We start from the raw sequence: 113,699 nt of genomic DNA on the forward strand, positions 1-113,699 counted from the left end.
ACCCCATGATGGAGCATGTTAATAAAGTTTATAGTTGAAAAAAAAAAAGCACGCTTGAGACTGTTTTCTTTTTGGTTGTGTCTTTTATTTATTAACCAAGTTGTTATTATCCAACATTTGTAAAGAGCAGACGGTGTGGTACAGCTTTGATATTTTTTCACAAAACGAGAAAAGTTAAACCGCAGGCTCTGCGACATAAATAGTAAACACAATGCTGGCCGTAGGCCGTAGACAAGGTGTGTTGCAGCTATCTGCCGTGATATGACGTGATATGGCTTGTGTCCCGGATGTGTGTTCACAATCGTGTAGGCGGGGAGTGTGAAAGATTACATAAGTAAAGGCAACTGTACCGAGGCCCAAACTCCGCAGAAAACATTTCCCAGTAAACGATGCATGATACTTTCCAGCTGAAGGTTATTAATTTTTTGCATCAGTTTGACTTTTTAGTAGTAATCCACCAACATTGTCGCTTGGAGTTGATTTCCAAAATAGATTCGTAGCAATCGTAAATGATCAGGGTGGTGGTATGAGGTAACGGTACCCTGAATCTCATTTCCAGCCTTAAATTTCCGTTGGAAACAGGGGATGAGGCGTCAATGTCTTCGGTGGTGTTGAAGTTAAGGACAAACAGGGAGTAGTCCTGCTCAAATTCTACCCTGTTGATGCTTAGAGGTAAATCTTTCAAGTGTCTCCCTGTGGCGGTAAACATGTTGTAAAACTCTCTGACGGACACACCTTGTTTAAATTGAGATTGAAAAGCTTTGCCCGGAATTTGTCTCCCATCACGACACAGTGCCAGGTATTCCACGTCGTTGTGGATAAAATTGAATGGAGACAAGTCTCTTCTACCTGCGAAAGCGTTGTGGTGCACCATAGCCAAAACAACATATTTGGGCATGGTCCCTAGAAATAGATTCTCTTGGTTACATATTCGAGAATTCTCCGGCATGGAATAAGTTTTCACGTTCACGCAGGCCAAAGGATAGAGAGCGTTTCCCTTTGCTAAGGCCGCAGCGTGTCCTAAATGCACCACGGGGGCCACGGTGGCTTTTTTCACAAACAGAGAGGCTCATAGCGCTTTTAAACGGTAAGTGGCATCACCGGCGCACATGAGGCTGAAGACGTTGCTGGCTCTGGTTAGCTTGACTCGCGTTCAGAAGAAACCTCTCGCTGAAAAATATGTCAGCGTGGAGAGGTCCCAGCAGGTGGACCTCTTTGGACTCAGAGGTGAAAGCGGCTCTTTCGCACAGGCCTTTGTTGGGCCCATTGGTGACAACCACAGAGTCCATAGCACTGGCCGTGTCTTTGTAGAATAACCCAGCACTGAACTGACTTTTTAAGACGTCTTCCGAATAACATTCTCCCAGAATAACATTGCATTGACTGAAAATTGTATTCAAGGGGTAATTGATCAGGCTCACGCCTCATTGGCTGAGTCTGTACCGTCCGCGTTGGTGATTTTCACCCTCAGGGTGCAGCAAGGTGTCGTTCAGATCCAGATATTTGTCACCCGGTATGAAAAACTCTATGGGGCCACCGTCTGTGATCGCTGAGAAAGGCAAGACCTCCGTATAGAGTTTTGGTTATCGATAGACAGCTGGGTCATGGGCGCTGAAAATAAATCCAGCTCCGCCGGATAATTTACCCACATCGCGGGTAAACACTTCGGAGGCAATGTTTTTGGCCGCCGTTTTGATGTGAGGTTTAGCGACTGCAAAGCCCTTTCTCACCAAAGGGCACCACAAGGCGTTCCCTGTACATTGACGATTCTCAAGAGAGGAGCGCAAGCGTCACCCACCACCTGATGTTGTACCACGTCTGTGTAACAGTAGAGGTGGTTAAAGACTAGTTTAATGTCCGAATCAATACGTCTAAGAAACGTGTTGAATTCGTCCGCAAACTGCTCATCACTTCTGTAATAACCTTCTGTCAATCTTTGACGACGACCCCCCATCTCTTTCTTGGACACACCCGCAGCCGCCGTTACCTGTGCATCACCTTTTCTCTTTTGGAGACGAATAGCCTTCACCTCTTCTCCCGCCTCCTCATCTTCTATAGGTTTCTTTTTCCAATCAAAGTACCGCGCACCTTTTGGTACGTTAAACCAGGTGTGCGGGAATGAAATTTATGTCAAGGCCACCTGCCATAGGCCCTCTAAATCAATGTTTTGAGGTAAATCCACCTGGAAAACGGAGGCTGTATTATTTTTAAAGACATTGCGGCTGGCGTTTGATTGACGGGTGATGTAAAAACCCTCGCTATCTGTTCCGTTCATGATTTTTGTACAAACGCTACAAGGAAGAAATTAAATGTGTACAGGGGTGGCTCGCGGGATTTGTTTTATACATTTTTCTGATTGTCGGCTCTGATCCAACTGTTAAATTTTTCGGGCCAATTTTTTCATCGCACCTTGCTTGCTTTTCACCCCCCACCACCCTCCTGGCTAAAATTTTCTCCACTCTATAGAGCTTATCGGGAGCCGTCTTTACTTTTTGCAACTCAGCTTCGTAAAAAGTGCCCTTGATAGGCTCGCCATCGCAGTCTTTGAGTTTATACACCGGCGGTAGACGCGGTATGCATTCAGACACTGTAAATAGCTCATCTTGTAAAGCTCTGTTTGTATTTTTTATCAAACTTTCCTCTCAGTTGGGATATTCTCACCGTGTCCCCCTGTTTCAAATTCATCTGGAACCTGGCTTTGTATCTGAGAGGAAAACAACCGTACAGGTTTTGAAAAACTTGAGAGGTATTTTCCTCAGTCCCCTGCCGAGGGGTCATTTTTATACTTTTATGGTAGCTGTTTTTATAACTTTTCACCAAATCCTGTAAAACATCCAAGTATCTGCACGTGTTTTTAGCAGTAAAATACCTCCACATTCTAGTTTTCAGCGTACAGTTAAATCTCTCCACTACTGAAGCTTTCAGATCGCTGTTCTTCGTTCTTCATCAGCCTCTGGAAATTCTTGTTGAAAAATTCTTTACCAGAGTCCGTTTTTAACTTTTCAGGGGTCCAGCTCTCTTTAAAAACAGATTCAAAAGCCTTGGCAGTCTCCAAGGCGCTTTTATTCTTTAAAACTCTCATGAAGGCCTTTTTGGAAAATGCATCTATGACCGTCAAGAGATAACAATAACCATTGTTGTGCTCGGCCAAGGCCTGCATATCGCAGAGATCGGCCTGAAATTGAAGCATCGGTTGTCGCACACTCTATTCCTAGGAAATTTTACTCTGACTGGCTTATGCAGAGTATAAGCATCCTGCTCCGATAGAAATTCTTTTTCCACATTTACTTTTTTACCCGTTTCATCTTGCAAGGCCCTGCGGAGTCTGTCCACTCCTCCAAAGCTGCCCGAGTGAACCAGGTTATAATATGTTTTTTTCATGACATTTTTCTCAGACATATTAACATCCGCACCTCTCCAGAGTTTATGAAAAATCAGCAAGACTCTACTTTTTTTAATATAACTTTTTTTTCATAAAGAATCAGAAATACGTAAAAAATATATGATGCACCAAAATTTATAATGGTTCAAAATACATTGAAAATATATGATGGTTCAACACATTATAATATTTAAACATCGAGGCTGTACAGGGCAGTCTTCATCACTGAGGCTCCAATTATGGCTCTAATAACACAATGCAGCTTCAGCAATTCACTCGAGACGTGTGTAGCCACATTGTTTTGTACACGTCGATTAATGACATCTACAATCAAAGCATATATCATAAATAAATCCACATTGTCATAATTCATCTCTCTGATCATTTCATCAAATGCTTCGGGTAATGACCGTTCGTCCGTGAATTGCGAGGCAACCATGATGAGTAAACTCCACAAGGGTCCTGCATGACTTCGAACCGAGTCCAACCTCTTTCTCATTTCATTGACATGATTATCATTTGTTGTGTTTTCAATCACCCCTTCTAAAATAAAGACTAACCGGCCAGTAGTCCAGTGTTCCTCCAAATGCGCCATTGAGTTTCAACAATAATATATTCCATATTTTCATCTCCATATTCAGCTCCATAGAGTGAAGGCTTCTTCGATGCTTTTCAACTCGGTGGCGTTTCCTTTTTCGACCAGTTTATCATACAGGTTGGCGATTTTCTCCTTCAGGCGTCTTTTGAATTTCAGATCGTCTGCCAGTCCAGCTTCTGCCAGACCTTGGATCCTCTCACCCGACGTGGATTTAGCGATTTTCCAAGGCCGCGGCGATGGCGAGAATAAATTTATCCATCCAAAGTCTCTCAATCCAGTTCTTCAATGGAATGTGCAAACATCTCTGAAACATTCCGCACTCTTTGTTGAAATACTCCAACACAAACTCGTCTTCACACCCTTCACTCACCCAACGGGCGGCTCTATAGTACCATCGACCCGACGGGGTGCTCTTGGTCTCCCACACAATGCTGGCTGCAATTTTTTTTTATGAACTTCTGATGATCCCTCTTCTTCTTCTTCTTCCTCTTTTTTCACACCATTCATTCTGAAATTTGTTACACCCACCAACATCAGTGCCGACCAGTCTGTTGAGGAGAGTGTTGCTCTCGGTCCCATCGGGCTGTAAACCTTATCTTTTTCCAACTGGTAAAAACACATCTCTTGAGAGGTATAGTTGAACACGTACCCCTAGGCACTGCTGTCCGACAGTTTCCACTCTCTGTGGAGAGCCTCAGGTGCTGGAGTCTGAGGGTTAAATTGTTACAGAAGTCTCGCCAATCACCACACACAGGGTGGCAGACTCAAACAAACCAAAAAAATAACCTCAACACTTTAAGTTTTTTTCCTTTCACCACAGCAGCACACATCCTACCTCTTTGCCGGTCAGCCTCTATATGAATTTGGCGCCATTCTGCTAATACCCGCCCTCGAATGATCTGACTGTTTGTGACCTCATCACTAGGGGCATGGACACACTAGGGGAGTTGTTTGGAGTGGGGAAACGCCTTATTGCTAGGGCCGGATCAGTGGGTGAAACCTACCTCTTCTCCAGTCAACCCTGATTTGTAAAGACCCTTCATAGAGAGAAACACTCTCATGTGAAAATCGTTGTCTCGTCAATATCCTCTCCTTTCATTACAAGAGAGGTTTGAACAACGGACGAAACCTACCTCATTTCCACTCAGCCCTGATTTACAAAGACCCTAGTGAGTAGCCCTTCATAGGGAGAAAACACAACTTTCAGATTATTTACTCTTTTGAACTCTTTTTCTATCTTGTTGTGTGAATATCATTGCATTGTCAATATCCTCCCTCTTAGTAGAGAGAGAAACACTCTATGTCATGTGAATATCATTGTCTTGTCAATATCCTCTCCTTTCACTACAACAGCACACGTACTAGGTCTTTGCCTGTCAGCCTGTAAATGAATTTGGTGCCATTCTGCTAATACTCGCCCTCAAATGATCTGATTGGTTGTTACCTCATCACTAGGGGCGTGGGCCCACTAGGGGAGTGGTTAGGGCGGGGAAACACTCTCATTGGTCAAGATGGGCAGGGTCAAAAGGTCAATTTAGACCAAAGGACCTGTCAAGTTTGACGAGAAGGTGTTCATATTACTCTCTGACGTAGACTCTCGGCCTTCACTTTGCAGTCATGATTTTTGCTGAGGGCAAAAAGTTCTGTTAATCCTTTTTTTTTTTTACATTTTTGCAATTTATATATTTGTTTTTGGACCGTTGTTACAGAGTCCTATTCCGTTTCACTGAATTACAATAACTCATTACTAGGCCTCAGTGGCTTCTGTCACAATAAATTTAACATAATTGTGGAGAACCAGTTTAGGTCAATTTTGCATGAAGGTGTAATGAAAGCACAAATTCTACAAAAGTTACACGAGTATGTGAGACTGTGGTAATTCTAACAGAGAACGCATAGTAATAACAGTTTGCAAAAATGAAAATAAACCCAAATACACAAAGCAAGCATCCTTTCTCCCTCAGTCTCGTTCCAAGTGTCCATCTCAGTACAAATAACCAAAATGCACCACAGGTTTTCACAGCTATCAGTTCAGTTGCATTCAATTCAATGAAACTGAAATGCTGAGCGAGTTCTTCAACAGCAGAACTCAAATGAAAAATCAACTAAACTCTCACTGCAACAGTCACAAGAAAAATAAGGCAAAATAATAAGGCACTCAGCTTCCACCGACTCACTCCCGTTAGTGTTCACGGCTCTGACAGTCATCTCCACTGGCGACTTTTTAATTGTCGTGTCCTGACAGCCCACAGGAAAAGAGGAGTTGGAGCCCTCCTTCACTCTGTGAAGTTTCTGACATGCACTTCAGGGCCGAATTCGGAATTAATCAGGTTAATCAGCAAAATTCCAGAGTTGGCGGCACAGATGGAGGAGGAACTTCTCCAGACACCATAAAGGGCCGGACTATTGAGAGCAGGCAAACTGGCTGACCCAGTTAACGGGCCCTGTTATACACATGACAGATGTATATTCAAAACATCTTGATGTGAACCAAATCCAATGCTCCACCTTTCTAAACCACACTATCTGAGAACTGCCCCTGTTGTAATTAGCAATATTGTTGTTATTGTTGTTTTTTTTTTTTACAATTTTACGAAACATAATGACCGTAGGCCAGCAAAGTGAATATAATGGCAATACAAATGAACACATTTATAGTTAAATGTTAAAAGGTTTTCCGCTTATCCATTAAATTTCCTGCCCAGAAAAGGACTTTGGTCGTGGTCATAACGAGATGCCATAGTGATGGTGGTGCATTTTAAAAGATAACACTTTCATTACTCTTAAATAAATGAATTTAGGAAGGCAGAATTAAAATTATCCAGCTATGAACAATTTGAGGCAGCTGCATATTAACAATCTGTAACTAAAGTGAAAACCAGTTAGTTATGGCTCATTAAAAGGCTAGAAAACCAGCTTCAAACTTTAGTTCAAGGAGGGTTCACAAGTTCAGTAGATATATGAGTGTCTAAATACTAAATATAGTCCCTGGAGCAGGGATGGCCAAGATATTAGGAGACAGTTATTGATCGGCCTGAGTGATGATGATTTGGTAGGATTTTGATGCAGATCTGGCTGAACAGATTCATAATTTTTTCCCCTCTCTAAAACGGCATGAAGTTGCATTTAATTCCAATCATGCTCTACAATAACTACATATAATCATGTACTTTACATTTATGAATTCAAATAATTTCTCATGAATCCCTCACTGCTTATTCCTCAAAGCCATTTTTTTTTGTTGGTTATTATAGGAAATGGAACTCCTGCCAATGGTGTGTTCATATGAAAAGGGCATTTGCTTGTGTTTAATACCGTGGGCACTGCTCTGACCAGCCATGCTGGAAAGATGAGAGAGGGGCAATAAAATACAAGGACATTGGGCCCCTTCCCCACTCACCCATTATCCTGCTCTCCCCTGCACTCTCACAATGAGGAGGGAAATGATGCATTAACCACGGTAGAGCTGTTCATTCTATAAAACAAAGCCATGAAGGAGATGAGAGACTGCCAGATTAAAAAAAGAAAAAAAGAAAAAAGAAAGGAGGCAGATATGACAACTTGTTATTAACAGTTCTCAGCCAATGTGCCTGCAGTTTTACAACAATGAGCTCCACAACTATGCACAAATAAGCCGCCCACAAATCTTAGCACATGGCAGATTTAGACTTAAAATCAGCAGTTAAACAGGTGATCAAAAATTCACCATGAGCACACCACATCTTTAAATTACCGTTTATGAAGACTCTGAGACACAAGGTTGTGCAGGGTCTGCAACTCAATTGTGTAAACAAGGCACCTGGGAAATATAAGAGTATCACGTTAAAAATCTTGGCTTCCGCAGTTAACCCCGCAGTTTGTGCTCCTTCTATGACATCTTGGGAAACAGCAAGTGTACTACATGTATCTTTCATACACAGCATACGCAACAAACACACAGCACAAGTACCCACAACTTAAGGGAAGCACAGCTGAAATCAAAGAGACTTAAGTGAAAATTGAATTGCTAAAACTCATTTGTCAGCAGAGGAAATACAGAGGAGGTGAAAGTAGAAAAGAAAAGCAACGGCAGGCTGAGAGACACTGAAATTCTTCATCTCCTCCTCATCTCATTTTAATTACATTCTGCTTCCTTTTATTTTCACCCCTTAGAAGATAACAGTCACTTCTCCTACTTCTGCAATAGTCTGAAATTCGTACCATTGTAAAAATGTCTGGTCTAGAGCAAAACTGTGATGTTGATATGTTATCTGAACAAATTTTTCTTCTCATGTAAAACACAACTCAATTTATTTTAGCTGTTTGGCTTTTTTTTTTTGCGCAAGAATAAAATAAAGCAGATCGAAGTCCAATCCTTTCCTTACTGGGTTAATTTTCTTTTGAGCTCTATAATGTATTTTTCCAATCTTGTGTCAGTCTGCATCAATGTGAAAAGTTCAGATGACAGGATGCAAACAGCAATGTTTCACTGATTCACCAGCAGCAGACACACAGAGCTGTGTACTAAACCGTCAGTTTTCAGCCTATGGCGCTACCCATAACTGTTAATGTCTAAGGAGAGCCACAATTACCAACTCACAGTTGTTTGTCTCTAGCAATCAACCAAGTTGCAGGTAGTGTGGTCATAATCTCCTCTTCCTGAGTTAGTGTTGAGGAATAGTCAGCAGTGTTTTTCCAGAACATTATGTCACAGTGAAGTAGACCTTCAACTAAAATGCCATAAGATCAGTTGAAATATATTTTTAATTATTACTTATAATTTGTGACTGTCGGCCAAAAACATATTCTGTGATGTCACAGCCGCATCTGACCTTGAACCACTAAATTCTAATCCGTTCATCTTTGAATACAAGTGAATTGAATGAGCCAAATTCTGAGGAATTTGCTCGAAGTTTAGGGCAAGATGGACAGAATGACAGATAGTTTAAAAACATACCAAGTCAGTCGATAAACATATTAGATTGTTGAGTGACCAGACATATTTGCATCAGCTTCTCAAAGCAGCAAGGTAAGACCCTCGATTCTGTAACAACAGTGCACCAACCAATGTTGTCTGTATCCAAGGAATATGTTTTACTAACGCTGAATATAAAACCCTAAAATAAAAAAAGCCAAATAAAAGCAATTATAAGAATTTATTTTCTCCCAAAATTTGGATCAAGTTGTCTGTGAAAAAGTTATCACTTTTTTGTCAGATACATATTGAACAAAATGACACATAACTAAAATTATTTTAACCTTTAAATCCAACCAACAAAAAGGGTAAGTATTATCATAACTTATAGGAACAGGACACTCAAAGATATGAAAAATAAGGAGCAGATTGTAAAAACTGAATTTCCTATTAACACCACAAAAGGTGCAGACTGGACATTTCTGCAGAACAATTCTTCATTTCTTCTCAGGCCAGTGCCAGATTGTCTTTTGTCTCCTTCTGTCAGAAGCACAATTCCAATTGGGCAAATAAAAAAGATAGTAAATATAACTAATTGCCCCCAGGACAAACCAATACAGATCTTTGTCATTTTGTTTTCTGCACCGTTTTGCCCCAGGGCCTCCACAAAGTTGTCATTCGGCTGTGAGCAGTTTTATTAAAATTTCGCTCAAACACACCAGGGCGCCTGACAAACCTTGTCATGGCTGAACACCCGTCCGGAACCACGGCACATTTAAAGTCTGTTTCTTTCATCTGTGCATGCTCCGCTTCAGGAAAGGCAACATTTGAAGATGGATAAAAAAAGACTTGGTCATCATTTCCTTTGCCAAAAATGACCAAACTGAATTCAAACTCATTAAAATGGGAATGCTTGATTGTAGAAAGTAATAGACTGTTGCATTTCACTGAACTCAGAGGGTTGGCCAGATTGTCGACAGGTAGATCAAAGCTCAGGTGTTTGTTGTGCAGACAGCGATAGTGTCAAGGTCAATTGATTTTAGCAGCCAGCCCCTGGCATAATCAAAGCCCATTCCAGAGGCAGCACCGTCACTGCTCCACTGCACTCCAATCATATTTGCACTTCATCACATCCCAAAGAGCTTGTCATCTCAGTGTTTTGTGACACTTATACCTGATATACACACCTCTAACTTGTTAAATGGAAGTTGACCTTCTTCTCCTCAGGTAAACTGCAGAATTCAACGACCCTGTGAGCGAGATGTTGTTTCACTATAGCACCACTGAGTGCTTGTTAATGCAGTGCATTATTCCACTAACCTGCTAAAGACAGCATGGAGCCAAATTCGAACTCAGGGATGGGGGGGGGTGGTTTGTAAGGGGGTTTGTGGGTAAATAATCCAGAGGTTATCATCTGGGAGTATTGATTTTCACACCAATTGAAACCTTGATCAAGGCAAAATTATAAGCGAATGAAGAGGTGGGGACTGGGATTGTTGTGGGGTGAGATGAGCTTGTAAATAAGCAGAGTCTTGTTTAAAGTGGGAATTCTTTTCGTTGTGATGTAAAAAACACGGATGTTGGTACTGGGTGACCGACAAAAATCCTAAGACATTAAATCAAACACACAACCAGCTCTAAAATTCCTTATTAGCATGACCGTCGTAAGAGGGGTTGAAACAAACAAGTGCGCAGACACAGTGCACGAGGGAATGAGGCTTTGATGTGCTACACTGTGCACACAGTTAAGTAGGTCTAAACTATATGATTAAATATTAAAGAGTGCTTTCTGGATGTTCAATGATATTAAAATGTTCAATTATGAATGCTTACCATGCAATGCCTCTTTACAAGGCACACTGAAGGCTTCACATATCATATTCTTATGCCCCGTTCATTACTCTGTTTGTCTGACTGCAAACATGAAAACAGGCCATCTGGGGAAAAGGGAAGAATTACCTATGTAGCGGAGGCTGCATCAACAAGATTTGTTAAGAGTTAGCTGGAGCTGTCTGGAGTGTTCAGCAACACTGAGCTTCAACCAATGGAAACTCCTCAGAGACAAAGCAGTATTTCCTCCTGTCTATCCAGCTGCCCCAGACTGGTATTACTTTGGTTCTGGTCGTCTCAGTTCAGCTCCTTCACTTGCCTTTTGTAATCAATTTTTACACATTTCTGTTGCCTAGTCTCCAAATTCTCAATGTGGGAGAAACTTTGGAAACTTTTGAAATTTTCAGGCTTCCCCTCGATTAAATCTTACAGAAAGGGCTGTTTCAATTATGTGGGGGCAAACAGTGATGCAGTGTTGGCTGTGGACGGGCAGCTTTTTCTTCCTCGAGTGTCACCACAGCTCCGCAACTTGGGAGTGAAATGGAGCATGTCACATACAGGCTTGACAGTGGAAAAGTAGAGTAGTAGAGACGTGCTGGCAAAAAAAGACATCTCCGGTAAACGTGCGAATCGCCATGCCGGCCAACTTGTCCCTTTCTATCAACCCGCATCTGGCTGGCGGGGCAAGTGATTGATGACAGCTGTCAGTCTGCTATCCGCTCCACCTTGTCACCCTCGCTGAGTGCCACTCCTGCCACTGTAAGAGTCCATCTTCTTTGGCTTGCAAGTTTGACAGAGTAGAGCTACATTGAATCTATGTCTCATTTACTCAGTCAAGACCCTGTCTTTCCCCTCAAAACCCTAGAAAAAAATAAAAATAAATAAATAAAAAACACAGAAAACAAAGCACAGGGGTGATGTGAATACTGTATAGCCTGATTGAAGTGTGCGGACGTGTGGCCATTAACGCAGCCGCTACAACAGAGGGCAAAGCAAGCAAGTGGCTGTGTGAGTTGTTGTTCGGCTGTAGGAGCTGAAGGACAAACACAGACTAAAGGAGTCAGAGAGGCAGCGTCAAGTGAGAGCCCAAGCTGCTGATCATTGCATGACAAACTTTGTTTGGCTGGAAGCAAACCTGTCAGGATGATGACTGAAAGGCTTTGAATGTCATTAATTAATTAGTCTGAGTAAGATCACAGGCCTCAACATCTACATCAAAGAAAGTAGCTTTACTTTCATTTTGCTGCAGCAGCGCTCAGAGCGAGATGCAGCGCCGTGGAAGCGTTAATGCTTCTTGCCAGTGGAGTTAAAACAGATGCCCACCAGAGCACATGAGTTTTCACACACAAAAGGGAATTTCAGAAAGACACAGAAATCAGCCATCATATCAACTACATATCAAGACCCAAAGTTGTGGTGCACACTGCAGTGGATCTTTAAAATCAGGCACCAGAGGCTAGGGAAATCATTGCTGACCTGCTGGATGGTAAACATTAAAAGAGAAAAACATCTGTTTGGGTGTTGAACAAGGGCAGAGCTTCTTCATTTATATGACTCAGGAGGTTTTTGCTTATCCTGCATTTTACACACATTTTTTTAAAATCCCTAATTTTCTCAGCGTTTGCATTCCCAGTAGGAAATGACATATGCTCTTCCTAATAACAATCTTTATCACACACCTTTAAAACTTTGCTGGTATGAATCACCATGCTCAGCTCACCATCTGTTTTTGTACCCAAGTCAGCCTCATCATGCACACAGCACCTTTTGGCTGCCAGCTGCCCACTGGCTGAGCGCCACACACATAGGCTATTAAAATCTCTACATCTATCGACGCGACAACTTACTTCGTGCTGCAGCATACAGAACTACACACCTGAACCCAACAAACACGGCAGTCCTTTCCACAGGAGGTCATCCAAAAAAACAACGCAACAATGTCGGTGGAGTGTCACTCAGAAGTGTTGAAGCTCATAACTTTAATGTGTCAATGAACTTGATGATTCATGAAACTGATGATTGATGATTATCCATAAAATATCTCCATATCCTCCCAAAAGACGGTTACAGGGCCAGACTGTATCATGATTAATCTACCAGTCTATCAATAACTCATGACCTTCCGACTACAGACAACTTCTATTATAGAGACATTTATATGTTCACATGACATGGAGCAAACCCAACATGATATAAATTTGAGGAGCCTGTCTTGATGAACAGATCAAATAAAAAAAGAGAAAGCCCCACTCTGTTTATTCATTCATGAACTACTGCAGGGTTCAAACGTGGCATACAGGAATAAATGCAAAGGTTCGTCATTTTTCATTTGCATCTTTAAATCCATATACTCTCACATGTTGTCAAATTTCATTAGCATTTTTTCCTCTCTTTACTTAATTCATTAAATTATTAACATGTTTCAGGAATTATTTTTGATGGGGGCCAAAAAATCAGCAGCACAAATGATAAAGAAACCATCCCATTGACAGTATTGCTTTATATTCCCATTGATTTATACTTCGTATTACAGGAAATCAGTTTTATGTTCAAAAAGTGGTAAATCTTAAAAATACGAATTTCTTAAAGGAAAGTTGGACCTATGTCTGCTACTAGAAATAAACCTTAATTCTGTCTTCTTGTGTAAGTCTATTGTGTATTAACTCGCCTATTGTAGCTTTAAATAAATATGTATATCTATATCTCTATATCTCCTTTTAATTACAATAGGCACTTGCCATGTTTAGTGTATTGTGAACCAAAGATTTGCAGGGAAAGTAACGGGTGAAGCCCACTGGAGAAACAGTTAGAGGCCTTCAAAATCTAGATGTTTGATTATGTAAAACCATCATATCTCAAGTTTGTCAATTCAAATGCTTTTCCATTAACAGATAGGGACAATAATTATTCCTGTGGTGCAAAACAGCCATTTAGAATTAATTTAGAGTATATCTCTTTTTCAGGAAGTCAAGACTTACTCATATAGCTATTTATATCCAGGCCTCCAGCTATAATGTTCTATATATCTGAGGGTAAAATGTTGCCGATTCTCATTGGATGTAGTGGCAGATATGACCGGATATATGTGCACACTCCCTCTGGTGACTTGTCGCTGGGGATTAAAAACATAAATATGGCTGCGGAATCCAATGACCGTGCAGTGAAGGGAAATATCAAACACTTCACAAACACAAAAACTCAGGAAGCAGAGCTAGAGCTGTAACCTTGACAATGACAATAAGGGCCATTAAAATTGAAATAATGACAGCTTCGCCCAGCAGGATTACCACGTCTGATCTGTCTGTGCAACGGTGTTGGACCCATCTTTCGCTGGAAACATAAACCTTATTATGGTCCGATCGTAACGCTACTGCACCCTGAGATTGATTACCTCATAAAAATTATTTACAGAATATGATATTCAGTATCAACAAAAGGTTGACCATGCTAACATAAGGCGATGAGGAAAATCTGAACGTTGCGTTAAAAGCAATGCTGCTTGTTAGTAAAAAGGAATGTCAAACCAGGTAGTAGGTGTATTCTTTGCATAATGGGCGGTGCTGCCAGGTGAATTGCTGTAGCCTTTAATTTACCATCCTTACCAAAATGTTTTGGAGGCCTGTGTGTCACTGAATAGCGATTTGAACCCATTCTTCCCAGTAAGCCTGATATGATATCCTGTATAAAATAGGATTGCAGTTTGAATACTGGCAACACCACTGATTGTCATATGCATTAACGGCGCTCCATCAATCCTAATGTGTTTGTTTGCTCTTCAGCTGGGCTTGGAGTGTGAATGTGTGATGCATCTGTGTGTCTGCAAAGAGCTGTCTGCTAATAAAGCAATGACTGCACATCTGAGTGCTGAGACCGATAAATTTCCTGCCTCAGCTTCTGTGGTTCTCCAATCGCTGATCACTGTATATTAACCACGCAACAGAATACTCGGTCTATAAATATTGGTCTGTTCAGGACAAGACTGAAAATGCTTGACCTGGAGCTCTGATCAGCTCAAGAGAAATGAGAAGATGCATATCTGAAATAGAACATCTGGCCCCAGCTTCTTGCAGAACAAGGTCCATGACAACAAGTCATTGGCTGCCTTCAGTGCCAGAGCATAGCGCCCTCCCTCACAGATCATAGATGACTGACCATAAACCCATCCTTCTTTAAATCTTTTTATTCACACCCTGTCTTTCTATTAGATCTCCAAAGGGAGGAGGAGCAGGATGTGTTTGAGGATGTGTTACATAAAGCAATTTAAGTGCCAGATGAACAAACAGAAACCAAAGGCCCCATGCATTTAATTAGGTGCATCACCCTTAATGGCAGCAAATATTAAAATCTGATATTGGTTTGAGTTTGGATTAAAGCCTTTAGTGCAGCTTGACTTCCAAGTATGACTACTGCAAAGGAGGAAACACTGCTTTTGTTAAATTAATCCCTGTTGTTGTCTGCTTGAAATGGTATAATCAGTTTGTCTAAGCATGAACAAACAACATCTTCAAAAAGCATTGTATCACAATGCATCAGTTTCCAGATCAGCACTTCTCAACTGACTTCCTTTGTATAATTAATGGTTAACAAGTCCAAGCAGTTAATTTGGTAGTGCTTCAGACCATCTTTGTTGTGGCACTTTGCTCTTGATGTGTGTGTTTGCTTTTACTTCAAGCCACTGGTAAGGAAACGTCCACACAGGGAGCCATAAAGGGAATTCATACAGTATAGTGATATGTCATTCTAACCACAGAGGGTGAAATACTGTACCAATATGCAAAATATGCCTCTCTTAAGTCTGTAGTTCCCATCAGTAACTACAGAAGCTTATATGTCTTGCTCAATGTGTGAACAGGCAGTTGTTTTCCAATAAAATAATTCTAAAAAGTGAAGCTATGCTAGATATGTTTTCAGCTCATTCAGCTAAAAAAAAAAAAAAAAAAAACAAAAAGAAGAAGATTAAAGCAGCTTTAAATAATGGAGGGTTTGCTGGAAACAAATACTGCACCATAATTGTTTTACTTTATGATTAAATGGGGCTAAAATGTAGTATTTTACAATTCAAAAAGTGTTTTATTGTGGAGCTAATCTTCTAAAAATGTGTTTCTGTGGAGTGGATATAAAGCAGAGGGTGTCATATTACAGCTTAGAAAGTAGGGCAAGCTTTGTTCTTATTTGTGGCTGTAAGAAGCTGCAGAAAATGTTCACTAATACAGACTGTTTTCTCAGAGCACAGGAGTAACACACAAAGTTAAAATTCTGTATTATACCCCCTTTTATGTTGTCAACTTGAGAGAAAATACTCCATCAACCTCAGGGTGTTATAATATTTCCACACAGACCGTGCTGTATTGAATAACAGTCTGATTTCAGTGCCTATCAGTGTCCTAACTGGCTGTGTGTCTACTGTGCTTTCTTAATCGCTCGCTAACATTTGACCATCCCTCTACCTCTCTGTCCCCGAGGCGTCAGCCACAACTCTCCTGTTCTCCCCTTTCTCACCGTACCTTTCTTCCTGCAAGTCCTGTGTTTTACTGTGTTCTCTTTGAAACATCACTCTGACACCAAATCGGTCTCTTTTCCAATTACATTTATATGCAGTTTCATCTCCTGCTTTCCTGCAGTGAGACTCGCTAATTCTGACACATTTCCACTGTTAGTGTTCACTTCTATGTGTGACGAAAAGGTGCGGTGAAACCTCACCGTGTAATTTTCTGGGTACATGGATACGTCACAAAGAGTAAATTGTTTTCACCGACCATAAATGACTTACATGACCTCAGAATGAGAATTACTGTCATCATTTCAAAGTAAATATAAAAAGTGCTTAACTCCCAGTATGTTCGAGAATGTGTGCAGCAGAAGTGTCTCACATGCTGCTCTGGAGGAGAACATCTGACGTAAAATAGACAGTAAACACCACAGCGTGTACTGAGGCAGCATTGCTCACAGTGTGGAACAAGGGAATAAAGCTCAATCAAGTGTAAAAAAAAAAAAAACTTCAAAAGTCCCAAATGTCAAACTGCCCTTCATTGTCAGTGGAGCAGCTGCAGGCTTTACAAAAGTAACTACATCAAGCTAAGACTAAATAACTCGAGGTGTGTGTAAATGCTGACATGCATTTCTCAGCTATTAATCAGCAACATTGTAACATTTCTGTAGCTACAAGCTTCACCCATCGTTATGTTTTTTACTCAGTTGTATGGGTTTGCAACACAATGCGTCATGGTGGCTCTGACAACAAGGCTCATCTGTGCTCTTTAGGTGCTTGCTATCAATTACAGTCCTGAAATTGTACAATAATACCACAAAATAATTTTATATGCCAGTTTTTATAATTGGTGTCTACTTACTCATGCACTCTAAATGTCATTGAAGTTTAATATTCAGTTGTGTAACACAGGTATACTTTTGTGATGTTGTGAAGAACATGGAAGTTTTAGCTGTCGTGTACTTGCAGTTCAGTTTCCTCCAGTGTTAACATTCAGCCCGGCCCTACACAAACTAACACGCAGAAGAAAAGAATATTGGTTTAAAAGTTTATTTTCAAATCTAGTTGATAACTCAAAACTGTGTCCCAGATAAGATGACAAGAATGCATTATGTCCACATGCTTCCACAAGGCTTCCAGGTCTTCCTGTGGGTATCAGGTGGTTGACAGGAAGTGGAGCATAACATAATGTGCAAGCTGGTGTAGAAAAAAAAAACAAAACACTGAAGCACAATAAACAAAAAAACAAAACAAAACACAGAAACAGTGGCACAGCAAACTTTAGGCTGAGTTTACTGAGGTGGATCAGTCAGTTGGAAGTTGTTTTTGTTACAGTGCATACTGAACTGGAATGAATGACAGCAAATTGAGAAAAACATGCTCTGCCACATTCAGATGAATATATACAGAAAACACCAGGGAAATATGAAATATGGGCAGCCTCTCACAGTCACCATCATGGTGTATAATATTGAATAATAAGCTGATGGTATTCTAATATGGCATATGCTGTCACACAGTTTCACATCCATCCATCCATTTTCCATCGCTTTTTTCATTTCCAGGTAACGGGGGGCTGCTGGAGCCCCAGCTCACACTGGGTGAAGGCAGGGTACACCCTGGACAGGTCACCAGTCCATCACAAGGCCAACAACAGAGACCAACAACCACTCACACTCACACTTAGACCTATGGACAATTTTGAGTTACCAGTTAACCCAAACAAGTTACAACACCATGGATTTAGATTACCACTGATTTAACGGGTGCTTTAACTTCCACATCTCTCCACATCACCTCTTTCAGTCATCGGTATTGCCCTTCTTCTCCTTCTTCCAGACATTGCTGTCGATGGGGATTACTACATATTTGGGTATCAGTAATCTGTCTGGTGGGTCAGCTCTCACGAGTACACTGTTGTACACATGCATATCACAACCTAATGGCTGGATATACAAGTAGAGGTTGTATGGCTCCTCATGACACCAAGAACAATGCAAGTTTTTCCTCTGCTGCAGGCCGCAGTGCCTAAAACTCCCATTCTACTAAGAGTAGTACAAGGGTCAATGTGTTCATTTCATCTATCACTGCAGTTGTAGCTTGTAGAGCAAATAATAGCCTCCAAGGGCTGCTAGTGAGGCTTTTATCCTGAAGTAGAGTCATTTAATTTATTGCTAATATGCTGCACATTGAACAGAGATTTTAAAACATTTAAAACATTTTTTAAAACATTTTTTTCAGCTGCAAAATAATCTAAAAACGAATTCATCATGACCGTGTTAGTCGGTGTAGAGTGCATCAACACAGGATGATGGCACAAGTAAGTACTTTGGGTAAACATTGTTCAAAAATATTTGTGTCAAAAAAGGGACACAAACCTGACTGAACAGGCCTCCATAATTTAAATTCTGATGCAGTGAAAGAAGCAGCGTAAGTGGGAATCGTCATCTGACTCAAACAATAAATGCAAAGATTGAGCAAACGAGTTTATCCGGCTCAAGTGTGCATATGATGGTGAGGTCTCCTGAAGTGCTGTCAGCAACATCTATAACATTAGATTTTGTGAAACAACATCTTTCATTGAAACCATCATGGAAAAGAAATTGTATTGCCCATGATTACATTCACATTATGGTCAATTGAGTCACAAACTCCATATACGAGGATACATGTGACGATGAAAACACATTGTGTGGCTGATGAGACAACTTCTGACGCGATGCACATGCTATATATGAACGACAATCAACCATGGTGTCAGTTATACATCTGAGAATCTGCTACAATAGGGGTTTTTTGTTTGTTTTGTTTTTTTGTTCTTTTGTGGTAGTTGTTGATTCTATTCACATTTGCTCTCTATTGCATTTTGCTCTCCTGACTGGCTGCTGCATTATTAAATGAAAAAGAAACACTGAAGGCTAAAGCTGGTATATCTGGATGTGAAAACGAAACGGATTATTCCAATGTCCACTGTAAACATCCAGCAAGGTTTGTGGACTGATTCAGCATTGACCTTCTGCACCTGCCATATTTGTGTGTGCAAGCATGGTGCAATGGATTATTATTGACACTATGGATCAGACCAAGCCCAGCCAATCCTCTGGGTGAGGACAGGGAATGCCCTGGACAGGTCACCAGTTCATCACAGGGCCAACACACAGAGACAGACAGAGACAAACAACCACTCACACTCGCACTCAGACGGACAATTTAGAGTCACCAGTTAACCCAAACATGATGTGTTTGGATGGTATGAGGAAGCCGTAAGCATACGCAGGCATGCAGGGCCCCCAAGACCAGTAATCGAACCCATATTCTTCTTGCTGTGAGTCAAGAGTGCTGGCCACTGTGCTGTCATCCAACAAGTGAGAGAAATAATGGCTAAAGGGTTGTGGTAAAAAAAAAAATGCTCTTCACAGCATCTGTGACTGATATTTCTACATTAAGTGCATCAAATGGCAATATTATAATATTTAAAAGGGAATTTATCTTTACTTAAGAGAGCATTATGTCTAGATTCTGCAGCTCACCTCAGCTTGACAGGACACAGTAATGAGTTTCAGCAACTTTCACTGGCTTTGTTCTCTCTTACCGCTTTTGCAATGTTATTTTCTGCCATAACAGGCTGCTGATTTTAATGACAAAGACCCCCTTTCAAATGCTCTCAAACCCCACAGCACACCATGCAAATGGCAGCTATACACAAGTAGCAACTAGCTGGTGAACAGAGTGGAGTCTTTAGCAGCTAAAGCGGCTGAAGACTGGCTGCAAGCATGACTCTTAAAAAAAATGGGACCTGCTGCTGTGAGTAAATGACAAATGATCATCATACAGGGTTACAGGGTCACCTTAAAAGATGCTTCTCTCTGGTAGACAAAACTGTTACTACCTGGTGTCAATCACACCGGAGCCACGCCCTAATGGCCTAATTCATCTACACAAGACCATCATTTAAAAAATGAGAAGAAGACTAAAAACTAGAGACTCAGACTATCAACTCAGTCAGGAAAAGTTTACTGGGTTAGGAAATCATGTGAGAATTAGATACATTTTCCCATAGATTCAATGCTATCTGACCTCCTTTTCCAACCGGTGGAGCCGTCCCCTGATTGTTATGATATAGGTTTAAGGTGCTTCACTTTTCTTCATTTTACAGTCCCAGAGCCTTCATCCACTTTTACAGACAGACTGTGGTTATCACATATAATGTGATCCTGACAATTTGTATTGGTAAGTCTATGGGTTGTTTTGTTTGTTTGTTTTTTTTACTCCCAGTGGTAATTTTATGTCATCACATACATTAAAACATCAATTTGCTCACAAGCGCCCTTCTAAAGCAATTTGTAAGTAAAGGCAAATTCACTCTACATCATGGATGGAGGCATGATGAGACATTTAATATGTCTCAAAATCTCTGTTTTGAGCAGAGCCTGAATATAGAGGTGCAACATGTTATTGTTCTTCACAGTTGTTTAATGATTAGAATCAGGCTTTGAGTCAGATGGACCATCCCCTTGACAGCTCCTGTTATTCATTCCTTCCCTCAGTCTCTTTGAGCTGTGAAAGGAAAATGCAATCTGTTTCAGTGATTACCAACTGAGTCACAACAAACCACCTACAATCAAGTACTGGAGATGACTTGCTTCCATTTTACTGGGGGCCTTTTCTCCAAAATGTCTTGCGACCTCTTCAGAAAAGGAGCACTTATGAGTCAGCACAAGTCTGTTTTTAAACTGAACTATTACAGAACATGAAGATAGCATAGTTATACTGAAATTACCTCCCAGCTCCATAATTTTTCCATGAGCTGCAATAATTAGATGCCTTAAATGCTTTGGAAACAACCTGCCAAGTCAGTGAAATAGAAAACTTGCAGCTTCACCAAATAAGGCACCCTGATATGAATTTGTACCTAAAATCAAATCTCCGGATTTTTACTTTTATTACTTTCAATTTCTTTGATAAGAAGTTCCAACTATGTCAAGCAATTAGATTTTCCTAAACCAATAAAACTTGTAATGGCCAGGTTTAATCGATTCCACCCTTAGGAAAACAGTAGATATTAGGATTATTCCTCATTGTCACAGGAGAAGTCACTTGCCCTCCTTTGGAAACAGATATTTAATTCTACTGAGTGCATGCGAGTCTCGAAAATTTGTCATTTACATATTAATTTGCATGTCCCAGTAGATCTGTTTCAGTGTGATTTAGCTAGGCATCACTGCCTCTGGTGTCTCTAGCACACTGTTAAATGTGAATACCAAGGCCTGTTGGAAAAGGAGCTTGGCAAAAAACTTCATTGTTGGCACAGTTCAGGAGACATTTTTGGCTGTTTTTCCTTGTTTCCGTTTCCTTTTCGATTTGCCCATTTATTCATAGCACATACCCCTTTCAGAACATTTTACCTTCAACCACGAGGTCAGAGGTCAAACTCAGACACAAAACAGCACCTGTAAAGTTGGCAGGGATTAAAGATACTTCCTGTCACTCAGAAGGCTTCAATATGCGGTGTTAAATGTCTTTTCAATCCATGGGTGGGTTGTTATGATGTTGAATGTAATTCTTACAGTCAAAGTTAAAAGGAGCTGGTAAAAAAAGACTCTTAGTTGTGATAGTGGTACAGACAGCAATCATGATGAGGGACAGGGGAGTTGGATTCATACAGGGTAAATCCAGATAAGGAATTCAGAGCTCCTCAGCTAACACTGTGACACTGTGAGACAGATGGCAAAGTAAGACCTGCTCCCAACAAACAAGAAAATCTACTCACTTACTAAACTTGTGAAGAGCAATCAGAGCGTTACCATGGAATGCAAAAGGCAATCTGAAGAATAACATGAGGAACCAGGATCTAAACTTGCAAATGATGACTGACACACAGACACCAGAGAGCCAACAGGAGGGAGAGGCAACTAGCACTGTCACTACAGTGGGAAGTGAAGGAGAAGAATTGAACACACATTTACCCATTCTCACACACATTCACTCATTTATACAATGTTTTTCTCATATGAGCACAAGCACACTCAAACACCAACAATACATCAGAGGAAGTTTGGGGTTTAGCATCCACTGGCATTTCAATTAATATAATACTCACTTAATATTGCAAAAACCTACCCCAGCCCCCACCCTCACCACCCCAGGTGGTTATAAATAAATGAATGCAATGGTCTTCCTTCCATTAAAAGCACTTTATTGGGTGCACATGGTGAAAAAATCAAATTAGAGCAGAGATGTTATGATGCCAAATAAATCTCATGATACGATAGTGTCATCAAATTGAACCCACAATACAGTATTTATCATGATGTACAGTAACTCACCAGTGCAGTATGTGCATCATGTATATTATTTTGCCTTTTAAACACAATAGTGCCTCGACTTTCCCCCTTTAATTAAATTAAATAAAAGTAGCCAGCTCTGAATTGTCCTCGGTAATGAATTATTCATAAATGTACAAACACGGAAAACAAAAACAATGCAGCAGTGGGTGTCAAACCATTTATGAAAAAAAAAAAAGAAAATACACTATTGTCGCAGCTGGATCTTTTAAAACAGAGTTACAGTGAATAAACTCTACACACACAAAGTGCACATTTTCTTTGTGGTACTGAATCTCACATATCAAGTGATAAAGCACCAAGAAAAGAAAATAATTAGACCCTGCAAGAAAATAAAAGAAGCCCAAGTTTCACTTTACTTTGTCAACAAAGACAATTCAAATAATATCAACAGATCTCTCTGTAACTTAAACTTGTTCCAGCTTTTCTGGGTGATGATGTGCTATATGGCCTATCATATTAGTTATACTTAATGTCACTTAGTTTTGTCTGGCACCGCTTGTTCATTGTTTTGTGTCTGTAACTCGATGGAACGTCCATAACTTCACATTCTTCATCTGCTTTTATCTGCCGTTTCTCTCCCTCGCGGTTTTCCTCTCTCAGCCTGGTTGGCGAGCAAACAAAGAACAATGGGAGCTTTAACTTCTCCTGCTGCTTTTTTAAACGCAGTGATAACTGATAACTGATAAATAATTGATCCATCCTCAATTTCCCACAACAGTATGTCAGGATTTTTACTATTGTTATATCGTAAAAATTGGGGATGTGGTTTCATCACTATAATGCTCTTTCCCTGAGTAAACTATCCAGCTGCTGGTATGTGAGCAGCACAACAATGACACACAAATGCTCTTTGTGAGGTTTTACAGTTCAACACGCACAGACTGTGATATTGCAAAGAGACCATCAGCTCATCATTTATCGGATATTTTTCTTGATAAAGATTTTGTTTGGGAAAAGTGTTTTGTTTTGCTATTGTTGTTTGTTTTTTTTTTCCTTTGGGCTCGAACTCTGACAGTAACCGTTGTGTCCAAATGCTCCTCGATGGTCTACTTGACACTGACAGATTAATTTTCCTTTTAGAAATGAGATACATATTTTTATGAAAGTTCACAAAATGTCACAGTTGTTAAAAGACCCGTTTAGAAGTGACAAGGCTTTGTATGTGTATTTGGAAATGCCATTAGGTCTCATCTCATAAAGGGCATGGATCTTGTGCTGTATGTAGACTGTATTCTATTACTTCTGTCCAACCTTTTCATAATAGTAAAAAATAATTTCTGAAAAATTTTAATGATTTGGCAGAATGCCTGTCTGTTTGATTATCATGCAAATAACAAGTGCAAACAGTGAGCCCTGGAGATTAAAACAATTACTATTACAGTGAGAGGCAGCTACAAATGAAATTGGCAAGACTGCAGATTGGCAGATTGGTGACAGAGAAGAGTTTAGGAAAGCAGGGGGAAAGCCATCTCCATCAGGTTAAGTGCCCAAGTTCTGACAGTCTGATTGCGAATAAGGCCTGCGAGCTCCTGTGGGCTGTTGCGATGAGACATCTCTCGGCAGACCGAGCATGACACCCCCACAGTGATGCCTGGTGATCACAAGGTCTGCAGATGTTGAGCTTCGGGCAACAGCTCCCCCTTAGGAGCTCGGTCAGCTCTGAAATTTGTCACAAAGAACGTAAGGGGAAGTAAGGCCAATTACTGTTACATCTATTGAATTCTGAAGGGAAATTTGAACTATCTCTACTTTCTACTTTCTTTCCTGAGACAGAGCCAACAGAGCCTGTGAAGATCTAAACGCATACATCTTTATACTGACCTCAGTGGATTAGGCAGATGTTAGGCTGAGACTTTAACTGTTAGGTCATTGCTCATTGTGGATTTATTTTTCTTTAACTGTCATATTTTGGATTGGACTTTATTTAATGATATTAAATCAAATTTCTTCACACACACAAGCAGGATTTAAAGTTCTGATACATTAACATGAAAGGTTTCTGTGCTTGCAACTTGTTGTGCTTTACTGCTTTGAATCTGGAGGTGAAAAGGTTTCTTTTAATCAGCTCTCTTATCTTGTCATATATATAGCATGACCTATTAGTGTTAACTGTTAGAGTATCTGTGCCAAAGGCAGAATTGTTTTATCATTAAATTACAAGAAACACATTATGTGTAAGATGATTTGATTATATATTTCCTATATTTCCTAAATATCTAGGGGTCTTGTTTATGAGTGAGGGCAAAATGGAGCATGAGATGTGGTGCAGGCATTGTCCCAGAGCCAGAGCCAGAGAGCAGTGCTTTCAATTTACCAGTTGATCTACGTTACAACCCTCACAGGGGTCATGAGCTTTGGGTAGTGAATGCAAGAATGAGATTGTGCTAGCAAGCTACAAAAATAGGCTTCCTCAGCAAGGTGGCCAGGCTCCCGTTTATAGAAAGTATCATATGGAAGACGCTTTAAGTGGAGGTGCTGCTTGAAAGGAGCCAGCTGAGATGGTTCAGGCAGCTTAATCAGGAGGCCTCCTGGGCACCCTCTCATGGAAGTTTTCTGGGCACATCCAACTGATGAGATACCTGGGGCTAGAGTCAGAACAGACTACATATTTCATCTGGCCTGGGATTTGCCTCAAGGTCCCTCAGGAGGAGTTTGAAAGCATTGTTGGGGAGAGGGATGTCTGGACTACCTTACGATACCTGCTGCCACCCTGAGTCGTATTCCAGCATCAGAAAAGGGATGGTTGGGCTGATTGATTATTTCACATTTGATACCCAATAACATTACAATTGTTTTCATCCTTAATGAACAAAGAAAGTCCCAAGTGGATTTTATATCCTACCAGCTGTAAATATCAAACCATTTTGCTTCCTACTATTAGAGCAATTCTTGTTATGCTCAGTCGACCAGCACGATCTGCCCTCCTCTGTGTCTCTCTGTCCTCCTCACTCCTGTCTCCAACATGTTTTTTGCTTTTTGATTGAAGATTCTCTTCAAAATGTCATGACAGGAGCTCGGTCTTTATTCACTCCCATCGTAATACAAAACTGATACAGCTGCTATAGATTCCTATTTCATGAGCACACAACCTTTAAGAGATGCACCCCCATTTTTAGCCTTCAAATCAATCATATTGTACATGCAGAGCTGACGTATTAGCCCTGAACAGAAGAACAGGAGTAGTGTCGGTAAATAGTGTGTGTGTGTGTGTGTGTGTGTACAGATATTAAAGCTCTTCAAGTATGTAAAATAAAAAAATAAATAAATAATTAAAAAAAGTAGCAGTTACACTAAAGACCGTGAAGACTTCTCATTATAATTATACTGTCATTACAATAACTGATTATTGCTGTCAATACACAGACTGTATAAACAACACAGACCTGCGCTAAAATTATTAGTATTATTACAGTATGTACTGTACTTGACCCTTTCCTGGTATGCCTGTTTTTGAAGGCCTACATTTGTATCATTGATTGTCTATTCTTGCATTCTATATAATTTACTGTACTGCTGAGGTCAAATCTTTTATATTTTCATTCTTAGTTTTTATTTCCCAATGAATACCATAGCTGGTGTTTTTTAATGATTTATTTAAGACTTGCTTGTTACATATGATGTTGTGTCTCAATAAAAGGATCAATAAAATATCAATCTCTCTCCTTATGTCTATCTCGCTATCTTTCTATCTATCTGTCTGTCTATTTTTTACTTTATTGTGGTAGAGTTCACTTTTGGAGCAAGTTTTACCTTTTTAACTGCTTCATCATTTGTCACAATTTAGAATCACAACCTTCAAATTAACTTAAGCTGTCAAACATAGATAACCAAATGCACAACATTTCCTACAGTTGGAGAGGTAGAAAGAATAAAATCAAAATTTGTACTTAGTCATGCTACTTGAGTAAATAGGGACTCTCAGAAATGGGGAAAGAAAAGAAATCTTCCTTGTTTCTGCCCACATACTTAAAATGATTAAGTACTTTCTTCACACCCCCGTGGACAATGCAATATCGCTCATCTAATTGTTTATTTTCCCACAGTGTGCCGTGATGAGTCAGTCAGTCCCCACTGCTGACTAGAGCACTTTTCAGTCAACAGTGATTGGTCAATGTTGGCCCACTGACGGCGTAGCACTGAACAGACTACTGACTTTCATTGTGTGCTGGAATATGGCTGTTTAGCTGCTGTGAATATGCTTTTGGTGTCTATGTATGTGATGTAAGCAGGCTCTGATGTGTTCACACACACATCGGTGCAAATATGTGAATCTTAGCAATAACCTGTATCTTCTGCATTTACTTCCTTAAAGTGTATCACACTGTATTGTATCACACTGCTCTCAGTACAGTCACACCAGACCAAGTCCAAGTTATGCGATGAACATACAACATGACTGTCAGTTTCTGCCAACATTATTGTTAACTTACAATTGTTCAATGTGAGAAACCGCAGTGTTGCTGAATGGTGAAGGCAGAGAATAAAAGGAAAAATTATAAGGGGCAAAATGTGCCAATGTGCAGCATCTACACTTGAAGCACTGCAGACCTTTACTGCAGTATTTTCTTTTGGCATTGTGTGCGGCCTTATTATTGCAACAGAAGCCAGGAATCCTTAATCCACAGGGGTCTGAGTGGGAAGGAAAAGCTTCTTGAACAATCCCCGTTCTGGGAGCCTGTGGTGAAATCCAGCGATCAGTCAACCCTGAGTCCGTGAGTCTCCTGAGGGCTTGGGACTCAGGCCAGTGTTTTTACAATGACCACGGTGCAACGAGAAGAGAGAGCAAGGAAGAGACGAAAAGAGGCAGAGAGAGACAGAGACAGCTAACGTCTGCTGGGGGAGAAAACAAACAAACAATAAAACACCATAATTCACAAACACGTTAAAAACTGGCTGAACATTGGTGTATTCACAGAGCTGAATTACAAGGCTGGCAGAACACTGGAGAGGGTGTTGATTTAGCACGACACATACATACACACACATATCTAGATCTCTGCAGAGTGTGTCTGTGTCTGCACAAAAGTTTTTGCACAGAAGTGTTTTTGTGAACAAAACTGCCTTTCAAACTTCACTGCCGATATCATTCAAAACATCACGGTCTGGCAGAGCCCCAAAGGAGGCCATCTTGTTCATTCTGAAACAGTGATTTAGAGCCGTTCAGGCTGCGCTCTGTAAAATCTTCCTACTTGCACTTAAGAGAATCTTTTGTATTACTCCGGGATGTTGTGTTGTGCGTGATGTTGAAATGTGGATGGACTGTGTTGCTCATCAAATCATGAAATCATGAAGGTATCTTTCGAAAACTGGGCAAGCTTTTGTTGATATAATTGCTGCCATTGAAAATGCGGTTTGCTGTTGAATGGCATGGGAATTATGAACTACATTGAGTTTTTCTAAGAAAGAAATGTATTTTAAGGACAGAACAAGAAAGAAAAAAAAAACATTTAATAAGAGTACTCAATGTACAGTTGCATGCTTAACAGTATCTCTGCACATTCAAGGCAAAATGGTTTTCTCTGATTCATTCAGTTGCCATTTAGTGACAACAACCTTTGACCACAAGTAACTAATGAAATTCGATTCACATGCATGGTTTAATTTTTCAAGCGTACTGCACTGCCTCGTTCCCAGGGACTATGAAACTGGCCTTGCATTTCTGACCATTTCATCCTAACTCACCGCAAATGAGGGCTTCCTCACCGCAGCTTTGTTTACATGGATTATTCATTCTTTCAGTGATTTCTTGTAACTGAGCAACACAAAAAACTCCTATTCTGTGAAGCGGAAGACCTAACTGTGAGAATTTTCACACGGAAGAGCTTCTTCTTTTGAGTCTTACATCATTAGGCTCTTTTATAGTCAAAACCGATGCCCCCTTGCTACAATATATTCATTACAATAATTGCAATTACACATTCAATGTGTGCTGGCAGAAACAGCCTGATGGGTGGTCATTCAAGCTCATTTGATCCTCCACCAGAGGGCAGTGCTAAGTGCTATCTTGACCTCAGAGCTCTGGAGTCGGTGGTGCAGAAGCTGCATTTCATCCCACCTACTGCCATATCTCAGAGCTGTGTTTATTTCTGCTCAGCACTCTTGTTTTGCATGATCATAAGCAAATGAGAACAGAGAAACAGAATGTAATCACTGCAGATGTTAGGGCTGCCTAATACATTCTTGAAATGTGCTCCCCCCCTGTATTCTCGTAAGATTTTAGAAGTATTTAGTTGGCCTCTTACAGCTCTTTGACTTTCAGACAATGTGGGATGAAACTTTTCTTTCGAAAAAAACTTAATTCCTTTTTCTCAAGGCATAGATGGGAGGTGCTTTGGATTTGTGGCAGGACTTATTAAAAAAAAAAAAAAAGAGAGAGAGAGAATGTGACTCTGTGGAGCGAAAGGTATGCTTTGTTTAACCCTCCTGTCCTGTTCGGGTCAAATCTGACCGATTTACAACTTTTAACACTCATAAATATTGTGTTTTACATCTGATTGCCTCAAGGTCTTATGATATCCTCCACACTATGCACTTGAACATATGAAAGTGATGATCACCTCTTTCATTGAATTTTGAGTGTTTTAATCAACTTTGTTACATCTGTGGTGTTCCCGGTCAAAAGTGACCGCCATAGGAAATGAATGGGTATCCAGACTATATTCATCCATCAGACAGAAAACATCCCCATACACACCACCCCAACTCACTCATTCACTCACACACACATTTCAGAATGAACAATGTCTTTTGCGGGTACACATCTCTTTCCCGCGCTTATGTGCCGATCCCCCACGTGAACCACACCTTCCAGACTAATCACTCTATCATCTTCACACAGACCCCATATATATAGCATGATGTTTGCCTTGCACTCCTTTTACTCTGAGCACAATGAGTAGGCCACTGACCAAGCGATTCTCTGTCGAAGAGGTTCTGGTCCACCTTTTTGGACATGATGAAGAGGGCATGGAAATTGAACCAGAGATAGAGGAGGATGTCTCGGAAGTGGAAGACAACCTAGATTTTGATCCAGACTTTGAGGAGACTGACCAGTCAACAGATGGAGAGGGAGAGGCACCTGAAGAACAGGCACCTAAGGAGACATTCCAGTCCAAGAGTGGACACTTGCTCTGGTCTTCATCCCCCCAGGACAGAGGAAGTAGAGCAAGAGTGGAAAACATCATAAAGATGCCGCCAGGGCCAACACGGTATGCGACATCTCGTGTGGATGACATCAAGTCCAGCTTCCAACTCTTTTTACCAGAGTCCATTGAGGGAATTATACTGGAGATGACAAATCTGGAGGGGAAGCATGTGTTTGGGGACACCTGGAGAGAAATCGACCTGGTAGACCTCCAAGCCTACATAGGTCTGTTGATTTTAGCTCGAGTATATCGCTCAAAGAATGAGGCTACAAAGAGTCTGTGGGATGCAGAGTCTGGGAGGCCTATATTCCGGGCAACTATGTCCTTACAACAGTTTCATGTCCTTTCAAGAATTATTCGATTTGATAACAAAGATACACAACCCATCCGCACTGGCTGCCATCAGGAACATTTGGGTGGAGCGCCTACCACTTATGTACAATCCAGGCCCTGACGTGACAGTTGATGAGCGCCTGGTTCCTCGCTGTTCCTTCAAGGTGTACATTCCAAGCAAACCAGGGAAATATGGAATAAAGATCTTGGCAGCATTGGTGACTCCTCTTATTCAAAGGCGCCAGCACATTCCCTGCACACCAGCCTCTGCCAGTCTGGTTAGGAGTGCGCTAGCACCAGCCCCAGCCCCAGCCACTGCCCTGGCTGCTCTCCCCCAACAAGGACATTGGCAGAAAAGGAAGTGCTGTGAACTCTGTGCCCCTAGAGACATCAAAACAAGCCTGAGATGCTGCAAATATAATGCCTTATATTTGCAAGGCCCACTCTGACCTGAGTGTCACATGCCACTCATGTGCATGAATTCACACACACACAACTTCATGTTGAGTTTGGTCTTTGGTTTTCCATTTAGTTTTTACATTACATGTTCATTTTGTAATACATTTTCAGTGCCTATTTGTATTTTCACTGCAGTTATTTTATGTCTAATTCTATAAATTCATGTTAAACACTACTTTGAGACATTGTTCACAGCTAAAGAATGTTGAAAAGAATGTTGGTGGTGAAAAATGTGCTAATTTGTGCTAATTTAAGAGCAGTTAAAACAGACCGGTCAATTTTGACCGGGAACACTAAAGTAAGGGCCGGGAGGTGAACACGACCGGAGGGTTAATTACTGTCAGTGTACACAGCAGCAGACAGATCCTTTGCCAGGATCCCACTCAATATCAAGGTGAGATGGTATTTTCTTCCACACAAACAATGAATTTGTCATTACAAATCATTTTTACAGTCCAGGGAATGGAAGAAATTAACTTGGCCACAAGAATATTTAACTGCCGAGTTATAGTCAAAGACTGTCTTTAAAAGTGGACATCGATTCAAAAAGCCAATACTGAAGAGCCTTAAAACCGCATTATGTCTAATGAGCATCAGGGGGTGACTGCACTGGTCAGATTGCTTTGAAGTCTGTGGCTGATTTAGCTCAGTTAAGGTTTTCCTATTGAATTAATAGTCAGATCCAGTCCTCACGCCTCTCAGCTCCACCTTCTCCAAGCATGGTATCTTCTGCTATCAAAAACAACATAGCTACGGCCCATTTACAAACTGGAGGCTTCAGAACCACAACATATTTCCTCTTATTCACGATTTGTTTACTTCCACAGCTGTAGTGCATGCAGACAAAATTTGGTATTTTTTTGCGTCTAATACCACCCTTGACAATGTCGTTTTTGTGCTTCTCCTCCTCACGAGGGATGTTCACACTGCTTACTGCTTATTAGTTGCTTATTAGTAAGTCAAGTTTCTGTATCTAACTTATACTTTACAAACACTCATCAACTCTAGCTTCATTCACAGCTCAAATTTATAAATTAGTTTCAAAGGTCTGTTTTTTCAATCACTCTGTGATATCAAAAAGTTACAGAAGTCCTGACAGGCTGTTTTAAAGCTCAGTTCTTAACTACAAACAGTATGTATTTCTCTATGAACCGAGCATTTTGCCACATAGTACCAATCTCATTTCATAGAGTGAGAGGACTTAAATATCTATTTTAGTTCATTTCCAGGGATATGCTACACTACTTATTTATTGACTTAATCTGAGAAAAACTGGACCTTAACACTTTCACTTACTTTCAGTAATACAGTCTTAATGGACTCCTGTGCCTTAACCATTCTGTGACTGTTTGACTTTGTCCCACAAAAGAAAACTGGCAACTTCATTCACTCTGTCTCCTTCATCCTGCATATTTTTTAGCTTTAAAGCAATGTGATGTTCAAAGCACAGCAGGGGGACTCAGAGCATCACAGTCACAATGTTTCTCCCTTGTTTTCCTCCCATTTTGCAAGTTCATATGTGATCAGCTGAGCGGCTTGACATTCTTCTCTTTATCAAGTGAAACGGCGCGTGAAATTCTGAATTTAGTTTGTGTGCATGTCGACTTTGGCGCACAATTGATTGTTAGAAATATTTCTGTCCCACTCTGTCACACTGATAATGTGGTAGATTTGATGGAGGGAGCATCCAGCTTTAGATGATCAGCTGTGATGCTACGCCTCACACAATATCACAGACGTGTCAGGAAAGGGGAGTGGAAAAGTTTTCAGCAACAAAGCGGGGACATTCATTAGAATTTCACCTTGAAATTCAAACAAAGTTAAGAGATTGAAACAATCTCCCGGTTAGTGAACAGATGGCTGGTAACTGAGGATGATCGATGAAGGAGGCAAAACAAAATGGTACCTGTGTTCAGAGTCCTGAGCCTGTTAGTGTTCCTCCAATTTGATGTACATTTATGTTGAATTAATTTATGTTTTCTTTTCTTTTCCAGAAGCATAATTTTGTAACAGTATGATATTCTGCTGTGATTTAATTCAGGCAAGTCACCTGGTGCATTAGCCTATCAGCACAGAGGGAGGGGGGGATTGGCCGTTCACTTCCGCCTCTGCTCTCTGTACGTTGCTCCATGGTGGTTAAGGTGACGAGCTCCACTGTTTGACCATCAGTAAATAAAACACTCAGGTATGGACCTAATATTTTGTATAGCTACAATAATAGCCTGCCAGCTCAGGTATTGAGCATTGTACCTGTCCGTGTTCTTAGTGCATCCTGTCCATGCCACCCTGTGGCACGGACCTGGCAGTGTCTCCTCGTCTTTCTCCTTTCCAGGAGGAAGCCCGCAGAACTCTGGACGGTAAGGTAAGTACAGGAAAACTGTTGCTCCCCCGGTTGCTTCGCCGGCTTCTGCGACTCGCTGCTTTGTCGGACTGTCGCCTTGCTCATGGGCTATAGCCGCGGCGCAGGCTGCCCTCGGCTTCGCTTGCCGCTTTCCACTTCGCTCATCCCTGACTGTTTCCTGACGGCTCCAGCTGCAGCTTGTTAGCCGGGACTGTGTGCGTTTGTGTGGCTTGAGAGCTTGAGTGCGTGGTAATACACTTAACCGGCTGTGCGTGAATGAGCGTGAGAGGTTGTGTGGGATTATCTTGTATCATTTAGTTTGTTTTCCTTGAGTTTATTTGGATTCGTCATTTATTCCTTATTTTTTGTTAATTGAATATTTTTGTCCGTTTGCTTTAGTATATCTGACCAGAGACGCTGTCTCTTTGCTTACTTTTTTTTATTATTATTATTTTTTTTATATAAAAAAAAAAAAAAGTAAAGATTTTTGGTTCCTAATTTGAGTTTCAGCCCTACACTGTTAGAGTTTTGCGTTAGAGTTTTTTTTTTTTTTTTGGGGGGGGCATGATTTTGTATATATTGGGGTCACTAATTGTGTTCTCCCCTCTTTCTTAGTTGCTGAGCCAACGCTGGTGGTTCCCTTCATGTGTAGTGTGCCCTTGGAGTTTGGTTTTCTTTGCACTGTATATTTTGTCACGTATAAGTTGGACTCCCTTCCCTAGTTTTCCCCCTCATTACTGGTAAGCTTCAACACTAGGGCAGTGTGTTAACACATTAGTCTGAAGTTGTTGTTTTTTTTTTTTTTAACACATTGTGACCATTAAAACAAATGATTAAAATAAACTTGAATATGCTTTAATGCACTGAACCACGTCTCCTGCCCCTCTTTGTATTACAGTGTGCTTTTCTATTTACACTTTCCTAGGTTAAATTTCGTGTGTGTCCGTCCCCCCTGCATTGCCACCATTTCATACCCAAGGATTCCACTTCATCTGCAGATAAAGTGCGCCACAGCATTGCATTAGGGATGGTGATTCAAAGTCGCATAGCTGTCAGGGAAAGGACAAAGAAACTGGATTTGGTGACGGTTTAACCACAGAACCATTTGCTTTTTAAAACTACCTGCTACTAGAGCTTAAGAACCTGAAATGAAGTTCACAGCAAATGCCAAATCTCATTTTAGGCCAATGCTTATTATTGAAGCATATTGCTTTAATAAGGCCATGGGATGATTTGATTGGCAAGTTTAATCCTCTCCATTCCTTGAGCAAACATATCTAAATGAGTGATTATTTGGTGGGGTGCTGAAGGTGACACTGATACTGTCATAGCAATTAGCACCATTGACACACATGGGCGACAGCACGTTACCTCAGCACAAGGTACAAATGAGTCAGCCTATTTTGTTGTGTGAGCTGAGAACGGCGATTTGAGTTGACACTGCCGATGGCTTCTCGGGAAAAGGGGTGTAATAGACTAAGAGAGGGGAGAATTTATTTATTTATTTATTTTTTAAAACATCAGAAAATGTTGGCTGTTCATTGGTCAATTGTCTGTCAGTGAGGACACAATCATAGTGATTGCAGGACATGCAGCCAGGATTCATTTATTGATTAAAATCCCTTTGATGTGCAGAGCTTCCCTTCAGCCTGTCTCCCGTAAACATTGGGCTGCAAACTCAAAATCCAAAGTTCAATCAACACATCTCCGGTAGCGCTGGGCATGTTAATCACACTCCAGTACCACCACCACTCTGCAGATGTACGTTCCCAAAGATTAAAATAGAATTATTTGAATTAATCTGCCACTTTTCAACCATATAAGCCTCTTCTGTGCAGGACATATTTAGTTATTTGGCAGTGATCCTGTGTACACAATTATATATGGGACATTGGAAACCTAATTTTATCTCAAAACTGTACGCGGTGAATTCCATTTCTTGGCTCCAGAGCTTGGTCCTGAAACAGAAACACTTGAAATTCATAGAACATCTGCAATGGATCAGGTCACAAGATAGATAGACTATTGACAATTTAAAACTAGAAATTACTAATTGAGATTCTGCATTGTGAATTATTGTCATAATCTGTTATTATGCAGCACACTTTGGAAAAGGGCAGATCATTTTTGACTTTATTTTTTTCTAGGCCATAAAACATCTACATCACACTTCACCTGTAGTCCAAGGTCATACCTTGGAATGTTTTCTCTATCATCATCAAAACATTCACTTCTCATGCTGGGCACATTGTTGTGTTGTTGTGATAAATATTCTATAAACTGATTGATTCTATTTGGAAAGTAACAAACTGCTATGGATAAAAATATCCTGACATACAAGTTTCTTTTTTCACTGTTTATTCTCTAAAGACCTCTTTCCCCCCCACCAATTATTGTAGATTTATAACAGATATCCTTTTCCCCTGTTTAGAATCAAGTTCACTGCAGGCTGTGCAGCTCACTGCTTTTCATCAAAGTGCGTATCTGTTCTGTTAACTGACAGGGGTTGCAACCTGCAAACTCTTCAAAAAAGAAAACAACTTTCAACTCATAAACCACCATCCATTTGGTCAGATGGCAGGATTTCAAGCTCACAGTGGCCATAGGAGCACTGATGGTAAGAAGGTGGTTTCAGTTTATTCTCAATTTGGTTGTCAGAAACCAAATTGTGGGATCGTGGGTGAATATATTTTTTGTTTTTTGCTTGTTTCTTTATTTTTCATTAGTTGCCATGCAATGTACCTTTTAATTGATCTCCAAAAACAATTTTGGACAAAAGAGAGGAAAAGTGAACTTTTGTGTGAAACAACTGAGCTAATAAAAATGAACAGGAGAAAAAGAGTAGCAACTGTGCTGGGCACATATTAGCTGAAAAAGCATAAAAGAGCAATATCTCCTAGCAAAAATCACAAAACTCCTCCAATGGAACACTTGTTTCCCCACAGCAGAGTTTTTGCTCCTGTCAATGTAGCTAACGCTCTTTGTGCAGATGCCACTTGATTATTTCACTGTAGTTGAAATGCACCAAACCATAGTGATCAAAATACAACGTTGTGATTATCTGGCATTTGGTTCAAGTTCCTATACTGATGGTGGGAGAAAAAAAAGGTCTGGAGTAAGATTGACATACTTTCTGTGGTTTAATCAAGTCTGGGGCTTGGAGAACATAGTGGTGGTCTGGCCAGACAGCTGCAGCAACACATGATGGTGATATTTGAGACTTTTCAGTTACTGTAGATCTTCTTCATTCGACTCTAGATAGCCCAAGCGGTGATATTTTGGCAGAAATGTCCCCTGTTACTGCTCTGTGTGAAGATTACATCAACTAGGGGAGAAATTAGGTTTGATAAGAGTCACTGAACCGACTCCAGCCTCCAGAGAGTCACAGAGAAACAACAGCAAGTAATAGGAGGAGGTGGCAGAATCACAAATGGCATATTGTTGCAGAAGTGCATGAGTATTTTTATTTATCTGATCTAGGTTGAGGCTATCTCTAATTACAGCTTTCACATGCCAGTAGGATTTATCCTGAAAGGTTAATTGAACACTGAAATTATGCTTCCTGTCCTCCATGGCTGTGTAATGATTCCTTCCCAGCATGACAGTGAAAGTGATGGGGGGCAAAAAATCCACAGTCTGTATTAAAAATGTATGTTGTAATTTACACGAACAGTCAAAAGTTTGGACATACTTCCCTATCCCTATATGAATGCAAAAGTGTGTCCAAACTTTTGACTGGTAGTGTATCTTGAGCTAATGTGAGGATTCACCTTTCTGAGTTTGTCATGTGAGAATCCTAACTTGTTTCCGTGCTGAGATGCAAGTGATGGATGGTGAGAGGAGAGGGAGCAAATTTCAGACTTAAAATATAAATTTTAGAAGAAACCCTCTCTGATTTCTGCTGAAGCCTTGTGTTAACTTCACCTAGAGGGAATTATTACAGTGATCTATGGTTCTTCCAGGACTGTTTTAAGACAGACGAAAAATAATGAAACTCATTTCCAGCTGGAATGTTTGTTTGTTTTTTTTTTAGAACAAGGAAAAAAGCTCAGATAAAGTTAATGCGCAGTACTTGACCCAAACCAGCCAGCAGAACAGACACAGCTAGTGAAAAGCTGATGAACTCAGTGGCGCGTTTCACAGCTAAACAGCTTGTCATTTAAATCAGTAGTTGGTAGACTCTAAAACTGAGTCAAATCATCTGGACAGATCTTAAACAAATCTGGTTCATTTGTCGCTGCTGAATGTGTTAGGAGGCTATTCTCCGCTAATGGGTTCAAAACAATTTATTTTTCAAATATTATGCTTTCAGGTTGTTCTGCTGCCTTCAAGTGGCAGAAAAGGTTCATTAATGTTCCTTTAAAGTCATGTATGGAGGTTCTTAGCACCACTGTTCCTTTAACAAAGCGGGTTTGTGGATGCTTTATGAGGTGGACGTTGCATTCAATATGTTTCTAGGCCCTCAAGGACACACATAAGGAATGATATTTGCAAGAGCTGAATGTAAACAAACTGTTTCTGATAAAGACTCCACAGGACACCTTTAATCAAAGCACATTGATGCATTATTAAGCCCAAAAAGATCTTTTGTGTTGCATCACTTTGCTTTGATAAAGTTGAGTATACACACACACACGCACATTGACTTTCATCATCTGGCAGACTTACGCTACAGGGGCTACTAGTGCTGCGGATTGCATAAGGCTCTCTGTGCTCTCACATATTGCAGGAGCCCACTCATATCAGTGGGTGACATCCCTCAAAGGCAAATTATGCATCCCCAAGGAGGCGAGAGCATGTCATCGGTGCAAACGATTGGCTGAGGCTCAGAGGGTGCATTTTAATTGTAGCTCGTGTTGCACTGAAATAATCGGGGAGGCTGTGGTGTAGGAAAGGTTCCCAGCAATAAACCATGTCCTATACAGCTGCCATGTGTTATTTCTTATGTTTTCCTGGGGCTAGGATCATTCACTACTTTTTACAGAGTCAAGTGATGAGAGGTTTACTTCATCTTCATCACCTTGACTGCTGTGGTCCCAACAAATCAATGCCACTTGAATTAATTACCACTGGAGATACTTTTGATCTAAAGGCAAGAAATTTTAGACTCTCCTTTCAACAACAAAATCTAAAGAGCAAACATGGTAGGTATGAATTCCAATCATGAGGAAGAGGACAAACCATCACAAAATTATATCTGCTCTTCTCTGAAATGGAAAATGGAGAACAAAACAAAATAAAATACTATTTCTCCACCATTTATGCAAAATGCCTCTCTGATTCTCATATTTTGGAATGGGTTATTATACCTCAAGTTAATTTCCAAAGAATTGTTTGTGCTGTTGAAAAGCAAACTTCAAATTGAACTGCAAAAGATGCAGTCAAGAGTGAATTATTGCTGTAAAGTTATTCCACACCTGAGAAGAAGAGTTTTAAAAATTCTAATTGTATTCCCTTTTTGGCTGTCAGACAAAAACAAGGAATAATTTGCCAACCAGCTGACTGTGAGGCAGGTGAAATTGAACGTTCAGTCTTTGAGAGTAAACTTGAGGTTTAATCCTAGCACCCAACCAGAAAATACTAATCCTTGTGAGGTGTGTGTACATGTTTTACAAGGTGAAAAAAGAGAAAAATTAAAGCGAAAGCCAAGTGGAGCACAATTGGCAACAGCACTTGACACACAATTAAGATCTCTCCAAGTGTTTGGATAACTTGAGCCATAAAACTTTCCCATTGTCCTTGCATTATCAGTGGAGGAGAGATAGTGGATGCAAAACTCCAACACAAGTCGCCTCCACTTCATGCTAAAGTGTCAGTTTAATTAGCTTCAGGAGCAGCTTTGTCGAACCAAAACATAAAGAATGAGACATTGATCAAGGGAAAGGCCAGGAAGATAAAGCACAGAGAGAGTTGAGCAACCTACTTTGTTTTTTAATTAAAAGTAAAAGGTTTATCGTTGCAGAAGGCAGCTGCTGGTCTCCAAAGACCACTCCAATTACTGAATGAGACAAAAGTGAGTGGGGAGAAGTACAGGAGTGGCCAGATAGGGGAGGGAGGGAAGGAGAGGGAGTTTTTAAGGGTCATACAGGCAAAGCATGCATGTGAACTGATGTATGTATGATGATGATATGTAAATGCATGTGTGTGTTTGTGTATATGTCAGGGGCACGTGTTTGGTAACAGCTCTGGAACATGTAAGTGTGTGAATGCAACAGAGGGAAAAAGGATATGATGCCTAAATCTTAGAAGATGTGTGTATGTATGTTTGTGTGTGTGTGTGTGTGTGATATTTTGAACATGTGTGTTCAGCAAGAGGTCTTGAATTTGTGACTGTGCAGCAGAGACAGGCAGGCTATGATGATTCAGTCTTAGAAGTGGTGTATGTAAGAGTGTTCAGTAAGTGGTGTGTGTGTGTGTGTGTGTGTGTGTGTGTGTGTGTGTGTGTGTGTGTGTGTGTATGGGTGTGCGTTGGGGTGGGTTGAAGGAGGGCGTCCTTCTCATGGTCCCTCCCCAGCCCAGCCCCTTCACATAAAGAAGTATCTTGTAGCAGGTCCCAAAACTGGAAACTCATTCAGTCTATTCTGAATGGCGCGTGTTTAACGTGAGAGTGGAGGACTAAATTTTGAGCACCAAAATATGGCAGCCCTGCAGTCGGTAATTGTCGGAGCATTCCTGACCATGCTGCTCTGCCTCCCCAGCCCCGGCCATGGAGGTAAGTGTCACTGCAAATCACTCTGTTGGTGTCCTCTTCCTTCCCTTCTGCCTCCTTCTGTCAGAGATGCACAGCAGAGAATCAGATGGAATGGAATGACAAGCTGAGGAGTGTTTCAAACTTGAGCTAAGTAAGCTTTAACTTTAGCCTGCAACTATACACCAGCTCTTCTTTTTTTTTTCTTTTCTGACAGCCTTCATACTATTCAGTGAAAGTTCCATTTCTTTGGATCAAACCCAATGCAACAGGGACAAGATTTGCCAAAAGTCTGACCCAGGGCCAGGGTCTGAGACAATATCTGTTGGTTTTTCATCTCATGCTGTTTTTTATTTTTATTATTTTTTTGTTTTGTTTTGGATATATTTTTGTTGTTATTTTGCCTTTCAGTCTGTGGCTGACTGAGTGTGTGAGAGCTTTTTACCTTGAGAATTTTGCCATTTGAAATGAGTGTTGCCAAAAGCCAGGCAGTATTAGTGAAGTTGAGGTTGAAGCCCTCTGTGGTTAGAATGTGAGCTGAGGTCCCTCTGCCGGCAGCAATGAATGACTCTTTCAGAGGGGAGTGCACAGTGTTAGGCAAGGCTGCTCCATATCCTCCCAGAGAGGAGAGATGAAAGCAAGAGAGGGGAAGGGAAAGGGGGGAGAGTGTGGCTGCTAGTAAGGGAGTGAGAGAACCTGTGTGTGTGTGTGTGTGTGTGTGTGTGTGTGTGTGCATATTGGGGAGGGGGATGCTGGAGGGCTGAAATATACAATGGCACCATAGAGCTCAAATAAAGTAAGCTGCAGATGCACCTTTATATCATTCAGAAGCTCTTCTTCTTATTCCCCTCCCCAAAAAGTGAGGACAGTTTGTGTGGGATGCATGGGCTTTGGGTGAGGAAAAGCCAGTGTGTTGATGGAAGTTGATGGAACAGTGTCCTGGAAACAGCTTAACTAACTCACCTCAGCACAAAATTGTGTTGGCGGGATTGGCCTCGGACTTTGAGGAGCTGCTGGGCCCATTGTCTTCTGCCTGCTGTCAGCCCTTCAAACTCACATGGCAAATTCCACTCCAGCTAAGTCCGGCACACCTCTTCACGAGCGCCTCACTGGCAAGATAAAGTGAAGAAGTGGCTCTTGATCTGGAATGGAGGACTGTTACTTTGTTTCAGTGGCCCCAAATCAAAGCTCAGCTGGAAAGCTAGATTCACTCGAGCATGAAAGGAGTCATCTGGCCCTCTGTTCATTCATTTCCAGATAAACCCCATCGACTGCCATGATGGCAACACCTTCACTGAAGAATTAGCAACCAGTGGCTGCTGTCTGAGTGTGGTCACATGGCATTTGATAGCAACTTACAGAAACCTTTTGCATAAAAGCGTGCGGTACATTTATTTAGACATAGATACAGTAATTAGCATTTTAGTTAACGTTGACAGGTTAAATGGTGCCATAGAGGTGATTCTAAGCATATCTAAAACCAAATGTTCCTCTAATCAAAATGATTTCAGAATAAAATAGGGGAAACTGTACTAGGGTACAATTTCTCCTCATCTAATTATCTGCTGGCACAATCTTTGCTGCATCAGTGTGAACAGTACTCACCCACTGACCCTGGAGAGCTAAAAGCTAATGTTGACCAGATGTTTCAAGGCACTGATTAGATTTAACACCCCCCCAGCCCTACAAAATGCCTGCCACAAGCTGTCGGGGAATTCTCTCACCAACTACATAGAGGGCTTGCAGAAGGTTTCAGACCTGACCTGTGTTTACATATCCAAATCTCCCAGGCCATGAGTCACGTGACGTTCAGATACCTTGGCTGTGCTTCAAGTCGCTGGCACCCTTTCCTTTAAGAAGCAAAGTGCAGTCTCAGAGGTGGCGTGCCTGCATCCACTTAGACTTTATATCTTTGGCCTCAGCAGCTTCAGTAGCAGAAATTAATTAACATGAGGCACAAACACAGAACAGTGAACCGTCCTCAAAATAACGCTTTCCATGAGTTTCTCTTCAGTGGTGCAACTTACCACTTTCCCAGAGTCTTACACCATCATGTCATCATGTCATTATGTCAGGCATTTCTGCTGCACATAGAAATATACATATATTTCAACTTTCTTGCTTTCACTAGTTATTGAGGACATAATCATTCAGGTGTAATCCTGAATGTCAGTGAATTTCATAAAATTCAAAAGCGACACAGATTTGTTTTTATTTGCCCTTAAAAGTAGACAAACAGCAGGATTTTGTGAACTGCATCGAGGTTATGCACATTTTATCATGGCTCCATCTGAAATTGGACATGATATTTTCCTGTTCAGAGTCTTATTGCAGCTCTATATTTCTTCAGTGGTTGTTCTGGCTGCCCTTGAACCACCACTTCAGCAAGATTTGGAAAAGAAAAACAAGGACTGGCAGGGAGCTTATTTCCAAACCCAGTTATGGAAATAAGTTTTAGCAAGTTGTTTGGTTGGCCTGGTAATGGATTTTGTTGATCTTTGTCTCACAAGGTTTGCTGTTGTCATCTCAGCCATCTAAAAGTTTTGTGCGCCTGCGGAAGTGCCACGCCCATCTGTGAAAAATGATTTCCTTCTTCTTTAAAAATAGATAAACAAACAGATAGATAGATAGACAGATAGATAAAATTAGTATGTAAGCTACAATAAGAGCATTTAATGAATAACCATGTATCTAACTGTGGATTCTTGTCTCAGATAACATTATAATGAGACAACAATGTGCACTATAAACAATGTCTAATGGTTTATGCACATTTGTGAGTGCTTTAGAAATGCTTTGCTCCTGTATATGTTTGCATTTTTAATTGCAAAGCTTAACAAGGGGATTTGCATCCCAATACTTCACAGTCATATGAGCCTGCTATCTCCCCTAGGGTATATCGTCACCATGGCAACATGGGAGAAAAATAAATATAGAATTTGCTTGGGCTTTGTGAAGTGTCTGAGTACAAGGCCTCCACGTGTTCCTTGAGTGCTGGCAGAGAGAACAGTGTGACTACAAGTGTCTGCACAGAAGATTAATATGTCCAATATGTCCATTAGGAAATTGATGAGATTAGTTTTGGACTGCTTGTGCTCTGGTCGCACAGACACACTTTGTGACCCTCCCCTCACCTCCTGGTTCAAACACAACAAAATGTTAGAACAGGGCAGAAATGTGGCATTTGGAGTAAACCCAAACAAGAACATCTGAGTGTTTGTAAATGTAGAGCAAAATGTGTCAGCTGCTTCGCTGTTGAAATCCATCCACGTGTGACTGAAGGATCGAATGTCCAAAAACATAAGCAGTCATTCCAACTTTTTCAGACTCATCCTCAAAGGGAGTTTTATATACTATAATAATTTTCTATCACACTGGTGTAGACTTCCAATACAAGCTGTAATCTGTAACAAAATATTGTAAATTCACGCTCTGATTGAAATACTGAAATTCATATTGAGACCCAGTTTTAGCTCTCGCAGAAAATATGCAAAAAAAATAATAATAATTTGCCATCAACTTAAGACAGTATGTAATTAAAAAGGAATTAAGTACCACAGAAAAAGTTAATATCTTGAAAAACTAAAGAGCTGAACATGAGCAATTCTTTACTGCTTTTCAAGCATCTTGCTCATTGAGCTTTTCCCTTTGACTGCATAAAAATCCAATTCACATAATGTCACCAAGCTTGGGAGACAACCAACATTGATAATGTTTATATGTTTGATATAACCTTCCTCACTGCTACCTGCCTGATGTTTTATCCTGCCACCCAAACAGAAATTTTCATTGAGTCATGGCTTATTACATTTGTTGTTTTTTTCTTTTGTTTGTTTGTCTGTTTTTTTCGAATTCTGGCCAGAGGAAAACATCATTGCAAGAATACAAAGTTAGCTTTATGGGAAACCTTTCTTGCCCTGCTCCTTTGCACTCTATAACGAAGACGCTCCTAATTTTATATTTATTTTGGTGGTTGTAACAGGTAAAATAAATAAAAGATGAAAACTTTTAAAAGTTTAGAAGATCTGTTATTTTTTGCAGCTCCCGACGATTTTTTTTTTGGTAGAAGAGGGGGCAAAATGGCTCTTTTGATAATAAAGGTTGCAGACCCCTGTTTTAGAGGTTTGATTCCTGTGACACTCCTGTGAAGGTGTCCTTCAGCAAGACGCCAAGCTCATGTTAACTGCTGACTCTCAGGGATTATAAACAGATAAGTATGTCAGCTCAAAGCCATGAATTTGACAGATAATGACAATAATGAGAATAATAATAATAATAACAATGAAGACAAAACAGGAACTGACTCTGTACGTCTGATCTCTTCTGGAAATCTATTTCAAATTTTAGGGGCTATGACTGCAAAGTCACCTCGAGCTTAATTAGGCCAGCTGTGCATCTTGGAAGATTCCGCAAATAAAAAATATACATACATGTAAAGAGAATTTGAGAGATGGGATGAGTAGGGGCCCACTAATTCATTTCTGCCCTGGGGCCGCCAGATCCATTAATTAGGCCCTGCACTTGGGTTTCTTTAAGGCCAGTCTGACTCGTCTGTGTTTTTCCCCAGCTGACTTCTTGTTAAACCTTCCAGATCTCAGCAATTAACTTGGTGATTGGAACGCTGTAATTACAGACAGGAATAATGTCTAAAAATAAGAACAAAAACAAGACCCACATTGTAAAGAACTGGAGTTATCCTTCAAAGAGGGAGGAAAGTGTTCTGAAGCTATCAGACAGAGTTCTGTGAGATGCGCTACCCATTTAGAATAGGAGACAAACTCTCTCCTCCTCTTCAGTGTATCACTTGCATTGTTGTTAGACTTAAAGCAGAGGATTCAGTGACTTCAAAGCACAAGCACATACCATTGCTCAGTTAATTTTTATTGTGATGCAAGAATGCTGAAAAAACACATTCCCTTGCCTTGAAGACTCTAAACTCCCCTGGCAGATGATCTTTCCCACATTGCTCTCTTTGAGGTTGCTGGCTGTCAAAGGCAAGCTCCTTGGATTATTTTTTAGGGCCATGATGTGCTTAGAGCAGGCAGACGGCCCACACACAGTCCTCATTTAGCTCTGGGTGTGATTTTCTGTACATAAACACAGGCCCACATTCTGTCCCAACATTGAAGGTCAAAGGCCATCTCATGGTTTTTGCCCAGTGTTGTTTCACGTCTTTGTTTTCACGTCAGTCAAATAGGCTGAATTAGACGGGGGTTTTGCAGCAGTTTAGTGACAGATGGTGTACACCCAGATTTCAGGTCTGTGAGTGGCAATTTGGGATTTCAAATTGTTGTTAAACTGTGATTGCCTTCATGCCATGCAATTTAAGGCAATTCTAAAGACATAGTCTTACCTACAGCAGCAGCAGCAGCGTGGGTTAGCGCTGCATGAATAAAGGCGGAAAATAGTCAACATTAACTCTGGAAGATTGCACTGAAAAAACAGTAAATGCCTTGCTGAAGGGCATCATTCTCTTTACAATTCTTAATACATATAAATCAAAGAGTTTTAAAGCTACCGGACTGGAGGCAAATGGGACTTTTCATCTGTGCGTGTGTTTTATGTTTATTTTGGTAAACATGAAAGTAAAGTTGAACAGCTTTATTTTTCATTCACTGCATTTTACAAAGGGTGGAAATGTTGCGGATCAAGAAAGTTCATCAACTACACTCAGCATTTGCAACAAAAACACAATCAGGTTTCTGCAGACAAGCTTTCCTGTCAAATTCTGACTAAAGCAAACTAAAATCAGAGTCTAACACAAAACACACCTGAGGCTGATGTGATGCCATTTTTTTAAAGGTGGTTGGCCGTATCTGTCATCATAAATAATGAAGAAATCACTTTTATTCATCTATGCAGCAGGACCAAAGACTTGGACTGATGGACAGTGGTAGTTACATACCCAACATGCCCATAAATTAAATTACACAGCAGCCAAAGACCCAGTAAAAGTTCTGGTAAATTTGTGTCCTTCAGCAAAAGCTTAAAATCTAGACCACAAGATTAGATTTGATTCTTTGAAACAATGGGATATGGATAACAATAAGACCAAAATATTTCGATTTTTCAGTATCATCAAATGCAAACAGAGTCAAATAAAAGAAAATAACACAATGTGACAAATGCCACCTGTGTCAATGCACTGAAGTGATAATGTCATGCATGTTTGGATACCTGTTGGACCACAATGGGGCCCAACTGAAGTGGAATATTTAAAATCAAAGTGTGGTTATGACCCTGAGAAAGATAGAGCTTACACTCCCTCCCCCACTGCATCAGCTGGGCTCTGTGTGTTTATTTTTGATAAGAGCTGTTGGGGAGTTTAGTGCCCAAAAATGAAAACTCCAGAGAAAATTGTCATCACTGCCACACTGCCAAGTTTTCAATAAGCAGGAATTATGCATGACCAGATGCCTCGATAAGAGTGGCCTCTGTGGGTTTTTTTTTGTTGTTTGTTTTGTTTCTTCTTCTTCTTCTTCATTTTCATTTTTTTAAGAGTATTCAGAGAATGGAATAATGTTTTATCCTGTTTTGGGCTAATAAATAGGAACTAGTTCTATTCTGCTGTTCTTGTTTCTCTTATCCACTGGAAACATATTGAAAAGCTTTTGAAGAAATAAAAATGAAATATATCACCCAAAATCTTTAATGTTCATTTACACAGCTACCAACTGGTAATATCATGTAGGTTAATGTCTGCATTCAAATCATGGACAGTGCTTGCTTTGTTTAAGACCCTACATCTTGTGTAACTCACATGCCCGATCAGTGGCATTGTACTGATATGGCTAGTGGGATAACAAAAGGCTGCTGGAAATCAACTTTAGTCATGGGAAATGTTTCCAGTGTCAGGCTGACTCATTTGAGATTCGTTATAGGGGAAAAGCCTGAGATTTCCACTCTGACATCTGGAGATGGCTTGGTCAGTTTGTAGTGAGCCACAGCTGGGGGATTCAATCAAACTGTCCCTCCGCTGCTCTTAACCTAATATAGACAAAACAACTGCAACAAAAGAATGCAAGGCTGCCACAGCTAGCCAATATTTGGAGAATGCTAGATGTGAAGCATTTGTTGAAACAACGATGGAGAGGCTGGTTTCTTATCAGATCTTCATGGTCCATCAACAAGCTCTGGATCTTCTTAGCAAGCAAGCCACACACAACAGAAATAAGCATCCTCAATCATGTGGCATGTGCAGCATTTCATATGTGTTAAATGTTCTACCTAGCACCACCCTTAAAGAATTTTGTCCACTATATTTGCACATCCAGCAGGGACAGTAGCTCGCACATGAATATGACTCACTCTTCTAAATATAGAGAAGTCCACTGTGAGCATGGGGACTCCCTCTGGCCTAGGGGGAGTGTGACTCATAAGCACAAGGCTGCAGCAGTTGATCATGAGATATCAGGCATCAAATTAATGGTTTGTTTTTTGTTTTTTTTGAGTTTGTGTGTTTCTAATTAGTTCTCCGCTCCTATATGTCATTAGCCTTTGCTGTGAATTGAGCTTTTTTTGAGTTTGTGTGTTTCTAATTAGTTCTCCGCTCCTATATGTCATTAGCCTTTGCTGTGAATTGAGCTTTACTGAAGGTGTTGTGATATGTGTATCTTCTGAGAGGGATAACATTGTTCTGCCTTGTTGTTACAGACAAAGTTTTGAAACATTTTGCAAACACCTGACACCAGATGAGTAACATCTGGTGGGTAACACCAACTTCATTTTCTATATTTTCCATGAGGATGATTTTTAGTTATATAAAATAAATATGAACACACAGCCCCCTCTTTTTTAAACTCTATCCTTCCCACTGCAAGGCAGTAGGAGGCTGCAGTTAAGAAAGCCTCTTTTCACAGCATGCCAACATAAAGGCAGATCAGCGCCAGCTCCCATTCTGTTGAAAATCTTCATCAGCACCGCCAAGGGACCATGAAGTGATCTGAGTCATTTGACGCCAGACGGCCTCATTACAGGCCGGGTTCAGCCAGAATCAAGGGGGCTGGGGAAAGCACCAGGCTTGGGATGACAGTCTGGAATAGCCTCCAGATAAATATACCGAGACAGGACACCCAACAAAAGGGGTTGTTGCCTCATACGGGGTTGATGAAAGATGGAAAAGAGACAGGGGTGGGGGTGGGGGACTTCACATCTCTGTTCACAATTGTGTTTATGCCTCTGTGTGTGTGTTGAGGGCGTTTGTTCTGTATGTGCTGCGGTTCACACAGAATCCCAGTGTTGAGAGTCCAGAGTAAATGTCGTCATCCCACTGGTTATGAAGGCTAAAAATAACCTGAGGAAATTATGTGTCCCGAGAAGTTAGACTGACTGTACGGCTGCCTCCAGTCTTATGAAGCATAGGACAGCTGCACAGGCCAGCTCGAGCACATGTCACTGGTTTGCCAAGTCAGACAACCAGGCTTCTTGTGTAATTTTCGTGTTGAATCTTTCACACAGATGTGGCAAAACAGATGCTGGGAAGCTCAAAATAGTTCCATGAGATAGCTGCAAGGTGAGGTAAAACATGTCTATCACAACTGTACATTAATATGAACATATGTTAATATATTGATATATTTAAGGAGGGGTACACGCTTACATAGTATACATCAATAATATACAGTAAGCATGCATATGTGTTTTCATTTTATATGTAAATATATTTGACACACAGAAAGTCAATATATGTACAAATATTATACTTTCATATTGGTTACATGAAAAAACTCATGCTGCTCTCACTCTAGCTACAACTAGCAGCTCATCATGGAAATAACCAGCCCAGAGGTAACTAAATGTCTCTCTACCATCATCTCTAAAGGTCACTAAATCATTTTGTATTGTTTGGTTTAATCGCTATGAAGAAGTTGGGGGTAGAAATTCAATGTTTTGTCTCTATACTAAGCGAACCAGATGATAGCTGTAACTTTATATTGACTGGGGCCTATGCACAAGAGAATGGAGTCAACAATATTTTCATCGAACTATCTTGTTTCGTAGAAATTTTTGAAACCTCAGAACTTTAATTTATAATAATAATAATAATAATAATAAAAGAATAAATAATAATATGTAGGGACATTGTGGCACATTTCCCTCATCAGAAAGACAACACTTTACAGAACACTGAGTTGGTCTCAACATGATGATCTGATGATGAATGAATGTGAACATAGTCAGTGATTGCACACCTAATGAAGCACACTGACTGGTACAGCTTTCTTTTAACGCATTTTGTGATCTCAGATAGGAAGTCAGGATGGTTAGCGGAGGGCACCCACCACCGTTCCTCCTGCCATTTCCCAATCCTAGCTCAAAGTGGGTCTTTCCCTGATGCCACCTGGTCACATCATTGTAAACTTTGAGGTTTTTATTAGTTGCAAAAAAGAAAGCATATTTGCTGCCTTGACTGACATTACATGAGTACTAGTGAGAAAGGGCTGGAGAATAATCAGCTGTGCTGACATCATGTAGTCAATTGTCAATTGCAATCAAACATTCATCATCTGCCTTATTCGTTTTCGGGACACAGGGAGTGTTGGAGCCAATCCCAGCTCTCATTGGGCAAGGGCAGGGTCACCAGTCCATCACAGGGTCAACACACAGACACAGAGACCAACAACCAATCATCAGTTAACCCAAACATGATGTCTTTGGACTTTGGGAGGAAACTAGAACACTAGGAGGAAATCCACTCATCCCCAGGTCAGGAACCAAACCGGCAACTTTCTAATTGTGGGGCAACAGCACTAACCACTATGCCGCCGTGCTGTCATAATCATCAAAACGTCATAATAATCCCGCTCTCTTATTGGTAAGGGCCTCCACAAACTCTGCCTTGCTGAAGAACCAAGAAGAACCAACCATGCCTGATTAAACAAACACAGAAACAGAAGACATTATCTGGTGCCTTATCTTGTGAAGGAGAATACAGTTTGTTGGAAATAAGTAAAAAAAAAATCTTGGATAAACTGACAACAACAGCTGAGTACACTGAAGTCAACAAATGATGAGCCAAATCAGAAGAAATGCATACGACAGGAGAGATGAGCTTGCACCAAGAACAACCAGTATTTTTGTGGCCATCTGTCCAAATTGACACACCATTCTGTGCCAGACTTGGCCATGGGAACATGACTGTAGAGAAAGTAGATGCAGAGAATGGGGAGGCTGATTGTGTGACCTTGAAGAATCCCATCATTTTAGAGCGAAAAAATTTGTTCTCAATCTTCTCCTGAGGATGAATCTCCACTGTAAGAGTGACCAGAGAGTAGCCACTCAGGGCATTTTAAATATCAGTGAGTTCAGTTTACGCTTAGTGAGCTCATTGCCAGGCTGTCCCAATCACTAGCTCTTTCAAAGGGGAAAAGACATTAGATTTAATCACCATAGAGATGTTGCCACAGCAAGACAACTCTACTTCCCCTTTTTAACCAAACTACTGATCCACAGACAACAATGTGGTCTGATCCCGGCTCCGTAACCTCCACTTGTTGTACAGCTAATTTGTTGTGTCAGAGACCACTTTGCTGAGAGGGCTGCTTGAGAGAGCTGCTGCACTCTCTAACGCACATAAATTTTTTTTAACAACAAAAACATCAGCAAGCACCCTGGCATTTCTTTTCCCTCCCTCAACTGAACGAATAAACTCATCTGCTCTTTCCACATCAGCAGGGGAACACATGTTAAAGCCATGACCCTTTATTGAGTCGACTAATTACCCAGAGTTCGGTCTCAAATGGGAGATGTAGCAGGTAAAGGAAAGGGGGACACTTTTAATCAGGTTACGGTCAAGGGGGGATTGAGGCATTGTGGGCACAAAAGCAATTTTAAGCATGATGGTTCTTATATTTTACACTCAAAAGTTTCTGCTCCACCTCAGACAGTGAGCTTAAGTTTAACAAAGAAATATCAGATCACTGGAAAGTTTCCATCTAATGGTTTTAGAGCCTCTATAAACTTTCTCAAATAATTGGGGGAAATAAAGTTTGACACAGTCACTTTTAGTTTGAGAATTAAGACAAGGACATGACAATGAAATATAGAGCTAGACAGTTTCCATCTGTAATTTGTCAGAGTAGGCTGTTTCAGTGAAAGTCTCAACACTCACTTGTTCAGTAGCTGTTGCTGTACAAAATTCATTGGGTCATTGGTAGTTACTTGTGATCACAAATATTTTCCTGGCAAGTGAGGGCAGAATAAACCGAGTTGACGGCGTTGCCAAATCTCGTATTTTATCCCCAGACTTGATTGGATGTCAAAGGCAGAGGAGGCTGTGATGTTGTGTGTGTGTGTAGTATTTCTGATTTCCTCGTGCCTTTAGGTGACAAGTAAAATGCAAAGAATGCAATTACTTTGGTCATTTTGCTTGTGGAAATGAAGCTTGATCCCAAAAACTGAAATGACATGTAACCAAAAGACCCACAGGCCCACAGATGAGTGAGCTCATTAAACACACGCTAACATATTGTAACCGTCCCTTCTCCTCTAACAGGAATTCTTCACTTTATTATAATTAATAATAAAAAAAAGTCTCCATACTGTTGCTGTTTTCAATGTAGCATCTCCAGTGATGCCACTTTTGAGAGATGAAATCTGCTCCACATATGTAAATATGGTGATCTCTGGAAAGATTAAATATTGTTCTGCAGCCAGGAAATTATTAGCTACTACCTGACATCTGTCTTTGTGTGTGCAGGTGAGCTAGCAGTGCTGAGCCTCATTGCTGGGCAGAGTGGATACTATTTGGGAGCTGATACAGGGGAATCAGCTGCATAAACATGTCAGCGAGGTCAGGATTTTGGTCCGACCAAGTTGTTCTTGTGGAAACATAAGCTGCCCTCTCTGATATGGAAATCAAGTGGCAAGGAAAAACTTCCTGTAAGAGGCAGAAACCTCGAGCAGAACCAGGCTCAGGGGTGGCGGCCATCTGCCTCGACCGATTGGGTTGAGAGTGGGAGAAAGAGAGAGAGAAAGCGAGAGAGTGAGCTCCCTGGGGGAGCCAGGAATGCAATCAAAATGAGACAAAACAGTCAACCTCCCAATGTAGCTTATGAAACGTATTTTAAAGAACAGCTGAAACTTAAATTATCTGTTTCGCTTCAGAGACCTCAATTGAACTCAGGGAAAAGATGCAAACTCCATACAGTAATGGCCCAGGTCTGGTAGCTCTGAGGCAAAAGTGTAAAAGCTGTATTTATGAAAAAATGAATCCTTCAGAATAAGGTTGACCAAACCAATGCTTTCCAGGGCAAGAGCAACTGCTCTGTAGCATTTCCAGACAAGCGTTCTTTTTGAATTTCTGAAATCCCTGACCTTTTCTCAGCAGTTCTAGTGTGTGACTGTAGTTCACTGAACAACCTCTAATAAAACCTTCTGTAATATATGACTCCAAAATGATTCAATCACATGTTTTCATGATTTCATAATTTACATCCATTCTTACAAGGGTACTACCACATTTAGTGTCATATTTTCAACCCCATCACTGGTGAGTCTTCAATGATATTTGATGTCCTGCTGCACCTCCTTACTACTATTTACAATGGTATCATTGCAGACAAGTTTTTACAACTGGGCTTAAGATTTTCACTCATATTGCTTTTATTCCCAAAGTCACTTTAAGTCATCGCTGTAAGATCTACATGCTCCATTTCGGCCTGTGACATACTGATCCAACACTTTGCAATGATCTGATTTGTCTCACTGTAAGGCATGCGGCTTCAGGAGCACTTGAAGCTGGGGCTATCAGATGTATTAATCACTCACAAATGATAATGTTTTTACCTTGACCAGAAGAGTCCTCCTAAGGCCTTTTTGAATGCAAGTCAGGAACTATTGATGATGGTGTATGTCTGAACTCACTGCTGACCTGTGAATCACATCGCTACAGAGTGAGGTCATTTGGAATCAAACTTAGCAGCCCCAAAGAGGTCTTTATGAGTGAGAGAGAAAATAAAGGGTTTGTTGGCGGAATGGAATATGTGTGCTGGAACATCCTGGAGTCGTGGATTTATGAATGGTGCTTTAACTATGAGCAGGTGGCCAGTGTTACACATGCAGTACACCTTCTTCCTGTGAATCCTGAGGCACAAAAATATATAGTTTAAGAAAAAGAAAGCCTTGTGGCGTTGTTTTCTTGGCATGCAGCTAAATGATGTAGGACCACTAGACCTTGGGAGAGCCAGAGTATGATATGAGCACACGGTTTAATAAATCACTCTCCAGACAAGAAACACACTCTGTGTCAAGAGGACGATGTTGTGGTGGAGCGAGGCTGAACATTTCACTGCCAACTACAACAGGACAAGCCGCTCGGTCCCAGCCCCACCCTGTCACGCCCTCCCATGTCATCTTCCCTCTACCCCTCCACACTCACAAAGAACAGATTTTTCAAACCATGTTTCAAAAAATGTGAATGCAAAGTATTCTCTTTTCATGTGGCATTCATGGTGAAAGTAAAAGCAGATTAAAAGAAACAACTTGGATGACTCAATGTCTGGATTGAATTTTTTTTCAGTGAGGCAGAGAAAGAGACACATTTTACAGTAACAAAGTTTCTCCTAATGTGTCACCTCAGTCAGTCACTCTGTGGTTCCATTCAGTGAGATTACACACAGGAAGAAAATCTCTGCCTATAATCTTAGACTGTTTTCTTACACGTGACACAGACTCATGAAACACTGAGCATACAGTTTCAGTGTTGCACATCCTTATCCAGCAATAACACATATGTGTGGCTTTTCCAGATAAATCACATCGATCACATTGTCGACAAAAAAACAAAAAACAAAAACTGATATGTGGATGATATCTATGAAAGTAGCCCATTTGACTCCCCAACCTCCTCTGGTAAAAAAAACACCCAACAAATGGACTATTGTGCCTCAGCGGTGTAACTCCACATGGCTAAGCATGTTTATGACAATGCATTATTGACACATTCCATACTTTGCAGTGCAGAGCTCTGGATGTGTTTATTTCCATGGGCGTTATTCTTGCTGAATTTAGCGCATCTGCAGAACATCTGAATGCTGGACGTTGTTGGATGCATTTGGCAGGATCAGTCATTATTGAGAATCAGTATGGTTCAGAACAGCACTCATTAGCAGTCAGAAATATATGTGCTGCTTCATTTGGTTTGTGAAATATAATTCCTCAACCTCATTTAAATCTAATAAACAACTGTAAATATATTCATAACTAAAGGCCAGACCTCATTTACATCAGATCCACAGAACCAGTGTTGTGAATTTTGAAAGGCTTGAGCATATGCTGTGCTACATACATGTCTGACAACCTCATACAATAACTATCATTTGGACACTAGAGAGGTATCAAACTGGCACAGTTAATGGCTTGATTTACACACATAAAGTGTATCATCAGGAATGTTTCTTCGCAGTAGGTTTTTTTCAGTATTTCTAGTTGGATGGAGGCGTTATTATATGTTTCAGAGAGCTCCCAGGGAGTAGTGTGCTGTTCAGGCAGGTGACAGCATTATAAGAAAAGCCTGATTAAATGAGAAGAAAAAACATATTGAATCCATATGCCTCCATACAGGTGCATAGAACAATCCAGTGAAGCATTGAACATCTCACTATGCTCCCCGACAGGTCTGGTTGGTTCTGATTTTGTATCAAAATGGCTGCAAAAGGAAACGTTTGAAGTGAGTTTTAAGGGGGAAGGAGTTGACCGCTCTTCTTCTCATTTGACACAAAGATGCTCAACTGGCTGGTGTCTTCCATAGGAATTGGGGCTCAACCCACATCTGCATTTCAAACCATGGAGAATAAATAGGGTCACATTGGAAAGACAGTGAAGTCTGTTTGTTAATGGGCTATGTGAGGGGAACAACTCTCTCAGGTAATTGAAAATGACTATTCAGGACATGATGCCTGTCGAAAATTACATAGAGACAGATACTATAGTAGTATTTCAGGACATAAACCCATCATTGATGCACATTTGAGAGTTTGATGGTGCACTGGTCTACTGAGAAGTGCAGAAAAAAAGTTATATGGTCAGATGAGTCATCTTTCACTATTTTCTTGACAAGTGGGTGAGTGCACATGTGACACGTAAAAAATGGGACAGGTCTGAACTCTTGAGTCCTACAGTGAGAGGGTCCTGTGGCTCTGCTTTACTGACATGGTTTGGATCCATTTGTCACCTTTAAGGGAGCCCTCGTATGAAAATGACAATCACATGCTACAGTTCATCATCCAAGTCACCAGACCTGAACCCAGTCATCGATGGCAATAAGTCCATCGTGTTTTTGAGCTTTATAGATGCATTCAGTTCTGTTTGATTTGACTTGAGGGCGATTTTAGGACTATGTAGTGTAGCCACTTTTTGAATTCATCGCAATGAGAACTCAAGCTGTTCACACTTGACTAAGACACAACCCATTTATATGTAACCTCATTGTCTGTTACTGCAGCCCCACGCTGCCTCACATAACTCGGATGTAAATGGCTAACATGTCTCAAATGTGTGTTGTCACAAGGAAACGGCCAGAAGCATCAATGTCCACTTACCAGTGTTTAAGATAGATAGGCGTGCTTTAGACAGACTCCAGTTTCTCATTGAACATGACTGTTGCATTCGGTTCTGCCACAACAGATCACTGAAGCAGTGAAAAATACAACACATTATTAAGGTCTTATGAAGCTGCTGTCACATAAAGAGTGACGCTGTTGGAAACAAGACCAACGCCCTGACGCCATGCCAAGGCCTTCTGGTGAAACAGCAGATCAGAAGCCTCAAGAAGAAGCTCTCTTCCTCAAAATGCATCTTTTGCTGCTCACCAGAAAATCCGCTCCTCCCACTGGGTACATGGTGTACTTTCTCTTTTGAGTCTTTCTTTCCATTTGTCCTTTCCATTACAGCATTTCGTCAACTGTGAGTTGGACCATTTTTTTTTCAGGACACAAAGACTCCTTTTACAGTAGCCATCTGAAAAATAACTTTTTGTGCCATTTGTTTGGTTTGCTTTTTTTGTGTGGGGGGAGGCGGTTTCCTCCACAGCTCTGGTTGGACTGCCCCTCCCTTTCTGAAGCAGAGCAGGCCCACGGCTTATAAAAGTTTTAAAAAAGACCCTTCTTCTCTTCAATCCAAAACCACCTCAAAGCTTGGCAGAGCTAAAAGACAAATGCAGTAAAACACAGAAAACACATACCATGTCATCAGCTGCACAAAGCAGCTCGAGTTGTGTGTTTATGGATTAAAACCATGTGCCTGTGCTGTTGTGTTACATTACTGCAAGCCTCACACTTTGTGTTTGCTCCCATTAGAAGCCGTGCAGCTACTTTCTCTCAATTCGCACTCAATTGATAAATACTATGGTGATTTGGGGAATTGTTGTACATTTATGGGGCTTTATGTTCATAACATAGTTTTTTTTGTGTGACAGGACCATGAAGGCTGAAATTGTCTCCATATGGCAGGTGTGTTTTGTTTTTTGTTTTTTGTTGCAGTGCTTAGCAACATGCGGTGTCAGATTCATGTCATTTGGCACATCACACCAGGGAGCCACCAGCGTTAACTAGTTTACGTGTCTTGCTCAAGGGCACCTCATTGGACCTTTATTGTGGGAGGAAACAGCATTTCTCAACCTCCAGCTTGTTTGGGGATTCAAATTGGCATGCCCTGCTCATAAACCTTCCTCTGTAGCCTTCATACCATCAGTACATGCATATACTTATCAGGAGGTCCTTTATCTACATTAGAGGCTGTGTGTCCTTTTTTTCTGTTGGCTGGATTGAATTGAGTGTGTCTGTGGCTCATGAAAGCCAATTTCTCTGAGTAATGACAATGATTATCTATATGATGAAAGCGCCGGTATCATAAGAGTTCAGTTTATCTGAGTGTACACGACTCAGAGACACATCATGCATTGTAGCAACAACATCTGCTAATGTTAAGAAAAGCAACTGTGATGTTACAAGACGTTACAAGTTTTTAAAGTGACTGCATGCAGTATACATAAATAGGGATTCATCAGCCCGTCTCCAGCAACGCACCCCACATATGATTCAAAGAAAGGAAACTCAAAAAAGGAAAGGAGACTTGTTATCTGCTAATTATGCTGACTTCTTCGCATTGGTCAATTACTTGGAATGCAAACTGTACAAGTGGGGTATTGTATTTTAAGTACTTTTATTTAAAGCAGAACAGAAAGCAGCAGTGATTCACTCACGGTAACCTCTGAAAATGTAAGCTGTCATAAATAACTATTATTTTGAAGCAGAGCAGTGGTTTTCTGCACCTCAGGGCAATGAGCTGGCTTGTCCAACCTTTTCATTTCGTCCCCGTATGTTGACTGGAATAGCAGAGCATAAAAGCAGCCTGTCTGAAATTTGTGCTTTTTTGTTTTTTGTTGTTGTTTGTTTCATTTTTATTATTATTTTTATTATTATTATTATTATTATTATTATTATTATTATTTCTCTGAAAAATAACCATCTCATGATAAGGTCTCCAAAAAAAGAAAAAGACAAAATCAATTGAACATGTGCATCAAAGCCACAAAGAGATAAATAGACACTTTCTGCCTGTTCTGACAATTTTTCTTGTTTATTATGTCTGTTTGAAGTTTGGTTGCAAACCATTTGGTGGCTTACAATTTGTTTCAAAGGGACTGAGTCAGTGGAGTGAAAGTGATAGAAATGAAGTCATCCACACAAATGATGGGAGAAATTTACTCAAGAGTCTTTATGAATGTCTGACCCCAATAAGAGTATAATCACATTGGGAGCTGTGAAATCACGTGTTCACCCATTACCGAACAGACCATACTCCTCAGTCGCTCTGATTAGTCGAAGAAGCTCCCAAAAGGGCTGTTAAAATGCAGCACTTGAGAATGTGTTGAATCCAGAGAAATTTTAATTATACTTGGATAGCTTTCAAGTGGGTTTGCTAGGGTTATTTGGGTGGAAAATTAATAGTTTTGTAAGTAGTTTCCATTTCATTGGCAAACTCAGACAGAAGTAAAGAAGTAGCTGACATCATCACAGGTGAAGTCAACTTAAGGCTCCTCAAATCCAGTCATTTTGCAAAACAAAACAACAAAATGTTGTGTGTTTCAGATCTGCTGATGAGCAGCTGACAGGCTAATTGATGAATATGTCACTGTATGAGTGTCTGTGTTTTTCAGGGCTTTGCTTAACAGACGAGTCTCCATTTATCCAAATTTAATGATAACATTTTTAAAAACAGCCCATTTCTCCATCCGTTAGAGGTTAGAAAAGAAAGATATATTATATGCACATTAATTTTTATCAAAATGTTTATAATTTCTTTGTGTCATACTGGAGGCATAAGCTCTGTGAGCTGTAATTTTACAGGAAGCGCCGCCTGACAGATCTTCCAGATCTGTGAAATACTCAAAAAGCTAATCCTCTGATTTTTGAAAATCATATCTGCAGCCATGGAGTTTGATCACCCCGTGAGGCTCAAGAGGTACTCTATGTGGGTTCAGAGCATGCAGCACATATTGATATTCTGTATGTTTTATTACCCTATCAGTCTATACAAGTGAACATGTGTGGATGATTTAGTTTTGGTTCTATAGCCCCCCCTCCATCATAAACCAGTGTTTTACAGGTTAAAATATATATTTTAGAATGGAAAATTTTTTACCTTCAGCTGCTTGTCGTCCTCCCCTGTGAGTCAGATGGAATATAATCCATTACTTTCAAAAAGTTTTGTACAGAACTATTGTTTGAACCAATGTTTCAAACACAAGTGAGCAATGGAAATTTCTACAGGAGGTCAAAAGAAAAATAAGAGTAATTGAGAAAGCCTGTATGAAACCTTGTAAAGCCCAAAATTTTAAATTTTAAAAACATTAAAGAGTTGTTATCATATCATCATATACCATTTTCCTTTCCTTGGGATGTTTTTCTCCATTCTATTATGCTTATTGACAAATTGTGACAGAAGAGTTACACTGTGTCTACGCAGAGAAGGGATTATTTTTTCAGATGTAAAAAAAAAAAAAAAAAGGTGTACATCAATAGACAATGATTAAAGTGAATAATTGAAATCCTCCGCTAAACTGGATAGGATTTAACTATTAAAATATTAATTGAACTAAAGTAATTAGAGTGGAACTACACCTGAAAAGCGAATAGAAGCCAGATCGTATTGAAGTCAGACTTGTTCACTAGTAGTAAAATGTGTTTTATTTATACAGATGATAAACTATCTCATGAAATGGATAAACCAGGAAAGGAGATGGTTCATCCCATAGAGATCTGGACATTAATCTCAAGAACCATCACATTTTCAATGCAAAACACAGTACACAGAGCACCATCACTATGACTCGGACACACAGACACACCCCCAAGCCACATCCCCTTATTCCAGGAACCAAACATTTTTGTTGTGGGGCACTAGCACTAACGTTGCGCTGCCCATCCGTAAAACATTTGATGGAAAATCTAGAAGAAAAAAGGTGAAGGACAGAACAATGGCTCCATTATCTGTTATGGCACCATCATGACATACTTTAATTCATCTACAGGCTTAGAAAACCAGAGGAATAGACTCTTTAATGAAAACCCACTTGCATATTTTAAACAAGGTATACACCATATGCTTTATAGTCAGCTGGATGCTAATTCACTGTGATGTGACTTCATGTGTATGTGGAAAGCTAAATAGGAAATCAGGAAATGTCACAGCTTGTCATATTTGTATCTGTATGATTCCAAACTGTGAGTGTCCACGTAAAAACAACTCACTCAATTTTTTTTAGTGTTTTTTCATTTTGTATTTAATGTGATGTAACTGACATAGGTTGACAAATGACAGATTGACACTGTCCGGATACTGTTGCATACTTAAATATGTATTGCGGTATTATAAACCAAACATTTTGAATAGACATTTAATTAGTGAAACCCTTCACACAATCAATAATCTTTTATCAGATGTCTGAATCATCTTCTAAACCCTCAGGCATCTGGATTTATTTTTTAGCTCCACCATGTCAGAGTTTACAATGGCTGACTCTATCAGGTTCTGTATCTAGTTTGAGGGCTTGTTGTGCACGAGCTTTGATTTCAGTCATGGGCTTTGTTGTAGTCTTAGGTCCAGATAGTGACTGTCTCTGTGGAGCATGTGCTGTGTTTCAACATTGCACTCATCCAACACCTGGATTTATCTAGGTCTGACAGCCTTGTCAATATTCACCGTCCAAAGTGGGCAAAAAGCTATCTAGTGTCTTGATTAGATGAACAAATGTGCTCATAAATCTAAATACAGCCAAGGAGCTGTCAGCATTGTATGTAAAACTATGTCTAGTGATTTGGCTATTATGCACAAAAGCTGCGCGGGCCATCTGTGCGTATATGGCAGGTCTCAAACCATCAGATTAGTCACCCGTGTGGCACTTTCATCAGTGCACGTAATTGTGCCGTGACAAGATTAAAGATTTGTCTACCTGATGATGGATGAAAGGTTCATAAGATGCACCAGATTTGGATAAACGTCCTGAGATGGCGTACACAGGTTTTAAGAACACATGCTCTGAACCAAGTAAAACTTTATGGATTATAGTTTAGTTTTTTTTTTCTAAGTCAAGAAAGTGGACGTATGTTCCATACAGCAAATGTTTCTTTCCTGTTTTTGTTCCTTTTTTGGAAACTGAATGCCCACCAACTATTGCTCTAGACAGTAAGCTCTGAACCTTGGGATTTGCAGAATGATAAAACAGACTGCTAAGTAAAAAACTGAAAAAGTGACTTTCTTTTTTTCCTTTACTGCAGGAAGTGGAGGTGTCGTATATGTCATAGGTACTTGCAGATTTTCAGCACTGATGAGACTAGCGTAATAATCCAATTGATTGTAGCCTGACATTTAAAAAATGAAGGAGAGGCAGTCAGATACAGTAAACAAGCAAGGAGTGGCAGGAAAATGCAGATGCAGTCACAGGTCCACAGCGACTTGTGGGGGATTAATAATAAAATATAAAGAACGAGAAACACATACGTACATTTTTCATTTGATGCAGATCAACAGGGATAAGATGTAGAAGTGCAGAGGCACAAAGCGAAGCAATTCAGCTCAAGTTTCAGTTGTTCATATGTATTTATGTCATCAACCATGCATGCTGCTTTCATCTCTTGCAGCTGCATCCTTCTTGATCTTGAATTGCAATGAGTTATACCTGCTGTAACAACGTTCAATGTGCAGTGTATATGAAGGCCAAACGTAGCAACAGATCGGATTAGTAGGATACAGTTGTCACATGTCATAGTGTAATGATAACTTTTAATTGAATATCGTCACACCATGTTTCCATCATCTTGTTCTAGTAAAACTGCTGTACGCTGATTATATGTAGGCCTGCATTCATGTAAATAAACTGTATAATTGGATTTTTTTTTTTTTTCCATCCAGAGTGATGGAATTTCATTGGTAATGGGGCTGACAAACAAAATTCAGGCACTATGACATTCCTGTTGTAGGATAAAATGATGATTGCATGAATGATGATTATTCTGTAACTATTTTAAACACGGATGAGTCATTTTTGTTTAAATCATATATAGTAAACTAAATTATAACCATTGACAGGTTTGACAATCTGCTGTTTTTATTCACCATATGTCACAGAAAGGTGAATTTCTTAAGTGTAGGTTGTGGGGCAGTAATCATTTAAAACAAATAGGCTGAATATGTCCCATTTATATGGGATGGAATTGATTGCTTATTTTTAAATGATAGCATTGACAAGAATTAATATTTACCCACTATCCACACATGAACATTTTGAAAGTTTCTACAGAGCTTTTTAGTCCCCCCCAAAAAAAAAATCTAAGCAGTTCCAAGCTGACAGATTTGATGTTTTTACCAAAATCCTCCTTGGGAGTCGTCCCCAACGTCTTTTTACTTTTTTGCTACGCAGGCTTGTACCTTTGACTTCTTGTCAGAGCTCCAGGCATTGCTCATTTGCTGTACTGATTACTGAAACAGGAGAATTTCTTGTCTGTCCAATGTTCTGAAGGGTTCCAACTTTTAGCTACTTATCATTGTCTACGCAGAATGTGAGCAGGACTTCTGGAGGCATGAATTTAGAAAAATGCAAGATATTCTTGAATCATTCCAAATGAACATCATAACCAACAGAGCTGTTGCAGCTCTGGCTTTAGAGATCACGGATACATGCTTCATTGTTTCTGAGCAAATAATGAAGGCTGCTCTCAGCTATCACAATCACAGACTGTTAGTCCCTTTATCCAGACTTCTGGCAAATCAGACAAATCTCTGACTGTGGTACAGTACAGCAGTTACATAACACTTCCATAGGTCAGTTCGAAAAGAACCTAATCTCCATCAATGTCACCCTGATGTGCCATCATCTTCGAAGTGGGTGATGCAGTTAGGGAGAGAGTTTGATTTCCCCAGTCATCTGTGATACGTATGTTTGTTTGTTTGTTGTTGTTGCTGTTGTTTTTTTTGTTTTTTTTTTTAAACATAATGAGCAGCATTTAGTTGAATCAGCCAGCCACCTTTGGGGGTTAAACAAAGGAAGATTATGAGAAACTTCTTTCAGACAGAATGAGGAAATAACACTGTAATCAGTCAGAGCCAATGAGGTGCATTACTCGTAATTACATCTGTTGGATACACAAAGAAGTTGTTGGAAAAACAGCCCATTCTAACTCCCTGTTCTTGTTATCATCTAAATGCAAATGGGGTGTAATAAGGACCATCTCTGTTCTGTCCCAATTTGCAGGAACACTCACTCTCTCATCTTCTTCCGCTTTATCCGTTTCCGGGTCGTGGGGCTGCTGGAGCTGCTGCTGGAGCCAATCCCAGCAAACATTGGGCGAGGGGCGGGGTACACCCTGGACAGGTCGCCAGTCCATCACAGGGCATTCACATTCATTCACGCCTACCTCAATTTAGCGTTGCCAGTTAACCTATACATGCATGTCTTTGGACAGTGGGAGGAAACCCACACAGATCATGCAAACTCTGCACAGAAAGGACCCAGGAACCAAACCTGTGACCTTCTTATTGTGGGGCAACAGCGCTAACCACTTTGCCGCTGTGCTGCCCTCTTGCAGGAACAGAAGAATGAAATAAAGATGTCTGCTGCTGGCTTTTTAATTTTTTCAGAAGTTTTAAGGAGTTTTTTTTATTATTAATATTATAATTTTCTCATGCTTTTTGTCTTTGAGGCATCCCTGAGGTTTAGCAAACCTATGATGCACATGAACCCGTGGTATTGTGGCTTCAAATCTGACTCATGACCCTTGTCACAAGATCAGCTCCTTTGTAGGACTTTCACTCAGAAAGAGACTGTCTTTCAAGACAGCACTGTGTTTTTATTCAAGCTCTCTGGACAACATATGCTCATGATGATGAGTAACCTCATGTGGCCGAATGGGCTGTCATAAAAACAGGTGAATATTTTAGGAAATAAAGATGCACTATCAATAATAAACATTAGAAATGTTAACCAAGCCAAAAAAGAAGTTTTTTTTTGCCATGAAATATGGTTTCTTGCTGGGCTGGTACTGTAGCAGTTATTTACAAGACTAGAGGTCATAATTTGCCTGAGCAGATAGACTTCAGGGCAGACTGAAGGCTGCCTTACAAGAAATTGGCAAGATATGTCAAGGCTAGCACATTACCATGCTATAACTTTAGTAGAAGAAAATACCTGATGTAGACAGGAGCAAACACTGGCAATGTTTTCCATCTGTCTAGACTGCTCTTGGAGAACAGAGGAATGAAGCCCAATGCTGAACTTGCAATGTTTCCCCTAGATTGGTAATTAAACAGAAATTCAAATTGCCATGTAGTAGCAAGAGCAAGAAAAACAAATAAACCTTTTTACGAAATAGTTTTAGATGCCTAAAGTTAACTAAATGTGATCATCTCCTCATCCTCTGACAACTTCTCTTGTTTACGTGAGAACACAATGCACTCTCTATGTAACGCCCCATATGAGCTTCTTCTTACCGAGTGTCCTAACATTCTTGTCTCAAATAACACCTTTGGATCTTAGGGAGGATACAGTGGCAGCCAAAGCAAAACTTTCCCATCCTGTTTTATTCTGCACTGCAGAGGCCAAGGCTGAACGATCTACCGCAGATGATGCAACCCAGGAGTACATAAAGTGCTTCCATGTGATGATATCGCTGGCTTCTATTCTGAAGGTATTCAGACCTTCAGTAAAAGTGTGAACAGCTGATCTAAATGCAGAGCTTGGTTGTCTTTGAAGGAGTCCAAAAGCCAATATCTATTGAATTTGTTATCAACCACTGTAAAGCCTTTGTTTTGGAAAGGCTGTGACAGATGGGTGGAAGAACAAGGAGTTTAATTTCTTCGCAGCGAGGCAAAGGTTGGTTCAGTAATAATAGGTTATGCCGTTGGAGCCATACAGTTGCTGCATGCCGCTGTTGGGTGTGAGTTATGTACCGTAAACAGTGGCTTGCATTAGAGGATGCATGTCGCCACAACATCCTCTCAGGCCCACTGCGGTGTGCAGAGTGGCTGCTGTCAGTGAGTGACTTGGAAGAGATGCAGCCATATGTCATACATAGGTAGGGTCTGTTGAAAATTGCTCTTTCTTCTTTTCTGGGGTGAGAAAAAGACAACAACAAAATTAAATCTGGGAGACAGAAATGAAAGAAAGTAACTTACAGTACCTCTCAGTGCACTGTTAGCTTCAAGGTGTGTGTATGCAGTTGTGTGGTTTAGGGTGTTCCTGGAAAAAGGCATTTGCCCCTCAATAAATCTTCACTGTCTAAAGAAAGGTAAAATAAACAAAGGAGAAATTTCTACATCTGACTAGAATGCCCTAAGTGGCACTTTGTGCCTTTTCAAGTAATCTTGAGTTTTCTCACTAGTTTTGAGTTGTATATATGTAATAATTCATGGCAATTCCATTAAAAACATTAAATTCAACTGAATAAAGTTACAAATGAATGATTTGGTATTACTTCTATCAACATTTGTGTGGGCCGGAAAGCAGTATAATACAAGAGAGAGGAGTCGGTTTCAAATTCAAACCCCCAGAGACTTTTCTTCATGTCTAAAACTACGAACATTTTCCACTGAAACCACTGCGATCCATCTTTAACTGAGTGCCTCAATCATGAAACCAAACTATATAAATTGTGGAAAAATAAAATGGATTCATACGTTGGAGATGGAACACTGGAATGCTTTATAAGTTGTTATGCAGAGTTCCTGGGCTTTCCATTCTTTACTCTGTTTATTTTGAGCTGGAAGCAGCGGGTAAAGAGGGAGAGAAGATAGACTGACAAGAAAGAGAGGGAGGGAGTGTGCTGCAAACGCCTCCTGAACAAGAGCTGGGCTGGAGATAGGGTGGGGCATTGCTGGCTGGCTGGCCTCCTCAACGGAAGCCTGCGTGGATGGCAGGAGTCGGTGGGCTGACTCAAACAGCGGGTCCAGGAGGAATGTACGGGTGGTGTGTGTCAGTGTGTGTGTTCATGGCTACTAATAAGTGCATGGGTGTTTGCATTTGCACCGTGTACATCTGCCTGTGGGTGTGCGCTCAGGAATGGTCCACAGTAATGCAGCGTGATGGAAGAGTTTGAGAGCAAGCGTCTGGATAAAGCATTATCTGGGCCTACATTAGGTGGAGTTTAGTGAGAGAGAGGTATCTTTGGGGGGCAGTCAAAAGTGGGCGGGGGGGGGGCAGTCTGAGCTGTAAAAAGTCAGTCTGGTAGTGTGTACCTTCAGCTGGTTCTCATTATGAGACTAATGTGACCCTCTGATCACAAACATAAAATGACTTTGCAGACTGGAGTCAAAGCCGGAAATGGGTTCTGGGAGGGCCCCTTTCACTGCAGCTTCTGTATCACAGTTTCCCTTCTTTGAGCCAGGCAAGATTGCCCTAACCCTCATTTATAGGCCTCCTTCTTGGACTCTGTCATAGAAAAGAGTGCAGCTACGAAGCTTAAGACTTGAGACATCCAGGCTCGTCTGGGCATTAGATCAAAGTGAGGTTTAAAAAAGGAACAAGTTATCTTTTGTAATTTATTTTTTTTTTTTTGTTTGTTTGTTTGTTTGGGTTTTTTTTTTTTTTTTTTGTTTTGTTTTGTTTATTTGTCCATAATTCAAGCCTGTATTGGACATACAAGTGCTGTGGTGAAATGTGGCAGTATCAAAATCTTGGTTATATTCACACTTCTTAACAGGAGTTTTGTTGTTAAATTGACTTTTTCATATTGTGTTCCTTCTTGAAAACACTTCACAAATTGCCTCCAATTTACCCTTTCACACTATAGTGGTAGAGGAGCAAATCCAAAGCCTGGCCATTGGGAGCAACTCTGGGTTTAGTCTTTCACTCATGGACACTTTGACATGTGGCTACAAGACACCAAAGAAAAGCCTCTGTCCATTTCTCAAAGTAAAGTATGAAAACAAGTATACGGTTTATAGTCTGACAAAAAAAATCAAGCATCAAAGGAGCACTAGCATGGAAATATTTATAACTGTAACAGCACCCAGGCTGCTGCAAATTCTTTTGCATTTTTAATGAATGGGACCCGAGTGAGAGATAAAGGCAAAAGTAGAGCTAAAACAAAAACAGAAAGAGTCAGTTAATTTATTAGATCTACCTGGGAAATATTTGAAGCCCCTCCAGCAATCCTCCAACTCTAACCAATTCTCTATCAAGTGTTCCCCTGCACCGGACCCCAGCTGAGGGAGTTTTCTCAGGGTCCAGGTCCTAAATATCTCCCCTTGTGTTGGCATTTAAGTGGAATGATTTATGACAGTGCACATATACTCAACAAAGTGTGTTCCAGCCCACTGCAAAGCCAATGTCATGCTGATAATTAGTGGTGGAGTGACTGATGCCTGCGCTAATTTATAACTGCAGTCAGAGGCAAAGCTGAAAGCAACTCTTGATATGTCAGAAATGGCTGTCAATAGCCAGTGAATCAACCTAAAAGAATCAGGACGAGAGCAAGCATGTGAGTCAAGTGTGTCATGGAGGAAATTACGATGCCAAATCACAGCACTGTTAAGTGCTCTCTGCTCCTTCATATCTCAAATTGTGACTGTTTTAATAATGTTTCAGACAGTCTCAATGGTGAGCAACAGTGTGCCAGTCGTATTTATAATAGAAACCTTAAAACCCAGGGCATAAATCTCAAGAGTACAGCATGCCGGCATGAAATAAAGTAGCAAAAATTGCACAGGAGTGTTTGAGACACAGCACAGGGACAGCAGCTGCATTGAGAATGCGTGACTCATTAAGTTAAAGTTGGGAAGCCTCAAATTGAAAGCTAAAGGAGTACTCCACTGAAAATTGATCTCCTGACTCCGATCAAATATTCATGGTTTCCGTAATACTGTTAAAGAAATAGCTTGCCAAGTGTTACATGAGGAAATCAATAGCACTATCTTGTCTACGCAATCAGTCTGGAGCATGAGCCAGGAGGCGTTTAGATTAGCCTACTCCTCTGTTCATCTAAAAAAAAAAAAAAAAAAGTTAAAACACATAAATCTAATATAATACACCTGGTTGATGTTTTATCCTGGTTGCAGTTCATATGCTAAAATAAGCTAAGTCCATATTTTACTGCACAGAATGGAGAGTCGGCCTTTTTATCTACTTCTCATTAAAAAAAAATATATATATATATTGTTTTTGCACCATTTTCAATATTGAATTAAAAAAATTTAGTTCTGCATGGATTGTTAAATTTGAGAAGCTAATTTCTTGTTAACCATTTTTTCCCAACCATGATCCATGGTTGGGGAAAAACATTATTTTTTTTTAAATCTCCACAGAAATCTGCTGCAGTATAATCCAGCTCTACAGCACAGTTCAGCATGGTTCCTATTCAGTGGGTGTCTAATATTTATTGTTTTTCCAATAACTTGCAAAAGGTATTTCTCTTAATAGAGACAAAGCAATACTCCAGGCCATGAAACATGATGAATAGCTACTGCTGTGTTGTGTCATGTTGAACCTATTGTTGCTACCAGTGTTGGGCAAGTTCCAAGTGTTGTAGAGCCCCATTTTAAACTCAACTATACAGTATGTGGTGTTTGATATCCAATGGACTGATATCCAATGGCACAAAGTTCACCTGGCAATTCCAGATATTGTACTCAGCGTACTGCAGACATTTTGGGGAAATTATACAAAGATACATGGCAGAACAGAAAATGAACACATCATGGAAAAAGTTCTCTCACTAAGCTGCATCATGGAAAAAGCAGGGGATGATAATTATCTCTCTTCGTTAAAGTTTTTCAAAGGCATAATTTGGCATCACACTTAAAAATGGTGGCCTAAACAAAGCCAACATTAAAATAATTTGGTTCCATTACCAGCATAAATCAGAGGATGTAACAACAGGATGCAAAACTCTGTTGCCTACTGATTTTTTGTTGACACTGTACTTAACTGAGCTAATTTGCAGCTGCTCTTACTTTGGACCATCTATGCTGTGGAACAAAACTGAAGTAGCCCAGGCAGTCATGCATTGCAAGCTGTCTTCTAAAGTTTGTTCTCCTGTTTAGTTGAGTTAGTTATATATACACTGTTGTATCATGTAAGCCTAGACTGACTTTTAACTTTGACTATTTGGATGTGTCAGGCCTAAAAGAGTTGAGGTAGACATCCCTCTGTATTCTGCAAGATTAGAAATGTATCATTGCAAAAAACAGTAACAGCGACTCCCCTTTCCTCTTCTCATTTGTCTTCCTTGATGTGCCATTCTCCCCACTTTTCATATGGGGATATTTCACATCGATATTTGAGACCAGTATGTCAAAATGTTCTTGAGCTCAGTCTATGAGCTCTAGCTGAGGGGGAAAAAAGCCATAATTAAATGTGTAAACAGTGACTGGTTAAACAACAGTTTTCTGGAGGTACATAAGCTAGTGTGAGGATGAATAGAGGTTGAAGTATTATGAGGAGAAAGGGGGGGGGGGGTCCCCAGCCCTCTGATGTCACGGGGGGAATATTTTAAACAGGACCCGCCCACTGGGACGTAGGCGATTGATGGTTTCCGTAGCTGGTCAGGCCTGACAGAGCCACTCTTTGTATGAGCCAGTCATAAACCACAGCAGACCCCAGAGTCACTACAATGCTTCTGTTCAGGGGTGTGTTTGTCTTACCATTTCGTTAGGTGAGATCATCATTCCAAAGTCATTATGACCTGTGAATCTTTTACTTGTGTGCGATGAGCCAACAAACTGTGAATTTGCCACACACCTTATTAGGCCGAAGGTTTGAGTTTGAGGAGAGACATTTGCTTTGGAGCTGAGGCCTGACTTGAAAATTTGTATTTGTACTTGTGAAGTACCGCAATATTTCTTTCTTTCATTTGCTGTTCGCCCTTGAAAATCAATACAGCAAAAGTTAACAAGAAGCTGAACTACAGCCAACATTTGATGGAAATATTTTCATTGGCAACAGTGCAATAGATGTTGACAATACTCAAGACAAGTTCATGGAGAGTTTCTGAGGTATAAAAAGGACCGATCCTTCTTCTTCCACTGATTTGATTGGATGTTGTATGGTCCTGAAGCTATACCCATATAACTTGATCCTTCCTGATTTCCTGCCCTATCTTGTCTCAATCCAGTCTGTCACTTATTTTACAAATATAATTTGTCCTGCAACAGAGAAAAGTCCCCTTCATTTTGTCTATGTCCTTCCAAAGAGAGAGAGAGAGAGAGAGAAAAGAGTGGCACTCTTCTATTCATTTTATGTTGAAACACAGCCTTTCAGTACAAACCTAGAAAACACTGAGTTGTTCACATGCTGCTTTCCCTCCCTTTTCTCACAGTTCTATTTTCCAAAGGTGAAATTACATTACGCTGCCATTCTCCTTTCACAGGGAAAGGTCATAATTTTTTGTCACTGCCGCTACCCCTTGTCTCTGGTCTAAATGCGAGTTTTAGAGAGAAAAAACCTGAAAAGTTTTAATTACTGGCAGAGGGGAGGCCACCCGCTGTGGCTCCAAAAGCCTGTTTTGTTTTTTTGTTTTTTTTAATGTATTGTACCAGTTCATACTGGCTAGCATTGGAGTGGCTCGAAGGGACATAGCGATGCATGGCAATTTGAAAGAGGAGGGGTCTAAATGGTGCTGCTTGCTTTCATACTGACATAGCCTGCTCTGAGAAATGGCTCCATAAAGCCTGTAAAAGTGTGTCCCTGGTGACTTCTGAAGAGTTGGTGGGGAGGGAAGGGGCCCTTTATAAAGTATCGCTGTCAAAGTATGTGGAGTTGTTGCTCAGCTCTCTGCTGTTTAACAGTGTTGGAAACGCAGTATTTTCTTCCTCACACTGCTCTATACAAAGTCTGGTCTGTAAACATGTTCCAGCAACAAGATCGCTTCTTTTTAACAGCAGTTAAAGTCTTCCATTGGTAGTGTGGGAAGACAATTTGTTGAAAATAACTTTTTGGTCATCCATAATCAGAATTAATTTGCATTTATCTGAATTAATACATAGTTTACCCCACCCCACCCCAAAAGAAAAGTGAGACGGGCAATGGCTAAGGGTTAATGATTTCCTAGTGATTATGATCGAATGTCTATTTGGCAGACTGGTGCTGGCTGCGTTGAATGCTTTCGCAGCTCTGTTACCCAGAAATGCTGCATATCAGTACAATTCATTTGCTAATTATGTAATTACTGCCCAGATAATGCCCAGTGGCAGGGTTTTCCCAAGCTCAGAAGTCATTAAGGGATTGGATGACGCAAAGCAAAGGCTTCCCAGAGTCTTGATTGAGGTTAGGTTTAGACTTTCAAAGCGCAGTGTTGCATTTGACTTTTTACAAAGTTATCCAAGACTCATGGTTAAAAAATAACTCAAAAAAGCTTACTCACAGTCCAGTTGCTTCATTCTGGCTTGCGTCCTTGGACATTGTCAGGGAAACTGAGGAAATATGATGGTAAAAACAATCAGTGGAAACATTTTGTCAACTATCCTGTTGACCAACAATGATATCCTAATAATTACAAGCATTTTATTTCTTTTGATGTCCTTTTTTGCAATTATTAGTTGAAGCCAAACACAGTGGATTTGCAGTAAATGTGTTCACAAAATGAATATGAGTAGCAGCTACACCAGATAACCTTTATTAGCAATTCATCTGGGAAATATGTTCATCATTGCTGAGTACTTAGGTTGTGAGGAAAATGCTTTTTTCACAGTCCTTTTTTCTGTGCAACAATGTAAAGTACCAACTTTGAGATTTTGCAAGTAGCACATTTGACTCCTAGGCCTGATAAATGACAAGTTCATTAAAAATCGATTGATGAGTGATGATCAATTTTCTGCCAATCAGTCAACAAAAACTGAATGAGTTGTAGCAGACTGCTTGCTTTCAATTATACTTTGTATTATAACAATATTGTGATAGTGTACAGGTGTTATCTGCAGACCTAGCTGAGAAAATACAACATTTGTGACATGCACTAGTGCTGTCAACCGTTGTAAGGGATGGAATTGCTCAGAGTGGAAATGACCACTTTGGCATATGGTAAACGCTGTTACACCCTTACAAGCTCTCCATTTCTATCTATGGGAAACAACACCCTGTCCTTCATATAATTATATTCACAGGCCATTGTGCCCTTTTGTAGTAGAAACTGCAAAGGGAATGAAACGACCGGCATAACCACTATTTACTGTGTAGTTAAACTAACCTTCATTTAACCATGGGTTATGGAAGTAGGTGGTGTGTTTGGATTCGGCACAGCGTTACCATGGCAAAGTTGCAGAAGAGAAACACACACTGGGCTGCTTCTGTAAAAACATTTTAAACAACAAAGTGATGCTATTTAAGAGACGTGGACTGTCAAGTAATTTCTCTGGTGACCAATACAGCTCAGGGAGAGAAATATCAACATGGTGAAGGCTCTGAGCTTGTCTGCCACGCACATCTTCACGGTCACTTAAAAAAAACAACTGAAGTGACTCACTGGCACAGACAAGTCACAAGACACAAAGTGAGCTGAATGTCTCCAGTCTTCCTGTACTTGTGGTCGAGCGTGTCTCTTTTTCCTATAGTTTTTTCTAGATTGGGACTAAAAGAGGAGGTGGAGGAGGAAAGGAAAAGGAGGACAACGGGGTAATTCATTCTGTCATCCATGAAAGAGAGGAAGACTCTGTTTCCTTCGAGCATTATAAATACAGGTGCAGTCAGTCATCAAATTATAGCCATCTGCATTGGCCTCTGACCAGGGCTCTGCTTAACACACAATAAAGCAGGTTGGGGTGGCTTTAGAGGGTTGGAGACTGTCATCATAGATGGTTAAACTGACAGCAGCTTCCTAGCTCCAGCTAAAGCCCATAAGGTGCAGAGAAGATTCTTTACACATAATGATACCTTGTCAGCAAAATCAGCTCAGCACCTCAGATTGTACCATTACCCAGTCCCAAATCCTTGGGAGATGGGAAATATAGCTGATTTCTGTGTTTCAGGAGAAAACAGGAGGTGCAGTCCTCTTGTCAAAAGCCCCTTCATAATTACATATATATATATATGCATCCCTCTTATGAGAGTATGAATGCAGGAACCATTTAAGCAAGGGTGCAGAGAAAACACAAGTGTCAATGAGCAGGGAATTTGTAGAGATAGTGCATTGAAAATGTGCTTTTGCTAAGATGAAGCCTATTCTACACAGAGCTTTACACAGCTTAGCCGGGGAGTTAATGAATTCCAGGTCCAGGTACACTGCAGAGTGCAGCTATTGTGTGCATCATTAGAAAATGTGCTCCTTGTCCTGAAGGCAAAGGCAGGAGGCTGAATTTGAACCAGAAAATCCTCAGGCAGAATTGTCTTGGCGTCACTGTCTCCTTCAGCTTTTTATCCCCATGCTCAGTGAACAATCCAACAAAAGCTCGGGTTTTAGAGCTATGGAGCTCATTGCGATTTTCTTTGTTAATGCAATTGCCTGTAAGAAAAGATTCTGTTCCCCCATTTTTCAGTTTCACCCTGAAGGCCCCTGAGCAATTAGCACTAGTCTTTCATTTGGTATACCTTAGCCTGAGCAGAAACTCTCTGAAGTGTAGCATAAAAGCCTCTAGCAGAGTCAAATGCACAATGACAATGGCCCCCAAAAGGTGACTTTTTGGAAATGAAAGCCGCGTAACTGTGATAATTATCTTCGATTGAGTAATATAAATAATATTTTCATCTTCATTGTCATTTTCAATTAACAAGATAGCATCGCTTATAACTTTGCTGGTTTCCTCCAGTCTCACACAATACGGATCACTAAGTTCAAGTTGTCATAATGTCAAAAACTGTTTCCTGTGATTTGTATTTTTCGACGCCAATTACATGGCTTTTGTGCAGCAGCAGCAGCAGCAGCAGCACCAGCCCAGTGCTGTGCAGCTGTGTCTTCTCCAAAGTTTGTATGTGTTTTTTACTGTGCTGAGACCATTCATCACTGACTTTGTTCTTGACAGCAGTCACAAAACCAAAAGCAAATGATACTTAGGTGAATCAAAAAAACATGGGTGGACTTCGCTTTCATGCTTGCTGACATTAAAATGATTGTCTTTGTGCACGTTTTCAGTGTTTGTTGCAGATCTGGGATGAGGGGGTTGATTTACAGGATGAGAAAGCAGAGGGCCTGTCAGTGTTCAACTTGGCTGCCATGCAGTAATACCGATGCAACACAGACACAGACTGACCTTTAAAGGCACACGTATTAGCTCTCACATCAACACTTTTGAACAGGCTCTTGAGAAAATACTTTTTCCATTTATAGCTACAAATATGAATGTTTAGTACTGATTTATTTCATCTAAGGTGTTCATCAGTCAGTCATATCAAAAAAGAATGGGAATTTTGCCTCCTGGCATCAGTCCCACTCTTCAGCTCAGCTACTGGAGGCGGCTGTTGATTTTGAGGGAATATTTTGGCCTTCATGATCACAAAGGAATGTTCAGACTTTGACACACCAATGTTTTTCTCTTCTTCATTATTCCAAATAATAATTCTTCGCTGTTTTCTAATGAGTTTCTGTGCCATGAACTGTGACCCTAGAGTCTATGAATGGATGGCTAATGGAAAGCCCCTTTTCTATATCTCTTGGATAAGGCCATGGAAAGCCCATGCTGAGGAAAGAGGGTGTTTGAGTGGGTTTGAATGTAATCTCAGAGCATATGTACTGAGAAATAATTGACTTCCTCCATGGTTTACATTTTATCAAGGGCTCTGGACAGCACAGTCAGAGGCTGAATTTGCATATCATTGGAAATAAGACAGTTCAAGCCTGGGAAATCCTGCACCCAAAGACTCTATATACCCAGAAAACCTCTGCGGGGGTAATGACTGATGTCTCAGAGCATGAATCCCTTTGAGGCCATAGAAGCTCCTCTTAACCAGGAAGCAGCTGGAGGACACCTGATAATTCAGAAATAAGTTCTGAGCAAGTTGCACTGTTACAGAAATCTAAAAAATACTCATCTAATTGGTTTCACCAAATGTCTTTGTTACACTTCACAGAGTTGCCTGCATTGCCAGAAATTGAAATTGTAGCATCATATGCAGGATGCAGGTGTCTTTTTGTGTTACCCCACATCAGTGAGCTACAGTATGTCACGCAGCCACAGTGTAGAATATGTTTCCTTTTCTGGTGCAGTTTTTGGCTGTTTCTAATCTATCAATTATTTTTGACTCTTGACAGAATCCTATTTTGGAGACAGCTACTGCAGTTTACAAGCTTTCCAAGATGTTTCCACCTTCCATCTGTCACTACAGCTCAAGGCAAGTCGGCGAAGTGGACTGCTGCTCCTGGCCGCAGGAATGGAGGACTACCTGTTCCTTGAGCTCCAAAATGGGAAAGTACAGGTGAGAAGCTAACAAACTGTAGTGGATACATTCAATGTATGTTTACAGACCATTTGATAAGGCATTTATTTGATGTGGTCAAATACAGTATCTAGTGGTGGTGTCAGAAGACAGAGGAAGACTAAGAACAAATAACCAGGCTCCAAAACACTTGAATTTGTGAAAGAGGAAGATGATTTGACTGTTTTCTGCCAAAAACTAGCATCATTCACATATTATGTGTTTGCCTAAATACAGATGAAGCTCCTCAAATTATCTTCTTATACACTTGTGTGTTTAAGCGCATGCAAAATCAATGCCAAAGTGAAGGCTCTCTGTTGTTATGCTGTCACTGTGTAGCATTATGTTCTGTGTTGTTTGGCTAACAGATCGTTTCAGTTAGGGAAAATGTTTCATAGTTGACAATGGCACTAGTGTTTAATCTGGTTTTTGTGTGTGTTTTTTCTGTTTTTTTTAGTTGTTTTTTTTTTTTTTTTTTTAAGCTACCCATTCATTCTTTCATTCATTCTTCTTCATTAAGTTCGTTAAGTTCATTAAGTTCATTAAGGTGCCACTCGATAAGCAGCTCAAATGAATTAGATTTTCATTGTTTTCTCTTGTCTCGCTGGAATAAGAACCGTGGAACTAAAAATCTCTTCATGCAAAGATTTAGCATGTGTGCTGTTGTAGGTTTTTCACCCAAACGGCAATATCGCTGCTTATGTAGGGACATGATGTGTATGCATAATGAAAGGAAATATTACCTTTTTTAGTCTCTTCATTCAGCTCCACTTCGTGATCTAAGATGTTCTGAGCTTAAATTGCTTTATCCCCCATCCATGTATAATAATCATGTTTAACTTTATTTAAAACTCAAATGTCTAATGCTCTAAGTGAAACGTATCATTTTTTAATATATTGCTTTGTCAGCACTGAGAATATACCTGTAGAATATTCAGAGGTTTTAAATACTTTTCTGAGATTATGATCGTTGATGTTATAGTCAAAAGAAACTTTGACTCAAGTGTTTTATGAGTCAATGAATTATCATCCCAGTATTGAGGTTGGTATATACAATATTAAATGACAGTAAAACTTTTGGTGTATTCATCAAAGAAAGGATTTCCTTTAAACATTGATGTGACTCTAATACATGTCCTCCTTACACATAATCACTCTAACAATCAAATAAAGCAAAACCTGAATTGCATTGTATTAAAGAATTATTCTGATTTAAACTGTCCCTGTTTTCCTGCAGGCACGGATGAATATGGGGGCTGGTGAGGTGACACTGTCCTCCTCACAGGGAGTACATCTGAACAACCTCTTGGATCACAAAATATCACTGACATTACAAGATGGCCAGCTTACCATGCTCATTGATGAGCTGTTTCCGACATATGTTCCTGTGAACGTTAATGGGGAACAACTCAATATTGACCTGGGCATTTGGCTCGGTGGAACCGGAGAGCTGGACGCTCCTTACCTGAGCAATGCCATTCCCCCTTTTCGCGGGTGCATGTCTGAGGTTAAATTTGAGTCTCATCAGTTTGATATTCTCAGCACAGCATTTAAACAATGTCATGATACTAAAGAATCCTGCAGCAGCGAGTTTGAGGCTGGTAACGGCGAGACAACTAGTTTTAGCACTCCTGACTCCTTTGTGTCTTTCCCCACCTGGAGCAGAGCTAGCAGTGCCCCGAGAGACTTGCACTTCCTGATGAAAACCACCATTGAGGATGCGTTACTTGTTTTCCATCCTGGCCGTGACTCAGATTTCATTGCTCTTGCTGTTTCTGAAGGCTATCTCAAAGGTGTGGTGGACCTTGGTGATGGCATGGAGGTACTGGAAAATACCCAGGAGAAGCTGGATGATGATCAGTGGCATAGAGTTGAGGTTCAAGTCAATCAGGAATTTTTTATCATTACTGTAGATAGCAAATCGTCTTTCCTTCATCTTAACTCGTCAGAAAAACTGGACCTAATAGGTAACCTGTATCTTGGAGGCATCCAGGCAAAAATGAAGGATCTCTTTCGTGAAAGTGGTTCCTTAAGTCGTGCAGAGGAGAACATTATATCTGAATCTTTTATTGGATGTTTAGGAGATATCAAGGTAAATCAGAAGCTGCGAAGCCTCCAGGATGCTTTGGTGACCAAAGATGTTCACGTTAAATGTGAAGGAGAGGACTATGACGACTCAAGTTATTATGATGCAGATACAACCCCCACTTCTCCTCCTGTCCATATCCAATTTGTTGATACAAACTTGAATGAACAACAGCATTGCTACCCAACAGATGAAACACCAGAGTTCTTCAAGAACGTAACCAAACTTCTTGATGTCACCCCACTGCTTGTGCCAGAAGGTGGAGAAAGTTTGATTGAGATCAACAACTTAAACCCTACATTTGACCTCAGTGCTATTGGGATGCGTCAGTCGGCTATTATCTTCTCTCTCCAGAATGATCCCTGGTATGGTGTGGTTGATATGAACATTAATACAAAGCGCATGCAAAAGTTCACTCTTCTGGATATTGCCAATAAGAAAATAAAGTATATGCATGATGGAAATGAAAGGTATGCGGATCAGATTCAGCTACAGGTGGAGGTTCACAGCAACGATAACCTCCCTGAGTGTCTCAGACCTCCACATGAGTACATCTTGCCAGTTGAAATAATTCCTGTCAATGATATACCACAAATTAGCGGAGGAGAAATCACCATCACAGAAAATGGCAGGACTCGTCTCAGCCCCAGTCTTATAAGAATCATGGATTCTGACACCCGCTGTGATGAATTAGTAGTAACTGTAACCTCAGAGCCTTCCATGGACATTGGTTACTTGGAAAATGGTCAACAGCCTGGAAGAAGCATCTCAGAGTTCACCTGCAGGGAGCTGAAAGATGGAAATATCTATTTTGTACATAGGGGAGGCAATGCTGCTGGGATTACCCTGGAAGTGTCTGATGGGCAGTCAGTAAGCCATTCAGCCACTTTAAAGTTGTCTGTGACACAGCCACATGTCACTATTGTCACCAACACTGGCCTTCTCTTGTCGCAAGGAAGCAACTCATCCATAGGTATTCAAAATCTAGCTGCCATCAGTCATCCTCGCAATGGAGATATCATGTATAATGTTACCCAGCCCCTGATATTTGGAGAACTACAGATTATGACAAGCAATGGAAAGTACAAGCAGGTTACAACTTTCCACCAATCTGATCTGGACCAAAACCACCTAAGATACATCAGCACAGATGCACGTGACCAAGAAGATATCATGGTGGACCGTATTAAGTTTGACGCCCATCTGGGGCAGTTCTCCCTGTGGAACAACACCTTCCTAGTAAAGATCATGCCTGCACAAGTTAAAATTTCTAATCTCGTTCCACTGGAGTTGGAGGGTGGTAGTGAGCAAATGATTGGACTAACAAGGCTTCAAGCTGAAGTGCGAGGGAAAACTCTTGATCCACAAACTATAAAATATATCCTTGTCAAACCTCCAATACTGGGTAGTCTCCACTTGTTAGACAAGGCTTTAGCTGAGGGTGATATGTTCACCCAGAAGGACATTATCAGCAATGCTGTCAGCTATAGAGTTTGGGAGCGCAGAGCTTTGGATGATGTAGACCAGTTTCAGTTCAGAGTCCTTGCTGAAGATCAGTACTCTCCCATGTACACCTTTCCAATTAATGTGCTTACCAGTGCAGGAGCTCCTGTTTTGACCAATGTGAGGCTGGTTACCTTGCAGGGCAGTGAGAAGATGCTGAACAAAGACTATCTTTGGATGCAGTCACGAAGTTCTACTAATTTCCTTTACCGGGTCACGCAAGAACCTAGGCATGGCCGTCTCATCAGGGATTCTCCTCCCGGGCAGCCCAGATTTGAAGGGGCAGTTAGAGTTTTCAGTAATGAAGACCTCCATCTTGACAGGCTTATCTATAAGCATGATGGCTCCAAGACCAACAGTGATGAGTTCCATTTCACAGCAGTTGATGAAGAAACAGAAGGTTCAGACGCTCAAAAAGAAGTGAGTGGTGTATTCAGAATAACAATCCAGTCCAAGAACGAGCATGCTCCTGTGAGGGTTGTGGATAAAGTCTTCAATGTGGTACGTCACGGTCAGCGTCTGCTGACGACTGATGTCATCCAGTTCAAGGATGACGACTCCGGCTTCAATGACACACAAATTGTCTACGCCCGCGAGGGAATCCTCTCTGGCAATATCGTCTCAACATCCAGTCCATCGATGCCTATTTTTCGTTTCACACAAGCCAATATCATTGACAAGAAGATTCTTTTCATTCACCATGGAGCAGATAGGGAACGCTTCTCACTACAGGTGTCCGATGGGTTCCATAAGACCACGGCACTTCTTCAGATCCAAGCAGGCGAGCCCTTCCTGCGAGTGGTGAACAGCCCAACCATTGTCATCGACCACGGAAGCACCAACACCCTAAACACCAGCCTGTTGAGTGCAGACACCAACATGGACATCAGGGATGACAGTGAGATCAAGTTCCAGATCCTATCCCCACCCAACGACGGCAGGATTATTGTGAGTGGGATTGAGGCTTCAGCATTTACCCAAGAGGACCTGAAAAAAGGTGTTGTGTCATATGAGCATAATTATGAGAGCCTGAGATCCAAGGACTCGTTCAGCTTCATTGTCCAAGCACAAGGACATTCTGAAGAGGGCACATTCAGGATAAAAATATTCAAGCAAGGCTACCTCACTGAGCTTGAGGTGATAACCAATGAAGTCATTATTTCCTACGAGGGAGAGCACACTGTCATCAGCCAGGATCATCTTAAGGTACAGGCCATGAAGTCACTTCAGCCTTTAATTTGAGTTAATTAATTAATAATTTTTATTCAACAAGATGATAATTTAAAATTCATGCATATACTTGTATACATATATTTGAAAGTAACAGTGTGACAGACCATATCTATTGTAACATGTCTATTTCAAGTTTCTTCTTTCTTTGTGGAAAAGATTTTTCACATGACTCATTCAACCATACGGGCCTTTTTTGCAACCCTGTCTCTAATCTAAATTATAGCCACATGAAAGAAAGGCTAAATACAACGCTGGGTTGCTGCTTCTCATCTAGTTTACGTACTAAATTACAGTCTATTAAGTGCGGAAAACAGGGCTTTAAGTATCCCCCCAAGAAGCTTCCTCAAGCCTTCCTTCAGAAATTTGAGTCTTTACGTACTTGAAAGCAATTAATAAGGTTAAATTATTGGACCATTCATGACACTTTTCCTGTATATATAGCTTGATTTTTTTAAGTAAAGAGGAATATTACAAAAAGTAAAATCATTTTTTGCTTTCTAAGCTTCGTTTTCACAGTAATACACTCCTAAACCCGCAGTATTGACTGGAGCAGAATGTAAACACATAGGATACATGCTGCAGAAAAATGTATTGAACAAAGCTTCAAGTGAATGGTCTTTGCGAGATGTACTGTATTGACTCTGTTTCTGTGAGCTTTGCCAATATATGTTTTTATTTTGGACTATAAAGTCATACGAAAGTCATGTCAATGGCATTAGGTTGTCACTATATCTGTATTTTCTCCCAACTACATATAAGCCTATATTGTACAGCACAGTAGGACCGTTAAATTTACATTATGTACTATGTGCTGTTGTAACAGTGCATTGATATCCGGATGTGACTAAATGGAACAATGGTATGGTAATGGTAATAATAAATGGAAAATTTAAAGTAAATATATATACTGAGCACCATTTCAGTCAAACAATCAACTTTGGCACACTGCTGCCAAATTCAAATTAGATCAGTTGATTTTTCATGAGGGAAGTGGCACAACCATCTACTATTTTTATCCACTGAAAGTTCTATATTTGCAATCTTGTACAGGATTAGGGGACAAAACCGCCACCCTAACCAGAAGTAAGCAATTAAAGCATTTTGGTCATGGGGCGGGGGCATGCCTTTTCAGTTTTTTGGACTTCAGATTTTTTTTGTGAGATTCAATGATTTGCTCTCCCTTTATTGATTCTACTGATTCTTCAACTAAATTAATTATTTGAAAACCCAGGAAGAATTTTGTCTCTCCCTAAAAAGTAAACAGGGCTGTTTTAGCATGACAATTGTTGATATTTTCAGTTCCACATAACTAGCAAAAAATATATTAGTTACTATACACATATATTTCCAATTAGGACATGCTACATTATTGTGAAAGGGATCATTTTCAAGTGAACTTGAATGTGTCATTCAACAAAATATAATTGTATGTTTAGATGGTAAATTGTACTTTTTGCTTTATACAATCTTTTTTAGGTGGACCAAGCTGATATTCTACCCACAGAAATAGTATTCACTATGAAAGAGCTTCCTCGGTTTGGTCATGTGGTCAAGATGACAAACAGTTCAGACGGAACAGCTTCGCCTGTCCTCAACTATATTCACACCTTCACTCAAGATGACATTGATCAGGGCCATATTCTCTACGTGGCTGCATCCATGCAGGTCTGTTGTCATTGAATTTACTCAGTTTTAATAAATCAAATGTGGCAGCTTGTATTTTATGCTGAGAGTCAAATCAGACCCAAAAGGCCTCTGATGTGTCTCAGAAACAAGGTTTGTTTCAAATATATCAATACTACTTTAAACATTAATCTCTTTCAGGGCAGTGACGCCTTCACAGTGGATGTCAGTAATGGTTTTACCACAGTGGAGGACTTGCAGATTTCTGTGAACATAGTCCCGCAACTTATCCCCGTCCAGACCTTCAACTTTACTGTGAAGGAAGGCCTCAGCAGAGCAATTAACACAGAGATTGTAAACATCTCTCATCCCTTCTACAGCTCAATAAATATCGAATTTATGGTGGCTGAGTCACCACAGCACGGGGATCTCCGCTACCTCCATGGAGACGAACTTAATTACTTTACCTGGGAAGAGGTATGTAGTCTTATTGTGTGAGAGATATAGAAATTTACTTCCACGTTTCAGCAGATAATGTCACCAACTCCACCATCACAGCCTCCCTACTCAAATAATACTCCTGTTTTCCCTCATGTATTATCCCTTCCTTTGCTAAATGCCAAAAACATTTGAATCAACTATCATGTAATGTTTTATTGCTCAATATCATGGTGCAATGCTACTGTAAATTGGAATGCTTAGCTGCTGGCTAATGGATAACTACACAGGCACTTTGCTGGTGGGTAATGAACCAGCACTTATCTTCCACTTGTGCATTTTGGCTTGTATTAATGATTGTATAACACAATCACCTGTTTTGAGTCCTAAATTACTGATTAAAGATTGTTCTCTTAGGCAGCAAAATGCACCAATTCACTAATTTTAACAACCCAACCGTGTAGAGTGGTGTAATATTGATGTGTGGCATTGGCACTTAGAGCAACACAGGTCATGTGAGACAATGCTGATATTAAAATATTCATTAAAGTCACTCTAAGGATTTAATATTCCCCTTTGGTTTTCCCTGTAGTTTTTGATGTTCCACTCTAAATTCTGACTTTTTCTTTTTCCCAGCCTGCTATTAGCAGATCGAGGGTTTTGCAATTAAAACTTTTCAAGAACCAAATAGTTTATTGTACCACATGTATTGCTGAATCTACCAAAGGTGCCGTAAATATGTTTTCATAGCTAAAGTTAGCATTTGCAGCACTTAACTTCATTAATACAGAAAAACTTTGACAGTTAAGCATCAAACTGTGGTAATTGAAAGCAATTCCAATGTTAGCTCTTCATTTGTTTCACTTCTACAGCCATCACTCTTACATTGTCCTGAAGTTAGCATGCTAACCTGTCAGCCCCAGCCTAATACCACTTTGCTATAGTGACTCATCTGGCATCCAGTCCTTAATTCAGCATGAGAGAATGAAGAAGTTGCCCTGACCGGAAAGTAGATTTTAGTCTCTTGTGGCATAAGCACAACATTGGGGGACAACTGGCCATGATGTGACTAAACCTAGTACCTAAATTTTATTTGGGTCAAAATCAACATGATTTTTGTGGAAAAGAGGCAACATATTGCAGAGTATGTATATATGTATGTATATTTTACCCCATTTTAATAACTCTAGGGGTTGTAATAACTTCCTCTCACAACAGGACGAGTGGTTGTTACCACAGCAAGGCATCACTAGGGAACTTTCCCCAGTTACTACTCAGTGCTGTTTTGGATTTGTTGTGTTGTACCCAATAGAAAGGGAGAGGGAGAATCTGTGAGCTACTGCAATACTGTTATCTGGTCTCTCTCCTTGTGGTTCAGAAGCCCAGATTTAGGAAAATATAAAAAATGCATGAGTAGTTACTGGTGGAAAAACCTCATGCATCTGAATGGACCGCATAGTTTTGTGGAGCACACGTCTGGACACATCTTGCAGCTCCTACATCCAGTCCTAGTCTAGCTATACTCTCCTCTACTTTGCTGAACCATTGTGGAAAAACTGACAATGCCTCTGGACTGCCTTAAGCCAAAATAAACTGGCCTACTATATTCTTATAATAATGCACGAGTGCACACAAACCTCTCGCACCTCTGCCAAACTCGCTCATACTGTATCTCAAAAATCCCTGTGTGCAACTCAAATAGACCTAGTGCATAGCAGAGAGTGCATTCGCAGCAAGGAGGCAAAAATAAAACACAACATCTGCTAGAATGGAAATAAGATAAAAGCCTTTTTTAGCATGTGTATTTTCATTGTTTGCTTTCATTGTTATACCCGAACCCCACCTCACTGAGGGAAAAAAATTTCCAAACTTTCACCAAAGCTTAATTATTCTGAACCAATTGCACCTTTCTTTATTGCACCCCCATTACATGAAACTGTCTTTTAAGGTCCAATGGAGAAGTTCCCACTATAGTGGACTTATTGGTGTGTGCAGTAATTGTGATAAAGTCATCCTTTGGGCTAGTTCACACACAGTTATATAAGCAAAAAGTAACAGTAAAAAGAAAAATTATAGTCTCGTGCAGAAGAGCTACATGAACACCAACCACAAGAATGCTAAGTAACTATGTGCTTTGTGGCCCAGATGTGTCGCATATGTGTAGAATCTGTGTCAGACAATGTATAATATTCTGCTACCATCAGTGCTGACTCGGATTTATTTGGCTTTGAACAATGGAGCCGTGTACATGTTCAGGTACATGGGTGCCATCCAACTGTGAAGAAACACAGTGAATCTGAAACTGTTGTTTCAGTTGAAACATAAAAAACTTAACTTTATTCAGGTTAAGCCCTAAAGTCTGTAGAAACCTATTGAAGTTCACACAGGTGCCTTTATTTTTCAAAGTAAAAAATGTTTTCAGAGCAAAGTAAGCAATTTTCTACAATTCATAATTTAAAACTTTTCAAAATAAAGCGGGCACACGGAAGCTGAGATCTTACATTAATCAAAATGAAAGTTTAAATAAATATGCATGCTAGTGTGAAATATCCACACGCACATCAGTGTTTCTGTGAGAAGATCTGAAGGCCTCGTGTCCAACAACCACCCACTGTTTATTGTCCCGGCAAGAAGACTGATTGTCTGCCTGACCTTCCCCGATCACTAATGATGATGGGGGTTGTTATAGAGGGTTACCAGTCATATGGGATCCATTTGGCACTTCCTGCTCTCTGAGGCAGGTCCTCTCATCCTGTAGCTTACTGGCTTTTGTCTACACAAACTGTCCTTCTTCCAGAGAAACCCTCTGAATACCTTCAATTTGTCAAAAAAGTATCACAGGAAGACGCTTAGATTGACAGATTATGTGATCCAGACAAAACTACTAGGATGAAGAACAAGAAGGTAGAGTGCTACATCCTGACATTCCTGTTTAAGCAGAAAGTCAGCAGGGTTGGCTCATCCTGGCCTCAGGTGCTGTTTTCCATCTAACAAACCTGACACTGGGTGACTGATTCCTTTCTACATCTGGTTTCCCTCAAGGTTTTGTTCCATATGTGAGTTCCTCTTTCTTCTTGTCTTTAAGACCCGATTATATCCTTTGTCTTAAAACTTTGAAAGGATGAATCATTTGCTTGGAAACAAAACAGAAGAGACAGGAATGATAGTAGGCATGTGTAGCTTTGTTCCATTTCCACTGGAAGCTGTGTTTCCCAAAACAAATCACACAGAATACAGTTTTGGTCACAAGCTGTATAAGTAATGAATACAATTTGTATAACATATACCTCACCCCGGATAAGCGGATGAAGATGGATGGATTGATAATAGATATGTATGTATATATGTTTGTGTGTGTCTGTCAGTGTGTGTGTGTGTTAAGGCTTACCACTGCAATAAGCCAATGATAGGAAATTTTACTGGAGTAAAATTGAGGGCAGTTGTTGAGCAGTAGTTGATTAGATGATCTGACCTATCCAAGGTGACCCTGCCTTGCCCAGTGTGAGCTGGGATTGGCTCCTGCACCTCCCGCGACCCAGAAACTGATAAGTTTTAGAAGATTAAATAATTAGTTGATTACTTAATGATTTAATGTTTGCTGTCGACATTTTTAATCTGTTCAAGTGGGCCATGAGTAAAAAAAAAAAAAAAAAAAAAGTTTGGAACTACTGACTATAGCTTTCAGGTTGCATCCCATGATGCAACCTGAAAAATCCAGTCCCTGCCTACATGCTTCCGGTGTTTGTGACACAGGCTTAGTCTCTAGAAGGAATCGCTTTCAACTGTCACTGTAATTGGTCATTCCACCTTTTTTGCTCTTTTGGCCTTTCCCTATTTTATGATCCTCCCTGCCAGTCAGGTCTAATTTGCAACTGAAGTGACAATTGCTTCCTTTTTGCCTTCTTCAGGTGAAAGCTGGACACATCTACTACATGCATGACAGCACAGAAAGTAGGGAGGACAGTTTCACACTCTCTGCCACAGCTTATGAGATTGAGCGCCGGAGCCCTCCCATCACCATCTCAGTGACTGTCATTCCAGTCAACGACGAGCCACCAAGACTGGCACGTAACACAGGCCTGGAGGTAATGTTTTGTACTTTGAAATAGCACTGGCTGTTGCTGTAGGATAATCTTTTATGCCTATAAAATTTACACTTTGAGTAATTTTTCCAGCTGATGAGTATTCAAGCTGACCAGAGTTATCATTCTGTGTGAAGGAGGAAGAACAAACTTTTCTTTGCAGTCTGTCAAAACAATTGTATGAATATTTTATTGTAAAAATATGAAGCTGTGGAGAAAATCTTCTCCTACAGGTACATGTTACATTCAGTAAATAGGTTTTCTGTTCATTATTATTGTGAACATATTTGCACTGTGTGCTGCTGGAAAAGAGAACAAGTGCGTGTGTGATTGAGGGGACCAGGCATTTCCGACTGCTACTGACTTTGCATCATTGATCTGATGACAAGATGCATTAAAATATGAGACAGGGCGGCAGATTAATGGCTTTGTGACAGATAATGACTCATATGAGTCTGAGATGTTGAAAGGTCACTTTACATAAGACCTATATTTTAAGTGCTTTATGCCTTTGATTTAATTTGATTTTCAGAACAAAATAAATATGTGAATTTTTTGTGATGTGACAGTAAATCCCATGGGATGTGGCAATTGAAGAAAAAAAACTGTGACCTTCTGGATTAGGGGTTCAAAAGTAAAATGGTGCCACCATGATATCAGTCTGATCTTACTGAGGATCCTAGTTTTAAGAATTTAAACTCTGAACTCTGAATAAACTTTAAAATCCACTGATCTTTCTTGCATCGATACCGGATGGTTTCATCTGCACTTACAGCATGCTGTCATGAATCCTGTGTGAACTAAGAATTTATTGGACTCCTCTTACAATAAACTCAGAGAATTTTTACTCAGACACAGAGGGGAACTACCCTCACAGCAGATGACACATGCTGCGTCAGTACAGCAGTGGCGCCCGCAGCAAATTTGTTTTATAAAGAGCCATGAAATTCAAGTGAATTAGCATATTCTCAGCTTGACTGCTCCCAAATGTGGAGTGTGAATCGTGTAAGTCACATAAACTACAAGAAGATAGGGACTCACAAGTGTATGTGTTCCTTGCAGTGACAAGACCAATCCCAAGTAAACAGGATCTGTATGGATTTTAATGGAGTTCTAAATGCTGATATGTCAGTGAGCACTGACATTTCAAACAAACAATTTCAGCATCTAACACATTTAAATTTATATTTTTAACATACAATTAGAATGATAGATTTGTCAATCTTACCATATGATTTATCCATACTGGGACACTATTAAGAGACTGTAATCAATAGGTGTGAATTACTACCATCATTTAAACACATTCCCTCTATTGCATTTGTACAGCAACTGGATTGTCATTTATTGTGTTTAGATGAGTAGATGAGACAGCTTCTCCTTTGAGACAATCTCCTTTTAATCTTGTTCCTGACAATAAAGGTCCGCAAAAAAAAATCCTTTGGTCACCATAGCAATTTAGCCTCCTCCAACTGAGCATGATGAAAAATTGTGCATGCAACCCATGGAAGACACAAAATGTTTACCTGAGGAAAGAAGTCAATGACAAAATCAAACGGGTCAAAGGTCAAATGTGAATTATGTGTTACATAAGTGTGTTACATGAACATGAAAATTCTAATACGTGGAAGCATGTTGGTTCACAACACTGCACAACAACTAAAGGGGAAAGCTGAAGTCTACATGCAGGGATACACAAACTTCATCACCAACCTTTCACATATTGACACTGGTAGACTAGTATTTCAGGCAGCTATATGCGCAGATTTACTGCAGTTATGGCTGTAATAAGCTACTAGTTTTTACTCCACAAATTAGTAATACTATTTATAAAGTAGTAAATCTAAAAACCCAATAACTTACAATAATAGCCACTGGTGCATGAAGAACACTGGCTAATCAATTGTATCTTTTTTTGAAAGGGCCTACAGGAAGCTCACAGTGTGTTGCTGTTAAACTGGTGTGCATATTTCATAAAGGAAAAGTTTTGCAGGATCAGTGACGTAGGTTGTATGTGAGAGAAAGCAGACAGTTGGAAAAAGCCAGTAGTAATCAGCTCACAGAACTGGAAACCAACTGTGTCATTCAGCCCTCCCTGCTCTGCCTGCGGCTCCGCGTCTCCGTGGCAACCCGTATTTTTGGAAAAACCAAGATGGTCGATGAGACCGTGGCTTTTCTGCCAGTGAGAGGGTGGCATCCAGTCCCTATGCCTCCTCTGCAGAGGCTGCAGAATGTAACTTAATCATATGTGGATGTCTAACTCACACAGAGCCTGGGCTGGCCTGGCGGCACTTGGATTGATTTAAAGCAGGCAGTGTGTGTATATGTGTGTGTGTCTATAGTGACCTCTGCAGCACATGATCAGACATCATGACTAAAATGGCAGTGATTGGGCTCTGTTCAAGCTCACCATTGATTCCATTTGGCTCAATCTGTACAATACAGCTGGACTTCATCCGGGTTTACGTTCTTTCTCTGTCTGCCTCAACTTTGTTTCTAAATAATTTTCCCAAAGGGTCAGTCTGAGCCTTGCAATTTCTCTATCTATCTATTTCATCTTTCAATCTCCCTTCTCTCCTTAGATTCTGTCACAGTCTGAATGGCTACATCCTGTTTCCTTTGACTGTCAACATAGTCCTCCTCGTTACTTGTGCATATCACCAGTGAGTGATTGATGGAGTATAGTAATTTTTCTTATCCCTCATCAAAACGCAAAGTGGGTGACACTATGTGGAGTAAATCTTTCATCACTGCAGATGAGGAGCTGAAATCAAAATGGTTCACCATCGCTCTCTTGGCTTACTATCATGTTGTTTTGCTGTAATCTGTCTAGCTTTACCTCACGTCCCCTCACTCCCCAGCACAGAGGCAGGAACATACCAGTGTAAGCTGTACTCGGACCTTTGGACAGAAAGGGTTACAGCCTCAAAAGTCTAGTGCCCCTCAGAGTCTCAAACATTTGAGAGAGGGTGGCATCCTGTTGAGTCATCAGCGAACTCAGTCATTTGCCTATGGCAGCTTTTTCATTTCTGCCTCCAAATGAAATATCAGCCATTGTGTCCGATCAAATTGAATTTTCAGCCCCTCCTCTTAGGTGCTAAACATATTGATTGTTATAAAAACCATCAAGGCCATTTTTAGATTACCTGCTCCAAACTGTCTGGGGGTTTTGCTGGAATGGAAAGTGGGGTTATGTGGCCATCTAGTGTTCGTGATGGTTAACTGCACTATAAAAACTACCTACCGCTGCTGCAGGTATGACCTCATTTTAATTATTGATGCAGTTTTCATTATTCAAGCAACGCCCTTAAGAGAGCAACTTTTGTTTCTTCCTGTCCTCCTGTGATAATGGTTATATATGAATTATAATGGTAAAATTGAGATAATCCGCCCTTCTTGTGTTCATTATCATCCTCATTATTAACAATCCTATGTGAGTTCACATTTTCTACCAAACATTTACTGCATCAATGGAAAATATGGTACCAAGGTGTGAAAACAAAAGCAGCCAATGGACCAATATGTTTATCCCAAAAATCACCAATGTCCGTTTCATGCATATATTTCTGAGAGAGGTTATCACAAATTCTTGTCAGATGATTGTGTGCTTCCTATTAGGGCAGACCTTTGCACTATTACTGAATTCCTTCTATTGGGTGCCTTCTCACTACCTGCTCCTCTGTTTAATCCTGACCTGAGTTTGTGCTCTCTAATATAGTTTTTGAGACCTGTGGTTTAACATCCCACCTTTCCACAGTGACATGCAGGTTCAGGTCAGGATCACATGATCAGGTCACTGTTGGAAGCCTCATCTGTGACCAACTCTCAAACACACCGGTCACTGATATTCTGGGTGCTCACACAGGCTTATAACCTTTAACTGGCAGCCAATAAAAAAGAAAAAAGTGAAATTACTCCTGAAACCATTGTTGCATTGTGGGTCTTCAGAGATCTACTACTGACTAATTTTGGCTTTTAGATATCCTTCTAAAATTACAATCTCTGAATAAAACCATGCTTGAGATGAGTACAAGCTTTTATCCTTACACTGTAATCCATTCTACATTGTGCAAAACTTTCTCAAAATTAACACCATGTTTCCTGTTGTTTCCTGTCTGGAGTTTTTTCCTCATTTATTGAAAACAAATCTTTAATGACTCCAGCTCCATTAGTAGAAAGAGAAAGGGTGCTTGTTGGGTACTGGTTTTTACCTGTAACAGTTCTTATTAATGCTTGTTTTCAAGGTGGGTGGCGCTGTTGTTGAGTCATCTCTGCACATTAAAGCACGTCCTGAGCTACCAGAAGCACCGGAGGCCTCTCGTGTCTTGGAAGGATAAAACAGAGAGGAGGGAATGCATCAAGCAGCTGTTTCTTCCCTTGGTGCTCTGCTTTAGGGCAAATAGATTCCCTTCCCATCCTCCCTAACAGATTCAAAATGTTTGGGCTCAGTCTTTGCTTCCTCACCAGGGGTGTGCCCCTAGACAAAATATCAGGCTCCGTTTTCTGCAGACCTGAAATGGAAACTGCCCCGTGGAGGCAGAGGTTCTTTTAAGGCCTGATATCACAGGCAGATCTCCGCAGGCTTCAACAGCACAGTGGATTTTTTCTGTCGGTATATATGGTGGTGGAGTTCTGCTTGAATTGCATTTTGGGTACTTTTGAGATCATAGCTGGTGTATCAGTTTACCATAGATCTAAGCAATAGGCCTCGCTCCATTCTTCAAGCTTCTGGTCAAGGTTATAGTCCTAAATCTGGCAACCTGTTTACTTCCAAAGATCAGAGCCTCTATTTCTTCTTCCCTGGCACCCAAGGCTGTGCAGATGGACATCTAGGTATGACTCAAACATCATACGTCAGACACATTTTGACCTGTAAATCAGCAAACCAGTGCAATCAAGTCTTTGGGTTAGGGTTAGGGTTGACAATCTCATCCATCTTATATTACCATAGTCATGCTAAAGGTTTTCTGCTCTGACTGGTACGTATGGAACGTGTGGATGAATGGATGGATGGATGTTGTTGCTTTCTTAGCATTGATTTGAAGGTTACAGACAAAAATTCTTCAGTGAAAACAGCTTGTTGTGTTTTTGAAGACTGCTGAAATAGCTTTAGCTGCAAAACTTGAGCGGGACAGTCCTGTTGATTTCACTTCAACTAAAACGCATTTTTAATTTGTAAACAGTTTTAAAAGTTCTAATTGAGAGGAAGCAAAAAAAAAATTAGCCATAATGAATTGCAGCACTGAACTGCTGACGCTGTGCATCGTGCTGGTGGAGCTTTGACGCGGTGTCAAACTGAATGGGGTGTTAGCAACTGATTGACTGTAAGGTAACTAAATTATACACTCTACAACACATTTGTTACATTAACCGCACTAGATGTGTCTGAGTTATTAGGATTCACACCAAGCAGTGAGTGAGACAGCATTTTTGTCGGTTTTATCAGAAATTCTAAGAGAGTTGTTGGAGGAGTCAGGCTGGAGGAGAGAAAAACAGGGATAAATGGAATATACAGTACAGGCCAAAAGTTTGGACACATCTTCTCATTCAAATGAATAGGAATGTGCGTCCAAACCTTTGGCCTGTACTGTATGTTTTTCAGATACACTAATGATGTCCTAGGATGTCCGTCAGCTGGTCAGTGCCAGAATTTGTATTTCCTCACTTTCACACCAGCACCACCGCAATGTTTGCATTTATGATTTTGACATTTCAGCAAATATTTGCTATGTTAAAATAGATATGGTACACATTACGCCTTCATGCAGACACGGAAGGAGCATTTTCACTGCAGAGATGTTGGTATTGGACACTAATCGGACAGTAATACCAACACTTGGAATGCTGGTATTAGTGTTTAGCTCAAAGCACTACTGTGCAACAGACTCACAAAGCCGTTAGAAGTGCTGAATGTTTCAGTTTACATCTGGCTCATGCTGCATGGCACTACACTGTTTTCATCTAAACTGTGTTTCAACTAAAAAGCCTAGATCTACACTTAGATTACATACAGTATTAAGTCAAATACAAAATTAAGTGTCAGGCTATTATAGTACATGAAATAGTAAAATCCACCCCAAAGCATTGAAAGGCACTTTCCAAAACAGATGCGGTTAATGTAGCATGCATCTGAGGCCCACTTGTATTATTTGGCAGCGCATTTTCAAATTCCCATGGAAAAATGGGCCCATGTAGACAGTGTGACAGCACACAAAACTTGTTAAAAGTGTAATAGCAATGAAGTAAAATAGCATTTTCTACAATTATGATATGCAGACCAACTACTAAGGTTTTTAAATTAACAGATTAGATCCTGCACCAGAACTAACTGCCATGCTTTGAAATCTCTAATTCTCTTTTCTTAAATGCAAATATCACTGCATATCAAAGTTAATACCCATTCTCCAAAGGCCTTTGAAAGCCATTATTCTTTCACATCTAGAATGTGATTTTAAAATCTTTTAGATTAATATAAGGATAGATAGATTTACTTTATTGATCCATAAGTGGAGAACTCCTTACATTATATTTGACAGGTGCTTGTATGTGCCATGTAGCATCAGTTAATTTCTAAATAGGCCTTGCTCTCGGTGACTGACACCTCAGCCTGAACCTTTCGTCCTCCTGCCCAAGGCTTTGTGCTCTTCATCCTGAATCATGAGAGAGTCAGATAGGTATCAGGGGCTCGGTGGTTGTCAGGTTTGATCCGTCCCTCTTAATGTACCTTCAGCTCATTCACCCAACTGATTCTAGCTATCTCTTTCTGTGGGGATCTGGCCCATTTCTTTCAATTAATGCAACTTTCAGCCAGCCGGCCATTAGTAGTCCATTAAAGCCCCTTTACCCAGGTAGAGTCATTCAGCCTGCAGTGCTGTGTTCCTGATAACAGGAGCGTCTAGACTGTCATGGAGAAAGAATTAACCTTTTTTAAATTGTTACTTTGGAGGTGGCTCTTTGTAGGATGGGTTAAGTCTCTAAACTAAGCTCCTTTGCTTGTTGAAGAATTTAGTTCTTTTTGGATAGATTGATTTTCCTTTGCCTATCTATCTGCCTCCAGACTACCTCCAGACTCCTGACCTGAGAAAGTAATGTAAACATAACTCTGACTGGGTGATCTGATGTCTCTCTTCATCTCTGTGCCCTCTCCCTGCCCCCCCCCCCCCCTACCCCCCACCCGCCCTGTCTTTGATATTTCACAGGTCCTGACTGGAGAGGAAGCTGATATCACCTCCAGCATGCTCAGCACTGAGGATGCCGATACCCCCACAGAAGAGCTGGTCTATCATGTAGAAGTGCCGACCAACGGGATGGTGGCGTTGAAAGAGGCGCCCAAAGAGGCCATCCTGAATTTCACACAGGCTCAAATAAACAATGGAGAGGTCATCTTTATCCATGAGGGTGAGAGCAACACAAGCCCCCGTTAACACACAATGCAGATTTTTACCGCAGTGTATATTTTTTTGTGAAATTTATTGACTTCTATCAGAAACTGAGTGAATTACAACAACACAGCTGTAAATTATCAGCTGACTGTTACCTTTTATCATCCCACCACCTTAACCTCTTAGACCCCAACCCTGTGATATTGTATTCAAATAAAAGTTTATCTCTAATCAAAAAGGCAAAAGTAATATAAGTAATAAGAATATGTAAGTATAAGTAATATAAATTATACAATTTTTGTATTATGTATGTTCATCTTGGTGTTGTTTTTGCATGTTGTATTGTGGAAATAGTATTTAAATTCAAATGAATTGAATTAACTAGATGAATGAACAGTAACAATCTCATGCATTGCTCCAGGTGAGGAGTCTGGTGGTTTCAGTTTCACCGTGACAGATGGAGAGCACACGTCTCCTCTCTACCAATTTGTCATCACAGCCAGCCCTCTCACCAATACCATGGTAACGCAGGAGGAGCTCATGGTGTTTCCAGGTAAGATGCCAAAATCCTCCCGATTTTATACCAGACGGACAACAGTGATGGAGGGATAACTATGGTGATGAGGGTTCAGCCATTGTCATTACCGCAGAATAATAACAGTCCTTTTTCAGCCATTGTATTTTTTTCAGTTTCATGTTTGCATCCAACATATAAAACATAGTCAGCCACAGACAGTTCATCTAAACCTCATTTAAGTCGCTGTTTTGCAACAAAGTGATTATAGTAAAGAATCTGAATTATTTTTCCATCCATTAACAGTCCCCACATCTTCAAATGATGCTGAACTTCAAAGACCTTTTTACCTCTAGCTAAGAAATGCTGTTTCCAGGACAGCAACTTTCCATTTAGTGTGTGGATGATAAAAAATACATCATAGTTTACCTCCTTTATTTTCAACTTTATTTTTTATTATTTTTAGCCCAGAAATGCAAAAAAAAACCAACATGAATATTGATATAATATGGTTTCAACCCTTCATGTTTATAATAATAGTCTGTTGTTTCATTGTGCTTTAATCTTATTGTAACCTTGGGTATATAGTATCCTAATAGTAATATTATTACTATTATTTATTTTAGTATATTTAGTATGTTTACTACTGTATTTAGTAAATGGTATAAGTTCCTTATCACTTAGAGAACGTATATAAGATATACGTTTATAAGATGTGTTTATAAGATGTGTTTTGTAGGTGTAACACATAAGTCACTTACACTTACAAACCACTCTTTTGTTTCGCAGCTGCTATTGTTTATAGGTGGATGTAATTGAATGTGAATTATGTCTCTTGAGGAAGTAAATGTGATGTAGCAGTCCAGAGATACCAGAGACTTCTGAGAAAATTAGGTTACATCAACAACCTCAGTGGCTTGTAATAATAACTAAGCAAATATAATCAATCAAAGTCATTATTTTTGTTTACTGGAAACAAGCTACTGTGTAGCAGGGCAACAGATATGTACAAAAGTCTTTAAAAACACTAATTATTGTCATTAACACAGTACCAGTTCAAACGTTATGTCAGTGTTTTTAAGACTGACTTCAGACGCTTCAAACCATTTTCAAGTTTAAAATGAATGATCAGCTCATCTTTAATGATTGACAAAAAAAAACAAAAAAAAACATCACAACTCCTTCTGATGAAAGTTTTGAGAAGTGAGAATGATCACGAGCATCAGCAGCAGAATAACCTCAGCTCTTTATAGTCTTTTTCTAGCTGGCACAGGAGATGACTTGTGGTCCCACTTTTTTTTTAAAGCTTGTATAAAATCTTGCAATGAAACTCACTTCACTTCAGTTCAGGGCACTGTTCTGCAGGCTAATGCTGCATGAGTTACTGTAACTGCATAAGTCTGAGGCATTTTTAAACTCTACTCAATTTCCAAAGTTCAGCTATGGTGCCAAGAGACCATTTTCACCAGAATCATCTCAGCACTCACAGGAGCGTGTCTTCACAGGAACCCGGCAGCCCATAACAAGTGCCAATCTGGGGGCTGTAACCAAAGAGGATGGAAATGAGATAAGCTACTCACTTATCCGCCCACCTCGTTTGGGAAGACTCATCCTAGCCAATGACAGGAACCAGTACAACGAAATTACCCACTTCTCACAAACACAGGTAATTACTTATTTTGTGTATGTGTGTGTGTGTGTCCGAGGTATATTTCTCCTAGGACACATTACACTAATTTCCTCTCCTCCTGTCTTACAATAAATGATCTCTGTTAACTTTTAATCATTAAAATAGGCAGCAAAAGGTAAACATTAAAATAGTGAAAGAACATATATTCTCTATATTCTGATTTATTCCTTGATAAGAAGTGATGAAGCCACTGAAAGTTCAACCATTACTCAAGCTCCTTTTTTTTTTAATAGTGCCTCTCCTGTTCCAGTTTTAATATTCCTATTAATAGCAGGTTTTGCAGTCATGGCAGCTGAAGGCATCCCAGGCTTATGCCACATATATCAGACAGACATATAAGAAGACATACAGTACAGGCCAAAAGTTTGGACACATGTTTTCTTTCAAATGAATAGGAAAGTGTGTCCAAACTTTTGGCCTGCACTGTAATACCACTTGAATGCTTAGAAAATGCAGCCAATCCTGCGTTCATCACAAGGCAGAGCCACAGAAGCAACCACTCCTCCATAAGTGGAAATTAAGTTCAATAGGGAGTTTCAGGTTGCAACTTTTCACACATATGAATACTTTTGCACCAGACTGCCAATATTTAATATGTGTTCCTCTTCGTTAACTTTTATTTACACCAGGGGAGTCTGTGCAATAAACTTGTTAGTCAAGCTCAGTTAGTGCTTGACTAAACCTAGTGTGACAGACTGTGAAAAATGTCCTCATCAGAAAAACAAGACTAGAAAAAAAAAATCCATTGTTTGTTTCTTTCATATGCTTCACTTATCTGTGCTTAACCAAATAGCTTCAGTTTATTCATTTAAAACGAAGCTTAATCCTAAAGGTAACATACCAGAAAATCATCATATTGGCCTTACAGACAGCCCTTGTATTTGTGATAACTTAATAAACTTAATAACTTAAAACTAACTAATTGAACTTCAAATCATTAATTATAATTATGACAGGTCATTTTTGTAAAATGGTCAATTCAGAACAAAATAGCCACTTTAATACGCAGAAATGTATTGACTGTCCAAATTGTAAGTCTGACCTTCAGCTATCCAACCCAGACCCAGATATATGACTTAATTTTATGACACAGCATAGACCATCGACTCCAGACTGATCTGTTTGATCACCCGACTATTGGCATCAGACTGATCAAATCCATTTCTATTGCTTTTTAACATATGAAGCACAAATGTGTTCTTCCATTTAATCAGCAGGGAGAGTTGTGGAATGTGACTTTTGTCATTCTGACATTGTTTAGCTTCATGACTAGCATAAGAATTAAGGTCTTGGCTTATACTGTATCTTTGAAATTTAGAGTTTTTATAGTTTTATAGTTTATAGTTTATAGTTAATTATATTTCAGAATCAGGTGACTGCAGACTGCCCTTGCTTTTATTGATGTCAAATCCTTGATAATCTCCGTCAGAGGTCCTGTTTGTAAAAGTCTCAGCAACGAAGAAGAGTTTGAAGAAGGGTTTATTTACAATGGATTTGATTTCAGTTGTTGTAAATGTAACCTTAGTAAACTTAGTGTAATAAAATGTTTTTAAAAATTTTTTAATGTTTTTAAAGGCTGACACCTATGTGTTTGAGCAGAAGTCCTCAACCGGGTGTGGCTTTTTCTCTCCAAAGAGTTCACTTGTCCTTGCTTATGCTCTTGCAAGTAAAAGTCTGTAAATAATGAAATGCCTTATTTTCCTTTTTACTCAAGTTATATATCCAAGGCCCAGTGTGTTTTGTGTCCTCTGTGGTGGCCGTGTGCTCTCAGTCTCATCTTATGCCATTCCAGACTATCTGTTCATTTCTATTCCTGACATCTGACCATGCTTGAAGGAGCATGAAAACAAATTCTTTCTGTGCAAACTGCACCATTTAGACTGTGACAGAAAAATCTAACAGTATGCTGAGCTGAAAACCGGATTCGATGGGTGTATGCATGCATATATGGTTGTATATATTCGTCTGTGTGTGAAAGACGAACAGAGCAAGAGAGAAGAGTTGAGTTTAGGACAGAGTGACCTCAGAGAGAGAGAGAGAGGGAGAATACACAGGGCGTCCCATTCCAGTTGTCCACAGCCCATATCCCAGTTCAGCTGAGCCAAACCGCTGCTGCAGCCATTAGAGCTGCTTTTTCAGTGTCAGGCCAGCAAACGTCAGAGAAACAGGCTGCAATCAAATATGTTTTCACAAACTTCTATCACAATCCTCATCTAAAAAAATTAAATAAGGTTTAAAAAAAAATTGCAGCACACAGAGTGTCACTATGCCAACAAATAGTGAGATTTTCATAAAATGCTGACACATTTATTTGTGTTTTCTCAAAAATATGTTTCCTATTAGCTGTTTTAACATCAAAATTCAACACCAAAATATACTCAGGTTAAACATTTTCCTGTGGCTCAAACATGCTACAGGGGAGGTAATTTGTGATGTTAGTGTCAGATTTGATCAGAAACTGCTCATTATCTTCTAATTTTGTTTCCTTTGTTGCACAGCTGGAGTCAGGAGCAGTCTTCTATGAGCACCAGATACCAGAGGAGCCTTTTTGGTTGGCAAGGGATTCCATAGAGTTCTCTCTATCATCACAGACAGCTCCAGATGTGCGTCACATGCTGCCCATCACCATCTCATATTATGCTGCTCACAGCAACATCTCCTCACAGCTGTGGAAGAACAAAGGTAAAGACCATGCAACAGAGGAAGAAACTGCATGTTTCTAAAAAAAAAAAAAAAACACTCAATAATTATCTGATATTTATTCAGTTTTTATCAATACAATGTTTGTTGGCTAAGCATATATTCTCTTTTTTGCTACATCATTGCAGAATCTGAGGGTAAACAGAGTAAAAGCAGAAAAATGACAAGATATTCCTGAAAGTGTTTATAGATTGCAAAGAGATACTACACCAAAATCAATCTGTAGATGATGAAACTCTCCAGAAGGCTTAAAGGGTTGTTGCAGAGTGTTATGTGTTATAGAGTACTTCATGGTCAAAATCATATTGATGTCCCTTTCTGATTAATTTGCCACTATGCTGGGAAATTGACTCAGTTGTTCCTCAATATTCTTCATTTAAATTTTTCTTGCAGCGAAACTTTCTTGTTATGTATTGTGATTTTTCAGTGCCTGAACAGTCCATAGTCATAAAGAGATTTATCGCCCCTTCTTCTGTCTCTGCCAAAACAACAACCCTCATCTGTCTCTCCTAACATGGCAACAGCCTGAGTGAACTGTGCTGCATTATTAAACAGCCACAGATGGCAGCCAGAGCTGGTTAGAAAGTATCTCTGAACTCACTTTGGTCTCACTGAAGATATTCTGTTTGTTTTTATTGTTTCTGCTCAGGACTAGAAATCGTGCAGGGCCAGGGGAAAATCATTGACAACTCAATTCTTGATGGCTCCAACCTCCTTGCTATCTTACGTGAGGCTAACAAAGATGATGTGGACGTGGTTTTTGAGATTAAACATTTCCCTCAACATGGTCGTATTACCCTGGATGGTCAGGACCTGCCACGTGACACCCCAACCTTCATGCAAGAAGATGTAAATCAAGGAAAAGTGGAGTATCTCCATGATGACTCAGGGGCACCTTTTGACAGCTTCTCTTTCAGAGCCTGTCTGAGGTCTGAGGATCATGGTTTGCCCTCGCCTGCCGAGTCCGTGGTCCTGGACGAGATCTTTCACATCTCAATCAAACGCCGTGGCTCTATCCCACCTGAATTAGTTACTACAGACATGCTGTTGGAGGTTCTTCAAGGCTCTGTGACCGTCTTGACCCAGAAGCATCTCAACACTCAGGACGAGGACAGTCCTCCAGATGAGGTGCATTTCAAGGTGACTAAAGCCCCTAGTAATGGTCGACTTATTGACTCTCTCACAATGGGCCCCATCTCTGAGTTCACACAGGAGATGGTCAATCGTGGGCAAGTGTGCTTCTACAGTGATGACAGCCTTGCAGATGGCTTTTTGGAGTTCATTGTGTCAGATGGAGAAGACCAAACAGAACCACACACACTGCACATCAGCGTCCTAGCTCACACCTTGTCTCTTGACAAAGCTGCTGAGATTAAGGTGAGACAAGGTGATGATGAGACCTTGGTAACTGAGGAGATGTTGAGGGCCACTACCGGAGGCCCTATCGAGGAGGACATCCTTTACAAGATCACAAGTGTTCCTAAGTACGCAGCTGTCATGGTGGACCGGCAGCCTACATCAGCCTTCACTCAAAAACAGATCAAAGAAGGCCGAGTCAGCATCCGCTTTGTTAAGTCTACCTCACCTCGAGATAGCGTCGCGTTTCTGGCAAGGAGTCGGGCTGCTAATGTCTCTTCAGTCCTCAACATCACAGTTCAGCCCCTGGCTGACATCGCTCAGGATCCTCTCTTACCCCGAGGCGCTCTTGTAAAACTAGATAGGAAGCTTATGGATGCAACACCATTGGCCAACAAGACCAGAACGTCCCCTACGTTCTCTGTCATCCAACAGCCACGTGGGGCTCGTTTTGTGAGGTTTGGAGGTCCTGGTGCAGGTCAGCAAGCTGCCACATTCAGCCAAAGGGACTTGGATGAGGGTCTTGTTGCGATGGAAATCCTCGATCATTCTTCTGGATCACAAGGCAATACCACTCAGGATGAGGCCCGCTTCCTGCTTAAAGCCCATGGGGTCCCTCCAGCCGAATGTGTGCTTTCCTTCCAGATAGGCCCTTACAATGCTTCTGGGGCCTACCCTGCCACTCTGTTGAGGGTTCCCTCAGGAGCCACTCCAGCCAGCCCCCACTGGAGGGTCAACTGGCCAGCTGCTCCTACCACAGCATCTCCTGGTTCTGGTTCCAACGGGAGACCACACGTTTCTAGACGCAGCAGCTTCTGGTCTATTCTCATCCCCATCCTAGTAATCCTCTTCCTCTTGCTGCTGGCAGCTATCTTGGCCTACTACCTAATCCGTAAAAACAAGACAGGCAAGCACGACGTTCAGACAGCTGGAACCAAACCCAAAAATGGAGAGCTGGCTGGCACAGAAACTTTTCGCAAAACTGACCCAGCCAATAACATCCCAATGGCCAACATGGACTCCAAAGATGCAGATCCTGAGTTGTTGCAGCACTGTCGGACGACTAACCCGGCCTTGAAAAAGAACCAGTACTGGGTCTGAGGCATTTTGAGATAAAGTAGGACACAGAGAGAGGTGGATCCTCTAATGTTTGGAAGCCTCCTCAAGTTATTTCTGTCATTATTAAAGACCTCTTGCCACAGCAGTTTAAATGAAAATAATTTTTTGACTCCATTGATTATTTACTTATCTAAACACAACTGTGGACAAATTCTCAGGCAATGAAACACTGAATACTTATTGGCAAAGAAAGAGGCAGTTTCTTATCTTCGGCGGTTCATGCCATTCAATATTTATTTTAGTTTTATCATTCCTCTTGTCAAAGGGCACAGGTAAAGACATAAACATGACATATGTTTGCAAGAAGTATTTTGGATATGCTCTCTGTCATTGTATTCCATATGATCGCATAGGCCAACTATTGTTCATTTGAGTGGATAGGTGGATAGGTAATTTAAAGTCTTAATAATAGTTTGAGTTTAGTTATTGACTATTAGAGAAGTACATAGAAAGTGAGGTACATAGATTACTGAGAAGATGAAAAACTGCCTCTTAGTGTTTGCTCTCTATTTTTTAATGTTTTACAAGGTACCATTGCATTTTTATTATTTTTTTTCCCTCAGGGCTAAATTCAGTTGATATTTTGGGAAATATTCATTGATTTTCATTTTCTTGCCTCAAGTTAGATGAGAAGAGCACACTATTATGTGTTTTCAAATTTTGAAGAGATAGGCCTGAATAATATCAGTCTAAACCTGAACAAGAAAGCACACAAGCATTTTTCCCAAAATGTCAAATTACTGCTTTAATGGCAACATACAGTATCATTTAAAAAATTAGATTTTTTACATTCAAAGCAGGTGGTTTAATATATATAAAAAAAAAGTTCTGAAACTTAGTTACAAACTACTGCACACGTTTGATTGAATTAGCTCGGAGTCATATCGTCATCTGTCGTAGATTGTTTCTTCTTTGTGCTTCCAAAGTGCTCGTAAATATTCACTGGACTGGCACAGCACTGACGACAAAACTGCACAGTACAGCCTTTATATACCACAGGCAGTGGGCTATTTTCGTATTATTGGGCTTTCACACATCCATATTGGCTGACAGGCACAGATGAGGCCATTACAAAAACTGCAATGTTTCCAATCCGAGTCTGCAATTAAGAATACATAAATACTGGTTGATGCTTGTGTGGGGATAATAAGTGCAAAGTTATGCTATTTAGGTAAACATGGTTTCAAATGAAGACATTGATAGAGGTTGAGTCTTCAAAGCTATTTTTGATTCTAAGCATTCCATACCTAAGCTTGATATATTTTTTTTTTCCTTTTTAGACTTGTTTTGTATTGAGCATTACTGTAAATGAGATATCATCGTCATTTTTGTCTCTCTGACCTGTCGGTTAAGTTATCTGACTGTTGAATATTGAATGATATCCTTAAGGTGAACTACATAGTATACAGTCAGAAATTCAGAGCGCATTTCTGATCCACTAAAGAAGAGAAACACTCAAGCAGTTAGTTTTTCTGGGAGTGCCTTACTATTTACTGTATATTCTTTTAACCTTCTGCAAATCAATGGCAAACTATCCTTTTTTAGTAATTTACTGAATATCCAAATATTTCTTTGCAGTATTCAATCTCTGTTGATTTTCTGTTTTTGTAGCATTTTGACAGCAGGAAATGTGTTCAGTTCAGGAAGTTCTGTGTTCCCAGTGACATCATCCTCTCCCAGATAAGTGAAATAAAATTTTGGGTCTCTTTTTCAAGATGTCAGCACATCAGCATGTTACCAGCTTTAAACTTTTTTGTTTGTTTTTTGCTTACTGAAGGTTAAGTAAATAGCCACCCCTCATTTTTCATTATTTATTATTTTCTGTCACCCCCACACCTAAATTTTTGCTCATGGTACTTGTTCTATCAGAGATTAAAACTGCTGCAAACTGCAGGTGCCTTTGACAAATAATGAAAATGCAAAGAAATGTTCCAATTCATACAACAGAACATAAATGTCTTCTTAAAGCTGCAGTATGCATCTGTGCTTGTTCTCAGCACTAACGGAAATAAATTCATCATGCAACAAAACCTGTGTTCATCATTTTGTCTGCAACATGCGCCGTCTAAAAAGAGAGACAACATTCATCAAGCCAACATTATACTGCCATTATACTGCCTCCTGTTTTAAATTAAATCTGCAACTTTAGTATCCGACAAATATCAAGCTGATTATGCATTGACAGTAATAGACTAGGGTAGGTACTGGTGTAGTATAAAAAGAAATTCTTATGTAATTTTTGTCTTAAGAAAAGATCATGATTTTTAAGGTATTTTTGCTTTGAGAAGAATAAGTTTTGTGTATTTTGGCTATGGTGTTTTGTAATTTAAGTAGAATACAAAAACCCATTATTGACCTATCAAACCCAGGATCCAAATAGTTTTAATTTGCTGGGAAAAATTCTTAAAAACATATTCATTTTGACAAACAATTTAAAACCTTTTTCTTATATCAAAGTAAAAGAAATATCATTTACAATTTCCCAGAGAAAGGGATAGCTTTGTTCACTTGTTAGTTAGCTCTATTACAAGAAAAGTGATAAGTTTTTCCCAGGGAAACTTCTTTTTGTCAACATTTTATGAGTAGCTGCTTCATGTCGTTTTGACCACCAGGTGGCATTAGGACTCAAAAAGGCTACAGAAAAAGCCAGAACAGCTCCTTCAGCCATTTGTCAGCATTTAACAAGGCTGTCTGCATCAGTCATTCTTTCCAGTGGCTGGCCTTTGCTTTTCAGCATTTCTCTCAACCTTTTGTATTTCCCTGCTCCCTGGACTTCTCCTGGTGTCCATGGCCCTTGATGGGTCAAACTATGCTCTGAGCACTCACTCTTGGCACAGCTGTTCCTCTCCATGTGTCTGTTTATGTCATGCTTCTTTCATGTCTCAGAGCAGCCACTGTGCTGAACATATTTTGATATGTTCACCTTACTGAGTTTAAAAGCTGTTGCTTAAAAAGAATGAGAAGGAGTCTGGCTCATACCAGTCTTCGCCACTCATGCCCACTGAAACAAAGCTAAAGCTACAAGCTCACTTAAAAACTAAAACTAAGTTTTAGTTTAAACTAAGTCAAAACTGAAATTTTATCCAATAAAGTTAAATAAAAGTGAAAGTGACCCTGTGATTTTTTTTTCTTAAACCAGATGTTAGTTTCTCTTTGACTTAGAAAAAGAAGAAGCTTCAATAGATGAAAGATATGCAGAGAAAATGAGCCAGTGGAAACATTAAACATTAAATCATAAACCAGAACATTCGCACTGTGTTCAGTGAAGTTATAAACAATTTGGAGGATAAGGTGATTTGCTGTGTTTGCAGTGTTGTGCATCTCAACTCCCCAATCTAAACTATGACGTGTGTAGAAACAGGGGAGGAAAAAAGTCATTTCCGCCTCCTGCCGTTCACTCCCACATGTAAAGTGCCTGTCTATTGAAGTTGGATTTTATTTTCTAAGCACAGGCTTGTTGGTAGATCCCAGATTTGGATGAAAGCATTTCTCTTCTGTTATGCCTTAGCCCAGACAGATAGAGGCTGAGAGCTGCCGACTGTCGGATATTATCCAACATCATAGTTTGGAAGATTCCTCCTTTCTCCCAAAAGATCCAGACGAATGAAAACACACAAAGCTGGGGGGAGAGACAAATGTTTGAGCGTTCTGTGCAAGATTAAGTGTCACAGAGAGTGTCAGAGTTTCATAAGTTAGTTACAGTGCACTTGTTTGTAAATCAAGGTGGTGCCAAACTGTTTTACCTAACTTCTGCTTGAGATTTGAGAATCCCTCATAATGTGACATCTCCACTGACATTTACAGCTACATTAACAAAAACAGAGCCTTTTTTCAACAGTACATTGTTGCTCACTTCATGTGCTCACTTAGTACAACACTTGGATCTAACATTGTTATTTATTCACTATTTACTGTTTTAATCTCACTATGCTGTATTATTAGCTGCCAATGTCACCAACATGTTGTCCCAGGACAGGGCAACAAACACAGGTAACAGCTTGGAATTATCATCGGGTCTTATAATCGTGATCCCTCAGCTGTGACGTCTTTTTGTTTTTTTTGTGGAGGATTTAAAGGATAAAGGTTAAGGAATCCAACACTTGACTCAAGTGACTACGTAAAAGAGAGCATCGGCAAACTACAGCAACTACTACGGCCCTGCAAATAACAACCCAAAAACAGTGTTTTATCTATTTGTCGGCTGCAGGTGCTGTCGAGTTTATGTTGGTAATAAATAGCTTCCTTTTCTGCTGTAAATCCGGAAATAATATTTACATTTTACATCCACTCATTTGGCAGAAACTTGTATCCAAAGTGACTTACAATGAGGGACAGTAAAGCTTCAGTGCAGTGGAGGCCCCAGTGTAAGTAATAGCCTGACATCTCATAGATAAGTGCAGGAAAAACATTAGTCTTTAAGAAAATCACAAGTATTCCAGAGTTTCTTATGGACAGAGAGTGAAAATCCTGCTCTTTTCAGGAGCTGGTTCCACCATCAGGGAACCACAGACCAGAACAGACTGGAGTCAGATGGTCTTGTTTGCAGGGCTGGTGATGCCGGGCCACACGCAGAAGGCTCATCAGGCTGTATAATTCAGAGAAATCCCTCTGAAGGAATCATTAGCACCTTGAACCAGATCAGGCCAGCCACATTAAGCCAGAGTAGGTCAATGAGTAACGTGTCCTTTTGGGCTGACTGAGGACTTAAATGGGCTGCTGCATTCTGCTAAAGGTTTCATTTTGGCTTCCTGAGCCAGGTGAGGCCTGATTTTCTTGCTGTTCTATAGAAGAAGCAATTACTTGATTTATGTATCTTTATATTTCTATAAAGACTTCAGACATGCACTGTGGTGTTGTGATATCAATCGTATGCACAGGCTGTGACACGAACTTACTGGTTACTTTCAGTGCACTCTTAAATATTAATGCTTGTAGCTCAAGTTACTCTACAAACAAAGCACTGAGCGTCTGGGTCAGTATCATATCATGACGTTCGTCTGCATGTCGAACTTCAATATATGTCTGAGCTGATTTAAGTTGACTTTGGCTTTAGTCCTTACCAGCAGACTCTGAATCAGGCTCAATAGAAGAGACGTTCCTTTAGTTTTGCTTCAGGCTTTATTTTAATATCTTATCTACATACTCCATTGGCCCTCCACGTGCAGTTAGAGGCATCTTCAACAGAACAAGCCTCCAAGCGTGGATGTGTTTCAGCACATGCTGTCACCACCTTCCCTCCACCTTCTCTCACATCAGGGGAAAAGTCATGACCTGCAAAAAAGAAAAAAAAAAAAAAAACAACTAAAACTGATACACCTGATTGGTGTATCGTTGCTGTCAGATTTCTTCATCCACTGAGTGAAATTAGCTCACACTGATGAGGCTCTCCACATATTCCTCCTCATTCTCATTTCGGTAACATAGTTGGTGTTAAACTCTTCTCAGGAAACACCTTGGCAAACTTGTTGAACTGTTCTGTCTAATGATCTCAAATGGTGAGTTTCTGTCAGTGGAAACTGAGCTTCCTATAATTCCAGGAAAATCATGGTTTCTCTGATTAAACAAGTCACTTTGATATGGAGTAGAAGATGTCTCCCACAGCTTTTATATATTAACAAATCAACATGCACTCAGTGACCTGGTAATGTGGCTTTAAACACAAATGTTAGTTCACTGAAAATGAATGTCGCTTATTGCGGGAATTAACCTGTTGAAAGAAAATTCCTTTCTTGTAAATGAAGAATTGTGAGAGGGGAGATAAGTGGGGACTGATGAGGGGCAGGGGAAGCTGCCAGGGTAGACTGGGGGCCAGGGACTGGTGTGGAACAGGTGAGCGATCCAGGGTGTCTGCAGCAGAGACTGACTGGGTAGGGGGGCAACAGGAGTGTGTTGTGGCCAATAGGGGCTGTTAAGATGCACTGTGGGGGGCATTAACAGCAAGAGCAGAACCATCTCCCTGACAGCGAGTGGACAGTCGAGTTGCTTTCACATGATTAGGATAAAGAGTAATAAAATTTAGATGTGTCAGGTAACACACACACACACACACACACACACACACACACACACACACACACACACACACACACACACAAACATACACACAAGAGGAAGGGCACACTAGGAAAGGCATACATATGACACATCTTATGGTGTCAGACATGTCACCTGTCATTGGCGACTATTTTAAATGTTCCTAAAAACATGTTTTGTCATTACTGACAGTCCAACAGCCACCTGTTGCACAGCAGATTGTGTTGCTGGTCGGTGTTAATGTGTGATGATCACAATAAAGTGAAACCTACTTAAGAAATGGACATCACCAAACTTAAAACCCTGAAATAAAGCTGATATTTTGTGTTTGTACTGTAAAGGTATCCTCCAAGGTTCATTCTGAATATATCTATTACTCAGCTGTCAGCTGAGTGGGTGTGGGTCCCCCTTAGCCATATGTTGGGGTCAGCAGAACAGTCTAATCTGCTGGGGATGGGAGTCGCATGCAGCCCAGCTGATTCTTGGTCTGTCCTGCAGAAAGAGAGGCCTTTCTGTCAGAGGGGACCACAGCTGGAAGAGAGATTGTGTTTCTGCCCAATTTCCACTGTGCAGTTTGAGAGTTTATCTCTCCAGAAAAAACAAATCACAGTCACCGTTTTCACATTTCTCCTCTGACAGATAAGTCCATTACTGGTGGAGATAATGGTTTCTCCTCATGGTGTCACATGGTGTCAGTTCAGCTCATTTCAATTTTATTTATGCGGTATCCAATCATCAAGCACTTTTCTAACATTTTTTTTTCTTTTGTTGAACCTGGAAAAACTGGTTAAAAATCACACTGTGAGCTTTAGTGTCCATTGACCTCAGCAATGAATTTTTCTTGCTTTTTCCCTATCACTCTACATTATAGTTATGTTTATCTTTGGCTAAAGTACATACTTGGTCAAATTAAAGATGCTCTTTTGCTGCTGTGGACATGTTACATGCTGTGTAGATGGAGTTGGTGGTAAACTCTCTCCAAACATTATGTCTGGGTTTGTATAGGTGGGAGTGCCACATGCCAATTCAAACTGTGACCTGCCAAAAATTATCAAGTGAACATGAGCACTGACAGCAGGTCCCCTTTTATTGAAGCTGCTGGGTGCTGATTGGCCAGATCCAAGATCCAGATGAGCCAACTTGGTCACATTTTGATCTCAATGTGATTGTTGACACCTGAGATGCCGTGCAGGAGGAAGGGGTGAGAGACAGTAGTTAACAGATGTTATTAGAATCAGTTTTGTTGTGGGATTATAGACCCCCTGCCCCATTTCCACGAGTTACAGCAGCTATGCCTTGTTCAGAACTTCGACACCCTCTGTGGCATTGAATCACTCTCGGTTGTCAGGGAAGGAGGGTAATTCATTGATTGATTCATTCATTCATTCATCTTCAAACACTTGTCTGTTTCTGGGTGGCAAGGGTGCTGAAGCCAATCCCAGCTCACACTGGGTGAGGGCGGGGTACACCCTCACTAGTCTGTCACAAAGCAGGGAGGGATATAGAAGACATAATTGTTACTATTCCTACTACTATTTTTAATACTACCACTAATAATAATGATGATGATGATAATAATAATAATGAATAATAAATTTATGGAATTTATTACTGTATGGCAAAAATTGTGACAACAATGAGTCAAACAATAGCATGGAAAATATTGAAAAGTTACAATCACAAGTGACACTGGCAGTTAATATTATATTGAAGATCACATTATTAATGGTGTGCAGAATGAATGAAGAGGAGTCAACATTCATCTAAAAATGTTTTCAATTTATTAAGGAAATATTGACATCCAGAATCCAATGAACAGTGACCCTTCGCCATCAGCAAGTAGAAGAATACAGGCCGCAGAGATGATTTAATCATGTACAGTTGTGGTTGTACAGTATGGGGAGCTGTAATGGCACTAGCTTGCTCGGACCTGTCTGATTGTTTGTTCAGGTTGTCTGGCAGGTAAGGGCTAGGAGGGGCCGTGCAACAGGCTGCAGCCGAGTGCAGTCCCGTTTGAGATGTCGCCTTAGTCATCTAAGGGAGCTTTTGCTCAAGTGCTATGTTTGTTTGCTCAAATATGTGTTATATGTTGTCAAATATTTTAGGCATCATGGCTTTCAAATCCCTGTAATTATTTATTGTGACAGGAAACAGAAGTCACACAGATTTACAACAGGAGAAGTGTTCTCATCGTGTCCCATGAGAAATTTTCAGAACATGAGTATAAACTGAATACGGCTGCTGCTCGATGTAAGCGCCAAATGCAGCCATCTCTAATGGATTACTGACACCTTGTTATGGCCAAATATCACTTTGAGGTCAGGATTTTAAAATAAAATTTTGTGAAAATGGAGGGGGGTTAAATATGTTAGCCCTTGAGGCCAAAGGATATAGTTGCATCTTACTGCATATTTGAGAAAATACTATGAACTGTCAAAAAGCAGTGACTAACTCAGACAAGCTGTTTATGACCCACAGACATCCCTTAGCTCCTTTGTCAGTTTACTGAAAGTTGTAATCTTCAGACACATCAACTTAGTATTAAATTACATGAAGAGAAGTTAAAAAAGAAAGGAGGGAGAGTGAGGATGGCACCTATATGACAGCTGTAATGTAATGGCATTTATGGTTTTGTGATGTTAAGTTAGGGTCATGGATACAGTAGTTTTGCATGCCTGCCCTTGATCCATGGCTTTATGCTACACTACCGTCACAGTAAGCCTCTTATACCATGTAATGACACTTCAAGGAAGCATGTTACATGGGGAAAAATGTATTGAATGAATGCCAACCATTGGTTTGTGAGCTACTTTTATCTAGCCTCAAATTCGTAATCTGTCAGCAGCCATATTGCTTTTTTTTTTTTTTTTTAAGACCAGAAGAAAGCATATTTGGAGGAGAATGTGGAGCTGAGGAGAAGTGACGGGTTGGGCTGGCCTGCTCTGGACTTGATCCTGATTCACAGGCACAAACTCCTATTTTCCTGTAAATGGGACCATCATTTAAAACGATGAACATAAATTTATATTAAGGAGATTTAAAACTAGAGACTGAAGTCAAAAAGTAATTAGGAAAATATTGAGTTAATAAATCAAGAGAGAAGTTGGGCCATTTTCCCATAGACTTCAATATAATTTGATTTCTTTTGACAATCAATATCGTCACCCCTGATGGTGGTTAGATGAGTTTCAGGTTCTTCAGCACTGATTTCACTGATTTCACTGAACAGACCCGGAGTTTTATCAGCCGTCTATTGTTATAATAAAATCCTCCCAGCACTATGTCCCCGGGGCATTTCAGAGGCTACAGCGAGTCACCATGGGAAAGCAATGAGACAAAATGATACAGCTGGGGCGAGCTGGTTGCCATGCTAACTTCAGTACAAGGAGATGGCATCAACTTCTGATGAAAGCTCCCTGGCAAGTCAAACTGAGTATAATAGAGTGAAATTCAAAGTATCCAGAAACAGCCAAAATAATGAATAGTTTTAATATACACTTGCTCCTCCTTATTTGAATTTTCCAGCCAGCAGCTTTTCTGTTTTGCTTGTCTCCTGCTGCTCTTATCACCTTTGTATTAGGCTGATTTAGCTGTTGAACAGATTGCAGTGTTTAAAAACTAAAGAGCCAGATATTTCCCTCAGGAGCTAGAGACCAAAACCTGAAAGAAGAATGTTGGACAGACTTAGTTTTAGCTTCACTTTACTTTGAGCAAAGTATCCACGTTGAAACAAATGACTCTGAGTACTATACCATTATTATCTCTATGAATATCAGCTAAATGTGAAAAAATAAGATTGAAATTGTAATAAATCAGAATTTAAAATGTGCTTTCTATCTCTTTGTGTTCCTGTTAAGTCTTTCCTTTGGTTAGTGCCCAGTTTAAATTTTTTTAAATAAATTATGTAACCATCTATAGCAGTATATCCTCATCCCTTTCCCATTAAAACTTGATTCAGCTGATTTGCAACAATTTGTGCTGAGTAAAACCTTATTATTGTCACACAGCTCATTCCTCAGCTCACCACAGACCCCCACTTGCAAACCACTTGGCCTGAGGGCTGCTCAGACGCCAGCTCGCCTATGAAGTCATAACACTGCCTGTTCAGTTTTATGGTCTGACCATTAGAGCAGATGATTCCTCAAGTCTGGCTCTGAGCGACCCTGTGAGAAACGCACCACGGTCACCCAGCTTTGTTACTCCGACCGGCTGGAACGCCATTGTCATGGAAATGTCTGTTGTGTTTTGTGTCAGAGTGTGTGTTTTTGTAATATCCTTCAGTGGAATGGGACAGACTACACAATGAGCCAAAATCAACACAATGCTGATCCAATTTTGCCTCCCACCCTCTGTTCATCCCTCCCTTTAATTCACCTCATCTTCCCCCCCTCCTTCACTTTTCACCCTCTGTCCTCACCATCCCCTCATCCATCAAAATGCAAAACAGTGAGCCATGAGTCTGGATTGGGCAGGAAATGACTAGGGTGGACCTCGGTCACCCTTCTTTGAAGCTAGGGGTGGTGTCAGGCTCTAAGATTTGGTCTGAGCTGTTACTCCATCCAGAGTTTACTGTGTCATTATATGAAGCAGGGCAACAAACAAGTTTTGGCTTAAAAGCCTGTGCGTGAAATATACAAAATGGGTTTTGGTTTTGTTTCCTCAATGGCGATTACAAAATGTACTCCTCGCAGTGGTGATGTTTTTCATGTTGGCAGCATGATTTGGTGGCCAGAAGGTTTAACACACACACACAGACGTGGTATGCTGGCCCAGAAAGAGAAGTTATTTTAAGGGAGAGTGCATCTGGTACATCACTCAGCACTGTCTGACTGTACTGCTTCTCATCGCAGGCCACTATACAACAAGTCACAAAGTAGATGGAAAAAGCGTTACTGTACAATGTATAATATGCCACTTTTATCAGATGAATGTGCTTTAGATTCTGAATGTATGACTGCTGATTTACTGTCAGGAAGTAAGTGCACCTACAAGTATGAGTATCAGGTTGTTTCTGATTGGAGGTATGGAGGACCTCCTGCTACTGGACCCATTCACTTAACTGTGAAAATTCAATTGAATAATGATAATGATGAAATGGATTAATTAAAAATGTCACTTATTCATGTGTGAGTGTGGGCGTCCTGCACGTGAACTGTTACATACAGTAACCTAATATCATTGACGATAAAACAGTTTCAGGTCTCTAACATGAGATTATAATATACAGTACAGGTCAAAAGTGTGGAAATTGTGGTGGTTCTGGACTCATGGCTTTATTTTGAAAAACTGTTAGCGGAATTCCTTTTCCTGTCTGTGCTGTGTGTTGTGGGTGGCTTACCGTTCCCAAGAGGCTGCTCCCATCCCCCGCCTGTGGCTCTGAGGCTGATTGCACTCACCTGTTGCCAATCAACTTCTACAGGCCTATAAGACAGCTGCGGACTTCAGCCTCATCCCCCCCCCCCCCTGCAAGGAGTATTGCAGCTCTGCCTCAAGCATTTGGACAAAATTTCAGCAAAGTCTTAGGTTTTCTTTTTTGATTGGTTTTGGGTCTGAGTGTTCATAAAATTGTAAAAAAAAATTGAATGCAAAAACAATACAAAAATAAAATTCACTGATAGAGTATCTGAGGTCCAAGCTATTTCAAAATGAATGCATTTCTCCTCAATAATTAAAATGAGGAGTTTTATAGAGCTACTACTGAGGAAGTCCAGAATGGGAAAAAGGAAAGGAAAAATAAAGAGACATTTTCATCATCAGTGGAGAAAACATATTCTCTCCTTTACAGTTTGAGACAAATGAGATTAAAAAAAACAACTGAATCAGAGAATGTTTTCTTGGTCTCTAGTTTAAAATCTTCTTCAGTATAAAATGAAGTTCAGTTTTGTGTTATGCCTACCGTGTGACTAAAACATAAAAATTACTTTGATGGCACTTATGGTTTTTAATAAATTGCTGCCTTTAAACAGTCATAAGCAGTTATTAAAAAAAAAAAAAAAAGCACATCATTTTCCACTGGGAGTTGTTGCTACCACAGCAGCTACTTTGTTTTTTTTTATCTTTGTATGTCCATTCCTGATCCTGTCTCACTAACCCACTAAAATAATATTCCATGTGTCTGCAGAATTTTAATTAATATGAAAACTGTCAGACTTTTTCCATGTCCTTCATGTCCCAGGAGAAGCAGAGGTCTGACTAAACTCCGTGTTGGTGTGTCATTTTTATGGCGCTGGTACTGAACATGCCGGACTACTGGCTTTGCTGATCACTCACCGCAAATGAAAGAAAGCTGTGATTCATCTTATCAGTTTCAATGAAAAGAAACATGCCCGTTGTGAAAAAGGTGTGTTCCTTATCCACACCTTCTTCTCACCCTCATGTCAATAAAAGCCCACAGAGATCTCTCCCAGGTTGTGTTTTGTGCCACCACAGCCTCTGTTCTTGTTTCTGCCTGCCTGATAGTTGCTGAGTCAGTATGTTTTGTGGTTTTGCCCAACAGCTTCTCTTGTGGATGCAGCATCTTGTTTCTTTGAGTTATATCCGTGGAAATAATAGTATTTTTTACCCTCTTGGTTTTTAACTTGGAGTATGTGAAACACCGATCAGAGGGGGGTGGGGGAAATGAAACTCCACTAGCAGTGGACAGGACAGGTCCATGCCTGCCATGTCAGCCAGCCTGGTCAGGCACAAGTGATACAAGTCAGTCTGTTGTTTCCTCATTGAGTTTCCTGAAAGTTGTTGCAGTTTTTTATTGTTTATCCTGCAAGTAATTTTGGAATTTCCGTACCAGCATGCAGTTACACAAGATGATCTCAATAAAAGTTTTGCAACACTTTCTAAGATTTTTGTTATTGACATTAAATCTTTTCATTTCCTGAGAATGTTCTCCATTCTTAAAAACTGCATGAGCACATCAGTCAAGAGAGTTTCTGATCAAAAATAAGACCAGGATATTAAAATCAGTTCTTTGGTCTTAGAGGTTTGGGCTTAGGTGAGAAAGAAATTAAATAATATAGTGTCCATAGTATCTGTAGCCACAACAGTCTGTATGTAAAATGTTTGACAAGGGTGACAACACACCGCACTGTTCCAATAAGTGGCATGATGATGGTATCCTCTGTTTCTCTTGCAAAATTGTAATGGGTCCATGGCCTGCCTACAGGAGTTAGTCATGTTAGTACCACGACAGATCAGCTTCCCAGGTGTTTTGAATTTAGTCTCTATTTTCACCTCATTAAGCTCCAGGTAAAATGTTTGTGTTGCATTGAGAACATTATGTGGTCTTTGTTTCTGATTTGTATTCACACATTAGATCTCTTCACATTTATTTTATGTGCAGTCACATCTGCAAGTTTAAGATTTAAAGGACACAATGTGCTGTTTTCATAAACTGTGACTGTATGATGAACAGATACCTCATCTCAGGATAAAGCTCCCACCCATGTTATTGGTTGATGAAAACCAAAAGACAATCAGTTTTCCCACCTGTTTTCAACAGCACATTATCAATGAATCTCACTTAACCATCTAAGAACATTTGGTTTGTTGAGTTTCAGAATTGTGGTTTTGTTTCTTGTAAGGGTTATTGTGTTTGTTATTTTCCCTGG

General features: G+C 40.2%; 1 protein-coding gene and 1 long non-coding RNA gene across 2 annotated transcripts; both read left to right on the forward strand.

Moving 5' to 3' along the window:
• Nucleotides 1–32,617: 32,617 nt before the first annotated feature.
• LOC115056940 (uncharacterized) lies at nucleotides 32,618–33,547 on the forward strand. The gene is made up of 3 exons (XR_003841842.1): nucleotides 32,618–32,661; nucleotides 32,743–32,838; nucleotides 33,433–33,547. It is a non-coding gene; the product is annotated as an uncharacterized LOC115056940 (long non-coding RNA).
• Nucleotides 33,548–39,396: 5,849 nt separating this feature from the next.
• Nucleotides 39,397–102,081, forward strand: cspg4 (chondroitin sulfate proteoglycan 4). The gene is made up of 11 exons (XM_029523819.1): nucleotides 39,397–39,529; nucleotides 74,173–74,336; nucleotides 75,574–79,131; nucleotides 80,635–80,823; nucleotides 80,983–81,258; nucleotides 85,128–85,304; nucleotides 92,501–92,699; nucleotides 93,105–93,236; nucleotides 94,703–94,863; nucleotides 97,386–97,569; nucleotides 98,237–102,081. The coding sequence occupies exons 1-11, from the start codon at nucleotides 39,454–39,456 to the stop codon at nucleotides 100,042–100,044; spliced, it is 6,924 nt and encodes a 2,307-aa protein (XP_029379679.1). The 5' UTR covers nucleotides 39,397–39,453; the 3' UTR covers nucleotides 100,045–102,081.
• The last annotated feature ends 11,618 nt before the right edge of the window (nucleotides 102,082–113,699 follow it).

The sequence above is a fragment of the Echeneis naucrates genome, chromosome 16, assembly GCF_900963305.1.
Source record: "Echeneis naucrates chromosome 16, fEcheNa1.1, whole genome shotgun sequence".
Lineage (NCBI taxonomy): Eukaryota > Metazoa > Chordata > Actinopteri > Carangiformes > Echeneidae > Echeneis > Echeneis naucrates.

Excerpts from the sequence above, each read along its gene's own strand:
- cspg4 (XM_029523819.1), top strand. The coding sequence starts at position 39,454 with ATGGCAGCCCTGCAGTCGGTAATTGTCGGAGCATTCCTGACCATGCTG. Across the intron at positions 81,259-85,127 it reads ATTACTTTACCTGGGAAGAG|GTGAAAGCTGGACACATCTA; the intron begins GTATGTAGTCTT and ends TGCCTTCTTCAG. Across the intron at positions 94,864-97,385 it reads CCCACTTCTCACAAACACAG|CTGGAGTCAGGAGCAGTCTT; the intron begins GTAATTACTTAT and ends TTTGTTGCACAG.